This window comes from Felis catus, chromosome D3 (assembly GCF_018350175.1).
Source record: "Felis catus isolate Fca126 chromosome D3, F.catus_Fca126_mat1.0, whole genome shotgun sequence".
Lineage (NCBI taxonomy): Eukaryota > Metazoa > Chordata > Mammalia > Carnivora > Felidae > Felis > Felis catus.
Genome location: NC_058379.1, coordinates 72692021 through 72836199, shown reverse-complemented (window position 1 = coordinate 72836199; position 144179 = coordinate 72692021). Strand labels below are relative to the sequence as shown.

The 144179-nt window shown below is 37.4% G+C and overlaps 1 long non-coding RNA gene across 1 annotated transcript; it reads left to right on the top strand.

The window, feature by feature from the left end:
- Positions 1-25454: 25454 nt before the first annotated feature.
- On the top strand, positions 25455-86839 carry LOC109493464. The gene is made up of 3 exons (XR_006588420.1): positions 25455-26597; positions 75522-75577; positions 80870-86839. It is a non-coding gene; the product is annotated as an uncharacterized LOC109493464 (long non-coding RNA).
- Positions 86840-144179: the final 57340 nt, after the last annotated feature.

Sequence of the window (144179 nt, the reverse complement as noted above, 5' to 3'; positions counted from 1 at the left end):
GGTTTTTTCCTGCTTTAGGAGAACATCTTTGTGTCATTGGGTTAGGCAAAAATTCCTTAAATAAGATGTGAAAAGCATAAACTATAGAAGAATAATTGGCAAAATGGACTTCATCAAAATTAAAATTTTGCTCTTCAAAATTCATGGTTAAGAACATAAAAAGACAAGCCATAACTTGGAAGAATATTTGCAAAACATATTAGATAATGGGCTTGTATTTAAGATACATAGAAGACTCCAACAACTCAATAATACAAAGACAAACCAATGTAAGAAGGGCAAAAGGATTTGAACAGACTCTCATAAAATTGAATACACGGATCATCAGGAAAAAAAGAAAGATGGTCAGCATCACTAGGCATCAAGGAAATTCACATTAAGACCAAAAACAGATGCTACTACATGCCTGCTAGAATAGCTAGAGTTAAAAATGCTGTCAGTGCCAAGTATTGGTGAGAACGTGAAGCAACAGGAAATCCCATTATTGGTGGGAATGCAAAATGGCAGAACTATTTTGGAAAATGATATGGCAATATCTAATAAAGTTAAACATACACTTAATATTGGACCTAGCAATACTACTCCTAGGTATCTACCTAAGAGAAATGAAAGCATATATTCACCCAAAGATTTGAAAATGAATACTGCAGCACTGCCCATTATATCCTGGTTGGAAACAGTTCAAATGGTCTTCAGTTGGGGAATGGAGAAACATACTGGTATTCTACTTAGAATTGCAAAGGAGTGATAAAACATGGATGGATCTAAAAACATTATGTTAAGTTAAAAAGTCAAACACAAGAACTACATTCCATTGAAGATTCATTTATATTAAGTCCAAGAGAGTATAAAACCAGAGCGAGTAAAGCAGACCAGAGGTTGTCTGGGCCTGGGGATAGGGGAGATAATGGACTGAAAATCAAAGAAGAACACCTTTTCCTGTGATGAAGTGTTCTAAACCTTAATTAGAATGGTGGATATATGTTTGTGCACAATTACCTATATACTTTAAGTGAGTGCATTTTATTATATGTAAGTTCAAACAATAAAACTAAAACTAAAAAAACCCCGAAGTATTCTCAATAATATAAAATATCCATTTTTTCCATTTCTCTTGAAATTGTTTATTCATCCTACTACACACAGAGAATTTTATCCTAGCGTAAAATATATTTATGCTTGTAAGTCTTTTACTAATCATCCTAACATATTTCTCAACAAGGCAAACAGGAAAATACATTGAAATATATATTTCTTATATATTACTAATACTGCTACACAAGTCTTTAAGTATTATTTTTCTTCTTGATTGAGTGATCTCTATAACTATAATTAGTATACAATTGATCAAATTGGTATAAATATATTTCAAATTTTGAAAAATAATTATCTATATTTAATAACTAAACATATCTCTTAATGAGCTGGATGGAGGTTATACTCCTTAGGACAGTGCATCATAGCTAGAAGATTCTGGATGGGTATGAGGGGAGCCTTTGAGAAGGTGGCTGTGAAAGAAAATATGAAAGAAGTTCATCCTTATGCCTCAACCCCCATCATATTCTCAGGCATTCAGTTTTCAAAGAGAGTACAAATGGACATTGTGCATCTGGGAAATGGAAGACAGTTCTTTTAAAACTCTCCATGACTGCCTTCCCTTCTTCCTTCCTGAGTGTGAAAAACAAGGTCTAGGGTGGTGATTACCAGTCCCGGCTGCTTAAAAAAATATATTGATACTTAGGCTATACAATGGACCAACTTGATCAGAATCTCTGAAAAAGTGCCCCTGGCACAATATTTTTTCAAAACTCTGGTTAATAAAATGTGCAGCAGCCATGATTGGGAATCTCTGGTCTAGGACCTAGTTTGGGAAATCCACTTTTTATTTTGGAGGGCAACTGGCAAGGATTTATCTATTTTCTGAATTTTGTAGAGAAAAAAGTGAAAACTAACAATACCAAGAGTCTCATCTGGTGGTTTGGATTTCCTGTCTTCAGAAGAAGAAAAGGAAAAAAAATATAAAACAGGAAAGAAAAGAAAATGGGATTGTCCCAAGTATTTCTAAAACTTAAAAAAATAAAGTAGTCATAATCCACAAATGTAATTAATACGGTTTTATAAAAATATTTTTTTGCTTTTCATTTCCAAGGATTTGAAAGTTAGAAAACAACTCTACTGTAGAGTAGTCAAAGCCAAGTAAGGTAATTAATACTCTTAAGCAATATATTATACTTCTGATTAGTTGCTTGCCAAAATATAGGACTCATATCCAAATAAACGTTTTTTTTTCCTCATTTACTGTTTTGCTCCCATTCCCATTTATCTACTCTAGAAAAGAATTTTTTTTAAAGATCACCTATTCTTGTCATACAGGTTTTACTAGAAATTAACAAAATATGCGTCCTAAAAACATTGGCTATTACTATCTATCCCAGAACTTAAACTTATTAATACATATAGCTTATGCCACTGTAGTTATTTTATGCATTACTGGCACTCTCCTAGAACTTACATGTGTGTTGTAAAGTCATAATTGGTAGCAGATGCTAATTTTAAGACCTCAGAATTTATAGGTGGAAATGTTTCTGGGATGTCAAGGCAGATTTCTTCAAATAGATGGATTTTCTTCCATGATTTGGAGCAGTTTCCAGTAGAGCACAAGTCGAATGTTAGAGGGAAGGGATTATTCGTCATGAAGCTGTGGCTGTCTTTGAACAGAGTAGAAATATCATCAGACTCCATCTTTTGTAAAGGTATCTTCTGGTATTCTGGGAAAGCTATAATCTGTGCCATGTAGCAATTGGATCCCATCAATGCAATTTTTTTTTTTGTCTGTTAAAGAGGAAATAAAAATGATTTGCTGTAGACTTGGTTTCCTAAGTGTATTACCCATCTTCTTATTTACCTATGTATCTATCCATATCTTAAATTTTCTGTACAGTATTTCTACCAACACTTCATTAATCTTCAATTATTAATCTAATTTTTCTATTATGTATAGTAGACATACATGTTCACCTATCATCCATTGATTTATTCTTTTTCCGTCTCTTTTAATATGCTATCTAAACTCTCTGCTTATCTGAACTCTATCCATGAAAACTATCTAAATTATCCCTCCCTTTCCTTCTTTTCCCTTTTATAAGTATCTTCTGTATTTGGCTTAAAAGTAACTAGCAATGTTATGTGGTCAAGATTGCTAAATTGCTTATCTCAACATGCTTTATTTTCCTCCATCTCAAAGTTAATAGCCCTCAAAATCTTATATATTATCCCCCCATCTCTTATCAATTCTACTTTTCCGTCTGACTATCGATGTAAGTAAAATATCCTTATTGGAGGTCATATTGTGAATGGGCATCATAATACTCTGAATACACTGCAGCTTACTTTGGATGGACTAGAAGAACTTGATCCTTTGTTTTCTTGTTTCTCCATTTTCACGTGCCAAGGAGACATCTCATAAAGGCTTATTTTTGAGTGTTAGTGAGATAAGTGAGGTACCTGAAAGTGTCTTGTCATCAAGATATAATTCCCTTCTGATGTTTCTGCTATTACAATCCCAACCCAATGTGGAGAGTGAAGCCCACACACCCAGTCTTGCAGGAGAGATACTTGGGAGATGTGTATGATTTTTGCTTTTCCTTCACTCTCTATATCTGATTTCTGATACTATCTGTAAGTTTCAAAGTTTCTTTTCTTGAGGCATCTATAAGATTTAATTCTTGCTTCTCATCTACATTGGTACCTTCCTAAATTCAGATAAACTGTTCACTACATGAAAATGCCCAACAAATGTGTGAAAATAATACATTGTTGTATATAGACACATTATTCTATGATGATATAGTTATATAATTTGTTTGCATGCATTTATATATTTATATGTGAAATACATGAACAAGTGGAATCAAGTAAAAATAACACTTTATGCTAATATTTAATGATGATTAACATATGGTAATTAAGCAATACATTATCACAATAAGCATAATATTGCAAATAGTATATTATCACTTTTACATGGACAAACAACATTTTGAGTTTTTCTGGTCTATGTTATTCCTATAATACATGTAATTTCTGCTACTACTGACTGTTCTCCTATAAATGGTACTCAATGGTACTCAATGTACCATTTATACTCCTCTTTGCCACCCACCACCCCTAACACACACACATACACATTACAGTGTAAAGAGCCTCACCTTAATTTTCTCCACCTGGAGCCTTCTTGCTCAGTACTTCTCTGTTTTGCCCTTACAGTTCTCATTTCTCACTTGAGGGATTTTTGAGTAATTGACTCCTTCCTCACCCGTTGCCTGTAGTTTAGGAGACCAGAGAGATGGAAACAGTGACCTGTTTGCAGCGGCAATGACTCTGGAAGTGGCTGGAGGAGGGAGGGAAAATGGACCAGCCTGGAAGAAGAGATAAAACAGTAACTGTTTTTGAAAAGGGAATAGAGGGAGGAGAAGAGAAAATTCAGGGTTGGAAGGAGAGAGAATGAAAGAGAGAAAGGGGCCTACCTGAGCCATTCCTGCTGGCAATTCTAACCCATTTCCCAGATTTAACTCTAGAGCCAGCTAGGGCTAATAGCAGAAGTTCAAAGACATTCACGCTCAACAGGTATTTTCGGGGCACATTTCACTTGCCAAGCACTGTGCTAGGTACCTGCCATAAACAGTGATGGAGATACAGGTCTCACTGTTAAAACTAGGTCGCTCAAGGAGAGAAGTAAATGAACGTTGAAAAAAGATGTGGTTAGTATCCAAATGGGGGAAATTACTTCTGTGCTATTGGAAAGAATAGAACGGGAGGGGATCTAACTCAGACTTGGGGCTTCAGGAAGGCATCCCAGAAGAAATGATGTTTTCACAGAGACCTACAGTGTGGGTTGAAATGAGCTGGGCAATGGTGAGGTCTGTACCATGGAGGGTGGAGGAGAGAAGCAGGGATGCAGCAGCTGTAAGAGCCAGTGCCAGCTCCTGGGCATCCAATCAGAGCACAGATGGAGTCGGAGGCAAAGTGTCCCTCTGCACTCTTCCCATCCTCCTCTTCTCCCAGGCCTCCTCCCTGGCCCCCAAACACATCAAATCTTCTGTTCCTGCTGATATTGCCTGAACTTTCCAAAACAGTTGATAAGTTACTAAGAGATCAAAGGTTTTAAAATGCAAATCTCATGGAGTGTGTGCTGGCGGTACTGAGTTTTAGTCAAAGTATAAATTGCAAGGTAAGGTTCCTTCCCATCTTAATGTAGAAAGTGCCTAAAAAAATCACCCGATGCTTAAATTCAGACAGAAACAGAAGTGAGTATAGACAGTTACACACACTCAGCTTATTCTTAGACTGAATGCATCTTAGAAGCTGCTTAAAAACAAAAAGGAAATACTGTGATTCATTCTTTTTATAGGATATGAGATATCAGTGGGTGTTAAATAAGAGCATATTTGGTTTTGTAGACAAATGATTTTCAAAATTCTAGAATTAAAAGGCATTGAGAGAGAGAGAGAGAGAGAGAGAGAGAGAGAAAGAGAGAGAGTTTCTTCACTGTAGAGTTTCCCAAAGCTTTAGTATGCCAATAGTTTGTGAATCTCTCAGTGGGGATGACTGGGCCCCCTTTCCCAAACTTACTGTCTATGTAGCCCTTTTATCATAGAATCCCTGTTAACTTCTTACTGAATTTGTGTTTTTCAACCGGGAGGAAACACCGCATGTTTGGATTTTTCCCTCAGTGATGTACTATGTTGAGAATTGTTTTAACTTGACATGTAGTCACTCAATGTGTATATTTCTGTAAAACTTTGTAATTCCCCTTTGAGGATGAAGAATCCTTTTAGTGTGCAACTCTTCTAGGAATAGAGAATGAACTATTTCTAGAGTCTGATAGGTACTCTTAAGATTGTGGGTCACTCCTTGTTATTTAAGAAAAAATAGGTTGAGATAGTGTTCTGAAGTCCAAGTGTGTTTTGTGTAATATTATAGACATGAGAAGTTTCCCAATATGACAATCCTTTCTCTTTCAACTTTCTCTCACAAAAAATTTATTTTTTATTTCCCATCAACTAAGTATAATCCAAAAACCTTTGGGATAATATATTCTAAACTTGTACCTAAAAGGCTCAGCAAAGATTACTGAACAAGGACATTTTTTATGAAGACATTTTTTCCCCCCAAGGCCAAGACATTGCAGTAACATGTTGTCTGGTATAAATAAAATCTACCAGGTAGTGAGAAATTTTTCATACTCCCCCATCCACCCATTAGTTGAGCATATTAAGCGAACTTGGAATTAATCATGTTGGATCAGTTTACTTTAATGAGGAAGGCACTGATGATATCTGTCCTCAAATTCTGGCACAAACTATTTCAGGCACTGAGATAATTATGTTTGTGAGGCCTTTAATGAGGAAACTGTCCCAGCTCAAGACTTAGTTTAGGCAAAGGGATTATTCTGAAGGCTTAGACATGGTAGTTATGCAGATCTCAGCTCCTGGAATCTTAAATGAATGTGAAAGAACTAGCTAATAATCAGGACAACTCACATGCACGCTCCTTCCCTTCTCCTGTCTTACAAAAGCTAAAAGGCTCTTATTCTTAGGTAGACTTGTATACATACTTCAACTACTATTAAAAAGGAAGCATTTGTAGATATTACATTTTCAAATGGTATTTCTAAGAATGTTTCATATTTACTAGGGGGAGACACTCGGTCCCGTGTTTAGGGATTGAATAAACTCGGCTGCTGAGCCTGAGCCCGGCAGCAAAAAAAAAAAAAAAAAAAAAAAAAAAAAGTTTCACATTTAAATGCAGTTTTCAATATTTTAAAAAAGAAAAATCATATTTATTAGAAGGAAGGCAGCTGTTATGGGGTGAATTTTATCTCTTCCAAAAAGATATGTTAAGATCCTAATCCCTAGTACCTCTGAATATAATCTTATTTGGTGATAGGATCTTTTACAGAGGTAAACAAGTTAAAATGAGGTAATTAGGTTGGGTCTTAATGTCATACATCTAGAGTAAAGAAAAAAGGAGAGAAACAGAGACAGACATGCATACATGAAGACACCCAGGGAGCAGATATTCATGTGATTGGAATGATACATCTCAGAGCCAGGGAAAGCCAAGCATTGCTGGAAGAGACACGGTGGGATTTTTTTTTCTGAGAGCCATCAGAAAGAGACTGTGTGGTCCTGCTGACACCTTGATGTCAGATGTCTAGTCACCAGAGATGTGAGATGATGAATTTCTGTGGTTCTGAGCCACTGAGTTTTCTGCACTTTGTTTCTGCAGCCCTAGAAAATGAATATGATGACTCTGTGGTTGAAAGCACAGGCTTTAGGATGTTGGCTTCCTAAAATTATACTGAAGAAACTTCTGAAAGGGGAGTTCCAAAAATATTTATGAATTTGACAGTTTCAGTGGGTTGGGGTTTTTCAGCCATCCCGTATAACAAGATGAAAGAACTAATACTATTTTACAAAATTTTATATACTCGTGTGTGTGTGTGTGTGTGTGTGTGTGTGTGTGTGTGTGTGCTGTTTTTCTCTGCTTCTCAGTAAAACTACAATCTTAATGGGAACCTCAGGAGAAGAGATGAGAGAGGAATCGGGGGAAGAAAGTAATTGATAATACCTTGTGGGAAAAATAAATTTATTTTAAAACAAAATGTGAAAGTTGTGGGGAAATCGGTCATTTAATCATCTCCTTGAAGAAGTTAGCGTTTTAAAAAATATGTTAGAAAGGTACTGTCACTTGATCACAGTTAATCTAGATTTGTGAGGTATAATCTGCCTTTTGCTTCATGGAAAGACCTTTGTGTCCAGTGGCAGTCAAACTGTCAAAAGCAATGAAAGTGACCTCTGAATTAGTAAACATTCATTTACTAAAGGAAATGGGTATTCTTCATTTGTTCATTGTTCATTTGTTTCAGTAACCTCCCCACTGCCTCAACCACAAAGTATGCAATTTCATGAAGAAATCTTCTATATTTAATGACCAAGACTTTTGCTAAATATGACAGACCGTATACAGATAGCATAGCTTCTAATGATTCTCTTTATGAATCATGTCTTGGTGAAGGAAAATTTGGCCTCAACCTAACTGTGTTACCAGTGACTAAGCAGAAAAAATGTCCATTGAGTATTTTCTGTGTGCCAAGCAGTACACTAAGTTTCTAATATAGGTATCTTATTTAATCCTCATGTAACTTTCTGAAGTGGATGTCTAGGTTTTACAGAAATTGAAGATGAGAGGTGAGAAAATTGCCCAAACTTCTGGTTCTGATAGGAGCCGGATAGCAACTCCATTCCTACCTCTTACCACTTACTACTACCGAAGCAAAAAAAAGAAAGAAAGAAAAATAAACCCGCAGAATTCATCTCTATGGAAGGTAAGAGAAAAAGGAAAACTCATAAACCCCAAATTTTATATAAGTATGGCCAAAAGATCATAACAAACAGAATAAGCTTACCACTCAATGCCAGAACACAATGGAAAAACATTAATAAGATACTCATGAGAGTGTGAACCAAGCATTTTAGATTCCACCAAGCTGTCCCTTAAATAAAAGACTATAGATAAACAATTTTATTAAAAGATTTTTTTTTCTTCAGTGTTTATTTATTTTTGGGACAGAGAGACATAGAGCATGAACGGGGGAGGGGCAGAGAGAGAGGGAGACACAGAATCGGAAACAGGCTCCAGGCTCTGAGCCATCAGCCCAGAGCCTGACGTGGGGCTCGAACTCACGGAGCGCAAGATCGTGACCTGGCTGAAGTCGGACACTTAACTGACTGCGCCACCCAGGCGCCCCTAGATAAATAATTTTAAACATAGGTTAACTGAGGAAACATCCCCATGGATCCTTTATGAGAAATCTACTAACAGGTAAGGGATAGTCATCAAGAGATAATCAGTCAAATTTTAGCAAAAAGACTAGGGGTAAATCTTGACTATATTTATCTGTAAACTAAAACAAAGATGGAAATTACCAAGAGAAAGCAGAGCTCAGGATGTTGATATTAGACCAGGCAGCCAAGCGAAAAAAGTATTAAGTAAGACAAAGCATGGTCCTTTGTAATGGTTAAATTCACATTAAAAATATAAGATTTGTGAGCAAATATTCTTCATACAACATACCATAATATTCTTAAAGCTTCTGTAAACAAAGAAAAAAATGATTTCTACAAACTAAGAACAACTGCTCTTCAAGTGCCCCTAGATGTTTATAAAAATCGACTCACAAAGAAAATGCCAACAAATTTCAAAAACCAGATTGCAGACTATAATTTGTGACCACGAAATAATAGACTAGAAACTGTCATATAAAATAAATACAAGAGAGACTCCAACCTCGTGAAAACATCTTTGGAGTTTTAACATTTTATTTGAAAACAACCTGAAACTTACAAAAAAGCTGCAAAAGTAAGAACACATAGAATATTCATGCATTTTTCTACCCAGATTCATCTACAGTGAAGATATTCCCTATTTGCTTTATTTTTCATCATTTGTGTTTGTTCTGCATGTGTGCGCATGTGCAAGTATATATATATATTTTCCTGATCATTTGAGAGTTAGTTCATATATCAAGGCTCTTTACTTTTTTACGTGACCATCAAATACCTCAGTATTTCCTAAGAATAAGCGAATTCTCAGATGTATCCACAGTACGATTATCAACTTCAGTGTCATATTAACACAATGCTTTTATCTAATCTACCATCCATATTTCCATTTTGTCAAGTATCTAAATATTATCCTTTACAGCATGTTTTTCCCTCCAGTGGAGGATTCATTCTAGGATCCAACATTGTTTTTGTTTGGGATGTCTCCTTTGCCTCCTTTAATCTGAAATGTTTCCACAGTCTTTGTCATTGATGACATTGCTGCTTTTGAAGGGTAGTCTCTCTCCACCTTTGTTTTTAATGTGATGATCTTTATTGGCCTGCCTGATGTTTCCTCATGGTTAGATTCAGATTATACATTCCAGGACCGAATAATACATTAGGGATGCGGTGTCCTTCTCAGGACATCTGCATCCTGATGCACGCCCGTGTCCACTTGCTCTTCATTAGTGATATTAATTTTAATCACCTGATTAAGGTCTACATTTTCCCACTATTTACTGTTTTTTTCCATTGTAATTTAAAAAAAATTAAAAAAAATTTTTTAACGTTTATTTATTTTTAAGACAGAGACAGCATGAATGGGGGAGGGTTGGAGACAGGGAGACACAGAATCTGAAACAGGCTCCAGGCTTTGAGCTGTCAGCACAGAGCCTGACGCAGGGCTCGAACTCACGGACTATGCGATCATGACCTGAGCCGAAGTCGGCTGCTTAACCGACTGAGCCATCCAGGCACCCCTAAAAAAATTTTTGGGGGGATCCTGGGAAGATGGCGGTGTAGGAGTATGCTGGGCTCACCTCGTCCTGCTGATCACTTAGATTCCACCCACACCTGCCTAAATAACCCAGAAAACCGCCAGAAGACTAGCAGAAAGAGTCTCCCGAGCCAAGCGCAGACGAGAGGCCCACGGAAGAGGGTAGGAAGGGCGGAGAGGCAGTGTGTGCTCCACGGACTGGCAGGAGGCAGCCAGGGTGGAGGGGCGGCCGCTGGCCAAGCAGAGCCCCCGAGTCTGGCTTGCAAAAGCGGAGGGGCTGGATGAGTGTGTTCCGACAGCAAGCGGGACTTGACATCTGGAAGGTTATAAGCTAACAGCCCTGCTCGGAGAACGGGAGGGCTGAGGACAACGGGAGGGAGAGTTGTTGAGCCCCGGACGACAGAGCTCAGCTTGGCAGGGAACAAAGGCGCTCGCCAGCGCCATCTCCCTCGCCCATCCCCCAGCCAAAATCCCAAAGGGAACCAGTTCCTGCCAGGGAACTTGCTCGCACCGCGCAAACACCCAACGCTATGCTTCTGCAGATCCATCCCTCCGGTGGGTCTGACTCCCTCCCAGTGCCCCAGGGCCTCTCCTGAAGTGGATCTCAAGGAAAAGTGAGCTGAGCCTGCCCCTCCCGCCCCTGTGCACCTTGCTGATCCACCCCAGCTAATACGCCAGATCCCCAGAACCACAAGTCTGGCAGTGTGCAAGTAGCCCAGACGGGGGCCACACCACCCCACAGTGAGTCCCACCCCTGGGAGAGGGGAAGATAAGGTACACACCAGTCTGACTATGGCCCCAGTGGTGGGCTGGAGACAGACATCAGGTCTGACTGCAGCCCCGCCCACCAATACAAGTTACTCCAGACAGCACAGGGGAAGTGCCCTACAGTTTCGAACCACCCCAGGGACTATCCAAAATAACAAAATGGAATAATTCTCCTCAAAAGAAACTCCAGGAAGTAGCAACAACTAACAAATTGATCAAAAATGATTTAAGCAATATAACAGAACAGGAATTTAGAATAATAGTCATAAAATTAATTGCTGGGCTTGAAAAAAGTATAGAGGACAGCAGAGAATCTATTGCTACAGAGATCGAGGGACTAAGAAATAGTCATGAGGAGCTAAAAAATGCCATAAATGAAGTGCAAAATAAAATGGAGGTGACCACAGCTCGGATTGAAGAGGCGGAGGAGAGAATAGGTGAACTAGAAGATAAAATTATGGAAAAAGAAGAAGCTGAGAAAAAGAGAGATAAAAAAATCTAGGAGTATGAGGGGAAAGTTAGAGAACTAAGTGATGCACTAAAAAGAAATAATATACGCATAATTGGTATTCCAGAGGGGGAAGAGAGGGAAAGGTGCTGAAGGTGTACTTGAAGAAATAATAGCTGAGAACTTCCCGGATCTGGGGAAGGAAAAAGGCATTGAAATCCAAGAGGCACAGAGAACTCCCTTCAGATGTAACTTGAATCAATCTTCTGCATGACATATCATAGTGAAACTGGAAAAATACAAGGATAAAGAGAAAATTCTAAAAGCAGCTAGAGATACATGTGCTTTAACATATAAAGGGAGACCTATAAGACTCGTGACCGATCTCTCTACTGAAACTTGGCAGGCCAGAAAGGAATGGCAGGAGATCTTCAATGTGATGAACAGAAAAAATATGCAGCCGAGAATCCTTTATCCAGCAAGTCTGTCATTTAGAATAGAAGGAGAGATAAAGGTCTTCCCAAACAAACAAAAACTGAAGGAATTCATCACCACAAAACCAGCCCTACAAGAGATCCTAAGGGGGATCCTGTGAGACAAAGTACCAGAGACCTCGCTACAAGCATGAAACCTACGGACATCACAGTGACTCTAAACCCATATCTTTCTATAATAACACTGAATGTAAATGGACTAAATGCGCCAACCAAAAGACATAGGGTATCAGAATGGATAAAAAAAACAAGACCCATCTATTTGCTGTCTACAAGAGACTCATTTTAGACCTGAGGACACCTTCAGATTGAGAGTGAGGGGTTGGAGAACTATTTAGCATGCCACTGGAAGTCAAAAGAAAGCTGGAGTAGCCATAAGTATAGCCATACTTATATCAGACAAACTAGACTTTAAAGGCTGTAACAAGAGATGAAGAAGGGCATTATATAATAATTACAGGGTCTATCCATCAGGAAGAGCTAACAATTACAAATGTCTATGTGCCAAATGCAGGAGCCCCCAAATATATAAAACAATTGCAAACATAAGCAACCTTATTGATAAGAATGTGGTAATTGCAGGGGACTTTAACACTCCACTTACAGAAATGGATAGATCATCTAGACACATGGTCAATAAAGAAACAAGGGCCCTGAATGATACATTGGATCAGATGGACTTGATAGATATATTTAGAACTCTGCATCCCAAAGCAACAGAATATACTTTCTTCTTGAGTGCACATGGAACATTCTCCAAGATAGATCACATACTGGGTCACAAAACAGCCCTTCATAAGTATACAAGAATTGAAATCATACCATGCATACTTTCAGACCACAATGCTATGAAGCTTGAAATCAACCACAGGAAAAAGTCTGGAAAACCTCCAAAAGCATGGAGGTTAAAGAACACCCTACTAAAGAATGAATGGGTCAACCAGGCAATTAGAGAAGAAATTAAAAAAATATGGAAACAAACGAAAATGAAAATAGAAAAATCCAAACGCTTTGGGATGCAGTGAAGGCAGTCCTGAGAGGAAAATACATTGCAATCCAGGGCTATCTCAAGAAACAAGAAAAATCCCAAATACAAAATCTAACAGCACACCTAAAGGAACTAGAAGCAGAACAGCAAAGACAGCCTAAACCCAGCAGAAGAAGAGAAATAATAAAGATCAGAGCAGAAATAAACAATATAGAATCTAAAAAAACTGTAGAGCAGATCAATGAAACCAAGAGTTGGTTTTTTGAAAAAATAAACAAAATTGATAAACCTCTAGCCAGGCTTCTCAAAAAGAAAAGGGAGATGACCCAAATAGATAAAATCATGAATGAAAATGGAATGATTACAACCAATCCCTCAGAGATACAAGCAATTATCAGGGAATACTATGAAAAATTATATGCCAACAAACTGGACAACCTGGAAGAAATGGACAAATTCCATTTAAACACCCACACGCTCCCAAAACTCAATCAGGAGGAAATAGAAAGCTTGAACAGACCCATAACCAGCGAAGAAATTGAATCAGTCATCAAAAATCTCCCAAAAATAAGAGTCCAGGACCAGATGGCTTCCCAGGGGAGTTCTACCAGACGTTTAAAGCAGAGATAATACCTATCCTTCTCAAGATATTCCAAAAAATAGAAAGGGAAGGAAAACTTTCAGACTCATTCTATGAAGCCAGTATTACTTTGATTCCTAAACCAGACAGAGACCCAGTAAAAAAAGAGAACTACAGGCAAATATCCCTGATGAATATGGATGCAAAAATTCTCAATAAGATACTAGCAAATTGAATTCAACAGCATATAAAAAGAATTATTCACCATGATCAAGTGGGATTCATTCCGGGGATGCAGGGCTGGTTCAACATTCGCAAATCAATCAATGTGATACATCACGTTAATAAAAGAAAAGATAAGAACCATATGATCCTGTCAATCGATGCAGAAAAGACATTTGACAAAATTCAGCCATGTTTCTTAATAAAAACCCTCGAGAAAGTCGGGATAGAAGGAACATACTTAAAGATCATAAAAGCCATTTATGAAAAGCCCATAGCTAACATCATTCTCAATGGGGAAAAACTGAGAGCTTTTTCCCTGAGATCAGGAACAGGACAGGGATGTCCACCCTCACTGCTGTTGTTTAACGTAGTGTTGGAAGTTCTAGCATCAGCAATCAGGCAACAAAAGGAAATCAAAGGCATCAAAATTGGCAAAGATGAAGTCAAGCTTTCACTTTTTGCAGATGACATGATACTATACATGGAAAATCCGATAGACTCCACCAAAAGTCTTCTAGAACTGATACATGAATTCAGCAAAGTTGCAGGATACAAAATCAATGTACAGAAATCAGTTGCATTCTTATACACTAACAATGAAGCAACAGAAAGACAAATAAAGAAACTGATCCCATTCACATTGCACCAAGAAGCATAAAATACCTAGGAATAAATCTAACCAAAGATGTAAAAGATCTGTATGCTGAAAACTATAGAAAGATTATGAAGGAAATTGAAGAAGATATAAAGAAATGGAAAGACATTCCGTGTTCATGGATTGGAAGAATAAATATTGTCAAAATGTCAATACTACCCAAAGCTATCTACACATTCAATGCAATCCCAATCAAAATTGCACCAGCATTCTTCTCGAAACTAGAACAAGCAATCCTAAAATTCATATGGAACCACAAAAGGCCCTGAATAGCCAAAGTAATTTTGAAGAAGAAGACCAAAGCGGGAGGCATCACAATCCCAGACTTTAGCTTCTACTACAAAGCTGTCATCATCAAGACAGTATGGTATTGGCACAAAAACAGACACATAGACCAATGGAATAGAATAGAAACCCCAGAACTAGTCCCACAAATGTATGGCCAACTAATCTTTGACAAAGCAGGAAAGAATATCCAATGGAAAAAAGACAGTCTGTTTAACAAATGGTGCTGGGAGAACTGGACAGCAACATGCAGAAGGTTGAAACTAGACCACTTTCTCACACCATTCACAAAAATAAACTCAAAATGGATAAAGGACCTGAATGTGAAACAGGAAACCATCAAAACCCTAGAGGAGAAAGCAGGAAAAGACCTCTCTGACCTCAGCCGTAGCAATCTCTTACTCGACACATCCCCAAAGGCAAGGGAATTAAAAGCAAAAATGAACTACTGGGACCTTTTGAAGATAAAAACTTCTGCACAGCAAAGGAAACAACCAACAAAACTAAAAGGCAGCCAACGGAATGGGAAAAGCTATTTGCAAATGACATATCGGACGAAGGGCTAGTATCCAAAATCTATAAAGAGCTCACCAAACTCCACACCCGAAAAACAAATAATGCATTGAAGAAATGGGCAGAAAACATGAATAGACACTTCTCAAAAGAAGACATCCGGATGGCCAACAGGCACATGAAAAGATGCTCAACGTCCCTCCTTATCAGGGAAATACAAATCAAAACCACACTCAGATATCACCTCATGCCAGTGTGAGTGGCCAAAATGAACAAATCAGGACTATAGATGCTGGAGAGGATGTGGAGAAACGGGAATCTTCTTGCACTGTTGGTGGGAATGCAAACTGGTGCGGCCGCTCTGGAAAAGTGTGAAGGTTCCTCAGAAAATTAAAAATACATCTACCCTATGATCCAGCAATAACACTGCTAGGAATTTATCCAAGGGATACGGGAGTGCTGATGCACAGGGGCACTTGTACCCCAATGTTTATAGTGGCACTTTCAACAATAGCCAAATTATGGGAAGAGCCTAAATGTCCATCAACTGATGAATGGATAAAGAAATTGTGGTTTATATACACAATGGAGTGCTATGTGGCAATGAGAAAGAATGAAATATGGCCCTTTGTAGCAACATGGATGGAACTGGAGAGTGTGATGCTAAGTGAAATAAGCCATACAGAGAAAGACAGATACCATATGGTTTCACTCTTATGCGGATCCTGAGAAACTTAACAGAAACCCATGGGGGAGGGGAAGGGAAAAAAAAAGGAGGTTAGAGTGGGAGAGAGCCAAAGCATAAGAGACTCTTAAAAACTGAGAACAAACTGAGGGTTGATGGGGGGTGGGAGGGAGGGGAGGGTGGGTGATGGGTATTGAGGAGGGCACCTTTTTGGATGAGCACTGGGTGTTGTATGGAAACCAATTTGACAATAAACTTCATATATTGGAAAAAAATAAAAATAAATAAATAAATAAAAAATTAAAAAAAATTTTAATGTTTATTTATTTTTGAGAGAGACACACACAGAGTGTGAGTGTGAGAGGGTCAGAGGGAGGGAGACACAGAATACAAAGCAGGCTCCAGGCTCTGATCTGTCAGCACAGTGCCTGAGGCAGGGCTTGAACTCACGAATGGAGAGATCAGAACTGAGCTGAAGCCAGACGCTTAACCCACTGAGCCTCCCAGGCACCCCTATTTTTTCCATTGTAGATAATACGTAATCTTTGGGGAGATTTACTTTAAAATGGTGTACATGTCCTATGCTCATCAGAATTCCCCCCCTACACTTAGCATAAATTGATGAATCATCTCATAACTAATCTTTACTATGATGGCTACAAAATGAAGATTTTCCATTTCCAGTATTCTCTTCGTATTTACCAGTCAGTAATTGGCATTCTACTATAAGCAAGGCCGTCCCTTTGTTCCTCCTCATTCATTTACTTACCTGCTGTAAATGAAGTCAAGGATTCCAATTTTTTAAAATATCTTTCATCAATTATTGCACATTAATTGGGTCCTCAAATTGTCCCAGATTTGGACAGTAGGAACCCCGTTATTAAACTGGCTCTTGTCACTTTGGGACATGCCTCCCTCTTTTTTTTTTCCTCCCTTCCTCTCTTTCTGGCACAATATGTCCTGGGCTCATTGTGTTCTCCTCTAGAATCAGCCATTTCTTCAGGGATCTCTGGTTCTCTTCATCAAAGACCTATATCTCCACATTGAGCATATCCATTCCAACTGGTGTCTTTGCTTCTTAGACCTTTTGCACACAGTGCTCATCAAAGTGTAGGAGAAAAATACTTACATGTCACTCTTTCGTCAAAAATAACCCCAAAGCCTACTGACTTGAACTTCAAGGTATGTTTAAAACAAAACAAAAACTCCATCTAAAGAAAACCTACATGTCAAAACTTATGGAACACAAAATATTATTTGAAATCAAATGTCTAGCCTTACATGATTTCATTAGTAATAATAAAAGAGTGAAAATAGAGGAACAAACCATTAATGTTCACCATAATAAACAATAATCACAGAGACCTACGGGCAGCCAAAGGAAAGCAAAGCAGAATTTATGACTTAGAAAACAAAGGTTAGAAATGTTTGAAATATACATACAAACAATAAAATGTAGATAATTCTGGCAAGTCCATAATTTAAAGAAAATATATTTGGATACATTTTCCTTTATGGGCCTGAAGATTCCTTTAATACTTATATATATTCTAATGATTTACTTTCTCTATCTTCTTGGAAAAATATGAAAATAAAAATTGTGACTCTTCACTCCTTTTTTAAGTTCTACAAGTTCTACCATGACTTGCATAAGTGATTCACATTACTGCAACCAAAGATACGTGCAATATTTATAATTTCCTAGAGGAAATTTTGTATAAGATGCATACTAATTTACTCTTTAATGTTGGTGCTAAAGAAGAGAGAAAGACCTGCCAATTAAATCTACTTTGCCATGGAAATGCTGCTAGGATAAGTAATTTCTGACCCGAGAGTGGTCATATGGGGTCTGGGATCCTCCTGCCAAGAGGGTACTTGAATGCAAACAAACTCCTCTGCTCTCGGCTTGCTGAAAAGCTGGGTGATCTATTTTGGCAGATGATGGTTTTGTGGGGCTTTTATAGAATTCGGAGGGATTCAGTTAAAGAAAGAGGATGTAAAATGATGTAAACACAATTTGGGAAAAGAATAATTGTTTATTTAGAATGAGAGAGGAAATCATGACCACCCACTGAAGCCTTAGAGACTGAGGTCTCATCTGACCCTCCTTCAGGCCCTTTTCCACTCATGCTACATATTTTCATTATTCTAACCTGGCCTCCCTCTCAGCACCTAGAATACTGAACACTTTCCAACAATTCCCAGTACTTGCAAGGGATCCACGTCAAGTGAGGGGAGTGAAGGTTATGCTCCATTAACTTCACAATCAATCTTCCTCTGGCTCAGACTTGTGAAAAACATCTACCACCTGCCAGGCATTATTGTAGGTGTGAGGATACAACCCTGAATAAAGGTGCTGTTTTTATAGACTTTATAGTCTAGTGGTGGGATGGGATAGAGAAAGTCAGTAAGGCAAATATGAATATAAATATGCCAAGATGGTGATAAGGGCTATGGGGAAAAAGTTGGTAAAGGGAGAGGGTTCTGGGGAGAATTTCTAGATACAGTAGTCAGGGGGACTTCTCTGAAAGGATGAATTTGAAATTAAGATCTGAAGGAAGTGAAGGAGTCAGTTACACATGTAGGGACACAATCCCCCCTCCCACCCACCGAAAAAAAAACAACAGGAAGTAAATGGCTCTGGCATGGAAGGGTGTTTGCCTTACCAGTCTGACTGGAATAGAGTGAATCAGGAGAGTTGTGGAAGATGAAGTCAGAAGTTAAGGAGGGAAAAATCACGCAGGATCTTGTAAAGTTTTTGGCTTTGATGCTGACTGAAATGCTTTTTGGTCAGAGGAGTGTTGTGATCTAGCATGTGTTTAGAATGGAGGGAGGGCAGGGGTGGATAAAGGGAGACAAACTAGGAAGCTTTTAAGATAGTGGTGATTTGGACTACTCAGGTAGGGAAAGATGTAGTGACAAGTGGTAAAGGTTTCAGTGTATTTTGAAGGTGGAGCTGGTAAGATTTGCTGGTAGATTGAGTCATGGGAGAAATAGAGGAGTCAATGATGAAATCAGTGTCTTTGGCTTGAGTAACTGGAAGAAAGAAGTTTCATTTCCTAAGAACAAGAAGTCCTTTCCTAAGAACAGGAATTCCTTGGGGGTGTTCCAGGGGCTATGGCAAAGTGTGCTGATGGTTGAGATCTGGAGTTCAAATTTGAGCTTATTGAGGCCCAGGTGGCTGTTGGACATCCAAATGGAGATGTTGGTGCTATTTAATGATCTGGTGCCTGAGGTTCAAAGGAAGCATTAGGACTGCAAATGCAAATTTGTGTCACTGCATATAGATAGGCTTTGCAGCCATGGATTTATTAGATTACCTAAGGAATGAATTTATAATGAGCCTGGGGCACTCAAAATTTTATAGTTTGAGAAGATGAGGAAAACCAGCAGAGCTTGAAGAAGAACCGAGTGAATGGGTATCATAAAAACCATGAGAAGTGTTTGAAGAAGGAGGAAATAACTTTGTCAAGTTCTGTAGATAGGTGGAGTGATATTAAGATTATCTAAATGTTTTGTAATGTATTTGTAGAGAATATAGGGCCAGTAGAATAGCAATTTAACTGGTCTCTGGGTCCTTTGGTATCTTGAAATTGCTGACATTAAATATCCTAAAATTCAAGTCTAGTCTAGAGAAAGTAGTCAGCTGTCCACAATGTGGTAACAAGGCAGGAACAGGTAGACTATAGTTTGGGGGCCTCAGCAGATTTTATAGCATTGAGCTGCCCAGATAACAGTCCAGGACTTTCTGGGGAGGCAAAAAACAGGGAATAATATTAAATCGAAGACTTCTCCTTCTCCTCCCTCTCCTGGGGTTTGTGGAACCTTGCATACAATTGCTGGCAGACAAAGGCAGGGAGAAAAACCTGGCTAGCTTTGCTCTCTCTCTTTGTTTTCTTTCATTTTGCTTTTAGCTGAGGAAGAAGGTATGTTTTAGGAAAGGTAATTCTTTTTTAAGTGGAATTATTAATTTTTTTAATGCACTAATGCCCAAAACTTGTTCCAGCAAAAGTGTAAAACCTTCTTTAACTTTTTTTTAAAATGCAAAAATATTACTGTTCTGAATGAAGACATGTGTAAAGGTGACTAAGCAAATTTTTGAAGGATTGTTACCTTTATTTTAGATAGATTCCAATCAGTCAACTTGAATGGAGTCAAGAAATTAAACTGTGTTTTAAACCAGTAATTTTGTTATTCACTATAACTTTACACTCCAAATGAAATTTAATTTCTGAATAGCTAGTCTGGAAATTGACAGTCACTTTGAATTGGTTAGTATACATACTATGACAGTGTGTTTAGAATATAGATGATGCCTGACTTTAACGCTTTTTCCACCCATCCCCAAGATTAAAATGTTAGGAAGCGGAGGCGCCTGGGTGGCTCAGTCGTTTGAGCGTGGGACTTTGGCTCAGGTCATGATATTGTGGTTTGTGAGTTCAAGCCCCGTGTCGGGTCCTGTGCCGACATCTCAGAGCCCGGAGCCTGTTTCAGATTCTGTGTCTCCCTCTCTCTCTGCCTCTCCCCCGCTCATGCTCTGTCTCTCTCTGTCAAAAATAAAATAAACATTAAAAAAGTTTTTTTTAAATGTAAGGAAGGAAACAAAAGTTTAGGTGTAATTTTAATTGTACTTGAGCCCTAAGTGAGAGACTCCACTGTCAAATCACTTCTTTGGTAAATACAATGGAAATTTATGTTGAAAAGTTCTGGTTCCAAACTTTTGGAAATTGACATTAAAATGAATATTAAAAATAAATGTATTTAACACATTTGAAAAATTTGTTTCTTATTGATTTGAAGATTTCCTTAACTCAGGCTTCTAGCATAAAACAATAATGTTTCCATTGGTAATTTAATTTTTTTGGAGGACTCTTAATTTTTCCAGATTATCTGCATTTCATTATTGAAGGGGCATTTGTCACTGAATGCAAAACAAATATGACATATTTTAATCCTTGAAGACTCAGACTCTTACATAAAAACTAAAGTTATCAAAGATGCTATGGTTGTCACTTTGAAATTTCCCTAAACTAGGCTTTATACCAAAATTCTGAAATTTACCATTTCCTTAATTGGTTGAAGTATTGGGTGTGTGTGTGTGTGTGTGTGTGTGTGTGTGTGTGTGTGTGTAAAATGGACTGATTTTACAATTGATATGTGTTCTAAATCATACATACACACTAACATATGCATCCTAGTCTATATTTTGTGGCAAAGTGAAAACTTAATGGAAGATGTAGGTATTTCAAAGATCTGAATACAACTTACTCTCCCTTTTATTTCTTTTCTCTATTAAGAGTATGCTGATGCTGTCTAAAATGTCATGTCTTTGTATTTTCCGATGTATTCCTGAGAGAGGATTTCTTTTTCTTACTGAAGGATACAATAGTTAGATGAGAATAATAGCAATTGATTTCCTACCTATGTTCATGTGAAACAATACGAAGTGAACCCCTATCGCTCAAATTTTGATTTTTAATGTTATTTTCCAGTAATTAAAACTAGAGCTTTTCAGGGTATACTTCAATTCAAGAAGAATTTTTATTTTCCTGGCCGAATGCTTTTGAAAGTATCTGAGGGTAATATAAAAGGGAGAGAAACAGACTTGAGATTTCAAGTGACCAAGCAGTAATTATTAGATCTGTAGATAAAGGAAACATGGAATCTGTAAAGGCTGTTTGCCCACTATGATACTCTAAAAGGACAAGTATTACAAAAGGTCCTAAAAGAAACTCATATGTGAGTTTCTGGCAGTATTTACTAAAATGCTGCATGTCGTTCCATAAGTCATACACTAAAATTTGTGCAACACCTAGGGTAACACACACAGAAGATATATACAAATCTTTTAAAAATGTTACACTGGGGGCACCTGGGTGACTCAGTAGGTTGAGCGTCTGACTTCAGCTCAGGTCATGATCTTGCTCATGATTTCGAGCCCCATGTTGGGCTCTGTGCTGACAGCTTAAGCCTGGAGCCTGCTTGGGATTCTGTGTCTCCCTCTCTCTCTGACCCTCCCCTGCTCATGCTCTGTCTCTCTTAAATAAGCATTAAAAAAAAAAATAAAAATGCTATACTTATTGTTAGTTTCATCACTCTTATATTAAAAGTATTATGTTAGTGTTATGTAATAATGAATTTAAAATACATTGCCTTCCCAGAAATTAAAACCTGTAAAAGCCAGGTAAAGTCACCAGATTTGTAGCATTGGTAAGATAAAAAAGATATGACAGTTTCATTCACTGAACCCTAAGGTTATTCTTCACATGTAAAAGTTGACTATTTGAGCATATAAATTCCTCCCCATCTACAAAAAATAAAGCTTTGAAAAATAAGGATAGGATAACCCAGATATAATAGTAGATTAAAACAACAATTTGAGAGAAATAGTCACTTCTGACTAGAGATAGTGTGGCTGTGGGGACCATGCACAGGCTTGTGGCTTTGACTTATGCTGCTCAGGCTGCTGAAAACCAGACAGGCTGTCCTCCATGCTACCCATGCCCCATATCTAGGTGGGAAATTGAATAAAAATAATTAACAAAATAATTTATAATCACCTTGGCAAATCCAGAAAGCTAAGAAAATTTAAAATTATAGCATAGAGTTAAATAACCATGTATGTTCATTTAAGTGAATCAAGATCGGTAACTGTTAGAAGAAAGGGAGTCTCAGAACACAGGATACAAAGATCCTAATTAGTAGTAACACTTATTACTTAAAACACACACACACACACACGCGCGCGCGCGCACACACACGCACACACACAGTCACTCCTTTTGTGAGTCAAGTGTCATGAGGGCCAAGAATATCTTTCCTGGACCCAGCAAACAGAAACATTTAAACATGTTGGACTTATTTAAACATTTAAAATGTTGGGCACCTGGGTGGCTCAGTCAGTTAAGCATCCAACTCTTGATTTTGGCTCAGGTCATGCATGATCTCATGCTTAGTGAGTTCGAGTTTCACATCAGCTCTGCACTGACAATGTGGAGTCTGCTTGGGATTCTCTCTCTCCCTCTCTCTCTGCCTTTCCCCTCCTTGTGTGCTTGCTCTCGCTCTCTCTCTCTCTCTCTCTGTCTCTCTCAAAATAAATAAAGTTAAAAATATTAAAAAAATAAAATGTTAGACTTTATATTAAAATGTGAGCACAAAAAGAGACTCAAAATTATAGGTCAAAAGTTACAAAGTATCATTTACACAAGATGAGTAAGTTATAGAGATTTAATATACAGCATGATGAGTGAGAGTAGTTAATGATGTTGTCAGATACTTGAAATCTTTATGGAAATGTTTTGATTATAGATTTCCAATGGATCTTAAACGGAATCTTCTCTATACACCATGTGAAGGTGACAGATATGTTATTTAGCTTGATTGTACTGGTCTTTTCCCAATGTATACATATACCAAAATATCAAGTTGTATACCTTAAATGTATACAATTTTTATATGTCAAAAAGGCCACCAATAAGGCAAATGTATATTATACTATTAATGGTCACTTTTTACTTTTAAATGGTGACATACAAGTTGTAAAAGTAAAAGGTAGCTTCATTTCACAGCTTGAATTTCTTTTTCTTGTGAAATCATATCTTACTATTTCAGCAGATTATTTACCATCCAACCAAACTCTTTCAAAAAAGCAGTAACCTGTCACCATTCTTTTTTGGTTTTAGTTTGCTTGTTTATTTATTTGTTCATGCACGCATTCATTCACACAACACATTCTTATTGATTGCCATATGCCAAGCACAGTACTATTAAGTGGGGATCCATTACTGAACAAAGCTCCCCTAATCCCTGCCTTCACAGAGCATTCATTTCAGAACATAGAGATAGACAATAATCATCAAACTTATTAAATAAGTGTACTGTTGGCTATGTTAAAAGATAACAAGGGTTTTGGGGAAAATACATCAAGGTAAGGCAGATTGGGAATTCTGGGTACCAGGTGGTAAATTTTCATGGTGTGGTCAGGTTGGACCTTATTAAAAGGTGACATTTGAGCAAGGAAGTTAAAGAGGAGGGTAGGTTAGAGAAGATATATATAGTGGAAAAGTGTTCCAGATAGGAAAAAAAAAATAGCCAGAACAAAGAAAATGCTATCACTATGAAATATATTAATAATTGATTCCCAATTAATAAGAAAAATATTGATGTGGAGTTTTTCAGTAAACGTTATTTAAATTGCCCTTAAGGCCTGAAGATCCCTAATATTTCTAGCACATTTAGTAATAAATTTGTTTCTCTTGGGAAGATGATAGCAATAAAAAGCAATGATAAACTTTTGTCCTCAAGCAGGTCTGACAGTGATCTGTGTGAATGCTTCTGAAAAAAAAATGACTTTTATGGTATTGAAACAACTGAAGTTATAAAATGTTTGCAAAGTCCTGATGACAAATCTATATGCAAAATCTGTGCCAGATTAGTGTTTACCGCTGCAGCTGAAGAATGGCCTGTCCATTCTTTTCTCCTCAAAGGCGGTAATGAAGTTGCTATCGGAAGTCATCACCACAATCACTGCCATCATAGGACAAGCCTGAAGAAGGGTCTGGAAGCTACACGCTCTTGAATCAGATGGCCTAATAGGAGGCAAGAACTCCTCAAGGGTCTGACTCACAGACTGGGGGAGGTCTAGTTTATATTATACATGTGGAGAAAATTTCAATCCACAAACAGAGCTGAAAACATATGAGAAATGCAGAGAGCAGAAGCAGTTTGCCCAACAATGTGTTGTATGATATTTGGTGTAAGCAAATAGTATCAAAAGAATCCTTTGAATAGAGGTGACCTATGTGCCTTTTGCCTATTAAAAAAGCCTGAAAATTTAATCTAGCCTTAGTATTTTATTTGTTATTATTTTTTAATGCTATTTGTTTTTGAGAGAGAAAGAGAGAGCATGAATAGGTGAGGGACAGAGAAATTGAGGAGACAGAAGATCTGAAGCTGACTCTGTGCTGATAAGTGGCTAGTCCTATGTGGGGCTTGAACTCACTAACTGTGAGATCATGACCTGAGCCAAAGTCTGGCACTCAGTTGATTGAGCCATCCAGGCACCCTAACCTAGCTTTGAGTGTTTTAACTCAACCAGCCATTCAGCAGTGCTCAAAATATTTTTCTCTCCCTAATCAGCTCTGTCTCCCATTTTGCACGTGTGTGTGTGTGTGTGTGTGTGTGTGTGTGTGTGTGTGTGAGAGAGAGAGAGAGAGAGAGATAGAGAGAGAGAGAGACCTAGCATTTAGTCATCAGGTGCTTAGAAAGGTAAGCCTGTTTTCAGTAGAATTTAGCTATTGAGTTTCCATTTGACAGTTTCCAGACAATTTGTTTCTATGTTGGTGATATCAACACATTGAAGGAATTATTATTTTCACTTGGAAAAACCTCTCAAGTTTCATTTCAGTATTGAGATGAGCCCAGGTTTTGGAGGAAAAGGTACCAGATCATTTTTTTCCTGATGACTAGGGACTATCCCCTCCTTATGCCTTGGTGTGTGGAGCACAAAGGCTGCTGGGAAAGAGGGTAGGTGAGTTTTCACAATAAACCAAGAGGACTGTGGGAAGAAAAGGGTTAAGACCTTGACACAATTTTTTGAGGGAGGTGGGGGTGGTGGAGACTGAATGTTGGAATATTCCGAGCACAGTAAACCCTTAGAGACCAGCAGATGGGAAAGGCCACCCAGCAAAATCACCTAGACCCAAAGAGAAACTAACTATGAAGTCAGGGTTTAGGTTATCCTATGAAAGAGCTAGTTGTGGGCATGACGTGAAGCCGGTAGAGAGACACCCTCTGCCCACTCAACCCTGGAACTTTGGTCTAAGCCTATGCATGTATTCCACACCACAGATCAGAGAACACACGATTCGATCTGCCAGTGAAGCAGATTGAATGTTAAGACTTGTAAGGGAGCTGTTAGAAGAAATTGCTCTCTTGCTGGTGGTGTTGAGATACCGTGAGCCTGAAGGTAAAAAGGTACATGATCAGCCAGCCAGCCTTATGGAAGCAGAACTGAGAAATGTTTTCTACCGTTCTTTCATCCCTTTCCTGGTTCCTTCTCAAATATCATTTGCCCAGAGCATCTGCAGACTTGATGGAAAAGGAATTCTCAGGACGAGTGACCATGTAAGTGTGTTTGGTGTGGCTCCAGTAACTCATGAGCTGCATCTGTTTCAGGGAATAAGGTTTCATTCATAGGTCACTTTTTGTAGTTCCATTTTGATCTTATTCACATCTTCTTATATGTTTTGTTTGATGAAAACTGTGCCCAAGCCAGTGGAGACTTAAAACTGATGTTGTTCAGACCTGGTTCTACTGACTTGTCTCTCCCGATAGTGCTGTACATGGTTGGTTGGCTACCACCGTTTAGTGGCAGTGATGATGGCCTTGGTAGTGGTGGCTATAGGTTTCTTGTGGAGACCAGAAGCAGAGAGTTGGAAATGCATTATTGGGTGACGCTTTATTTTTAAAAGTAGCTGAAATACGTTTTTGTTTTCAAGGTGCCTGAGACCAAAAGAAATGTCCCTAGCATCAAATCCATATACATGCAAAGAAATCCTGTTAATGCTTTTTGGTAAGTAAGTCAAACAACACTGAAACTTCCAATGTGTTCTCCACTAGAATGCCTCACCTTCTCCATTAGTTTTCATTTCACCTGTGGAGTCAAATTTCTCCCATTCATTTTGAGAATTCTGGAGAGAAGTTTGTGGCTTGATAACAAGCAAATAGGCAGCAGTGCTCTGAACCCTCAACTTCACAGGATGAAGAGCTCCCGATGCTCCAGGGATAGCAAATATTTCATGGGATACACTGTTTGATCTAATTCTTCTTTTTTTTAAGCAAAGGCTCTCTGAGGTGAAAACAAATTTGTAATTGGTGATACACATGGTGGCAAGTTGACTCTTACCATTGTGAATAGTAGGGAAAATTAAGAATTTAACCAAGAGCTGGTGTTAAAGAGAACTCAGAGGTGAAAGCCTCTCTCTCTCTCTCTCTCTCTCTCTCTCTCTCTCTCTCTCAACTTCTCTTCCCTTCAATATGCACTGAACAACCAAGACTTTACGCTGCCTCTTAGCTCATTAGGATGCCATGCTGAGCCGTCTTCATTTTCACACTGTTTTTTGCTGTGATTTCTCTTTTCTGCCTTTTCTTTTTTTTAAATCTTCTTTCCTACTATGCCCAAAACCAACCATTCTAGTCCTATATTCCATTCTCTTAGAGTGTTTCTGGGGTCCAGAATGAATCTTATAAACTAAGGAATTGCTGGATAATTGTTATAGTTTCCATATCACAAAAAATATTTGCATCTTAAAGGAGTAATTCTGGAGGTGGCATGCCATATCCTAAATTAGAATTTTCAATTCTGGGATATTCAATTCTGGAATAAAGGTTTTCGTAGTCCTTCTTGGATAATATTACCTGGGTACTCTGCTTATATTGTGCATATATAAATGGGCATGGAATGTGTAGCTATAAAACTCTGGGCCACTGAGCCAAGTTTCAAAGTGTAGCTATACAGTGAGTAATACAGATAATGACTTTTACACAGTGCATAGACTTCTTCATATGGCCCTCAATCTTGAACACTTTCCGTACAAAAAGTTGACAAATATGTACTATTTCAGCAACAGCAAAAACAATAAAACCTGCATGGGGCTTCCTAACTTTTGTGTTGGGAATAGATTGCAGATGTTCCCTGAAATATTGATCCCTTTATCCTGTTGACTCTCAAACTTTAGCATGAATCAGAAAGCCTAGAAAGCTTGTTAATATACAGAGTTTCTGTCTCAAGCAGAGCCTGAGAATGTACATTTCTTGTAAGTTTTTAGGTGCTGTTGCTGCTGCTGTTGTTTTGGGGACCACATTTACAGAATTGCTTTAGCCTTCAGGGCACTTAAATTGAGTCATCAAACAAGGGCTCAAGGAGCCCGACCTGGCAGTGCTTGCTCTCACATGCCTGCTAAGCACTGAGGAGATGCTCTACCTTGTGGAAATCTACTTTAGAATCCAGTCCAGGCTGCTGCTGGAAGAGTTTACATTCAGAACACAGCATACAACTCAAGGTGAATTGCACAGGGGTGAGGGTCGGAGAGGCCACAAGAAAGGTCCTGGAGGGTGTTATTTTAGGACTGGGCTCCTCAAGCTGTTTGTGACATGTTTCATTAGTGCATACAATCTAGCTTCAGTATGACCATTCTAAAAGTGGATGCATTTTCTGCAAATTAGATGTTCTCCCTTATTTTGGAATATCTCATCTACAAAAGTTTATTTGGATTTGAAATCCATTTGCATTGCTATAAGAAATTTCAACATTACATTGGTAAAGGAGAGTGAAGGAAGTGCTTTTAGATTTTTTTAAGTATAACTTCAATTGGCTAGTTTTTAAGCAGCTATAAAATGGGAAAATGGTTTTAAAATTTTTTATTATCTATATGTGAACAAAGTTTTTTACTTGATGTGACTCTTAAGGATTTGAAGAAAGATCACCATAAAAATCATGATTAGGAAATGCTTGTAGTCAGCTTAATCATAAAATCAAACATAAAAATCTATTTTCATAAAAGGAAGCTCAAGTTTCTCATTAAAGAAAAAAATGAAAAGTCTTTATTTTGAAGTTTTATATAAATTCAATAGTTAATACTCTTTCTATCACTTTTATTTGACTTTTCTAACATTGTTATCTTACATCAAGAATGTAATTTTTTCCCCACCAAGCGCTATATAGATATTCCCAAATCCATTCCAGTTTATCCCAGTTCTCATACAAATATAATAATTCTGTATGTCTACTCTAACTTGAAAATGGTTGGGAGACACTGCCATGGTCCCCACTGAATGTGAATCAGCCAAGTAGTATTTAAAATGATGTCCCCAGGGTGCCTGGGTTGCTCAGTTGGTTAAGCATTTGACTTCAGCTCAGGTAATAATATCAGTTTGTGGATTTGAGCCCCATATCAGGCTCTGTGCTGACAGCTCAGAGTCTGGATTCTGCTTTGGATTCTGTGTCTCCCTCTCTCTCTGGCTCTCTCTTTCTTTCTCAAAAATAAACATAAAAAATTAAAACTAAAATAAAATAAAATTATGCTCCCCACTTCTATGTCTAGAACTGTAGAGTAAACCCCCTTAGAGCAGATTTGTGCTATTATGGGACAATCAACTGCATTATCCCTCTTAAAAATAATTTTAAGGTAAGTAGGTACCCATTGCTTTAGGGAAAATATGAAGCAGCATCTATTTATGGTTTGACAAAGACACCAGTTTTCCTCAATTATACAGAAATGAGCATGGGAATGAAGTAAATAAATCTGCACAAATGACAAGGATCTTCCTGGGAAGAAAGTGATAAAGACACCAACCATTTTCCTTTTGAGATTCACTGTTATCATAATGAAGCTCTGTGGTAGATTAGAATGGCTCCAACTAATGCCCGCAGGGATCCCCAGAAAAGAATTCATCTTATAAGAAATGAAAAATTCTGATTGGTAGCTTGGATATATGGCTGTCTATGTCATGAAAGGAAGAATTATTTAGGAATAGCATTTTTCAAAAGTGAGAGATCTCTTTCTAATCCAGATACTCTGACATGGAGGCCAGAATAATGAATACATTTTGTGAATAAAACTAAGTATGATTTCAAATTTATCTGTAGTTTATGTGGCTATTTTGGGGCTAAGTGGAATAGTGCATATAAAATACTTAGAAGAGTTAATGGCCCATGGTAAGTGCTTAATAAATGCTAGTCACTGCTAATGTCAAAACAAATTAAGTATGAATCCTTACTTAGGAACTGAATATTTGGGAGCCCAAGTAGAATACTCCCTTAACTGATCATAATATTGAAAGTAATGAGGTTATTTTTCCTCAAAACAAAACAAAACAAAACAAAACAAAACAAAACAAACACAACACACACCAGGTTCAGAAAGAACCTCTTCAAATCTTTGTGAGATTAGTTTTCAATGACAATAATCGTAGCCTAAAATGGGGCCCAATGGTGATGGATCGGATTCTTCATTTGTTTCTTTGGCATTTAGAAACAAGGATGATTTTTGTTGTTTGTTGTTGTTGTTGATGTTGTTGTTATAAATAAGTTTCTTTGTCCTTCAATAATTTCAGTGGGCAAAGGAAAGATAGAAATAGAGAGAGAGGAGGGAGGAGGTGGGAGGAAGAAGGGGAAGAAAAAGAGACAGATAGAGAGAGAGAGAGAGAGAGAGAGAGAGAGAGAGAGAGAGAGAGAGAGAGATTGCTGTCAGATAACTAACTTGGCCAGGTAGAGGCTTGAGTAATGAATTAAGATATTATAAGGAGGTTTGACCACAAGGTGGTGAAAGGTGTCAACTGGGTGATATAATAATAGACCTATATGAGAAGCATTTTTAGAATTAGAGAGCATTGTGGAGGAGAGTGGACATCTTTACATTTTTTCATTACAGGAATTTCTAGCTTGAGAGGCAATTTAAGAAATCAATAACTAGAACTTTAAAGGAATATTTGAAGAACACTGAGAATAATGTATGAACTTTAAACAGTTTTACACAAAAAGATTTAGGATAGAAATGCCTAGAATGAATCCACATACTTAAATGCATGAAGGTGAACATGGAGATGCAGAATGATAAGGATTAGTGGAGTTGACACAATACACAGTGCAAAAGGTGGATGATGCACCAAAAAAAAAAAAAAAAAAATAAAAAATAAAAAACAAGGAAAATCCACAACAGAGATACTTCCTACAACCATTCCTAAAGATGGATTTGAATTAATACTGTCACTACCAGTTTAATTTTCTTTTTGCCGTTTCAGATATTTCTCTCTCTGTCTCTCTGCATACAGACCCACGTACACACATATACATAGGCATGTGGTTGTACCTTTTTACATATGTGCACATGTATGGTATCTGTGTTTACCCTTAGTTTTATTGGTAAATAGAATGTGGCTTATTTTACAACAGGTTAATTACCTCCCAGTGAGTTTTTTGCCCATTTGTTTGTATTAATCACATAATATCTAGGTAAGAAAACACTTTATGGATCCCGAGATCCAGAGAATCAGCACCTTTCAAATAGTGTTGCCTTTGCCATTCCTCTCACTATCACTAGGTCATATTTTATATTTATGCCAACAATAATACCAAATGTAGCCACGCTTGACTATATTCTCCTTATCCCTGCATATTTCAGGGAAGAAAAAATGATAGAGATGTTGTACATGTAAATTTTGCATTTGGGTTGTAAAGGATGGGTTCTCTGAGAACTTCTTAAAACCACAAGTATCAATTGCACATAACTACTGCACTCAAGGGGAATTTGGAAGTATGTGAGTTCATTACAGTGTAGACTTGGACATAAAGTCTTCATCATCAACATACCCAGTTTTGGCCTAGGGTGGGAAACTGTGTGAAAATATTCTTAACATTCTTAATCAAGGTCAACCCTGTAGCTATGACCACACAAAAAATTGAACTCAAAATTTTAGTACTTATCCTTACTAATTTCATCAATACAAATGGCTCTGAATGATTTAGAAATGGACCTTTTCTTTTTCCTTCAAAGGCACATTTTTAAGGAATGCCATGAACACTTATCAATCATTCCAGCTTGGATTTGGAATTGATAATCAATAAAGTATTCATCATTTTCTCAGTTGTTTTTCCTTCTAGATTTACTACTAAATATATCCTCCCTATTTTCATTTTGAAATGGAAAGAGCCCAGCCTTAATCTTTCCAGGATACTAGTATAGCGTACATCAAAATGATACATGAGAAGATTTGGACTTATTTTTGAGTTTATGTATTTATTTTGAGAGAGAGAGAGAGAGCAAGTAGGGGAGGGGCAAAGAGAGCAGGAGAGAGAGAATCCCAAGCAGACTCCACGCTATCAGTGCAGAGCCCAACGTGGGGCTCAGTCCCACAAACCATAAGATCATGACCTGAGCCAAAACCAAGAGTAGGATGCTTAACCGTTTGGACTTCTAACAACAAATATTCCATTATTAACAGATTACTTAGATTTTCAGAAGAACACAAACGGTTAGCAACCTATTAGATGAGTCTGGCAATGGGAAATAGCAATGCAATAATTTAGCCTAGAATTCCCTTCTTCCCTTGATTGTTGCCATTTCCATCTTGAGTTGTATAAAACATTGCAGATATGTTTACCTGGTCTAATAAATAGGGAATGTTATAGAGTTGTGCCAAATTGTCAGTGGTTTGTAATGCACATGTTTTCTGAATCTGGGAGAGTTCTAATGTGAGGTGGGAGTGGGGAAGGGTCTCCCTCTGACTCACACATGGACTCTCAATTCTTCCATGTTTACCGCTTGCACACTACAGGTTTTATTTTAAGGACAGGCATCTTCCAATGCACTTCCATCAAACACACTTGGCAAAATTATGTTTTCTGAGATATCCCAGCTCAAATTTATCATAACTTACTTCCCGCCTCCATGTGAACGTAATTTATTAGTAGAGAAGAACAACAGGAGACATAGATGGAATCATTGTTCTTTCTTTCGAAGTCTTAGAGTCATGAGTAAATTATTCCTGGAGTCTTTCACTATTACCTGAAGCCCTGGTGTTTTGTTAATATAACCAATATTTGAAATAAAACTCAGAAATGAAAGACAAATTCTGAAGATAGGTTAATCCCTAGATTTTGTTATTTACAAATATAAAAAATACAAAAACATCTATCTACCGATCATCTATCAATCATCTATCATCTCTCAGTCCGTCTCCATTCTAACAGTCTTCATCAGCTGTTAAAACTTTTATTTTTATTTAATTTTTACCATTTAAACTCTATAGTTCATATTCTTGACTATCAAATTGTTTCATTCTGGCAACTGTAGAAACATTAATATACCTTATAGTATTCTGGTTATTATCTTTAGCAGCTGTTAACTCCCACAGGAAGTGGGGAAGTTATGAGTTTCTTTTTTCTTGCACATTTCTAATATGAAAAAAATTGAAAATAATCCTAAAAGAGGAATAAAAATAAAATTATAATATGGTAACTTGCTGTATTATGTTCATGTACCAAAGCTGAAGGAACATGGGGAAACCTAAGTGACAAGTAATTTTGCATTTTTATAGCTTGAGAAAAGAACATTTTACCAATTTTATTGGAATATGGGCAACAAGGAGGGTTAATAAAGAATTTTAAATAGAAAATTATGTTAATCTTAATTCACATTACAAAATAGTAAAGTCAGTAGACAGACAAGCAGTCACACATACATACAGTTGTTTTTTTTTTAAATCTAACAGAAGCTATAGGACTGTAGTCTTTTCTGTAAATGGATTTGAACACCACAAGTACCAAATACTGCATTCAAGGGAATATAATTAGAGCTGAAGAGTTGCGAACTCTCAAAATACAGATGAAACTCAATACTCCCAAAAGATTGTACTGGCTGAAAGTTTAAATGGGTTAAATAAGGGTTTAGATAAATCCCTGGATGACTGAGCCATAGCCAGTCATTTAAAGGCAATTAGAGATTTAAAGGTGAAGGTCTTGGGAGGATTATGTCACAGCAAAGGCAAAAGTCCCGTAGGGCACTTTAAGAGCCAGGATTCTGCCCAATTCTTTCATTCTTAAACAGAAGCCTTAGATACCTCATTCTCTGGGACTTTATATATATTTGAGTGTTTGATCTGGTCCCCAGGAAACACAGTAGCTACTCCAGGTTAAACCTAAAGTAGTACTAGATGATCTCATCCTAATTAATGAATTCCATTATCTTTCTAGGAAGATAGAAAATCATTCCTAGAGTTCCTTTTGTAAAAAGAAATGTAGGTTTGAGATTACCTCTCCATTCTTGTTTGCATATTTTTTCTCCCTAATTTCCTCCATTAATATTATACTTAATTGTAGAAGTAATTCAGATATAATTACATTTTACAAGTAAGAATAAAGGGGAAGGAATCATGTAACATGACTGAAAAGAAATAATTTTGACCATTTCCATTTCTGTTACATTTCAAGTCCCCAAAGATTTGAGTATGTGATCAACTGTTTGCAAAACTGTCCCAAGTTCTTTATCTTTACCTCTACTTCTACCCTTTGCAATGTAATTTGCAGTTCTTCCAATCAAAGGGTGGTCTATTTCCCTAACTCTTGTTTAGTCTGGTCTTGTTACTAGCTTTGGCCAATAAATTCAACAGAAATGATGGTGTGCCAATTCCAGCTATGGAATGGCACTATTTCAAACTTCTTTTTGAACCTCAGCCACTGACACAAGAACAAGCCTGCTGGAACATGAGAGTCCGCATAGAGAGAAACTGATCATCTTCAAGGCTAACTAGCTCACAGATGATCAGCCAGCTGATGATAGTAGATGCATGAGTTACCCCATCTGAAATCTTAATAATTGTGCACATGATTTACATATCCATAATTAATAACAGATGCTTATTTTATGATAGTGCATTTTGCTGTGGATTGTTATATAGTAATAACTAAATAATAAAGGGATGAAGCATGTAATTGAGTTACTTGTTAGCTATATATTATCATAATAAGTATGTGGCTTTGTACTCTCTTCCCTCAGTATTTCCTTGGTGATATTAAATGATTTTGAAACATGTGGCCACATATTAAATCCAGGAGAATAAGGAGAAAGCTAGACACCAAACTTAAGGAAGTGAATCTGACAAAAAAATATTATTCTTTCATTTAATGGATTATCAGAAAAATACAACTGTCTACTTATATGTACTAAATAACATGTCCTTAAAATATATAAAAAACAAAAATGGTAGTAAATTAATTATAATGAGATGCTTTAAACACTCTACTTTCAATAGTTAAGAGTTACTTATCATTTGAAGAACAAAATTACCAAAAAAATGATTATCAAAACCAACTTACTAGAATATTCCACCCAACTGCATAAGGCTGGTTTTTTTCCCCCCAAACACCCAGAGGATATTTATAAAAACTGACCACAGATTGGGTCATAAAGCAAATCTCAACAGACTTCCAAGAATTAGAATCATATGGAATAGTATATTCCTTGATCACATGGATGAATTCATGCGCACACATATATATAGGATAAAGTGGGGCATTACATAATGATAAAGTGGTCAATTCTTCAAGACAGTATAATATGCATGTGCCTAAAAGAAGCATCAAAATATGTGAATAAAAATGCATTAGAACTACAAGGAGAAACAGATGAATCCAGTATTATTTCTGGATATGTCAACACCCTTTCAGATATGGAGAGATCTAATAGGTAGAACATAGTTTAACTTAACAATACCATAAATCAACTGAATATAATGGCCACTTATAGGCTAATTCATCCAACAACGGCAAAATACACATTCTTCTCAAGCTAACATGGAGAATTTACCAAAATAGACCACATCGTCGGCCATAAAACACACCATAACAAATTTAAAGGAATAGAAATCATACAATGTCTTTTCTCAGATGACAGTGGAATTAAGTTAGATCTCAATAAAAGAAAGATATCTAGAAAATACAAAAATATTTGGATATTAAACAACATATTAATTTTTTTTAATGTTTATTCATTTTTGAGAGAGAGGGAGAGAGAAACAGAGTGAGTGGGGGAGGGGCAGAAAGAGAGGGAGACAGAATCTGAAGCAGTTTCCAGGCTCTGAGCTGTCGGCACAGAGCCTGAGACAGGGCTCAAACCCACAAACCATGAGATCATGACCTTAGCAGAAGTCAGACGCTTAACCCACTGTGCCATCCAGGTGCCCCTAAAGAACACATTTTTAAATAATGCATGAATCAAAGGAGAAATCTCAAATTAAAAAAAATATTTTAAATAAAATGAAAATGTAACATCAATATTTGTGGGATTTGAATACATATAAAGTAAAACCTTGGATTATTAGTAACTTGTTCTGTGAGTGTTCCACAAGACAAGCAAACATTTATAATACATTTTAACTTGATAAATGAGCAATGTCATGAAATACAAGTAGTACCTGATGCTGAATGTCACATAGTCAGAATTGAGCCAATGGTTCTTGAAATTCACTTTGATATACAAGTAGTTTGAACTAGAAGCATGTTTCTAGAACAAATTATACCCGCACACCAAGGTTTTACTGTATTTAAAAGAATAAAGGTCTAAAATCAATAAGCAAGGTTCTACCTTAGGAACTAGGAAAGCAAATTGCATTCAAAGTAAGCAAAAGAAGACGAGGAAGAGAAAGAAGAAGGCAGAATAAAAAGTGGAGCAGAAATTAATGAAATTAAAAATAGGAAATCAATAGAGAAAATCAATAAAACCAAAAGCTGGTTCTTTGAAAAGGCCAATAAATTGATAAGCCTCTAGACACATCTGATAAAAAAGAGAGGACACAAATAACTAATATTAGAAATGAAAGAAAGAATATCATTGCAGATTTCATGTACATGGAAATGATAATAAAGTGGTACTCTGAACAACACCCACAAATTTGATAACCTTCAACCTAACATCTAAAATTATAATGTTTCTAGAAGAAAACATAGAAGATTATCTCTGGAAACATGAAATAGGCAAATATTTATTAGACTTGAGTAAAAATGCACGACACATAAAAATGGATAGGTGGTTTTTAGTGGAGATCAACAATGATGTTTTTTGAAAGACAAAAATGAAAAGGCAAGTGAAGAACTAGGAGAAATATTTACAGTACATATATCTGATAAAGCATTTATATCCTCAAAAATTATAATAATATGGAGTTCTACATTTATAGTCCATGCACTATTCTGAGAATTCAAGTTCCTAATGAAAGGTTAAAACAAACAAACAAAAATGGCAAAAATCTTACAAGTTTCCAGCACATGTTTAAGCTGGCAAATATTTAAAAAATTTTTTTAATGTTTATTTATTTTTGAGAGAGAGAAAGAGACACAGCACGAGCAGGAGAGGGGCAGAGAGAGAGGGAGACACAGAATCCGAAGTAGGCTCCAGGCTATGAGCTGTCAGCACAGAGCCCAATACAGGGCTCGAACCCATGGACTGCAAGATCATGACCTGAGCCAAAGTCAGATGCTTAACCAGCTGAGCCACCCAGGTGCCCCCTAAACTAGCAAATATTTTAAAGAGAGCTTCTGGCATGATACACAAATGTGTTTCTGCACAAAAACAGTACCCTTTCATGCTGGATTCATCAGCTGTTTTCCTTCATACCTACTATATAAACACAGCCTCCCTTTACAAAACAGTAGAATAAAATAGAAATTTCCCAGAGAAATTTTTTCATAGAAAATAATCAGGGAGTTGGGGCGCCTGGGTGGTGCAGTCGGTTAAGCGTCCGACTTCAGCCAGGTCATGATCTCTCGGTCCGGGAGTTCGAGCCCCGCGTCAGGCTCTGGGCTGATGGCTCGGAGCCTGGAGCCTGTTTCCGATTCTGTGTCTCCCTCTCTCTCTGCCCCTCCCCCGTTCATGCTCTGTCTCTCTCTGTCCCAAAAATAAATAAACGTTGAAAAAAAAAATTAAAAGAAAATAATCAGGGAGCATAGAACAAGCTGGAAATATATATTCATTCTTATATACATATACATAGGCATACAGATTTTTTTCTAAAGTTCCAATCTTTGTGTTACTTTTTATGAAGACGCTGTTGTAGTAACTCCTTCTCAGAACATGATAAACCTACGGGATGTCTGAGATGCATCACTGGTGAGGCGCCCACAATTTTCTTGCATCCTCCATAACCCTGGAGGAGAAGGCCATTACTGTGTCCAGTCATTTAAGACTCAGGAGAGCCTTGTTTCATGGCAGACTGTTTAAAGGTTTCTTGATTACAAGTGAATTCTATGGATCTATTATGTTTCATCGGCAGTTTAAAAGGAAAATTTAATAGATATCCCTGTATACATAAGGTTTTGGCTGATAACCATATTGAGCATCCTGTACAGTCCTATGTTTTTTCTGAGTCCTTTTTGCTTCCAAAGATTGTGCTAACTGCTGTTGATGAAACAGAGGCCATTCTCACCATGGAACAACCTACTGCTTTTACCTTCATTGATTTTTGAATTGTGCTGCTCACCAGAGAGTAATTGTTAGAGTCTCTTGTGGACCAGGGAACTTCAAGCCCAGTTCACACAGCTTCTATTGCCCAAGTAACTTGCAGAAACTTTTTATAACCTAATTGTACTCATTTTCAAGGAAAGAAGATATTTTGTTCTTTTGGTAAGAAAGGAAAATTTACCTAAATAGACTCCAAAATTGCAACACTGAAATGTTTATATATTCTTTTAGTTTAGTGTTTCTTTAATTGAAGAGAGCTATACTGATATGGTAAACAACTCAAAAAGTATAAGAATATGCACAATGAAAGTCAAAACTCTCCCACACCGTGGGACCTCTAATCTTTAGTGGTCCTTTCTGAACAGTTTCTTTCATACTGCTGGAAATGGTTCATATACATGTATGAGCATGTGTAAATTTTATGATATATATATTACAGGTATCATATATGTATAAATAAAACACTAAGGGAAATATATGATATATATACTCCTCCGCATAATATGTTTTAAGTTTATTTTTAATTTCCATGTGATAAAATTCTCTTTTTGATGTACAGTTCTATGACTTTTGACAAATGCATAGAACCATGCAAACAACATAATTAAAGTACAGAACAATTCTACTACTCTTCTCCCCAAAAATGATCCCCTAAGATCTCTGTCTTTATTGTAATTTTCAGTAGAGTTAACATACAGTGCTGTATTAGTTTCAGGGGTACAGTCAAGTGATTCAACAATTCTGTATACCAGTGCTCATCAGGATAAGTGTCCTCTTAAACCCCACCACCTGTTTCATCCATCCACCACCCACCTCCCCTCTGGTAACCATCGGTTTGTTCTCTATAGTTTAAAAGTCTGTTTTGTGGTTTGTCTCCCTCTTTTTTTTCCCCTTTGTTTGTCAAGTCCTCCCTCAACCTTTCTTTAACTTGTGGAGTTCACTAATTCGTTTTTTTCTCTAGTTTTGCCTTTTCCAGAATATCATATAAATGGAATCATAGCATGTAACCTTTTTAGTCTGACTTCTTTCACTTAGCAATATATATTTGAGATTCCTCTGTGTTGTATATGTTGATAGTTCGCTTCATTTGATTGCTAAATAGTATTCCACTGTATGGATGTATCACAGTTTTTCTATTTCCCAGCTGAGGGACAGCTGGGCTGTTTCCAGATTTGGTGATTAAGAACAAAGCTACTGTAAATATTTCATGAATAAATTTTTGTGGGAACCTGGGTTTTTATTTCACGTGGGCAAATACGTAGGAGTGGGTGCATATGACTTTTAACCTAATATATTTTGAGTATTATTTAATATTAGCATCAAAAGCACACACAAACACACTCCACAAACATATTTCTCCAGAGAGGACGTAACTCAGACTCTAGTACCTCTGTCAATGCCCAGAAATATTCCATGGTGTTAAGAGAGGTGTGAGTTTAATTTCTGTTCCTTTCTTTATTATAATTTTCTAAAATGAATTATGTATTATCTATCTACTAAAGAAGAAAACAATAGCAAACATTAATCAGCTCCAGTTAAAATATAACTCTAATTTAAGTAGCTCACTTAATTACTTTAATACTTTTTAGATTTTGTAACTAATTTCAAGTAGCAGTTTCTCAAGTCTGTTTTGAGTTTATAGACACAAACTGCCTAACTGTTGGAACATTTTGCTCATTAAAGCTTTCTGCTAATGCTACTGTCCCATGTTTATATCTGAAGAATTCACTTATTAACCAGGTTTGCCAACGTCTCTGACTTGACTGGTTACAGAAATTTGAAAGCATTTAAGTCAATTAAATAATTGGTTATATGGACCAATGACAGGAAAGCACTCTTTAGATGTTTAAGCATCGTGTAAATAGCCATTGGGTGATTTCCCCAAGGAAAAAAAATAATTATGAACAGAAATGGAAGTTCAAGTTCAGAGAACTTAAATAGAAGTTGATAAAGTTTTTCAGCACCCAACTCTGTCAGATTGCTTCTCCTGTAAATATACGTGTGGGAGGGGATCTCAAGGCACCTGACCCCTTTGATTTATAGATACTATAGTAATAAGGTTAATTTAAGACATTTACCTTATGTATTCCCACCACATTTTTACTTTTAGGGAGTAGGGGGCTCCTTGTTAAAGAAAATTCCTGACATACATTGCCTTCTTGGGTTTTTCCAAAATTCATATATTGAAAACCTAGCCCTCAGTTTCTCAGAATGTGATGGCATTTGGAGATAGGGACTTTAAAGGGGTATTTAAAATTTAATGAGATCATAGGGCAGGTCCTAGTCTAATATGACTGGTGTCTATATAAATAGAGGAGATTAGGATATACATGTAGAAATTAGGTGACCATGAGAGGACACAGCTGGAAGGTGGTTATAAGCAAGCCAAGGAGAGAAGCTTCAGAAGAAACCAAACCTGCCAACATTCGATCTTGGACTTCTGGCCTCTATAACAGTGAGATGTAACCTCTACTGCTCAAGCTACCCAGTCTGTGACATTTTGTTATGGCAGCCCTAGCAAAGTAATACATTTGTCACCATGGAGGACTGTTTCCACTTCCTGGTAGAAATATCACAGCCTGAGCTTCTGCTATGAAGACTTTGCTTAGAAAGAAATAGAAAAATAACAGTTACTTCCATGGTTACAAATAATGCTAAGCAAGTACAAATAGATTTGAAAGTCCTACTTTTTTTGAAGACTTATAACCAGATGATTACAATAGGATTTGGTAGTAAATAAACCTTTGTTCTCTCCTTTCCTCATTTCCTGTCTTCCAGAAATGCTTATTTCTCACTATGAAATTTTTTTTGCCTCTTGACCTCCTTTACCCATTTTCCATCCCCAGCCCTTCACCTCTGGCAACCACCAATCTGTTCTCTGTATTTATGAGTTTGTTTGTTTGTTGTTGTTGTTATTGTTTGCTTTTTATTTTTATTTTTTAATTTTTTTTCACTTATTCCACAAATATTTATTGAGATCCTGCCTGCGCTGAGGTCTACACAGGCATTGAAAATATACAGTTGAACAAATCAGAAAGCCCTGCCCTTAGAAGCTTACATTCCAGTGGGAGGAGACAGACGATGAAAAATATAAAGAAAGAAAAGATACAGTGTGTCAATGATAAATGAAAATTCAATAAAAAACAGGGCGGTGGGGGATAAGAAACCTCTTTCTTTATATCCCCAAGGATACGTATCTCATTGGCTCAATGAAAGTTTACCTCATTCATCTGTGTCTCCCCCTCCCTCCCCACCACACACACATCCGTTTCCCCGAGCCGAGGGCAGTCCCTGGCACATTCTATGGCAGATCTCGCTTTGGTAAATAAGTTTAGGGGTCCTGGATTCTAGGCCTTGGGCAAGTCCCTGCCCCTCTCTGGGCCTCAGTCTCCCCATCAGTTTATGGAGGAGTTGGACTAGAAAGGATCCCTAAGGTCCCTTCCAACTCTGACGCTCTAGGATTCTATGAATAGGGTTAAAGAGAACAGGGACCAGCGATTGCTTCCCCACCCTGGCAACTGTTGCCAGACGAGGGCCATCTCCCGGTAAGTGTTGAAACACCTCCCTGGATCAGGGAGGTCTTGGGGGCATCCCATCATGCATCGGGACTTCGCCTCGCTAGGAGGCACGTTTTCTATTGTTTGCTTTTTAGACTGCACGCATAAGAGAGATATGGTATTTGTCTTTCTCTGTCTGAATTATTTCAGTTAGCATAACACCCTCAAGGTCCATCTATGTTATCACAAATGGCAAGGTTTCCTTCTTTTTTTTTTTATGCCTGAGTAATTTATTTTTTAAAAGTTATTTTTATTTAGGTATAGTTAACACACAATATTATATTACTTTCAGGTGTACAACATAGTGATTCACCAAGTATATACGTTATGCTGTGCTCACCACAAGTGCAGCCACTATCTGTCATCATACAACACTATTACAATATCACTGATTAAATTTTTATGTTGTACCTTTTATTCCTGTGACTTACTTATTCCATAACTGGAAGCCTGTATCTCCCACTCCCCTTCAACCATGCTTCCCATTCCCCCACTCTGCCTCCCCTCTGGCAACCATCAGCTTGTTCTACGTATTTATAGGTGTGATTCTGTTTTTTGTTTGTTTGTTTATTAATTCCTCTTTTTTTTAGATTCAACATATGAGTGGAATAATGTGTTCATCTTTCTCAGTTTGCTTTATTTCACTTAACATAATACCCTCTAGGTCCATCCATATTGTTGCAAATGGCCTGATCTCATCCTTTTTTATGGCTGTACAATATTCCATATTGTATATAACACATCTTTCTTATCCAGTCTATTGAATAATTTCTTTTTTAGAAAAATATGTTTATTTGTTTTGAGAGAGAGAGGGAGAGAGAGGGAGAGAGAGAGAGAGAGAGAGAGAGAGCATGCACAAGTGGGGGATGGTCAGAGAGAGAGGGGGAGAGAATCCCAAGCAGGATCTGAGCTGTCAGCACAGAGCAGAGGTCAAACCCATGAACCGTGACATCATGACCTGAGCTGAAATCAAGAGTTGGACACTTAACTGACTGAGCCACCCAGGCGTCACTTGAATAATTTCTATGCAGGCAACCTCTACATGGGAAGAATACGTAGGTCAGCTTCTACCCTATTTACTTCAACAAACATTTATTGGGTCCATGATAAATAGACTCTGGCGATTTATAGATTCAAAAGTCCATATGCACTCATCATTATTCTTATGAGGGCATCCAGGAAGATATCAATACTAGGAAAATAACCACAGAAACATATTTTCAGTGGCGTGACAGAAGTACGAATGGGTATAATAGAAGCACACACAGAAGCTCCCAATCTAAAAGCAGTGAGCATACGAGTGAGGGAGTACAAAGCATCAGAGACTGATTTTATGAGAAATCAATGTTTTAGTTGAGATTTAAAGGTAAAGAAAGAGTAAATTTGTAAGAGCAAAAGCATCTTTCTGGCAATGGGAAATGCACAAGAAGAGGCATGATGGGAGAAGCAGCATGAAAAAGTTAAGGTACTGAAAATAGTTTGGTTTCACTAAAACATTACAGGAAGAATGCAGGAAGTTGTGAGTTTGGGAATGAGCAGGTAGGCATATGCAGGATATGAAGAACTTTGTAAACTGTGCTAAAGGCTTTAAGTTATTATTTAAATTCTGGTTACTTAACATACAGAGTAATATTAGTTTCAGGTGTACAATGTAGTGATTCGACACTTCCATACAATACCCGGGGCCCATCACAAGTGCCCTTAATCCCCATCACCCACTTAACCCATCCTTACACCTGCAACCAAAGACTTTAGATTCTACAAATGAGAAATGAGGCATAAGGATTTTTTTTTTTTGAGGAAACTGGCACAGACATATTTGCATTTGTAGAAGGATCCTTCTGGCTGCAGGACTGAGAGAAAAATCATACAGGGTTGAGACCAGGAGCAGGAAGAACAACAAAGAGGTCATTGAGTTTGTTCAGAAAAGAAATAAGGTAATCCAGAAGTGAGGAAGTCATGTTGGAGAGGAAGAAACAGAAATTCAAGGACTGGGAAGACAAATAAGTTTCGTCTCGTGTATCAACTCCAGTCACCTGGTGGTTGATGAGGGACGTTGTTTTGAGGAATTATGTGGTGGTGAATTCAGGATTAGCTGGAATGGGTATTGTGATTATTTAATTATGTCTGCACAGGCTTAGCAGAGGAGTGTATGTGGTAGGATGCTTTTCATGCATTTGCCGGCCATGATTTCAAGGGAAAAACTAGGAAGCCTAGAGAGAAATTGGATGTTGGAGAGAGTGGGAAAGGAAGCCAGAGGTGAAGGTGACTTAGATTTCTGGCTTGAGTGACTGGATGGATGTCCTATTGGTAACCCTATTGATAAAGGAGATATAAAGAAGGTTTTGCAGTGTGTGTGTGTGTGTGTGAGAGAGAGAGAGAGAGAGAGAGAGCGAGAGACAGAGACAGAGACAGAGAGGACATTTGTGCCCTAATGCATCTATTTTGGGGGACAGTTCCAGTTTGAGTATAGTGAGGTAGAGTTTCCTACATAACATTTAGGTAGAGTTAGGGAGAGATGTCAATTAGGAAATTGACTGCACTGGGGTGCCTGGGTGGCTCAGTCGGTTAAGCGTCCAACTTCGTCTCTGGTCATGATCTCACGGTTGGTGAGTTTGAGCCCTGCATCAGGCTCTGTGCTGACAGCTCAGAGCCTGGAGCCTACTTTGGGTTCTGTGTCTCCCTCTCTTTCTGCCCCTCCCCTGCTCACGCTTTGTCTCTCTCTCTCTCTCTCTCAAAAATAAATAAACATTAAAAAAAAAAGAAAAGAAAATTGGCTGCATAAATTAATCTGAAGCTAAGGGAGAGCTGGAGAATCATTATTTAAAAGTGATTAGCTCTTCAGTTAAAAAAAATCAGGAAATGTAGAATGAAACACAATGTGAAAGATTTTCTCAATATGTCAGTTACCTTAAATTTCTTAAAATAGCAAAGGGCAGAAGTCAAATCTGTAGTCTATTTTAATTCTCTGGCATCCTCCAGGGAAGATAATTAATTTTCTTTGGGCTCAACATTTGTACATCCGAAATAGAAATGATACGACTTGTCTTTTACTTTTATCTCAGCAATCTTGAGCCAGATCATTCCAGTTCCTAATCTTCTCATTAATCCCCCTTGCGATTGGGTTAATTCTTCCTAGATGCTTAGTGAATGTTGTCTTAACAATTCACAGCCCTAATTGATGACATATTTATAAAAGTTCCTACAGGCGTGCCTGGGTGGCTTAATCAGTCAAGCATCAGACTTTGATTTCATCTCAGGTCATGATCTCATGGGATCTTGTGGGTTCAAGCCCTGTATCAGCACAGAGCCTGCTTGGGATTCTCTCTCTCTTTCTCTGCACCTTCCCTGCTCACTCGCACTCTCTCTCTCTCTCTCAAAATAAATTAAAAAAATAATTAGGGGCACTTGAGTGGCTCAGTCTGGTAAGCATCTGACTTTGGCTCAGGTCATGGTCTTGAGGTTCGTGGGTTTGAGCCCCTCATCAGGCTCTGTACTGACATCTCAGAGCATGGAGCCTACTTCAGATTCTGTGTACCCCTCTCGCTCTGACTCTCTCTCTCCCTCTCAAAAATAAATAAACATTTAAAAAATTCATTAAAAAGAAATAAAAAAAAGATCCTACAAACCCTAACTTGGTTTAGAGAGTAAATGTACCTCTCATAATCAACAATCTGATCAGACAAACCAGACATTAAGGATAAGAATTAGCTCTCCCTGCCTCCAGTCCACGTCTCAGTTTCCCAGGATTCTCCTTAAGACAGAACATTTCCTCCTTTGCTCTCATTAGATATCTTCACATCAGGGATCATTTTCAAAACTTCTTGGACCACATATAGGATTCTCATCTGTCTTATGCATCCTGCCCATGCTGGCCTATGTTTCCAGAACTTGCTCTCTTTTCAGAATTTTGATAAACTTTCCCATTGATCAGCTCACTCTCATTTTCTCAGAATATGTCTTTAATTAGCAAATATGAGGTGGAAAATAAAACCTTTTGTTGTGACAATAATGGCTTGATCTTATATTTTGTTTTTTATTTTGTGTTTGAAGATTTTTTTTTCTTAATAAGCACTTCTCTCAACTATTGGAAACTCTAATGTCTACAAAATGTTATAATTATTAAGGTACATGGAAGCAGTGTATTTGTCTAATGCTTTTAATATTGTTATGGTTTTCTAGAATATCAATGTAAAAATTAATTATATTGTCCAGATATTACAGACCTGGGCAGGGAATGGGGTCAGATAAATACTTAGGTGATCAAGTCTAAGAATGAATAATAAATTGATAAACAGGAATTAGTGTGATTTGAGGTTTAAACTTAAGGGAAAAAAATGCCTTGCACCTACCACTGGAATTAAATATAAAAATGTTAATGATGGTTTTCTTAATGATCTAATTCTAGGATATTCATGTGTGTGTCCTGTAAACCAGGGGGATTAATCATTTAAGTGGAGAAAGACTAAATGACTCTGACAGGTGACACATTTAGTCTGTAAATTTAGTTCCTTGAGTGACTACCTGATAATTTATCAATGAAAAAATATATCTCTTTTACAATCAGAAGAGAAATAAACACAGCCCTTAAAATTAAAAAGAAAAAACCTTATCAGTAACAGCTGGCATTTCAATATATGGATCCTCAGTTGTGATTATAGGTAAAACTTAAATAATCCTTTGTTTTTGGATTGCAACTGGCCATAAAGAGCTGTAAAATAAAAAATCCATTAAATAATAATGGATTCAAATATGTAGATTTTTCTATTCCAAGAGAAGATCCAAAATCTTGATGATAGTGACATTAGAATTATGAGACAATGGGCCATTTAACAATAGAGTTAGGTTTTATGTTCTCAGAGAAATCACTAATATTTTTGTAAATGTGTAAATAGTATTTCTGAAACCAGTTATCTTGTCTTATCTCAAATTTATGTTGCCCTTTTAAACTATAATTTTAAGTGTAATCAAGGAGATAGTTGAAAAGCAACAATCCAATATGGCCCCGACAGGTCCAGATCATAGGTTCTCGTTGTAGCCTAGTCTTCATTCATACAGACAGATATCAGCCATGACTGTGGTTGCCAATGGTCAAAGACATTGCCATAGTGATATGAGCATGAAACATGGAAAATGAAAAACATAATCTAAGAGAGGAGGCAGCCAATTCAGGACATTTGTGAGATACCCCAGGGGACTCCCAGGACTATTTGAGAAGAATATGTGAGAGGCTGGACTTAGCAGAAGAAGAAGGCTGAGACAGAGGAATATCCTTATTGTCACTTTTCTCTTACTGCTTTAGAATATATGGCCTTAGAAAAATTTGTTATAGGCAAAAAATACACTATAGTGAAGTTATCATAATCTAGGCGTATTAGATTCCTAGGGCTGCTATAGCAAATTTCCACAAACTTGAAAGGTTAAAACAACAGAAATTTTTTCTCTCAAGTTCTGGAGGCCAGAAGCCTGAACTCAGTTTCACATGGACTCAGGCAGGGTCTTACTCCCTCCATAGGCTGGTGGCTGCTTGGGGTCTCATCACTGAAATCTATGCTCCCACTTTGCATTATCTTCTCCTCTTCTGTCTGTGTCAAATCTCCCTCTGTCTCTCTTGTGGACACTTATGAATGGATTGAGGGCTCATCTGGATAATCCAAGAGAATCTCCCCATATTAAGATCCTTAATTTAATCCCATCTGTAAAGGTTCTTTTTTCTTGTTAGATAACATTTACAGGTTTCAGGGAAAAGGATCTGAAGATGTTGGGTGGCTTGTAACCAGTTGAGAAAGGGTAACAGCAGCAACTAATTAAAAAGATATAATAGGGGAAGTCATAGGCCACCAATGTGAATTTCCACTCCTTTCTTAATTTCCTATTTTTAAAATTGTATTTTCATTGTCATCATAATCTCAGGCCACCCTCTTTGCTTAATTTAGTTTTGTCATTCTAGCAAATGTTTTCTACTCTGGCTACATATAAAAATCACCTGGGTAGCTTTGTAAAACCACAAATACACAGGCCCAACCTTAAACTAATCAAGATAGAATCTCTGGAACTGGGGCCTGGGCATCAACATTTTTAAAAGCTTCTTAAGCGATTCCAACATGAGGCCAAGGTTAAGAACTATGTCAGTAAACGGGGACAAATTATGGTTGGTTTATGGGCCTGTGTCATATAAGGAAACCACTGGCTTTGAAACTGGAGTTTGAATCTTATCTGACATTTACTAGCTATAGGACTTCAGACAAGACACTCTAGTGCCTAGATTTATTGTAAATTAATATAGATTTATATATGTGTATGTGTATATACATACACATATATTTATCTATAATATGCTTAACACATGCATATTCATTTATAATATAAATTGGATAATATTTGTTAAATGAAGACATGAATGTCAGGAACTATACTAAATGTGACACCATGTTAAATGATAGTGATAAAATAAAGAGGAAAGCAAACATATTTGCTGCCCATGTGCAACTTTTACTACAGTGGGGAAAAAAGACATTAATCAAACAAAGTCTCCCAAAATGTGATATTGAGGAGAAAGAGTGCTATAAAATTCTATAATGTTTTTACTCAGTCAGAAATGTTCTGAACCACTTCTCTAACGAAGTGATAAACACTGTGATAAAGAGCTGAGATCAGAAGGATGAGCAGGAGTTATTGAAGGAAGATGAAGAAGGAAAAACACTCTGGGAAAAGAAACGGGCATATGCAAACCCCAGACTGTGAGAGAGCACAGGAATCCTGTACTAAGGAATCCTGCCTTCATTATGAACACAGTGGAAAGCCACCCAAGAGTCTTGATCAGAGATAGTCAGGAAATGAGGCTGGTATGTTACCTTGGGACTTGGAGAGGTGCCAGAGTGGATGCAGATAAATGAGTGAGTGTGCTATTAGCAGTCACGTAAAAGACTATGGTGGCTTCCTTCAGAGTGATGATGACAACATGGAAAGGTATGGCTAGATTAAAGAAATGGGTGATAAAACTCATAGGGCTTGGTGAGGAAGAGTGTGAAGGAAACCAGTGATGACTCCTATGCTTCTGGTTTGTACAGTTGGGTGAATGGTGAACTATTTACTGTGATGGAAAACTCCAGAAGATAATCATGTTCAGAGAGGAAGATCAGGAAATTTGGTGTTGATCTTGTTTACTTTGACATTTCTAAGAGTTATTGAAGAGGAGTCACAAGATGGCATTTGGATATGCAGGTCTACAGTTGAGGAAAGAAACTTAGGATCAAGATAGATATTTGGGAATTATGTGAAAATGAGCAGTAATTAAAGTTGCAGTTATAGATGAGATTTCTCAGGGACAGAACATTGGGTGAGAAGATATGAGAAGTCAAGGCTGACTCCTGAAAAACTCCTAGCCTAGGCAGAAGAAGACAAACTTGAAAATTTGGCAAAGATTATCAGAGCAGTAGGGAAAATATCTAGAGAGTATTTATCAAGGAACCCCCCCCCAAAAAAAAGGTAATTATACTTAACAAGAGTGTACTCAACAAATTTGAATGCTGATTATAAGTAAGGTGAGATCCATAGGCTTTAATGACATAGAGGTCATTGGTGATCCATGGAAGAACACTACAGGGAAATAAAAAAAAAAAAAAACATAAAACTGGATTGAATTACTGAACAGTGCATGGAAAATAAGAAATTAAAATGTCGGGTGTAGATGAGTGTTTTGAGAAATACAGTTGTGAAAAGAGACTGTTTCCAAATGTCATTGAAAGATTGAAGGATTTTTGTTGTACTTTCTGTTTGTTTTAATGGGACAAATTGAAGTCATTTAACAACAGTGAAAAGGAACTCCATGGGAAGGAGAGGGTGAATTATAAGAGTAGCAGTGCATGTTTCTGAGAAGGAACTAGAGTGGTGTTGGGTAGGAGCTAGTTCTCATCTGAAACAGGAGAGAGACTAGAATGAATGCAGATGAAGTAAGTTTGCATGCTTGGTCTCAGGGAAAGTTTCTATTTTCCTTACAAATTCATCTACTGAATGGGTAGTAGAAAGAAAATGGTCAGAATTTTGAGAAGAGGGGGAGATTTGCAACAGGCATGTGGAGAGTTTAAAAGGAGAGACTGAGTCAACCAGAACTGGACAAACACAATAGGACTTCTAGGTATCATGAAGGCCTCAAGTAAGGTTGCTGCTGTTTTATCAGAAGTTCTAATCTCGTACTGTGTAATGTCCACAAAGCTCAGCTGCTCAGGGCAGAGTTGAACTCACCCAGGGTTGGAGGGGAAAAGGAATGAGCTTTTGAGGAAATTGTGCTTATACAAGAAATTATGCTTATTTCAGAATTTCCCCTCCCCACAAAGTTCTAATCCATCTCTTCCTTCCACTACCAGCTCAGAAGATGAAAGCCCCTCCTACTAAGAGAAATTTCCCATTTCCCTGAGACCAAACATTCGAGTTAGTGATTCCCATGGAATATGAGCTTCATAAAGAGAAGAGTGAAGAAATGAGAGGGACTGATGGATTGGAGTTCCCATTGTCCAATTTGTTTTACATAAATATTCATAACCTCATCAAATTTCTATAAATTCTTTTTAATATAAATATCCCATTGCTGTAAATAATTAGAAAATTCCTCTACTATTATTTCTATTTGTTTTACTTGATCTTTCACTGACTTCTTGTAATGAATTTTCATGGTGAATAAAGAATGCTTCCAAATAGCTACTATGTGGTTTGGACCCCCCCCCCACCCCATGCCCTAGAGTCATGACAGTGGCTGCATAGCTCACATGTTTACAGAATGATGCTAATGAGGTTTGCTTAGTGTCTTCCTCCCTGGCTTCAAACTGACCTCTCTACTTTCTGCTGTTCTACTCGACAATCTCACAGAAAGAGATCATTAGTCCCACAAAGTGAATGGGGGTGGGGGGGGGGAGAGTGGAACAAATGTGACCATAATCACATCAACAGTAGGGTAAGAAAAATACAGCTTTCATGCTTTCTTGATGGACTGTTCCTTATAAAAGAATAAAATATCTTCATAAATGGATTTATTGTTTTCAAAGTGCCTTCACATCTATTATCTGCCAAAATTTTTAGGTTTATTTATTTATTTTGAGAAAGCAAGAGAGAGAGAGTGCATGAGTGAGGGAGGGGCAAATAGAAAGGGAAGAGGGAGAATCACAAGCAGGCTTTGCAGCATCAGTGTAGAGCCTTATGTGGGGCTCGAACCCACAAACCATGAGATCATGACCTGTGCTGAAATCAAAAGTCAGACACTTAACTGACTGAGCCATCCAGACGTCCTGAGAAAAGAACATTATTATCTCCATTTTTCAGAAGTGAAATCTGAGATTCAGTGATGTCAAGGGCTTACCATCAAAGCAGCTGTATTAACCATGTGTTTCATTTTCTGTATTGCTGATGCTTTGAAATCTGGGGCCTTGCTGACCTTGGAGGCCCTCCAAGGTATTAACAATTCCTAGAGACAGGAAATAACTCACTTGTGAGTGTGCCCTTCAAATACAAACCAGCCCATCCAGAGCCCACACCCCAGGCACCACCTCTATCAGGCTCTCATACTCAATGCTACTATCCTACAGCCCTAATGACCCCAGGGCCAGGTACCAGAAAACTAGAAATAGCCCCTATGTTCCAAGGCCTGTTGAAATTGTTCACACTAACCAGTCGTAAGCCTGTGTACCCTATCTCCCCATTCCTTCCTGCAGAAACCACAATAAAGGGTCCTGCCCACAGCTTTTCCTTCTCCTTGTACCTCCTCACCAACCTTGGTGCATCCCAGCGTGGCTCCCCATGGCATGTCTTGCCTCTCCCCTCGGGAACTTTGAGTAATAAGCAATCTTTTTAATGGCTATCATCTTCTGATCTGTTGGCTTTACAATACCTCAAGTTTTTTTTATATCAATGCAATATTTCAGAATAGTAGTTTGGCTTGAAAGTGGTGAAACCAGGTTTAGAATCCAGGTTTGGATTCTTTCCACTTTACCACTCTACTACACTGTGGGTGGTGGGGCAAGAAAGTCACATCTACTGCTAACTGAATTCATTCATACATCAAATATGTATATTTGGAGCACCCATACCATGCTAAACAATTGCAAGCACTGGGTAAATATGTTGATAAAATAAGTTATAATAGACAAAGTGTAGAGACAGAAAATAAACAAGTAAATAAACATATGGGTATATAATTACAAATAGTGACAATGCTGTGGGTGAAAACCAGAGCATACAACTCTAACATATGGTTGTCTACTTCAGATTGGAGGTCAGAAGAGATTTTCCAAAGAGGTAATATCTGAACTATGACCTGAAGGAAATGAAGGATCCAACCAAGTAAAAAGCTCAAAAGCCCTTAGACAGGAGTCATCTTGGTTTCTAAGAGAATGGAAAGAAAACTACAGTAGATAAAACGTAGGAGAGATTGGTACAACGTGAAATTGAAGAAGGAAGGAGAAGTCAGATTATTTCAAGGTTCTGTGGGTTATGGAGTTTGAATCATTTTTCCAGGACAATGGAAAGATATTGAAGGGTTTTAAGCAAGGGAGTGATATGATTCCTTTCATGTATGTAAAATTCACTTTGGCAGCTGTGGAGAATGGATATAAGATGGATAATAATGAAGGAGTTAAGAGGTTATTTTAACAGATCAAAAAAGATGTTGATGGTGGCTAGGTCTAGGGTGATGGCTGTAAAGATGGAGAAAACCAGGCAGGTTTAAGATATATTTTGGTGATGGATTGATTATATGTGTAAGGGTGAAGTGAGAGAATCAGAAAAGCAACTTGAAGGACTTTGGCTTAAATAATTAGTCAGATGATGATGATGCCATGTGCTCACATGGGGAAGTCTGAGGGAGGAACATGTGTGTGTGCATGTGTGTGTGTTTATGCACGTAATAGGGGTGGATGAGGTGGCAATTGAGGATCCCATATAAAAACCACATGACAAGTTTGTCATGTCTCCTAACTCTTTCAGTGGAGTAGCAATAGATGGTTGCCTATGAATCTGAATTTCAGATCTCAGAAGGCTGAACTGAAGATATATTTAGGAAGAAAATGCACAGAATTAATATTTTACAATGCATGACAGAATGAGTTCATTTGGGGCTGTATATATAAGAGAGAAGTAGAAACGTCCATAACCCATTTCTGAGAAGTTATGGCATTTATAGGTTTAGGGGAAAAATACTGGAGAACAATAACCAGAAGTGGCCAGAGAAAAATGAAACCAAAACATGTGGACCACTATTTAATAGACTCAGAAGCTAATCAGCTAACAAATGGTAGAATTGAGATTCAAACTCAATTTGTCTGACTTGGACACTTCTATTCTTATGGCTCTACAAGCTTTCTTTCTGAAAACAGTGAGAATAATTGAGCACCACATACTCTCAAGGTTTTCCAAATTGACAGGTTAGAAGTGTCTCCTGGCATTTTTATTAAAAAGCAGATTTTCTAATCCTTCTTCTGATTAAATAAAATTCCTTTTTTTTTTAAATCTCGTAGCTACAAGCTAAATATAGGTTGATATAAAAATTAAAGTAGATGATGTAGTTTTACCCAAACTTGCTAGAATCAGTGGTTAAATGACCTGCCCAAGGTCACACAGCTAGAAAGAGTTGATGTATTACTTAGGGCCATTTGTCTTCTGTGTTCTACTTTCTTGCTCTGCCTCCCCAGTATGCATATAAACACTAATCAATTCCCATGAATGTGTAATGGCTCCCTTGGCTCTGTTGAAAACCCATCTAACCTCCTTTAGATTACATACATTTTTTTTCTATGAAGCTTTAACTTTGATGCTTTTCCTTTCCTTTGGATGCCTATAGTATTTATTATCTCTAATGTTAAATTATTGCTCAGCATATGTTCCTTTGTGTTGCTGTATTCTGTCTCCCCTGGATTGTAAATTCCTTGTGGTCATGACTTAACATTTTGTGACGGTCTCTTAGCTAACCACCAAAATCCATTTTCTCTTTCTTTCTAGTTACTGAGACTAAATTCTCAGCTGCCCTTGCACTTCAGTGTGACTTTGAACCAAAAGTTCTTCTAATGGACTGGAAGTTTACTATGCCTTTTCCAGGGCTAAGCCATAATAATTTCCACGAGTGCTTCACCATGATCTTTCCCCCTCTCTATGTGCCAAAATGGTAGTAGTAGGGTTAAGTATGGTGGAGACATTACTAGCCCGGTTCCCTGACAGACTGCATGGAGCATAACTACTTGCCAACCTGAGATGCTCTAAAATGTATGTGAAGAGAAAATAAGCGTAATAGTATTTGAACCCTCACACTGAGGGGTTGATATATCTTTGATAGTTTACTATACCCTAATACACAGTATCATGTCTTTTGTGCTCTATCACATTATACAATATTCAAGATGTGACAAATGCTTAATGACAATGGTGATGAATAGATTAAAAGCTGAGTAATGTGAAAACAGGCAATTCTTGTCAAAGTTGTATACCTCATCAAATACTGCTAAGTTTTAGTTTCAAGTTTATTATGATCATTCACTTGATGTCCAGTTTTTGAAAAAAATCCTGTCTTCTCGTATTCTTTTTTATTTTAGGTCAGTATTTTGATTATATTCATCTGATAAAAATGTTCTATTTCTAGTTTAGCTCAGGTGGGTCATCAGAGCTAAAAATTATTGGGTAATGTCAGCTTCACAGAACATATCAGTTGCAATAGAAATGGTGGGTTTAAATATTGTTTTATAAGAATCAGGGGAAATATTACTTTCTATCATTTATATAATTTATTTACAAGTCCATTTTTTTAAAGATTAGAGTATCTACAGACCGAGCACTCAGATCCCTCTCATGAATAATAGATCATCCTCATTAATACTTTCAATAATATATTAATAGTAGCATATTAATACATTAATGATTTATTACTGGTTACAGCTTTGAAACAAAAGTAAATCTTGAATTACAAGATATATATTACAACAAGCATAATATTTTTATAAGGCAATTAGGGGAAAAATATACTTAAGCTATAGAATCAACCAACCAAAAAAAGAAAAAAAAAGATTTTCAAATTTTAATGACATTACTTGGAGAAATAAATAAGATATAGAAAAGGCATTGGAGTAAATGTTTTTGTCATTTTTCTTTGAGATGTAAAGTGTGTTAATAGGGAATAAACTAGAAAAAGAATAAACAATTTTGTTCTGTTAACTATCAACTAAAACTTGATTTAACTGAAAGAGTGATTATTTTGATTTGTATTGTGTATTGTAGTATGAAAACAGTAGGTGATTGAGTTGACTGCTAGAGCTTAATGTGATGAGTATATACATTATCCCATGTGTAATTTGTAAGATCTCAGAAAGTGGCTGAGGGAAAGAGGGATTCAAAGATTCTTCTCCCTTCTGTTCCCATCTAATTCTGATTTATTGCTCCTTCAGAGGCAAATATCTTCTGGGACCTATAGATAACTGGGTACAAGTGGGACCTTAGACTGTTGTAGGAAGTTCCCACCAGAAGCACTGGCTCACAGCTTTCTAATGCAAAGGCTGGATGAGTATCTGCACCCTTTTTTCAGAAACCCCAGGAGCAAAGGTGGTTGGATTCTAGAGCTTTATCCACATATAACTGAGGCTCTCTGGGAGAAGATTGACAATGGATAAATATATGATCTTTCTGGATCCCAAGTGTCCAGAGAAGCAAACTGGACAAGCCAAATTCTTTTCTCTTGGAAACTGAGACAAAAATTAATTACCTGAAATTGGAGAAAATTCTTTTAGGTAGTTTAGCAAGGAGGTGGCTGGCTATTTGTTTCTATACTGCCAGCCTTCTAGAATAACATACAAGTTTATTTTCTCCTATTTGTAGGGCAACCACCACTCAGAAAACTCTTATTAATCAACCTGAGATCTAATGACCAGAAAACAAAAAGAAAGAAAAAGCTGCTTGCATAGTATCCACAATAGCGAAATGTAATTGCTGAAAAAGACCACAATCTGAATAAGAAAATAATAAGAACACTTAGGTAGAACCTTAAGTGAAGCAATCACACACACATATAAACACTTTGTTAGCTTATTCTTAAAAATCCTCAAGTTGTCCATGAGAATATTTAAGTTTTGGATGTTTAGATCAATAATCAGACTCAATACAAGCATATCACAATCACATGGAAAACTATCTTAAAAGAGAATACAGCTCAAAGTGTCTGTATTTTCATTTGTATTTATGATCATGATGAAACTTTTAATGGATTAATTTATTATCACCTGCCAGTAAGACAAAATTAAAGGGTAGGTCTGATAATATTTAATGGTTCACTAAATGAATTCCATATGAAAAAGTTTTGCAATAAATTAAATGGGAAATACCACTTTTAAAAAATGAGTCATCAAATGATGCAGCGTAGAATAGATCAAACCCAAAATATTCTGTACAATTTCCTACTCAATACAATATTTACATTGTAGATGGTAATGTAGATATAGCAAAGTATTGCATATAACATTAAATTGTTATTTATTTGATTTTTATTTGTTTTGTTGCTCTGTTTTTAACTTATAAATTTATGTTTACAATTGCATAGGAATTAAAAATATAAGTTTAGTTTTATGTTTGTGTATATTTAATTTGTACTACCAATATTAGTCTACTATATTTTCCCTTTATAAGGGGTGTGTATATACTCAGATTTGAGAAATATTGTTTTATATATATGTGTGTGTGTGTGTGTGTGTGTGTGTGTGTGTGTGTGTGTATAAAGTATTTTATTTCTCATCCTCGGTTCAAAATATCTTGTTTTCTATTTTATATTTATATAATATCTCACTCAAGATAGTTCCTAAATGGCATTTTCATACATTTAATCTGTAGGCTTTAGAGACTTTTTTTTTTTTTTTGGTAGATAAGGCAAAAAAAAAAGGTAAAAATTTCTTGGATTCTACATCCTGGGATTCAGAATTGTGATGTCAAATCAATATATCATGTGGCTATTAGCTTTTATTCCACATGCAGACACACTGTCACATGTTCCAACAACCCATAATACAATGGGCAATTCAAGAAATGGAAAAGCATTTTCTGGAGTCCAGCTACTGTGGGATCAAAAAAATCTCAGTTACAACCAAATTTGTGATTGTTTACAAAATACAATGAAAAGTAATTCTTTAGAGATGAGGTTTACTGTCATCTATTCAAATAAAAATATCAGGAGACTATTATATTTAAATGAGAGGTGAAGGAAAAGCAAGCAGTGCTTAAAATGGTGTCTTTAATCAGACTTCTTCTCATGCCTACCATTGTCCCTTAATAATAGATTACAAAAATGTGCTTTTCCAATTCTTTATTATTCCTCTAATAAACAAATAATGTTACTATGTGTTTGTTTTCCATTATTATTTGTATTTCTATTCTTGGCCTCTGCCTTCCTCAAAAGTCCTGAAGGTTCTTCTTGAATGATCATCAAGAGTCTCAAATGTGGCTCTAAAGCAGACCTAATCCTAGTGGCAGTAACTGCAAATGTGCCCTTTTCAATATATTTACCTTTATTGAGACCAGCTGGGAGGGAGGGGAGCCTAATTTTGACCATAATTGCAGGATTATATCCTAATACCTTGCTCATCAAACACTGGCCCACTGAATGTTAGATTGACAGGAAGCAATATATGCTCTCTTTTAAGAAATACTTTTGAGTGGTTGCCATAATAGACTTGAAAATAGAATTCCTAAAAACAACAGGAAAGAAATCATCTCAAAGGAACACATCCGAGCTGTCACTCCAGCTCCCAAAAGCTTGATTCTCCGTTGACAATGTTAACTTAGGCCATCTGTAACTTGTTCCTATCTCTTCTCAGTCTCATCTGGCCACTTAATATGTCTTGGGTCTGACGCTTCAAGAGTCTTTGGTGTGTATAAAAAAATTGATACATCTTGATTCAGCCGATGGGGCATAAGATTGCTCTTATAGATATACTGCAAGTTTTCAAAAAAAATTTATGGGACTTCAACAGAAGACACTATAAATTTTACACAATGAATGAAACATGTTTTCTCAGCTCTTTTCATTTGGTAGAAAATTATGTATAACGCATTTCAGATGGTGCCCACACTTCACACGTCTATTTGATAGCTGGTTTCATTTAGCTGGTGGGGAAGGGATAGAGGAGAGCAGAAATGCCACTCATTTGTTCATCTTTCACAAGAAAATCTGAGACACTTACAAAAAGCAATTTAGTTCTTTTTTTTCTTCTTCTTTATATGAGGTTTTGACTTATGACTTAAAGTAAGAACCCCGTCAGAACCCAGCAATTCACAGGGACTTATCCTTGGGCACTTTTTGATTGCCACCTACTTAGAGTAAATAAGTGGATACTTCCAGGAAATCTATTTCCTTTCAGTGCTATAGGATTCACACTATATTATGAGATAAAGAGGAATACTGTGGGAAATACAAACTACAATGACAAAGAAGAATTGCTCAATTTAGTAGAGAAGAAAGATTCTTCTTCAAAAATGTAAAAGTAGACAATATACTGTTCCGGTGTGGTTTCAATTTTCATTTATATGCAGCTTTCAAATGGAATTATTTCAAAAAGAATTAAAATATGAGGCTATTCTCTCATATCTTAAATGAGCTCGTTCTGAATTTTTTTTTCCTGCAGGAATTTTTCTTATTTAATCCTACCTGACTTGCCTCACTTTCATGCTCATAATACTGATGGAGATAAGATTGTTGGCTTTTGTTGGGTCCCTGCTGAATGAGTTACTTGCTTTCCAAGGATTTTGGCTTGATTTCTTCCACTAGATTGGCAGCTCTTGGAAGATCAGTGTGCTGTTTTATGATTGTCACTAATCTGTTTAGCCCCTCTTTACATGTCAAAGAATTCAGAAAATGTTAGGGCATGATCACCTGGATTGGTTTACAGGTAGTCTTTGTCCTGTCGTGCATGCTCAGTGCTGCCTACAAGAAGCTACTACTCACTCCTCATTGTCTTTCACCCCAGTTTTCTGTTCATGAGAGTGGAGCGTGTCCTTTTGGTTACAGGCAATAGTGCATAGCTGATGGGCATTTTTTTGAACCAATATCTTGGTGGTATTATCAAGTGAAGAAATTTGGCCTTTATGAATGTCAAGAGCACTTCAGGATTATGACCTCAGAGAAGTAGCACTATCTGTTTCACTACTACCCATCAGGTAACACTGCAAAACATTGGATGGTAAAAATGGAACAACCTGTGTACATGCTAGGTAAGTCCCTAAGATTAAAACAAACAAACAAACAAACAAACAAACCAACAACCTGAAAAGTAGCTTCTATATGGTGTATTCTGGACTTGATAGAAGCTTCTTTGGTATATTTAGATAAGACATTTTGGTTTTGAGGAGTTTAATAGAGAAATGATCACCTGTTACTCTTTCAGAGAAATGTCTTAGGGATTGATGCTTTGATTTGGGTGTGGGGATTTGAAATGCTCAGTAGTAAAGCAAAGCTCTTATAGAATAGTAACTACATATTACGTGACACGAGGATCTAGAAATGAGATGAGTTACAAGTGACTGAGTGTATCTGCCCTATTCTCTTCCCATTTTTGCTTCTTGGATTTACTTATGGTGATTGTTAATTTATATGTCAACCTGACTGTGACACAGGGTGCCCAGATAATTGGCTAACTCCTTTCTGGGTGTGTGTGTGTGTGTGTGTGTGTGTGTGTGTGTGTGTGTGTGTCTTTCTAGGTGAAATTAGCATTTGAATCAGTGAACTAAAAAAAGCAAATTGCCCTCCCCAGTGTGGGTGAACCTCACCTAATCCCCTGAGAGTGTGAATAGAACAAAAATAAGGAGGAAAGATTGGCTCTTTGCCTGACTAGTTGAGCTAGGCCATTGATTTTTCTCTTGCCCTTGGTGCTGCTAGTTCTCGAGCCTTCAAATTCAGACCGGAATCTGTACAATGGGCTCTCTCTGCTCTCAGGTCTTCTTAATACACCATGGGCTTTTCTGGGTCTCTACTTTGTAGACAACAGAGTGTGGGACTTCGAAAAGCTCCATAATCACATGAGTGTGAGTGTGTGTGTGTGTGTGTATGTGTGTGTGTATGTGTACTCTATTGATTCCGTTGAACCCTAACTAGCACCCTTATGTAGCAAATATAAATCAATGTTTATCTTCATTTAAAATTTAGAAATCAAAAGCATTTTTAAATTCTCAACTCTTATGATATAAATATAAAATGTGCTTAAGCCAGAGAGAATATATTGGAGAATATAAAATCATTCTCAGGGCGGCTGGGTGGCTCAGTTGGTTGCACATCCGACATCAGCTCAGGTCATGATCTCACGGTTTGTGAGTTCAGACCCCACGTCAGTCTCTGTGCTGACAGTTTAGAGCCTAGAGTCTGTTTCGGATTCTGTGTCTCCCTTTCTCTGACCCTCCCCTGCTCTCTCTCTCTCTCTCTCTCTCTCTCTCTCAAGAATAAATAAACATTAAAAAAAATTTAAATCATTCTCAAGGGTATAATGAGTGAAATAAGGACTTGAATGAACACGACTGAGAACTGGAATAACTATAATATACTCCTGACTCTGCTTCTAACTATAGGTACAAATGTGGTGATGTCCCCTTCTGTTTCTGGATTTTATACTGATATGCCCCGATTGGAGAGACCCCCCGAAAACAAACCACCAGAGTCCAGAGTCAAAGCCAAGTGGCAAGGGTCATTTATTGCAGGTTCGAACCCGGTTCTCCGCGCACTCGTTGCCGGTGACGCTAAGAGGCCCCGAGCGAGGATCTTACAGCTTCTTTTATAGACAGGCACAAACAAGTTAGGGATTTTTTTGTGGTTACAGAGCTGTTATTGGTTGATATTTAAATTTGAACACTCAGCAGAACTTGATTGGTTCCCGCCTTTTTTTCAAACCACTCAGCAGAACTTGATTGGTTCCCGCCTTTAGGTCAGACCACAACCGGGCACGCCCTGGCTGGTTCCAGGAACGGAGGGCGGGGAGGGGGGGGGGGTCTTTTCTTTGCAGTTGTGAGTACACCTGGTAATTTTTCTCTTAGTCTCTCAAGACACCTTATCTTCAGATGAGGAGTCTGGTCTGTATCAGTCAGTCTCAACTTGGAGCAGTTTTCCTCTTAGGGTACTGTTGGCAATGTCTGCAGACACTTTGGTTGTCACAAGTGGGAGTGGTGGTAATGTTTCCAGATGATCTATCATCTTCCTGAGCTGCTAACTCAAGAAACCAACAGGTGAGCCCTGACACTTTTGTGGCCAACTGTTCCATTCTGGGGAATCCTGCTGGGGTCTGGACAAACCCAGAGCACAGCTCCTGGCTGCATTGACCAACACTGTTGCCAAACAAACTTGGATAAACTCATTGCAAGAGAAGCCAGTAGCTCAGGAGATGAGAGTTTGGAAAAGGGAAAGGGAGAAATTTATTTCGGATGTTGGCAACCAGGGGAGGTGGTAGACTCAAGACTTAACTGCCTTCTCTACCTGCGAGATGGAAACCTAGAGTTGTACAGGGAGGGGTTGGGGAAGAAAGCAGGGAGTGCATGATCATGGGTTGGTGGGGGGTTGGTACATGTTCAGCTTAAGATCAGAGACAGGGGAGGGGATTTGTGTTGTGTGGTCTTCTAGGAATTCTATTGCTATCAGACTGGCAGTTGGAATGTTCCAGTTATTGTCAAAGCCTCAAGAAAGTTCAATAAGAATAATTGTTGGGGTCTATAATCGATCAAGAAGGCTTGCTGACAGTAATACTGGCATCTCATTAGTAAAGGCTAGGGATGCTGCTAAACATCCTACCATGCACAAGACAGAATTATCCATCTCCAAATGTCATTAGTGTCAAGGTGGAAAAATCCCCACTTGAGACTCTTTCTCTTACAGTCCTAATCTTTTGAATCTATCACTCTGCTCTGATTGTTTCAGTTAAAGTAATAAACCACAAGAGACTCTTGATAGAGAAAAAACTGAGGGCTGATGGGGGGAGATGGGTGGGAGATGGCTGGATGGGTGATGGGTATTAAGGAGGGCACTTATGGTAATAAGCACGGGGTGTTGTATGTAAGTAATGAGTCACTGAATTCTACTCTTGAAATCAGTATTGCATTGTATGTTAATGAACTAAATTTAAATAAAATTTAAAAAAAGAAAAAAGTATTTGAACTTTTGAAGTTTTTTTTTAAATAAAAAGAGCAAATCATGGTGCATAATTAACATGAAAGGAAATTTTATTAGTAAGAAATATAGTCTCATTTATGAAATTCTCCCATGGATTTATTAATATAAAGGAGAGGATCAATACCAACCACCTTCCCCCAAGAAATACCTTCTTTCATGGATCTCTATTCACACAAATTTTTAGTGAAACTAAGTTAAGGAGGGGACTGAGCTCTCTTTGTCTGTTAAGCTCTTTTTGTATTTGTTACTGGTGACACACACTGTCAGAAAAAAATTGAAGAGTAGAGAGAGGCTCAAAATGACTAAATATCTGAAAATCCCCTTGCTTTAAAATCTTTTCCAAACTACCTCTAATTGAGAAGTGTAGTCTGATTAGCAAGCTCTTCTTGGAAATGCAGGTGGTCCCTGAGAATGAATGAATGTTATTCTCTGTTAGTAGGAATCTCCATAGTCAGAAAGAGGCCTCAAGGGCTCAAGAGTTTTGTTTGGAAATAAGGAAATTCAGAGGTGGTGCCTGCAGGGGTGAGGCTGTTTGAGAATGTGACTCTCTGGTGGGCCGGAAAGAGAAGGCAATGGATTGAGGTTGATGGGAAGAGGGAGAATAAAAGAATACTTGGGTCTTTGTGTTTCTGCTTTTGGGAATCATCCAGTGGTGTATGAGTGCCTTAGGAAAGACAAAGAGGAAGAAACCCCGAAATTTCCAGTTTAGACATCCCTTCTCCATAGCAGATTTTTCTCTAGTTGTTTCCACCAAATGTTCCAGACAAGAAAAGGTATGAAACGTACTGTGAATTCTTTGTTTACTTTTTTTTTCTTTTTGTTAGTAGTAGATTTTCATTTTCAGAGGGCCCTAGAAAATGTTATCCAGGAATGCAGGAGGTTTATGTTTGAATTTATGTAACAATCAAAGGTGACTTACCTGTCTTTCTGTTAGTTTAGTGAGTCACCTGACTTCCTTCAGCTTATGGCTCATTATCCTCAGCTCATGGGGGTGGGGATACTGTTTCCAACTCAAGGTGTAATGCCTGAAGTTCTGAAACCTCCCACATAAGTCCACCAGAGTCGTAAGTCAAAGCCAAGCGGCAAGGGTCGTTTATTGCAGGTTCGAACCTGGTCCTCTGCGCACTCGTCGCCGGTGACGCAAGAGGCCACGATCAGGGTTGGTACAGCGTTTTTATAGACAGAGACAAATAGCACAGGGGAGGTTTCAAATTATGAGGGGCCTGATTAGTTGATTTTAAAGTAAGGACATTTGTTGTTCTCTGATTGGGCGTCCTTTGTCTGTCCTTTGGCGGGAAGGCTTTGTCCGTTACTTGTGGCGGGAGGAAAAAAGGGGGAAGGGGGAAGGGGGTAGGGTAGGTGAGGAATGTGCTAAGCAAGCAGGTTTACAGAAGCGAGAAATGCCGGTTACTTTATGTACAATCACTCATTCCATTACATATCAGACTACATTTAGGAAGGTTTACAACCCATTCTACTACACAGCGGGTTACATTTAGGAAAGGCCTCACAATGCTCGTAGCAAACAGCAAGCAAAACAGACTTCTCAGCAATTGTATTTCTTATCAAAGATCCATAATAAGCAGAAAAGAGAACCTAGCTTTAAACTAAGGCAGGGCTGTCATTTGGATTGTTCCTTTCAAAGGGTTCACCTGTGAATATAAATTATTCTTTAAATATAATATTAATATTAATGATTTTACATATTGTGTATAATTTATTTATAATTATTAATAATTGTATTGTAATTATAACAATTATAATTATAGCATAATTATGTAATTATACTATAAATATATGTATATATACATATACGCACACACATATATACATATATGTGCGCACATATATGTATATATACATATATACATATATGTGTGCACATATATGTATATATACATATATATACATATGTGTACATGTGTGTATATATATATGTATATATATGTTTTAACATGTAAAATTCTGATCAGAACAAGGTCAAGTGGGCATTGTTTTGATTGCCTGGGACAGATCTACCGGTCCTCAGCTGGTAGGATGAGCTGGCTTCCCCTTTCAGCAGTGGATTTACTTTTGAACGCCTCTCCTTTTTGAAACTTACATTAAGGTGTCAGTGACCTATGGGCTTTCAAAGTTTCCTTTCTATGGCATTTAGAGTCTGTTTAGTAGCAGGGAAAATTAAAATAAATTAAGCATGAGTTAAATTTGTCGAATTTCAGATATTAAGAATGAACAGTTGAGGGGTACCTGAGTAGCTCAGTTGGTTAAGCGTTCAGCTTCGGCTCAGATCATGATCTTGTGGTTCATGAGTTTGAGCTCCATGTAGGGCTCTGTCCTGACAGCTCAGAGCCTGGATTCTGCGTCTTCCTCTCTCTCTCTCTGCCCCTCCCCCACTCATGCTCTGCCTCTCTTTCTCTCAAAAATAAATAAAAACATATAAAAAGTTAAAAAAAAAAAGAATGGATAGTTGAGCTATAAGGTGCTTTCTAAGGCTCCTATTACTGACCTTTTGTTCCTAAATTTAGCTAACCAGTGAGTCTTTTCCCTTTTCATTCCAGAGACTTCTACCTCTGTATTCCATAGAAAATACAGGTCTACTATACCTTATCTGAAACCTTAGAGCCTGATGTTTTTCAGAATTCATTTTTTTGAAAGAGATAATACAATGAACAGGTGGAACACAGAGGATTTTTAAGGCAGTGAAACTACTCTGTGTGGTCATTTCATGGTGGATACCTGTCATTATGTATTTGTCCAAACTAAGAATGTACAACGCCAAGAGTAAACGCTCATAAAACTACAGACGTTGGTAACAATGATGTGTCAGTGCAGGTTCATTGTTTGTACCACGCTGGTGCTGGATGTTGATAACGGGAAACTATAAATGTGTGGAGATAGGGAATATATGGAAAATCTCTACCTCCTACTCAATTTTGCCATGAACCTAAAGCTGCTCTAAAAAATAAAGTCTATTTTTTAAAAAGGTAATACAGTATAATAGCCATATCTATTATAACATCACTAGTAGAGTCTGAAGCAATACCCAGGGATCAAAATAATATTTACAGTGAAAATCATGCTCATCTATGCTAAGTGGGATAAACATAGTATCTAAATAGTATATAAATAGCCTCAAGTCAATTCAGGTCAGATTTTGCCTCCAAATGAGTTTGCATCAAACTTGCAAAAAAGAAAAATAGTAATAATCGTTTTTCTGAGATCTTTGGATTCTGAAATTATGGATAAGAAAATTCTCCACTACTCTACCCTATTTATATTGGCCTCAGATAATCAGTCAGTCCTTAATAGCAGCTGCCCTTGTCTGGTGACAAGGCTTGTAACTGCCATCTTGGGAAAGTTATTCCATGTTCTGGTTCCCCTGTGCCAGTGTCCTCCATGGCCCGGGCCTCTGGGGAATGCAGAGCTGCAGGTGGTGGCCAGGGGACAGTGTAACAGGAGAGGATGACCTTCTCCTACCCAGGCCCTCTCTCTTATAAATCATCATAAAGCTGCCACTGGATTTCAGAGACAGCAGTTCACTGTTCTTCCTCGGTCTCTGCTCTCAGAAAAGGGCAGCTTTATCCACACATTTTTTTGGCAAATAAATGTGCTTTGCTCTTGGGCAATCCTGAACTTTTCAAAAAGACAAAAATCACAGTTGAGTTTTTGCTGATCACCAAATAACTCAGAAATTAAAACGCCAACTTTTTGTATTTTTATATTCTTACTTCCAAGTCCTGATCTATTTCTTTTGAAAGTGGATACCTACAAGTGTCCCTTCTTTTACGAAGCTTGTTTCACCAAGAGCAAGTTTTTAAAATGTAAACATACCTGAGGAGTATGCTACTCACATAAATCCCTCAGTGATTTTTTTAAAATAACAAGTCTCAATTTAACATTTATGTCCATTGTAGCAGAAAAATTTTAGACTGGAAATTCAGGGGCAGGTCTGATTTCTAGTCCAATTTCTGCTGGTAACTACCCATTTCACTTGGGACAGTTCCCTCTGATTCCTCATTCATAAAATGGGGATGTTGAATGTAAGACCATCTCAAAAGTTTATGTCCATAAACTTTTTCAGATGGGCTTCAGAATGTCTGTGAAACCACTGTTAAGCAAAAATGCGCGTGTGTGTGTGTGTGTGTGTGTGTGCGCGTGTGCATGCATGCTTGTACATAGGAGCTTTGGATGAAAGCAGCATAGCTTTCATGAAATTCTAAAAAGGATGCATTCATTTTGCCTTTAAAGTTTTATGATTTGATAAGTATAAATTTTCATGTATCAGATTGGCTTAAATCAGGTTATATTTGCAAACATATAGCAGCCTTAGGTGGACATTAGGTGGACATATTGAGTCAGTAGGGCTCCAGAAAGAAACAGGTGGCATACTCTGGAATGTGTAACAAGGAACTAGTTACAAACATGTAGGTAGAGTTGAGGAAAGTAAAAAAAGTAATGCAGCACCCAGGGACTAGTAATAGGTAAGGAGGAGTTGTTACCTCTATTAAGCCTGAAGAGGCAATGGGAGAAAGCTGTTACTAAAATCCCAAGGAGAAAGTCATGACCTTGAAAGGAGTGGTGAATTTTGGTCCGGGGTTGCAGCTATTCTTACGTGACGTCAAGAAAGAGAACTGCGAAAATAAATGCTTCAACCATCATCTCCTCCATCTCTTGGATTTCTCTCTATTGCTCTGCAATAGCCAAATTCAAATGTAAGACCGAGGCAAAGGAATCCGCTGATGTAGGTCAGCATCCTCAGATAGAGGAGAATGGATCCAGACAGGCAAAATGAGGCTACCCAATCAAGCAATGCAGAGTAGATTAGGTGGAAGCAGCTGAATCGGTCTTATCCCTGCTCTGTGACCCAGACCTTCCATGTGGTTCTGTTTCTTCAACTGTCATCTAAGGTGATAACATGAATGTACCCTGGAGAATTGTTTTCAGAAATGACCAATAAAAATGAATATTAAACACGGTGCAGATATAAAGTGCCATATGGATGCTCAACATTTGTGGTTATAGGTTTTAAATTCCATAGGAGGCATGCCAAAAGGAGAGGTGGCATGTGCACTGGTCTGAATGGCCCTGAGGCTCCATCTGGGACTGGGCCAGCTGTGGAGAAGGACACACTGGCAGCTTTATGGACATTTCTGCAGGGTGAGATCTGTCCTTTATATAGTTCAGTCAATGCATAATATGGCTATGGGATACTAGAACAACTAGTGGATTCGATGACAATATCAATAAAATACTGGTCAAGTCAGCCATTTACGTTTCCCAATTTAAAAACTTCCGGTTTTAACCAATTGTGTGTAGACTGGTGATTGGCAAACCAAAATACAGATTCCTAGGCCACGGGTCTGGAGATTCTGACTCTGCTCATGGGGCATAGATCCTGGTAGCTCTACAACAAGCTTCCCCTGGTGATTTTTATGACTGGGTTGGTTGGGGGACACATTACGCAAACGTGGGAGGCCTTACTATGTCAATTCATTCCTTTGTCACAAAAAGGAATGATTGGGAAAAAAGAAGGGAGAGGTGGGGGGTTTATTTATTCTTTATTAAGGTAGCTTGGCTTCCTAATCCAGACTATTGGCAGAAGTCAGTAGATGTTTTGTATTATCTGAAGGTGCTAAAAGCCTGCTCAAAAATGCCTCCCTCACTTCTCACCCCCCCAAATCTCACATCACTCATCCTTTTGCATTAGCCATTAAAGCTTCATGTTCAAATGCAATCATTATCTATGAGCCAACATGGCAGATTGGAAAGGTCATTGAACTGGGAGTCAGAAAACCTGGTACTGTGATTTATTTCTCACCTCTTATTATCTGTCTCTAAGACTTTTGGAGCCTTAGGTTGCTTCTTTATGAAAAGGGAACAGATGAGATTAGTGGCTTTCTGGAATATTTACTTATTAGTGGAAATCTTTTGTCAAACTAAAGCTTGCAAAAGGTCATGATATGTCAAATAAGCAAAAATTGAGTCATTTTAATGAGAAAGAAGGCAGAGAACTTAGAAAGAAGCCTGTTCTCCTTTTCTCTTGCCCCCTCACTGTTTCCATTGTCATGTTTCCCGAGAACCCTAGGATTCTACCACCCACATTTAGAAAATTACTGGAAAAAATGGAATCTAGCCTTTCTTCATGTCTAAAAAATTGTATTCCAGTTGGATTCATATTAAACTATTAATAACAATTATATTTTGAGCCATCAATTCAAAGAAGTTTCTCAGAAAACTTAATCATCGAAAAATATCCACAGAAACTAGAACATTTAATAAATATATTACGATGAAGCACAGAAAGTAGGAAAGGAGGGCCAGGCTCTAAAGAGAAGGACCTGAGCAAGGAGCAGGGTAGAAGAGGCTGAGACCTTCGGCAAAGGGTAAAATATGAAGGCTGTGGCCTCTTTGTCAAGGGAAGGAATTCTAAGGGGAAATGGGAATAAATAACATGATAATAATATAAATTATATAGTTTTATGAATTCCTAAAATATTCACATTCTTTTCCCTTTTATCTTCTAGTAAATCCTTAATACAAGTAAGGCTGGTTGAACCCCTCCAACCTCCATATTAGGGTTTCTCAGTCTTGGTACAATAGAAATGTTGGTTTAGATAATTTTCTTTGTTGTAGGGACTGTCCTGTTTATTGTAGAATGTTTAGCAGCATCCCTAGTCTCTACCCACTAGACACCGGTAGTAACTTCTCTTCCTAGTTGTTACAACCAAGAATGTCTTCAAACATTTTACTCCACTCCCAGGTGAGAACCATTGGTCTACATGAAATAACTGAGATGGAGAGAAACTATGAGGCTGGACTGCAATGACACAGCTGTTGAGTTAGGACCTTTGTTCCCATCCCAGTTCTTTACCTGTGCAGTGCTATTTGAAAAGGACCATTTCTTTTCTCTATATTTTACTTAATTTTATATCTGATCCTGGCAATAATTTTATCTCCCAACATTCCATACCTTTTTCAAGAAACATGCTTCTAACACATGTTTTTTCTAAAAAGAGAAAGTCCTGAGAGTGGGGGGCAAATTTAGGAAAAGGAGAGAATGAGGCAGCACTCCTTGCTTGAAGGAATATCTGCTTTAGAATCGAGCCCAAGGCTTTTAGGGGATGTTGGTCTTAACAGTGGATGTGTTTATAAGAGACATCCTTGGTCCATTATTAATTCAACTGTCTATAAGACGTGATGCTTTCTGTATGTTCCCTCTTTAACATTTTCTGTTGAATCTTTAATAGCCATTTAGAAAAATTAGCCATTAGTTTCAAAAAGCTCATCAGGCTAATGAATTTCTATACTCAGAAACTGATATCATGGTCTATAATTTTAAGCCTTGATTGGACTGGTATTAGAAAAGGAATTTATTGCTTTGAAGAGTTAAAGAATCAATGCACTCAGAATAATGTGTTGGGTAACCATGCCAACACAACTTATATACAAGGCTGGAGGGCAAAGTGGTTTTAAAATAATTGACAGAAAGATAATTAAGTCTAGTTGTGACAAGACATAAGATAAATGATGATTCACTTGAAGCCCTCTGGTATTTCTTTAGCTGGAGAAAAAATAAGGCTAGCATAGCAAACATGAAATCTAATAAACGATCTTCTAAACAAGGTTTCCAGAGTACTTCCCTAACAGAATTTTCCCTTATTTTGTGTTTCCCCTTTCACATTTGGGCTTATTCCATTTAATCTCTTCTCAGAGACTGCAAGGAACTCATTTGTTTCCTGTTTAGGAGTACAAAATGGATAAACACGCAGGGAAGTCATGGCAATTAGGATCATATGTGATCAAGTCGTGATGATGGTTGAGTTCTTTGTTGGTAGACCTTCTTCCTGTTCAGCACCACTCTCCTTTCTCAATCTTTTTGTATTTAACATAGTCTTCCCTTGCTATCAAATATTGCCAACAACAAAAAAATCTCCAGAATGCTTTCCTAGACTGCATGCTATGCCAACAGTTCAAACTGAGGTATTCTTATCTCTGAGAGTGCATGAAAACTCTCTTAGAGGTACTCTGGCATGAATAATATTAAGTCAATCAATTTCCAGAATTTAAGTTTCCATATGATTTGCCCAAAGTATCTGCAATTGAGATGTCAATCAATTCTTCTCCACATTCCATCTTACTTTTCCCCTTTCGTCTCACCTGTCCAGAATCTTACTGTGGTTCATTGCCCAAAGATACTTAAAAAAAAGTACAAAACAAAGGGATAATTTAACCCTGCCCCCTTAATCTAATCTCTATTTCCACTCACATCATTAAGAAAAGCATTTCCGATTCTATTTTTGGCTTAAAAAGTATGTATCATTTATTTGTTTTGAATAATTGTATACTAACAATAATTATAATAAAACTCAATCCAGATGAAATTTTTTATAACATCACAGAGCCTCTGGTCACAGGAAAAAAAGATATATATATAGTTGTTGTTGCAAAGAAATATGATATCGTAGGTGCCCCAAACACTTTCAAGTATAAATAGTATATTAGAACAGAATTTTGTGGAAGAAGTAAAATGAAAATATGATTTTTAAAAAATGTTTATTTATTTATTTTGAGAGAGAGAGAGAGAGAGAGCAAGAAGAGAGTGGGTGAGAGCCAGAGGGAGAGGGCCAGAGGGAGAGAAAGAGAGAATCCCAAGCAGGCTCCATACTGTCAACACAGAGCCTGACACAGGGCTTCATCTCATCGACAGCGAGATATGACTTGAGCTGAAATCAGGGGTCGGACGCTTAACTGACTGAACCACCCAGGCACCCCCAAAAATATGATTTTGAAATGTACAAATAAAATATAAAATTGTTCCTGCATTTATTTAAAATGGTTGATGGTGAGTATCAAGTTCCTGCATTTATTTAAAATGGTTGATGGTATCAAGTTACTATGCTATTTCCATTCTATTGAATACATTTAGAGAAGTGATACAATGACTTCAAAGCCTTAATACTTAGAATATGCTGGAAGTTACATTCTCAAGACGATGTATAGGAGCAAAATGTTTCAAGCTTATTACTGTATGCCATGAACCACTTCTCCTTTCAAAGCCTGCCTGCCTTGTGACCTCCTACAATATCTGATAGATACAACTGTTTTCTTAATTAATGTCAACTAAAATATTAATTATAGGTGAAATGTAACAAACATTTGCCTTATTATAGTGCTTTAACTTGAACCTTTGAAATCTTATAACACTTTTTTCACTGGTAGGAAGGGTGGGCATTTTGTTTTTCTTCATATCATGTATAATTAGCTCACTACACTGTCAATCCTTGAAATGTCCTATGAGGGATCAAATAACTCTTCAGAAAATGTGTCGACCCTAATTTTTATTTTTAATTTTAGATGCCGATGTTTTAACTTTACAGTATTACATTTGTTTTAATTTTTATTTTATTTTATATTAAAAAAATTTTTTTTCAACGTTTATTTATTTTTGGGACAGAGAGAGACAGAGCATGAATGGGGGAGGGGCAGAGAGAGAGGGAGACACAGAATCGGAAACAGGCTCCAGGCTCTGAGCCATCAGCCCAGAGTCTGACGCGGGGCTTGAACTCCCGGACCACGAGATCGTGACCTGGCTGAAGTCGGACGCTTAACCGACTGCGCCACCCAGGCACCCCTTAATTTTTAGAATTTCCCATATCTGTAGACTGTATTAATTGACTGAAGTAAGGTAAAAAGACATCCTATGATACTGTGTTTTCTGTTTCTTCAGTTCTTGAGGGAACTCTGCAATTAATAGAACTTCTACAGCAGAGTAAAGACAGTGGGAGATTATGAATTAACATATTGTTGGGAAATGTATATTGAATTTCAGTTGTCCTAAATGTGTCCAGGTAACTTGGAAGACATTGATCCTATCCAAACATAACTAGTGGTTCTAAGTCATTTCTTAACTGTAGCTAGGGCTTTGTTTATTTAATGATGCATTCAAGTACCTGATATAATGAACATGGCAATAAACATTTTTCTTCTATCTTTTCAAGATATTTTTATTTCTGTATAGAAAGGAATAGAAGAAAAAAATGTCTATAATTATACGTGCAGCAATACATTTTCCCTCTTCTCTTTAATCCATGTCCCTGAACAATTAAGACGGTTGCTGTCTTTAAAATTGTTTTTTTTCAACATTTATTTATTTTTGGGACAGAGAGAGACACAGCATGAACGGGGGAGGGGCAGAGAGAGAGGGAGACACAGAATCAGAAACAGTCTCCAGGCTCTGAGCCATCAGCCCAGAACCTGATGCGGGGCTCGAACTCCCGGACCGCAAGATCGTGACCTGGCTGAAGTCGGACGCTTAACCGACTGCGCCACCCAGGCGCCCCGACGGTTACTGTCTTTAAATCACATGTCTGTCTCTATGACTTCTCTAAACATTTACTCTTGGATATACAGATGCTCCCCAGCTTAAAACAATTAAACTTACGAATTTTCGACTTCACAATGGTGCAAAAGTGGTGTACATTCAGTAGAACCCATACTTTGAATTTTGGATGAGGGTCTTTTTCTGAACTAGGGATATGTGGGAGGGTCCTCTCCTGTGATGCGGGGCAGAGGCAGTGGCTGCAAAACCCAGTTAGCCACGAGCATGAGGGTAAAAACCTGGTAAACTAACAACCATCTGTACCCACACACCATCCCATTTTTCACTTTCAGTGCAGTAGTCAATACATTACATGGGATAGTCAATGCTTTATTTTAAAACAGGCTTTGTGTTAGGTGATTGTGCCCAACAGTAGGTTAATGTAAGTGCTCTGAGCTGTTTAAGGTAGACTAAGCTATGATGTTTGGTAGGTTAGGTATACTGACTGCATTTTCAATTTACAGTATTTCAACTTATGATGAGTTTATTAGGGCATAACACCATTGTAAGTCAAGGAAGATCTGTCTACGAAATATGGAATTGAGGACTTATACAAATAACCCAGTAGACACTGAGCTACTTGGAGAAAGGCAACATCTTACAAATCTTTGTATTCCTTGTGCTTCACTCATTAACAATTTCATAGTAGGCAATAAATCAAGTTGTGTTCAATTTCCTAAAGCAGTATTTTCACTTCCAGGACCAGTTTTAATATACTGAATGCATGTCTACCAATGTATGAACTACCCAAATAATTGATAAAAAAAAACTATCAGAACCATTCGTATAATTGCTCTAGGATCCATTTCCAGTTTTCCTATATAGCCTCACCTCTAAGTTCAAGATTATTGCAAATACAATTTATAGCTTCTTAAAACAAAATACTTAGTGACATGTATACAGTTCAGCTGCCTAAATAAATTCTATTTATCCAAGCTGGCAAATAATTCACAGCCAAGGACAATGGAAAACAATCAAGGTTTTAATCCTTAACGTTCTCCCTGGACTATTTATTTATTTATTTATAAACATTTTTTTAAACATTTAGTTCTTTTCCAGAGACAGAGTGCGAGTGGGGGGGAGGGGCAGAGAGAGAGGGAGACACAGAATCCGAAGCAGGCTCCAGGCTCCGAGCTGACAGCACAGAGCCCAACGCTGGGCTCGAACTCACGGATGGTGAGATCGCGACCTGAGCTGAAGTAGGATGTTTAATTGACTGAACCACCCAGGTGCCTCTCCCTGGACCATTTATTTATTTTTTTTTTTAGATTTTTTTTTTCAACGTTTATTTATTTTGGGGACAGAGAGAGACAGAGCATGAAAGGGGGAGGGGCAGAGAGAGAGGGAGACACAGAATCGGAAACAGGCTCCGGGCTCTGAGCCATCAGCCCAGAGCCCGTCGCGGGGCTCGAACTCACGGACCGCGAGATCGTGACCTGGCTGAAGTCGGATGCTTAACCGACTGCGCCACCCAGGCGCCCCTCCCTGAGGCGCCCCTCCCTGGACCATTTAAAATGAGGCTGTAGTTCCCAGAAAGATTGAAGCAATTATATATATATTTATATAATTATAAATATGTAATTTAAATATATAATTATATATAATGCAATAATGGTGACATATAATTATTATAATATATACTCCATATATAGAGAGGGAAATATCTTCTATTTGTCTAAGTATAAGTCTATAATATATACGATATATATGTGTATATATATATATACACATATATATGTATATATATATATATATATATATATACACATACATATATATACATACATATATATATAGAGAGAGAGGGAGAGGGAGAGATCTTCTATTTGTCTAAGTCCTGCTTGTTCCTAGTAAAGAAAACCACTATCTACTCTGAGCAAATCTAAACTGAGATGGTCGGAAGAGGGGAAGAAGCATTGTAGAACGCGTGCTACTGAGAAGAGAGCTCTTGTTTGCACCTGCTTATTTTTTTAAGAAGACCTCTGTTTGTCAAAACATATTTTCTTGAGTTGTCATAAGGTATACTGTATAATGGTTTTGGTCCCAGGTTCAATCTGTAAACAGTATGCTCACAGCTGGCAAAGCTGTTACATTTTGCTTCTGGCTTGTAGTTTTCATTTTATTCAAGAATAACATCAGCTCAGAGCTGGCACTGGGGCACACACTTGAGAAACTCGGTACACTTGAATCCATAAACCTATAATCTGAACTTGCAAACTAGATGTGCTGAGTTCTGAGTTTTGCTACGCACCCGTGTCCCCAGCCCTGAGAATGTGTGTGTGTGTGTGTGCACACACACTTATTCTCTCAAACGGCCATATGGCCCGAGTTAGCTATTACAACTTAATGGTAGTCAATAACACAATAAAATCTGAGTTTGATTTATGTTCTCCTTACTTAAAGAAAGCACACCGTGTTCTGTATAATACTTATGTTGTAAATAATAACTGCAACCACAACAAAAAAATCCTCTCTAAGGAAGTTCTCATTTATTGTCCGGGAGCAAAACGAAAGGTCTGGAAGACAAGAGTTTCAGTCCTCAAGAACTGGGATCTGGAAGCTCAAAGCCATTTTTGAGGATCCAAGATGAACCGGTGTCCTGAAAAGAATGGGGTTGTGAGTTAGTTCTCAAACGATACCAAAAGTCAGGCCCAGAAGTGAAGAAACTCTCCTCGGTGGTGTCATAAAAGGTGCTGCTAAACACCATCACCCTATGGGTTTTGCAGAAAATCTCAGACTGCCTTTTTAGAGGGCATGCACATCTGTCAGCCTCACATGTCACACTTCCTAAACTGCAAAACGGCAAAGGGGCTGAGCTCAGTCTAATACGAAGACATTAGCAGGGCTAGCTGAGTACCAGATTTCCAAGCTTTTTCTGATTCCATTCAAACTAGAAAGAAAAAGAACAAATAAATATCACTTAGCAAACACCCACAAGTATGTGGCATTTTACCCCTGCTGCAGGGACTGTAAGCAAGTTTGCTGTGTCTCTGACCTCACAATTTATTGTTCAGATGCAGAGAAGAGATGTGCATACATGAAATGGTAGCAGAAATATATGCGCACATAAAGTAAAAAAGATGAAAAAGGCCGGAGAATGTGTTATTAAATTCTAGGCCACATACAACAAATTCCGAGAGTAGGCATTGCAGGGCAGAGAGATCAACGAGGGCACCACGATGATGGAAAATGTCATGGGTCTTGAGCAAAGTCTGTAAACATACACAGCGTATAACAGGCAAAATGAAGAAAGCAAGACTCTCTGGTTGGGAAAAAAGAGCCAGGGGCTGGTTTGTTTGAGGTTTGGGAATGAGACACTGCTGACCTTAGCAGAGTGTACTTGAAATGTTCTTTCTTTTTCTGTTTAAGTTTCACAACTTTCCCTTGGCAGGACACAGCAGGATTTAAGGGGATGTGGATTCCTGGACAATGAAACCAAAGATGGAAGTAAGTTTAATGTGGAGTAGGCATCCTGATAAACTGAATGTCCTCCAGAAACAATGGTAGTTACCACCTACTGTTTACTGTGCACCAGTTATATTTCTAAGTGTTTTACATGTATTAACTCCTTCAATTTCCCAATAAATCTATATGATAAATCCTCCCATTTTATGTTTTACAGATAGGGGAACTCAGGCACAGAGAATTTAAGCAACTTGCCCAGAGGCAAACTGGGTGAAACTAGAACTCTGGATAGACTCTCTTTCAACCACAACCTTTGCACTCTAAATCAGCTCCCAAAAAGACCCTGGAAAATCTCACATGGGCCTCACAAAACTGTCTTATAATATCATCTTATAATATCATCTTATAATACCTTTGTACTCAAATCATTGAAGATAATTTTTTAAAATTCTTTTTAATATTTATTTATTTTTGAGAGAGAGAGAGAGAGACAGTGTGTGAGCAGGGGAGGAGCAGAGAGAGGGAGACACAGAATCTGAAGCAGGCTCCAGGCCCTGAGCTGTCAGCACAGAGCCTGACTCGGGGCTTGAACTCACGTACTGTGAGATCATGACCTGAGCTGAAGTCAGATGTTTAACTGACTGAGTCACCCAGGCACCCCTATTTTTTTTTTATTTCTTAATGCAGCTACTAGAAAAATTTTTTATAAATTTTTTTAAGTTTATTTATTTATTTTGAGAGAACGAGTGAGCAGGGGAGGGGCAGAGAGAGAGGGAGAGAGAGGAAATCCCAAGCAGGCTCCATGCTGTCAGCAGGAAGCCTGATGCAGGGCTCAAACCCACAAACTGTGAGATCATGACCTGAGCTGAAGTTGGACACTCAACCGACTGAGCCACCCAGGTGCCCCACATTAAAGATAATTTTTTTAAAAAAATGTATACTAATATATACGTGAGGCCGACAGTTTGCTCACCTAAATCAGATGGGTATATGTCTGTTATATTCTTCCCTTCTCAGTACACATCATATCCTGAAAGAGTGATTTGTAATCCTTGTGTAACAATGATAATGTTATGATGAAGGAGTCCATGCCAGTGCTTAAGGTAGGAAGAGTTATAAAATCACAGTGCTTACAATTAAATCTTGCCCCATTCCTCCCATTTAACTTTCTGTATAACCTTGCATAAATTACATAACTTTTCTGTGCTTCAGGGCTTTTTTTTAAATTTAGTAAATGATGTAATATAACCTATTTGATAGAGGTGTTAGGAATATGTTTATAAAGGAGTTGGATAGGCGTGGCACCAATGGTAGTCACCACCACCACCACCAATAACAAGGACAAACGATAACAATGAATGTTAGCTACTATTATTTTGTATTTTTATTAGAAAGCTGCTGCCAAAATTATCTCATAAACAGAATTGACTCCTCTCGAGATTTAGACTATATTTATAACAAACACTTTTATGCAAAAGTTGAGATCTGAAGACATAGCTGTAAATGGGACCACAACCAAAAAAAAAAAAAATTGCTAAGCTGCAGGACCACTGGGTGGCTTAGTTGGTTAAGCTCCTGATTTCGACCCAGGTTATGTTCTCATGGTTTGTGAGTTTGAGCCCCATATCAGGCTCTCTGCTGTCAGTGAGGATCTGCTCAGTGAGGATCCTGTGTCTCCCTCTCTCTCTGCCACTCCCCTGCTTACACACTCTCTCTCTTGAAAATAAACGAACATTAAAAGTATATAAAAGTGAAGGAATTTGTTTTTTGATATGAGTAAGATATAAGAGAGAAGATGTGAAGTTATTAATAAAGTGAGATGAAGGGCCCTAAGAAATTTTCTTATTTGATTCAGAAAGAAGCCAAATAAAACAATAAAAACAATCAAATCAATCCATCAGGTATTTGCATTCTTCATGACAGCTGCTCTGGTTTCTTCAACAGATGAATGCTGTCGTAAAAAAAAAAAAAAAAAAAAAAAAAGGAGGGGCTCCTGGGTGGTTCAGATGGTTAAACATCTGACTTCAACTTAGGTCATGATCTCATGGTTCAAGCCCGCACTGGGCTCTGTGCTGACAGCTCAGAGCCTGGGGCTTGCTTCAGATTCTTTGTCTCCTCTCTCTGCCCCTCCCTGCTCATGCTCATGCTCATGCTCATGCTCATGCTCATGCTCATGCTCATGCTCTGTCTCTCTCTCAAAAATAAATGAACAACAACAACCAAAAAAACTTAAAAAAAGGTTTTTTTTTTTAAAAAAGGAGGGGAGTTGGAGCTACGTTAAAAGAGACTTGAGAGTATGGAACTATTAATATGATGGCTGAAGACTAAATTATAATAGCTCCATATAATTTCAATAAAGCCATACTCCATGACTACACTGTAACTAAGAGAAGAGAATACTGGGAAATTAAATTCACATGTTGGAAGAAAACTGAGTGTCCTAAACCAGGAGAATGACCTCTGCAGCATGTTTGGCAAAGAGGCAGCAACTGTGTTGAAGACAGGAAAGTTTGGTGAGGTTCTAATACAACACAGATAACACCAATCAGAGTTCATTCCTAGGAAAAAAAGGACCTACCCTGAATCTGAAAAACTTCAAGAACAATTCTGAGATCCAGTAAAACAGTGTACTGGTTTCTAAGGAGAGCAATAGAAAGGGGTTTGGAATTATTGAACAGACTGAGTTGTCCTGAAAAATACCGCTTCTGGTGAAAAGGGAGACATCTTAGAAAGAGGAGGTGTCTCTTGAAGGGAAGGAAGAAGGTAATGGTAGTCAAAATCCATAGTAAAAGAAGACACTAAGAATCAGAAGAATGCAGAAACAAATCAAAAAAGATACTATTTTTAATAAAATAAGTTTTACTTTACTATAGAAACAGAAGATGCTCTTAAACAAAGAAATCAAATAAGTCATACCAACCCCTCCCTTTGAAATGCCTACTATTCCAATAAAAAGTAATTATGAATTTGAATGAAGAGAATTCAATACACATATGGAATTTATATAAGAAGAAAATACATTATGAAACTCAAAATTTGCAGGAGACAAAAACACTAATCACAACCACCAAAGGAAGGCATGAAAAAAAAGCTGTAACTCAACACTATTAACTACATATAATTAGATAAATCATAATAGAAATAAAAAAACAGAAAGATATAAGCAGGGAGATAATCAAATTAAAAAAAAGCCATAGGAATATATTACAATATACACTAACTTATATTAATTTTATTGTATTAAATGACCAGGGGAGAATAGCTATGATTAAATTACAATTAGTAGCATAGACAATAGCAATGCAATGAAGTATGTACAATTCCAATAAAAAGAGCTTAAGTTTAACATAAAAGAAAAGATAACAAGGATCACATTAAAAGTTATTAAGAAAACAGGCAAAGATTGAATGTGTATATAATTGGAGAGGCTGAAGACTAAAACAACAATGACAGAACTAATATTTAAAAGGATAAACTCTTTTAATACAATTAAAGGATATAAAATAAGATCTGAATAGATACATTCAGACAGATAAGACCTATTGGTCAATTCTTTTTATTTTTAAATTTTTTTATTAAAAAATTTTTAATGTGTTTTTTTATTTATTTTTGAGACAGAGTGCAAGTGGGGGAGGGGCAGAGAGAGAAGGAGACACAGAATCTGCAACAGGCTCCAGGTTCTGAGCTGTCAGCACAGAGACTGACATGGGGCTCGAACTCAGGAAATGTGAGATCATGACCTGAGCCAAAGCTGGAGGCCTAACCAACTGAGCACCCAGGAGTCCCCCCATTGATCAATTCTGAGATATATTCCAGTAAAATCAAAACTAAGTAAAATAAATTTAAATACAATTTAAAGATAAAATGAAGAAAATATTCCTCTGTGCATCAAAGATAAAAACAAGCAAAAAATAAAAATCCAAGTAACTTACAAATGAAATCATCTACTCATTTGGCATAAGACTTCTCAACAGGAACATACAATAAAGGGCATAAAAGGGCAACATTGTAAATCTAGGAAAGAAAATAAAGAGCCAGGGATTTTAAATCCAGGCAAGTTCACCTTACAGTATCAAGGCTATAGAAAAATCGGTTTAAAATTGGCAAGAATGTTGTAATCATAAGCCTTTCCCAAGGAGTTAACTGGAGGGTGAGGCTGATTCAACCAAATGATTATTGGGTAAATTGGCCAGAGAACTGTGGGGTATTGAATATGTTCTGCAAGAAAGCTAAGCCTAAAGCACAAGTGGTTCTAAGGATGGAATAGATGCCACATGCTCTTGAAGAAAGGAAAATAACACAACTTAAAACTGGGAAAAGAAAGGAAAGAGGAAAAGGGAAAGCATAAGAAACTCAGTGATTGCTGGATGGGTGGTGCAAGAGGATAAAAATACCATTTAATTGCTAACAAATGGAGTAATACAGGACTAAATAAGAAAAAAGGTGAGTAGGAACGTTACATACAGTGACTAGTAAAATATTATTTAAACAAACATATATATGTTTTAAGATACCAAGCAAAAAAAATTTTTAAAAACAAATAAAAAAACCTGTAGTGAAAAAAACTAACAAATATAATGCACTCAAAATATCCAAAATAAAATAATATAATAGAGATGAGGCTAAATGTATGAATTCTATCAATACCAATGAGCTTAATTCACTTAATTAAATGATAAGATTTTTAGAAAACTCCCCAAAGCTCAATTCATTGCAATCTACATGAGGGATACCTAACACACATTCGTCCAGAAAGATTAAAAATTTTATAAATTCACCTTTACAGGGGTTGTATATCTTTGCATTCTTACTATCAAGGTATGAAAGTCTCTTTTTTCACATCTGCTCCAAAAAGTATATTGTCAAACTTATACATTTTAATCTTCATTTCTTTTATCATAAGGGAAATTGGACATTTTAAAATATGTTTAAGTAGAGAGGGAGAAAAATGAGAAATGTTTTATATATTCAAAACTTGAATAAATTCAAACAGGAGGAAGCAGAACACATAACTTAAAAGAAACAAAAATAATAAAACTATATATAAATTTGGTAACATAATCACAGAGGAAAAAATAATTTGAGTTACCTTTAACTCTAATAGTAGTTTCTTACTGGGATACATTCTAAGGGGAAAAGTTGAACTCACTAGTTTCATTGCTACTGGTTTTATTTGTCTAGTTAATTTGAAACCATTTTATAAATACTTTAGCGTAAAAATGTAAACATGATTATGTTATCAGGATCCAAAAATTTGGGGACAAAATATTTGGAAGAAGATAAAAGTGATTAGAAATTTTAATATGAATTTGTAATTTTTAACATGTTTCCTAGGTCTGCCCTCTGAAATGGCCTATGAAAGAATGACACTCCAGTAGTGATGACCACATCTAATTCCTACCAGAAGGAACTAGGACTTCTTGGAGAAATAGGCGATCATCAGTCTGGAGCAGGTGAGCCTAGGATCTCTCATTTCAAAACAACATTGAAAGCACTCAAAGACTGAACTTGCTGGGATTCCCACTAGCCAAATTTGTGATAATTCGAATATCAAAAAGAATAATGACTCTAATTGATTGTAAAGCATTGAGCAAATTCAAATCTATGAACCCAATAATGCTAATCAAAAGAATAAAACTCATTTACCACCCTTGGAGTTAAATCTTCCACTGAATCTTTACTGTGAAAATTGCTAATTAAAGGGAAGGAATGAATCATTTACTTTGTCTTTTTGGCGAGGAAAGATATTTCAGCTCAAATTGATAATAGAAAGCTCTTTTTTTTTGTACAGAAAAAAAAAAGACAGTTAATAAATACAGAAGAAAGAAGGGAATTAGAAATCAACATTTATGCAACCCTCCATGATGTGATTGGCTGAGGCAAGAGATTATTGGAGTATGCATAAAGTAGTATGGAAGAAGTTGTTGGAAGGTACAATATTTACATCATACAATTATGGCTTTACAGGTTACTCACTGCAAAGAAGAAAATGTACCTTTTACAGGAGAGCTATCAGATTACCACTTTAACCAAGGGATCAGCCTTAAATTACTTAGAATGGAATAACTTGCCCTAATGTGCTCCTGTTGTAATGCAAATATGAAATATAGCACAGCATCACTCTTGAAGTAATCTTGCCAAAATATCTGAATCTAAAGAAATCTTTTGACCTTACCTTCAGTTTACAGGAAATGCGGGAGTTAAGCATTCTACAAGAACACCTGGACTGAACTGTTCAAGAAGCCAATGTTATTAAAATAAAAAGTAGGGAGAAGGCAGCCATTCTAAAGTAAAAGAAACTAAAAAAACATAGCAACCAAAACCAAATGCAATATGTAAACCCTGGTTGGATCCTTGTTTTTTTTTTTTTTTTAAAGTATAAAAAGTATAATTCTATGCAAAATTAGGATTGCAAAAAAAAGATATAAAAGGAATTTTGTGTTTAATTGAGGAAATGTGAATACAGAGTATTAGGAAATATTAGGAAAAATGTTAGTTTTCTTAGATGATAATGAATTTACAGTTTAGGAGGAAAAAAAAAATTTTAGGTGATGCATGCTGAAGTATTCAGGGATAAAACATCATGGTGTCTAAAGTTTACTTTCAAATAGTTTATCAAAAAAAATGTGGTACATAATCTATACATGATAAACATGGCAAAATATAAACAAATATTGAATCTAAGTGGTGTGTATACTGGTGACCACTGAACTATCCTTTCGACTTTTCTGTATATTTGAACTTCATGATGAAAAATTGAGGGGGAATGCCTTAAGAGATGTCACAATTCTATGATATATGCTAGATAGCTAGTTTGTGCAAACATACCCTGAGTGACCCTGTTAATCACTTTCTTGAAAATGTAAAGACCCTGTCCTCCCTCCATATTCCCATCAAGCATAATGTGCAGAGGAATGTGTTGTTCAGTGTTCAAGGTCAGGGGCCCCAAGGGTGGCAAACCCAGAGCATCTCCCTTTTAATGAAAAGTGTCCAGGTGCCTGGCTTTAATCAGCTTGGAAATGCTGGCCATGCAGACGGGTGGAAGTGTTGCAGGATTTTTTACCTCAGTACCAGGGTTTGTTGTCTCACCACTCTGAAGAATGAAGAAGTGGACACAAAATGGGCAGCAGGCAAAACTTTATTCACGTATAAGATCAGAAAGGAAGAATAGTATGAAAGCTCTCTTTATAGAGAGGGGACATTCAAAAGTGAATGCCCTTGACCTGTAGTCAATAACTATATACATATAGTCTATAACTAGGGTCTTTGTTTTATAAGCTTCTGGTCAGCCCATCCTTCACCCTTGCCCTCCTTTCTTCCCAGGTCCTACCCTTATAGGCTTGATAACTCTAGGTGCTGGGTTGTCCATTCTGATTGGCTCGATTTCATTGTACGAGGGGTGGGTGGTCTATGGCCATATCATTCTTTGTGGGTCATACATGTTATGGCCTACTACTTGTTTTTAGTCTTTAGTAAAATTCTTGTGGGAAACCTGAAGGGGAGTAGGTGGTATCTGTTACATTCTTAAGGGGAACTTTACGCCTGAGAGGGTTTGCTGTGGTCAGACACTCCCAGCCTTGGTGTTTTTCCCACCCAGGGATCTCAGGTCCTAATCTTTCCCTCTCTGTCTACTGAAGCCTATCTTTTCCTATCATAGAAGGGCCACTGATAGTTGCTTGGTTAAGTTGCTATGCTATAAAAACTGGCTGCAGAGGATTCTTTGTCTAGTCAGCTGCTCCTGGAGTCCCTGTATATAAGTTCCCCCTAATTGTCCTATGTCTTTATTACTGTCTGGGGGTCTTTTCTTTGGCCTCTCTGGACCATCACTCACCTGAGGCTTAGAGTCTGCTGGGCTGTGTCTCTCCAATATATGGCCCTAAAATGTATACTGAATTAGATAAAACATTTGTTTATTAATTTACCATTTGGGGAAGGTTAATGATGACAAAAATTAGTTTTTAAATTATTTTATCTATAATGAAGTTTAAATTCTCTTATAGTTCCAAAGGGTTATGATAATTCAAGACCTACAGTATTGGTGAAGTTTTGGGGTAATGGGGGGTTTGTAGAGTCCGGAGCCAATGGCCAAGAAAGAATTCTTGAAGACATCTGTAGTGCAAAATGGTGATTTTATTAAAGCATGGGAACAGGACCCTTGGGCAGGAAGAGCTACACTGGGGTCATGATAGGTAACTCATTATATACCCTCAGGTTGGGAGGGGGTCAGGGATTGAGTAAATCTCTAAGGTATTTTGGAAGGAAGATTTCCAGGACCTTGAGGGGCTAGCTGTTGGTAGGGAAACATCATTTATCACCATTTAATCAAACCTGTCATGAGACCCTTCAGATGCATGTGGTGGTGCAGGGACATAAACTTGGAGCATGATTCTGGGGCAGTTGAGATAAAGGAAGTAGACTTACAGGATCCTCAAGATTGGGACAATGTTAAGCCAAGTTTCTCTTTTGCCCCTAGCAAAGTGTCATCCTTGAGGCAGCTGAGCTCCTAGAGGGAGGTCACTCTGCTGGTCTCAAGGACTTGTCAATAGGCTATAGGCAGTAAGAGAATTTAATTTTTCATTTGCCTTAGTTTCCCACATTACCATGGCAAGGACTTAAACCCCTTTCTTTTGTTCTTGGGTGGCTAGGAGTGTCCAAGGAATATCACACAGATCCCACCTGGGGTGCGGTGGGGTGCTAGCTTCTGTTTTTGCCCCTCAGTCTGCCTCATGCTCCCTTATCAGTATGGTATGGTCAGTTTGGCCTGAGTGGACATCTGGTTAGTGACAAAACATCCAGAGTGGTTGGCTCACATCTGCCAACTGAATGCAATAAGTCTCTGCTAAAGGGTTTCACTTAAGGTGGACACTTGAAAGATATCACGCGTGGACATCCTATGAGTGCTACAAGAGAACAGTAAAAGATAAGATATCCTTTAGGCATTATTAAAAGGCCTATAGGAGGTGAGGGTGCACTTTTGTGATATGCTAGGATGATAACTAGATCACTAGGTAATAACTCAAGAAATCTTTGTTTACCTAGCCTTGTGATAGCTATCTGTATAGAAATATGAAACTTGATATATTTAGTACATTTGGTGTAATGTATTTCTCCTGTAAACCCAAATAATCTGATTTTATTTTCATAAATTACATATAATAAGAAAACTGTCAATTCTGTAGAATCAACCAGTTTACAACATACTTTTATATACAGTGAAGAAGGCAATGAAAAATTTTTAATCTCATTTTATACATGAAGCAACAGGTACAGAGACTAAATTATTTGCCTAAAGCCAATGGCTAATAAATACAGAAGCTGAAACTTGGGTAAGCCCTACAAATTCCCCCTCTTCCTTCTCTTAAACAACTGAATCCCATCAAACTCATGCGTCCTTGACAATCCAGGCTAGGGTTCAGGTTGACTAGTGATGAGGGGAGAACCTACACTTCACAATAATGAATTCTCTTAGCCTCATGTGCTTTACAGGGTAAGACATGGCCAAGTATATGTTACAGGTTGCAAGTGGCTGTTTGCTCATGGAGATATATTTTTAGCTTCTTTTTATTTTAATGATGCTGGATGACTCAATTTCTTTTCATTTCATATGAGAAGCGTGGTGATATTTTCCTGTTTTACTTCACTTGGATATAAAACACCTTAATGAGCTGTGATGCTGGGTGGGCTAGTCTGCCTTTGTTTGCTTCTGAACTTCCACCGAATGCTTGGCCCCAGTAGAGCTTTCTCAGTTCATCGCTCTTTTTAAGGAACTGTTAGAGGAGCCTGAGGGCTCTTGAACTTTTGATGCCAATGGGTAGTGAGACACTCTCTTGGCTTAATAGGTTCTTTCCATAATTGCTAGACTGTATTTGTTTTTCAATACCGGCAGGCAGAGATATCCTGGGGGGGGGGATCTTTGGGTATAATGCAGAAAACAGTTTTTTCTTGCTTGTTTTAGTTCTGTTGCTTTGTCATTGTTGTTGTTTTACCATTTCAATTTACTATCTGTGCATAAAACACTTAGTGTGTTTAGCTAATGTATTAGAATGGAAGCTGAATGAGTATTTTCAATTTTGTCTTTCCTTAACAGACCATGATTTTCCAGACCAAGAATTCTGTAACAGATTAAGTCAGGGGTTCATCTTTGTATCTGCTTTATTTACAGATTGAACACATTCACCCCATTGTAATATCCACCTATGACTCACTTGTAGTTTATGTGTGTGTGTGTGCACCCACACACACTCATGTGCACATGTACTATCTAGTTTACTTCATAGACTAAGATCTTTGATTCACTTGTGGTTTTTAGTTTTAATTTTTTTTAACACTTATTTAACAGAGCGCAAGTGGGGAAGGGTAGTGAGAGAAGGAGGCACAGAATCTGAAGCAGGATCCAGGCTCTGAGCTGTCAGCACAGATCCCAAAGCTGGGCTCAAACCCACGACCCATGAGGTCAGGACCTGTGCCAAACTCAGATACTTAACCGACTGAGCCACCCAGGTGCCCCTGGTTTTTAGTTTTAAAAGAGTAGCTGCTCAAGTATAATTTCTCTTTTAAAAGTAAACAAATTAAGTTTAAAAGCCTATCGGTATATGTAATATTTTTACTTGTTTTTTGCCAAAAGAGATAATTTCTTCTCTAATTGTTCTAACAAACAGTGTGAAGACTGCTCTTACAAAGGAAGTAGTTGACAAGAATTACATGTGTGTGTGTGAAGAGAGCCAATTTTTTGATAGCAGACTTTTAAAAAAATTATAGTCTATATTAACAAAGTGAAATTATGATAGGGAAAGATAGGATAAAATAGTCAGAGAGGGAAAGTTAGGACCTGAGATCTCTGGGTGGGGAAAAACACATATTTTAAAAAATGCTGGGAGCATCTGACTAGGAGCAAACTTCCTCAGGCTTAAGGTTCATCTTAAAAATCTAATGAACACCACCTACTTCTCCTCAGGTTCCCCTCAGGATTTTGACAATCAAAATACCTAACTAAAATAGATAAACCATAAAACTCATGTTGTAAAAGGGACAGTATGACCATAGTCTGATTCCTCACACAATGAAATCAGCCAGTCAAGAATGGACAACCCAGAACCTAGAGTTATCAAACCAATAAGGGTAGGACCTGAGAAGGAATGAGGGGGAAGGGAAGCGAGGGTGACCAAAATCCTATAAAACAAAGTCCCTTGCCTATAGTCCACAGATATTCACTTTCGAATGCCCCCACTCTGCAAAGAGAGTTTCCATACTATTCTTCCTTTCTGATCTTATACTCTAATAAACTTTCGCCTGCTGCTCATTTTATTCTGTGTCCATCTCTTCATTCTTCGAAGTGGTGAGACAATGAACCCTGGGTGTTGAGGTAAAAAATCCTGCAAAAAATTGGAGAGGACAGGATGTAGGAGGGGGAGGGAGAATGGGAGAGAGGAAGTGTTATAAAAGATCATTTATTAGTAGAAACTTGAGCTATAGTTGGACCAATAGATTAGAAAACTACTGCCATTGAAAAGATAGTTTCTCGTTCAAATGTCCCAAGAGGTAAGAACACACCAGGTCATGGAGGTATCCACTCAGGGAAGTATCGCTATCAGTTAGGAGATGGAAGGAGAGGGAAAACTGTGGGCAAGAACTTTGTTATGGTTTCTTCAGTAGCATGTGCAAGGCAGGATAGGCAGGTTTAGGACTGACCAGTTTAAACAATTTCAGTGTATAAGGTCTGTCCTTACTTGTCTGGCACCTAGCCTATGGTGATTAGGGTAGAGAGTTAGCGTCCCAGAATGTGGCAGCGTGATAGAGCAGGTAGTTGAGCTCTGGATTGGTTGATTTGTATTTGCAAAGTGCACTCTTGGGTGAGTTGTTTCTTATTTCTGGGAATTGGCTCCCCTTGGAAGGGGTGATTCCCCCCGGGGTCAGCAAGTCTCCAGATGTCAAAATATCAGAATGTGTACAATAAAAGACATGGTTAATACAGAGAGAAAGAGAAGGAAGGGGAACTGGAGATAAATTAAGAAGAAAGACACATAAAATAGCCTTGAAACTAAAATGATGTTTCAGAAATTTAATATCATAGTATAGATGAAGAAAACAAGGCTTTCTCTGATGTATTCATGTTGTGTGTAAGTATTCTCCCCACTTGGCCTTCCACAGAGCATTTTAAAGTTTCTACTACAACAATATTTATCACAGTGTTTCAATTCTTTTTTTTTTTTTTTTTAATTTTTAAAACATTTATTTATTTATTTTCGAGAGACAGAGAGAGACAGAGCACAAGCAGGGGAGGGGCAGAGAGAGAGCGAGACACAGAATCAAAGCAGGTTCCAGGCTCTGAGCTGTCAGCACAGAGCCCGACACAGGAGTCAAACCCATGAACCATGACCTGAGCCGAAGTTGAATGCTCAACCAACTGAGCCGCTCAGGAACCCCCACAGTGCTTCAATTCTAATTATTTTGTGATATCTGTTTTCTCCACAGGACTAAGGAGTCCTGGAAGTCAGTACTTTATTATCTCCTCTATGTACCAGCTCTAGCACATTCCAGACCCTTACAAACCTTTGAAGAAGGCAGGGAAAAGAAGACAAGAAAAATGGAAAGGAAGACAGGAAGTGCTAGAGTTTCAAGGACTGCTGGCATAAGAAGGGGATTTGAATACTCAAATCATAAAATTGAAAATAAAAAAAGAAGGGGACTTGAGGCTAATCTCCAGGGAAACACCAATGACAGAATTATTTTGTAGGGAGGAGGCTAGCAACATATGTCTTATGCAGTAAAATACATAATTCAAACCACTGGCACCATCCAGCTTGGATGATGCCTGTGTCACTACCCTCACCTTATGACTGACCTGCAGATTAATACCTGACTACAATTGTTGGGGAGCAGCAAAATGGAAAATGAACATGAAAAGAAAGCCACCATGAGCCAAAATGCTCAAATCATGTATAAGATGTAGGAATAATGAGCCTACATTTTGAACCTGGGTGACTCAGTCAGTTAAGCATCTGACTCTTGATTTTGGCTCAGGGCATGATCTCATCGTTGGTGGGACTGAGCCCCATATTGGGCTCTGTACTGACAGAGCAGAACCTGCTTGGGATTCTCTCTCTCCCTTTGTCTCTGCCCTCCCCCATTCATGTGCTCTCTCTCTCAAATAAATAAACACTTTAATGTTTATTTATTTATTTTTGAGAGAGAGAGAGAGAGAGAGAGCGCGCGTGCGCGCAGGGGAGGGGCAGAGAGAGGGAGACAGAATCCCAAGCAGGCTCCATGCTGCCAGCACAGAGCCTGACGTGGGGCTCGAACCCATGAACCATGAGATCACCAACTGAGCCACCCAGGTGCCCCAACAAACAAACACTTTAAAAGAAGATATAGGAATAGTGATACTTAGGAATGAAAAATGAAGATAAAATCATAATTATGAGTTGAGTGCTATGCAATAATATCAAGAAAGAAGTTTATAAAAGTAGGTACCAGCAAGTCAGGATAGATACTTATGTTTCTCACAGTTCAAGAGATATGCTGGTGTGCTGGGGTGCCCTGTGCTTCGGGGAGAACTTATCAGCAGAGCGGTGATACAAGGCTGATCTTCAGCAATATCTGTCAACATCAGACACAGTCTGACTGTAGTTTGAAAGAAAAATACATATGAAGGGAAAATACTAAATTTGAAATTGAGTGGTTGTAGAGGAGGTGGTCTCCCACTGTGAAAAGCTAAATATAGATGTTGACCGATTAGGAGTTTTCAAATTTACCCACTTAACCATCACTTGAGTTCTTCCTATTTCAAGTTTCCTAGGATACTACTCAAAGACCCCTGCAGGAGCCTCTGTGGGATCGGTAATAATTGTTAGAACACCAAACAGGCCTTAAACCAAAGGTGGTGAAACCAGTAAAAAGCTGTTTGTGAAAACAGAGAAAATAGAGCTCATATTCTTTCCCAGTCAGGTGTTCGATTTACTGGTTCTTCTAGCGTCTGATCTCTGTGGTATATAATCAATTATTGATAATCTAAGTCAGTGGTTGCAAATAGGTTTAAACTTGCCTGTCAACTCCAACGGCTTAGTAGAAGCTGACTGGAGCCTTGTATTAAATAATTAAATAATTCTGAGAACACATACCAGCTGAGTAGTAAAGAACGCTGAGCTCAGTTAGCAATGCCTGCCGTGGACATAGCCATTTGTGATTTGTGAGCCATTCCACGCACCCTCCCCACTTTACTGGGTAGTTTAAGATTATATTTGCAGGCCAAAAATAGATATAATCGTTTCCTATACAAGTCCATTTGATAATAGTAAAATAAAATATATTAAATTTGCCCAGACCTCTTTATATATATTTTAAGTCACAGATTTAAAGGATCTATGAGCTACATGAAAAATACTAAAAGGTCGCTGTAGCCCCACGCAAAGTCTGAAAATCCATGTGAGCAACCACATTATCTCTAATCCTGATTTTGTTGCCCCTCACCTTCTGCCTTACTCCACTGACACAAAATGTTCAAATCAATTCTATACCAATATAAATCAGCCACTTAAAAAGGCAGATCATTTGTCATTCGTCATAATCTGTGTGTATTTTTCTGCATAAAATGAGATTTCAAAATATATTGTGGTCTTTTTCTAAATCACTCAAACTTCCACTCATTTTCATTTCCTTAACTTTTATCCTTGAAAGTATTGGGTAATGTAGGAGTCCCTGGAGTCCTTTATAAAGGTAGAACAAAACAAACATCTAATCAGCCAACCAAATAAACCAATACATAGCCCAAGCCAGTCTAGTGTTACTTAATATTGGCTTCCTTTATAGCTCACGATGGCCAATTTGTAATGGATCACTGACCTCCAGTAACACTTTTCTTGATTTAATTTATTCCATTTTCTTTCTGTAGTTAGTAAAGGCTATTTTAGATAAAGCTTATTCCCCCAAAGTAGAATATTTTTAGTACAGAACATTTTCATAACTGTATTTGTTTTTATTCTTTTCTTATTGCTATGTATTTGCTTTTTTTGATTTTATACCAGATTGCCTGTCTGTCCCTTAGTCTTCCTTTGCATATGTTATAGAGAAAGAAGTAATTAAAACTGAAATTGGGAGCATGGAGGTTGTGCTAAAAGTAAAACAAGGAGTAGATCAGTAAAACATCACTTTCTTTTGGTGTTCATTGCAAATATCAAAAAAAAGTGACATTTAATACAATGTACTCCCCTTTAATAGTGATTGGGTATCACCAGCTGGTATCACCAGCTACTCTCTGTGCATTTCTCTACATTCTCTACATTCTACAGTGGAAGGGAATCACTCTAGAATTTTTTGCATGTGTTTCAATAGAAAACTGTGCATTATCTACAACATATTCTTCTAGGTTATTAACTCTGGCCCTGCTTGTTGTCTTTGAACTGGTTTGCAATTAGTTATCAGTTATAGATAACTAATGGATAGGTAAATAATGTCCTGTTTGGTAGTGATTTTCATGATTTCATCCCTTCTGGAAAATCCAGTTTTGTCCTATTTGCAATTCATCTTGACATTCCTTCACATCATAGAATTTTGTGCTCTTTTGGTTTCTCTTTTGAATCAGTAATAACATCTGTTTGGTTCCCTCATATCAAATAAGTAAAGTCTTTAACACATGATTATTATTATTTTTTTTTAATTTATTTGAGAGAGAGCATGAGTTGGGAAGCGGGGCAGAGGGAGAGAGAGAGACTGAGACAGAGACAGAGAATCTTAAGCATGATCCATGCTCAGCATGGAGCACAATGCAGGGCTCAATCTCATGACCACGAGATCATGACCTGAGCCAAAATCAAAAGTTGGATGCTCAACTGACTGAGTCACCCAGGCACCCCAACACATGATTATTTTTATATCTGCATGAAACATGATTTACCATTTCCTTAAACTAAGGGAAATAATTAATCTAAAGACAAGACAAGTTGGGGGTGCCTGGGTGGCTCAGTTAGTTGAGTGTCTGACTCTTGATTTCATCTCAAGTCATGATCCCAGCATCATAAGATTGAGCACCCCCCCCCCCATCAAGCTGTGCATTGAGCTTCATGCTGAGCATAGAGCCTGCTTGAGATTCTCTCTCTCTCTCTCTCTCTCTCTCTCTCTCTCTCTCTCTCTTTCTCTCCTCCTACCCCTCTCTCCTACTCTCTCTTGTTCTCTAAAATAAACAAAAAAAATTTAAAAATGAAGGTAAGACAAGTAATTTTTGAAGCAGTTTAGACATTTACAGATTTTCAAATAGACTATTACTCCTTTCTCCTCTTCTTCTTTATTAACAGGATCAATTACATTGGGCAGATGCCTTCTAGTGTAGTGACAGTGTTAGAATCAAAGAAAATATTTTGTTTAAAGTAAGAGCACTATAAATATTCAAAAAATGTTAAGTTGCTGCTGATTTACTTCAGTAAACAAGGGATTTTACATCGTAAAGTTGGCTATAATTTACGTGATAGAGTAAAATGCTAAATTACCTTGACAGGCAAATGGTCTGCCAGTTTTGTGTCTTGGGTCCCTTTCCAGACTTCCAATGCCTGCTCATCTCTCTAGGGAGAAACTAAACAGATTTCTCTAAGAGAGAGAAAAAAATTGGGGGTTTAATTTTAAATTATTACTAGGGAAAAAAATAAAATGGAATGCCTATTCAGAAGCTGAGAATAGACAGAAGGACATAACTTAACAAAAATACCAACACAATAAAAGGGCCAAGCCATCTTTTTCTTCTCACATCTCACAAGAGAAGTACAGGATCATTCTTGCCATTTGAATTTCATGGTTCTGCTTCAATGGTGAGAAAACACTAGCTAGGTTTCTTTTTGTTCTTGTTTTTAATAAGCTTTGCTATTTATCTCCCAACTCCTTCCCCTTTAAATGTTAGGGAACTAGGTAGTCCTGACTTTTCTCAAAGTTTGATTTTTTTAAGTTAATGTTGCTTTATATAGTTTTTTTCATTGAACTTGTTATTTGTTTTTCCTGCCTTCCCATATCTAATATGATAAAAATTAGGCTTGAACATTTTAGTTTAACTGACCAATTTTTTTTTAAGTTACGTATAGTAGAAAACTACTTTTAAAGTTTATATTCATAATTAAATTTACCAAACATTATTAAACACATGTTATGAATTGTTTAGGGGCTGAGAACATATCCGTGAAAGTTTCAAGGCCCTTAGAATGCATAAATCATTAGCAACAACTTCCACAAAAGACTGGAGGCACAGGGGATTTAAATTTTTTTTTTCAGTTCTAATTGTATTCAAGATTTCTTGATTTGTGGTCCATGTACTCACAAAGTAGTATCTTCTTTAAGATAAAGAATCTTCTGATAAATAAAAATGTTGAGGTTACTTTAAGCCTGACCCAGTAAAAAGCTCAGAAAAGTGACATTGGTGACAGAGAATGATGTTCATGAAAAGACAAAATCATGATTCATATAGATATAAAATATTGTACTCGTATGACATGATATTTTACTCAGGGAACTAAGAAAATATTTAAACTGTTCAAAGGAAAAGTCAAAAGAGCACACATTTATGTAGAATAAAGGAATGCTGCAATAAATTGCAAATAGAGACGAAACTGGATTTTCCACAGGATAGAGAAAGTCAATTAAAATTGCCATCAGTTGCCTATAACTTATAAAGATTTGACAAATGAACAATGAATGAAAACAATCAACATGGCTAGAACCTAATAACTGAGAATGGTGTGCTATAGATGAGGCATAGTTTTCCATAGAAACACAAATTTTTTTTTACATAAGGAAAAAGTAGAACACCAGATAAGCTCATTAAAACTAGTTAATTTCTTCAACTCATTTCTCCTACTAACTCAGAGTGCCATGTCCACGCCAAAATGGATACAAAGAGACGTGGTCAAAGGCAACACAAAGTATAAGAAACATCTTGGTACATCTGTCCTGCCCCCTCCCCACAGGGTACCACCCTGAACCATGACCCTGGCACATTGAGCACAGATGGTAGACCAGAGGTCAAGTGCTGACCCAAACTAAGTCTATTAGGTCCTCTCTCAAGAATTACAAACTTTGAACTTGATTCCGGTCCCTGTCTGGGTTATCGCCTGCTTGTGAGAAACTTGTGGGCTCAATTGTGACAATGTTTAACCATGTGCATTGTGAAGCAAGCAAAAGTAATCTCAGAGACAAAGAAGGAGGGAAATGAGTAGAGAGAAGGAGAGCCTAGGGACAGGTCTGGGTTCCTGATGAATTCCCTGTTCTGAGTTCCAGTTCATCATGAAGTCTGGTGTTGGTACCTGTTCAAACAAATAATAGAAGGCCCCTCTTTGAAGAAAAATAATGTGTAATCAGAATGGTGAGTCAACTTGAAGAAGGAAATTAGACTTCAAGTAAGGGAAGCTAGCATCAATTTTCTGAGATCTCAAAGTAATTTGTTTATTCATATATTGTGCTGTACACGTTTCCTTTCTGATACAAATGTGAATTTGTGACCAAGTAATCTATAGTGTGTAGGGCCATCAGGTTAAAATAAAGGTTTTAAGTAAAGTCATATTTGGCTATGCTATATTATTATAGTTATGGATTGCTGTAGCAGTTTCCTTCATTCTTTGTAAAGAAACAAAAGATGTTAAAAAACTGTTTTACTCAGATTGTTTTGACCCATTTAAGGTAGTAAATCTGCAGGAAGTCAGAGTTTGTGAGACATTCTTAGTTAATTGTGAAACATCACAATGCGTGGATAGTGTGAGGGGTAGTGATAGTCCACGAGTTATTTTCAATGTCAATTATGTCAGATTGAACTGATCTTAAATTCAACTGCAAAGATTTTGATGATCTTTAAATTTTTTCCATTTCATTTATCATGAGTCTTAGCTATGTCCCCAAAGAGTTGACCCTGGCTGATAGAGCAAAAAAGAAATGTATTAAAAACATACTGACATCTCTGGCTTCCACCGAAAGTGTAGAAAGCTGGAAAGAGCATGGCCTCCACCTAATCACATAAAACCAGCCAGATAATGTACAAAATCATAACTTTTCTTGGACCCATTAAAGAGCTGAGTTTTCTGTGCAGCCAACTAGCCTGAATTCTTAAGATGTGCACCATCAAAGACAGGTGGGATGTGAGTACCATTTCTCCTGTGGGGGTGGGAAGCAGACAATGACTCCACAGAATGTGTAAGAAGATAAAAAGGTTTTCAAATAGATAAAGTCAGAGTGTGGGCTACCATGAGGGCTCAGAACTGTTTGGACATTAACTCCTGAAGGAAATCTATACCTGACCCCAGATTTTTCTGGAAGTTTCTGGCATTCAAGAGCAAGAAGGTAGGTGAGCAGGAGAGGACAAAGCCTCCAAGCAGAAGTGCACTTGGCTCCTTTTTCCTGGAGGAACAAAAACCTTAGTTGCTAGGGGAAGGGCAGTATACCTGTAGCCACCCATCCACCCCCTGGGGAGGGGTGGGCACAGGTAAAAACTCATTGCACCTGGGGCAAGAGTGTAAGAAAGTCATCCTATACTCCTGGGGAAGGGTTGGAAAGGGCTCTCAAAACACTAGAGAAGGGACCGGATCTCTGAGAATCCCCACCCTCTAAGATGCAGCATTCAGTACCAACAAAAATGGGGGTGGATGTCAATTCCATGATGCTTTGTGAAAGAATCCAGACTCAAAAGGCTAAACAAACTGTAGGGCAGAAAACAAATCAGTGGTTTCAAAGGGCTGGGGTCCCGGGAAGAGGACACTAAAGGGGCATAGTTATGAAGAAATTATTGGAAGTGATGGATCTGTTCTATGTTTTCACTGTGGTGGTGGCTACATAACTGTACACATTTGTCAAAAATTATAGACTGGTGTACTGTATAAATTGCATGTGAATTATATCTCAGTAAACTTACTTGAAAAGATTAATGTAGGATTCTTGGACTGTTACAAGATAATAACAGCAGTATAGATTTTGAATCTCCCCAAATTCCTCTTCTTATAAAAACACGCAGAGAAACTTGATTAGCAAATCAAAACTCCACAGATAACATACATATCCTCATTAATCCCCAAGTTTGAGTAGATGGAGACAAATCAATGACAGCTACAAGACATGCATGGTGTCAGTATCTGTATAGAAGAAGCACCAGGGTAGCTATAGCCCAGAAAATCCTAAAACAGCCATCAGATCCTCACTGAAATGCTAAGAGACTCAGTTTGAGAACAATAGCTAAAACTGAGAGAGCTTCTGCACACTGAATAGTGAATAAATGCAAGTCTTCAGAAATGTCAGAATGGGCTTGCATGGTTTCTGCCCTATGAGTTCTCAGAATGAACCAGCAAAAGCCCCCTTTCAGGACGAAGCCCACACAAAGAGAAACTCGAGGGAATAGAATTTAAATTAAGTAGCTCAGGAAAAATGGAGACAAAGTGGGAGAGAATGTCCTGGTCAAAGCTGGGGAGGTAAACCAAGTCAAAAATGTCAGCTGCCGTATTTTGTGACACTTTGGGAAAACATGACCAAAGAGAACTACACAGCTGTGAGTTTTGAAATGCTATCTAGAGCCAAGCTTTCACTGTAGTTCAAGAAAACTAAGGTCACATAAAAAGAGCAACAAAAAGGATTGAGGTCAAATTCCTTGGAATGTTATTCAAAGAAGATGGTGTAGCTGGGGTGCAGCGGTACAAGAGCACCTGGCTCCGGGGTCCCAAACACACCAGATTCGACCACTCCCTGCTGACAAAATCCAAAGCTGAGAAATGAGCGGAGGTGAAACAATTTATTTCTTTTAGGTCAACACCGGGAAGACAGACTAACGTCTCCAAAACTGTCTCCCAAGTGCTAAAAATACTTCTATGTTTACCTAAGGAAACTGTTGGACAAAGGTCGGTGGGTGCATGCACGTGGGCAGTAAAGGTCTGGTTGAACGTTGTCTTGGGGTTAGTCATGTGGGGTCTTGCTGGCATCAGGGCAGAGTCCTTATTTCTTGATGGGTTAGTTTTGGTTTCTAGCTGGGGATGCTTTGCCCTCAGGGTCTTTTCCCTGAGTTAAGAGATAAGCTGGGAAGAATTTAATTGGAAAGTACAGACAGAGGTCAAAATGGAGGTAGCTGATGTTCTCTTTCAAGAAGACTAGCATCCCTAGTCAATGTAAAAGCATGCCATAAAGACGTCCACAAAAAGATAACAGTACAAACTATCATTTCAGAATTACTTAAAAGATATTAAGAAAATGAAACCACATATGAAAAAAACAACATAAATCAGAATTAGAAAATTTAAAAAATGAGATGATAATTATTAACAGAAAATAGATACATAATAATTAAAAATTAAAATAATTGAAGCCTAAGTTGGGACATCTGAGTAAATAAACTCAAAGATAGTGAAAGAAAAAATTGAAAATAAGAAAGATTTCAAAAAAGCAAGGTAATAAAAATATTTGAGAGAGAAAAGATAAGCCCAAAAGATCCCAGAGTGTGCATGATAGTAATTCTCCAGCTCTCACTGTCCCCAGGGAAGAAAATGGAACAGTTACTTTTAGTAACTGTTACATTAGCTATATTTAAAACAAAATCCTAAAATTAAAAAAGAAAAAAATTAAAATTACAGTTAGAATGGATACATTAGTACTGGAGAAAACTGACTGAGAACAACCAATATCTGGATATATTCTAGTAAAATTATAGCACATTAAAGAAAAAGGAAAAATAATTATTAAACACCCAGAAAAAATACCCAGCTACTTACAGGGAAAAGAAACTCAGATTGTCATCAGCTTTTAAATAGCAAAACTTTATACCAAACTAATTGGAGTATCATATTCAAGATAGTTATGTAAAGGGCATCTGGGTGGCTCAGTAAGTTAAACATCCTACCCTTGATTTCAGCTCAGGTCATGATCAGTTGGGTTCTGCACTGACATCTCAGATCTTCGAGCCTGCTTGGGATTCTCTCTCTTTCCCTGTTTCTCTGTCCCTTCCCTGTTCATGCACACATGTGCTCTCTTTCTCTCAAAATAAATAAATAAACTTGAAAAAAAAAGGCATTTAAAAATATTCATGTAAAGAAAATGTAAGACAATCATTAAACCAAGGCAATTTGACTTTCCAGTATAAACGCCACAGGCAAACTCTTACCTTTATGCAAGAATTCAGGAAATACCTGTTCTCTAAGCTCCTCCTATGGAATTTAAACCAAATGCCCTGAGACATTAATATAAAGACTGGGGTAAGTATTCATTATATATTTGCTTACACAACTAATACTAAATAAGGACTATAAAGGAAAGAATATACTATGTAATGTGTATATGCTCTGACAATGTAAATAAGCAGAAATTGAGAGAGAGAGAGTGGGGAAAATATAAGCAAAAATGTCCAACTCCTTTCAATAGTAGCTTTGATTATGTTAATGTTAGCATTGTTATTCTTCTTTTTTAATGTTTATTTTGAGAGAGAGGAGAGAGGAGAGAGGAGAGAGAGAGAGAGAGAGAGAGAGAGAGAGAGAGAGCAGGGGAGGGACACGGAGAGAGGGAGAGAGAATCCCAAGCAGTCTTGATGCTGTCAGTGCAGAGTGCATGGGGCACAGTCTCACCAACTGTGAGATCATGACCTGAGCCTGAGCCAAGAGCAAGAGTCTGATGCTTAACTAAGTCACCCAGGTGCCCCCTGGCATTGTTGTTCTGAGGTTGCTGTGAATGTAATGTGGGATTAAACAAATATGGTTGACCCTCGAACAACAGAGATTTTAACTGCATGGGTCCACTTATATGCAAATGTTTATAATTCTGTAAATGTATTTTCTTTACGATTTTCTTAATAACATTTTTCTCTTGTCTAGCTTACTTATTCTAAGAATCCGTAATATAATTCATATAACATACAAAATATGTGTTAACTGACTGTTTAAGTTATTGGTAAGGCTTCTAGTCAACATTTGGCTATTAGTAGTTAAGTTTTCGGGGATTCAGAAATTATACTTGGATTTTCAACTGTGCAGGGAATCAACGCCCCTAACCCCTGCATTGTTCAAGAGTCAACTGTATGTAATTACGTAACAGTTTACTTTACTTCCCCAGTGATCTTGAAAACCAGCTTCTCAGGGAAGAGATATGATGTACAGATATATGGTAGACAAGTATAAGTCAATATCCTGACATTCTAAAATTAAATTAAAAGTATTATGGTGAAATCACAAGATGCTTTATCTTTAAAAGTGTATGTGTGCATGCGTGTGTGTGTGTGTGTGTGGGTGTGTGTGTGTGTGTTCTAGTAATGACCACTAAAAGATAAAAATAATGACTAGTCTAATAGCAATGAGTATTCCTGGAGCTCAGATGGTACTTAGTATACATGATTTCCTTCTTAAAAGAAGCAAGCAAACAAAAGTGTTTGGGGAGTAATGTCTGATTCTAGGGGCCTGGGTCAAAAGTGTTGAAGATAATTATCAGAGATCGTGTCACTGCAGACATGAACAGCGTTATCAGAGACTACAAGGGTCAAAGCCAACTTAAAGAGGCTCCTAGTGTCTATAAGATGTGGAAATTATGTCAATAAGTGTAATAAGTATAATAGTTTGAAGACATCAAATATGTTTAAATATATGAATGAGTTCAAAGTACTACTTTATAAAGAAATTAATTGTTCAGTTTTGGAAGGTAGGAAAACAACTCACTATTTTAGAGCCTGGTAAAGGAAGGAAAAGGTCTAAGTATTATCCTTTAAGAGTTTTTTTACTGGGTAACTACAAAGTACATGCAGAGAAATGTCTCTTTATAGATGTATTCCAGCTAATAATGGGAGAAGCAATGGGTGAATTAGAATAACACCACTTGCAAAGCCTAACAGGCTTTGGAAGAACATGACACGAACTCTGAGGAAATTCTTTTTTAAAAAAATCATAGAATCAGAATATGACAAATTCTTTATATGTAACATAAATTTATAGGAAATATAGGGAAAAGTGCAGCATGTGAAACTACACCATGGAGATAGAATCAGCAAAACCCATACTGTGTTTTGTGAAACTCGAAGGGCTTAAATAAGCCAGCTATGTAACATACAAATTGTAGGGAGGGAGGGAGGAGAGAGAGAGAGAGGGAAAGAGAGAGATGAATGGAAAAAGGAAGGGGTGGGAAGATCTAAAAGATATATTTGTCAAAACGGGCACCTGTATTATTTTGGGGGTGCACATTCCAGTAATAAAACTATAAAGAATGAAAGAAATAATAATAATTATTTTTTAATGTTTATTTATTTTGAGAGAGAGAGAGCATGCTCGTGAGCAAGGGGAGAGGTAGAGAGAGGGTGAGAGAGAATCCCAAACAGACTCCATGCTGTCAGCACAGAGCCAGAAGTGGGGCTCGATACCATGAACTATGAGATCATGACCTGAGCCAAAATCAAGAGTTGGGCACTTAACCAACTGAGCCACCCAGGCACCCCATAGGAAATAATTATTTTAAAAGTCAGATTAGTGGCTCTTTTGAGGCAGAAGGAGGGCTGGTAATTGGTTTTTAGGGAAAATGATAAGTTCTATTTCTTATCCTGGGTAGTGATTACAAAGGTTATCCTTGTAATAATTCACTAAGTTATGCCTTGATATGAATTTTTAAGAATCCATGTTACATTTCACAACAGAAAAGTTTAAAAAAAAAGATAGTAAGTGCCTCCCAGAATTTTGAGAATAGTAGAGGACTAACTGGAAGTGAAATTCCCTACTCCCCACCCCACCAAAAATGTTAAAAGCACACCACGGAATCCTCTGATAGGGAAACTGGTGTTGCTACTGCTTCTTACACAACAACAGGCTAGATGCAATAGTTTGTTCTGCTGCTTGTGAGTCTACTTTATGGCAACTATAAATCCTGTCAGCACTGATGCTACTTCTGCATCAGACCCCCGGCCTTGACAGACCATTTCTTGCTTCCCAAACTAAAGCAAGCAGAATGGATTTTGTGAGATTCTCCTTCCTTGTGTTGTTTACTTCCATGTTGGAGTCTCAGGGTATGTGAACAGTGGAGCCTAATATCAGAGAGGTGGGCATAATCCTTGGGAAATGATTGGCAGGTTATGTGACAAAATACCTTTTTATCTTATTTTTAAAGTGTAAGGCTTATGCTCTATTTTCATGTTTATTTTTATTATAAAGCTTATAAAATATAGACATACATGCCGGGTATGTTAATAATCTTATGTTCTCCACCCAGAGTTAATGAATATTTATATTTTATGACTTTATATTCAAATATGTTACATATAAAAGAGATAAAATGGGAGTCCCTCTCTCAACAAGGAGTACAGGCTCCTCCACTGTTCCTGTCTCAGAGGGCTCTTCTTCAGCAGCATACAGTGACTCTAAACTATACTATACTTCTCTGTGACTTCAAGCATGGCCATATGAGTTGATCTGGGCAATGGAGTATTGTGCTGGGCCAAGATGGCAGAGTAGCATGGAAGTTTTCTGCTTCTCTTGTCCCTGAAATGCAGCTAGATCAACACCTAACCATCTTGCACACCTAGAAAATTGGTCTGAGGATTAACACAACAATCTACATTACTTGAGCCACAGAACGCAGCAGGTACATGGCACAGAGAGGTGAACTGGGGGAGAGAGAAGCCATGGAGGGTAGGGTGCTGTTTTTGCTTATGGAGAGAGGACAGAGACAGGGTGGGGAGTACAGGAAAAGCACTCCCCCCAAAAGCAGCTGGAGAGAAAGAGGAAGAGTAGAAACACCCATAAGGGACTGAACAAGAAAGGGAGAAAGGAGAAAGGAGAGGGTTTCAGTACCATTAGGACTCTATAAGCAGAGGAGTGCAGAGTCTGAGACTCCACAACTCGATACCTGGCAGAGCTCTGGTGGGAAGGATGAATCCCCAGGAGCAGGCAGTGAGGTCTGAGGGGTCTGAGAGGCAGTTCCCCTGCTGAGAGGATATTTGGTAGAGGCTGTACAACCTCCTGACTGGCAAAGGTCTCAGTGGACCCTGGAGAACAGCCATGTTTTCTGGTATTGGAACAAGGACTTTAGGGAGATGGTGAAGCCTAGGGTGAGATGTGTGTTGTGATTTACCACACTCCCTGAAATGCTGCTGCTACATGATTGCATGAAACTTTTCTGGAGTGGGCTGGCAACTGGCCCCAGTCTCTGGGCATCTGTAGCAGCATGGTCACACCAATGTTCCTGGGGGTGGGCCTGCACCATTGTTCTTTGAGACCCTCACCCAAGGATTGGAGTGGGTCAAAGGCGCAGGGCCCTCAGATGGAGGGTTTTGAAAACATAGCCCCATCTGAGATAAAACTTGGGAGGGAGGTGCCGCCTGAGAGGCTGACTACTCAATCCTGGACAGTGTAGAAGTGTGGAGTGGACAGAAGCTGGAGAAAAAGGAGGAGTGCTTGATTGTTGGTGAGTGAGAACACAGAGTCCTGAGGCTAGAGACTGGGTAGCTGGGTAACACCAATTTTCACCTCTCTGGCCCATGTGCATACACGCACACATGCCACACCTATCCACCCCAGTAAACTAAGCAGTGCCATCTAGTGGAGAACAGAGCTGTTACACCAAGCCCCATCTAACTGCGCCAACTGCGTTCTAGAGGAACACCACAAGTCTCTGCCTGCTTAGTTTATGGACTATAAAGTGCTTCATAGTTTAACTTCTAGGGGAAACTGGATGTAATTTCAATCACATTTAATTCTGTTTGCTGGTAGATCTATTCAATTTTTTTTTCTTTTTCTTTTTTTCTTTTTGAATACAGAAAGAGAAAAAAATATTTTTATTTTCCGTTTTTATAAAAAAGATATTTCTTTAATTTTATACTATATTCTTTATATTTTTCGTAAAATTTTTAATTCTATTTTACCTTCATCATTTCATTTTATTCTATTTTATTGTGATCATTTTTTTAAATTTTCAAATTTTTCCTGCATTTTTTCCTTTTCTTTTCTTTCCCTTTTGTTCTATGTTCTATCAAGCTTATTTCAACAACCAGACCAAAACACACCAAGGATCCATCATCCTTTATTTGATACTTTTGTGTTGTTTTTAATTTAAAATTTTTATTTTATTAATTTTTTTCTCCCTCCAAAATGACAAAATGAAGAATTTCACCCAAAAGAAAAAAACAGGAAGAAATGAAAGCCAGGGACTTAATCAACATAGATATAAGAAAGATGTCTGAACCAGAATTTAGAATCATGATAATAAGAATACTAGCTGGGGTTGAAAAAAGCATAGAATCCCTTTCTGCGGAGGTGAAAGAAGTAAAATCTAATTGGGACAAAATTAAAAATGCTATAACTGAAATGCAATCTCAAATGAATGCCACAGCGCAAGGATAGATGAAGCAGAGCAGCGAATCACCAATGTACGGGACAAACTTATGTAGAATAATGAAGCAGAAAAAAGGAGGGAAACTAAGGCACAAGAGCACAATATAAGAATTAGAGAACTCAGTGACTCATTAAGAAAGAATAGCATCCGAATCATAGGGGTCCCAGAAGATGAAGAGAGAAAAAAAGGGGTAGAAGTTTTATGTGAGCAAATCATAGTGGAAAACTTTCCTCAACTGGAGAAAGACACAGACATAAAAATCCAGGAAGTACAGAGAACTCCCATTAGATTCAACAAAAACCAACCATCAACAGGCATATAATAGTCAAATTCACACAATACACAGACAAGGAAAGAATCATGAAATCAGCAAGTAGAAAAAAAATCCTTAACCTACAAGGGAAAACAGATCAGTTTTGCAGCAGACTTATCCACAGAAACTTGGCAGGCCAGAAAGGAGTGGCAGGATATATTCAATGTGCTGAATTGGAAAAATATACAGCCTAGAATTCTTTATACAGCAAGGCTGTCATTCAAAACAGAAAGAGAGATAAAGAGTTTCCCAGACAAACAAAAACTGAGACTTTATGACCACTAAACCAGCCCTGCAAGAAATTTTAAAGGGAACTCTCTGAGGGGAGAAAAGACAAAAAAATAAAAATAAAAAATACCAAAAGTCACAAAGACCAGAAAGGACCAGAGAATGCCACCTGAAACACCAACTCTACAGGGAACACAATGATAATAAATTCATATATTTCAGTACTCACTCTAAATGTCAATGGACTAAACGTTCCAATCAAAAGACATTGGTAACAGAATGGATAAGAAAACAAGATCCATCTATATGTTGTTTACAAGAGACCCATTTTAGACCTAAAGACACCTTCAGATTGAAAGTAAGGGGATGGTGAACCATCTATCATGCTAATGGTAGCCAAAAGAAAGCTGGAGTAGCCATACTTATATCAGACAATCTAGATTTTAAAATAAAGACTGTAATAAGATGAAGAAGGGCATTATATCATAATTAAGGTGTATATCCACCAAGCAGACCTAACAATTGTAAACATTTATGCCCCCAACATGTAAGAAGATGAATATTTAAATCAATCACAAACATAAAGAAACTCATTGACAATAGTACCATTATAGTAGGGGACTTCAACATTCCACTTACAGCAATGGACAGATCATCTAAGCAGAAAACCAACAAGGAAACAGTGGTTTTGAATGACATACCGGACCGGATGGACTTAAAAGTTATATTCAGAACATTTCATCCTAAAGCAGCAGAATACACAGTCTTCTCAAGTGCACATGGAACATTCTCCAGAATAGATCACATACTGGGTCACAAATCAGCCCTCAACAAGTACAAAAAGATTAAGATCATACTGTGCATAATTTCAGACCACAACACTATGAAACTTGAAATAAACCACAAGAAAAAAATTGGAAAGACAACAAATACTTGGAGTTTAAAGAACATGATACTAAAGAATAAATGGGCTAACCAAGAAGTTAGAGGGGAAATTAAAAAGCACATGGAAGCCAATGAAAATGATAACAACACAGTCCCAAACCTCTGGAACACAGCAAAGGTGGTCATAAGAGAGAAATATATAGCAATCCAGGCCTTCCTAAAGAAGGAAGAAAGCTCTCAGATACAAAAACTAACATTACACCTTAAAGAGCTGGAAAAAGAATAGCAAATAAAACCCCAAACCAGAAGAAGATGGGAAATAATAAAGAATAGAGCAGAAATCAATGCTATTGGAATAAAAAAAAACAGTAAACAGATCAATGAAATGAGGAGATGGTTCTTTGAAAGAATTAACAAAATTGAGAACCCCCTAGCCAGTTTGATCAAAAAGAAAAAGGAAAGGACCCAAGTAAATAAAATCAAGAATGAAAGAGAGATCACAACCAACACCATAGATATAAAAACAATAATAAGAGAATATTATGAGCAATTAGATGTCAATAAACTGGGCAATCTGGAAGAAATGGACAAATTCCTAGAAACATATAAACTATCAAAACTGAAACAAGAAGAAATAGAAAATATGAACACACCCATAACCAGTAAAGAAATTGAATTAGTAATCAAGAACCTCCCATAAAATAAGTCCAGTGCCAGATGGCTCTCCAGAGGAATTCTACCAAACATTTAAGGAAGAGTTAACACCTATTCTTTTGAAGATGTTCCAAAAAATAGAAATGGAAGGAAAACTTCCAAACTCATTCTATGAAGCCAGCATTATATTGATTCCAAAACCAGACAAAGACCCCACTAAAAAGGAGAATACAGACCAATTTCCCTGTTGAACATTGTATTTCAACAAGATATTAGCCAACTAGATCCAACAATACATTAAAAAAATTATTCACCACGACCAACTGGGATTTATACCTGGGATGCAGGGCTTTCCATGTTTGCAAAGCAATTAACGTGATTCATCACATCAATAAAAGAAAGGACAAGAACCATATGATCCTCTCAATAGATGCAGAGAAAGCATTTGACAAAATACAGCATCCTTTCTTGATAAAAACCATCAAGAAAGTAGAGATAGAAGGATCATAACTCAAGATCATAAAGCCATTTATGAAAGACCCACTGCTAATATCACCCTCAATGGGGAAAAACTGAGGTCTTTCCCCCTAATGTCAGGAACAACACAGTGTTGTCCACTCTCACCACTGCTATTCAACATAGTATTGGAAGTCCTAGCCTCAGCAATCAGAAAACACAAAGGAATAAAAATCATCCAAAGTGGCAAGGAGGAAGTCAAACTTTCACTCTTTGCATTCGACATGACACTATATATGAAAAGATTCCACCAAAAGATTCCACCAAAAACCTGCTAGAACTGTTCCATGAATTCAGCAAAGTTGTAGGATACAAAATCAATGCACAGAAATCAGTTGCATTTCTATACACCAATAATAAAGCAACAGAAAGAGAAATCAAGGAATTGATCCCATTTACAATTGCACCAAAATGCATAAAATACCTAGGAAAAAACTTAACCAAAGAGGTGAAAAATCTATACACTGAAAACTATAGAAAGCTTATGAAAGAAATTGAAGAAGAGACACACAAAGGAAAAAAAGATTCCATGCTCCTGGATTGGAAGAACAAATATTGTTAAAATCTCGATATTACCCAAATCAATCTACATATTCAATGCAATCCCTATCAAAATAACATCAGCATTCTTCACAGAGCTAGAACAAATAATCCTAAAATTTGTATGGAACCATAAAAGACCCAGAATAGCCAAAGCAATTCTGAAAAAGAAAACTAAAGCTGGAGGCATCACAATCCCAGACTTCAAGATGTATTACAAAGCTGTAATCATCAAGACAGTATGGTACTGGCCAAAACCAGACACTTAGATCAATGGAACAGAATAGAGAATCCAGAAATGGACCCACAAACATAAGGCCAACTAATCTTTGACAAAGCAGGAAAGAATATCCAATGGAATAAAGAGAGTCTCTTCAGCAAATGGTGCTGAGAAACCTGGACAGTGACTTGCCAAAAAATGAACCTGGACCACTTTCTTACACCATACACAAAAGTAATCTCAAAGTGGATGAAAGACCTAAATGTAAGACAGGAAGCTATCAAAATCCTCGAGGAGAAAGCAAGCAAAAACCTCTTTGACCATGGCCACACAACTTCTTACTCAACATGTCTCTGGAGACAAGGGAAACAAAAGCAAAAATGAACTTTTGGGACCTCATCACATCAAGATAAAAATCTTTTGCACAGCAAAGGAAACAATCAGCAACACTAAAAGGCAATTAATGGAATGGCAGAAGATATTTGCAAATGGAATATCAGATAAAGCATTAATATTTAAATCTATAAAGAACTTATCAAACCCAATACCCACAAAACAAATAATCCAGTGAAGAAATGGGCAAGACATAAATAGACACTTTCCCAAACAAGACGTCCAGATGGCTAATAGACACAGGAAAAAATGTTCAACATCACTCATGATCAGGGAAATACAAACCCAAACCACAATGAGATACCACCTCACACCAGTCAGAATGGCTAAAATAAAAACTCAGGCAACAACAGATGTTGGTGAGGATGCAGAGAAAGAGGATCTCTTTTGCACTGCTGTTGGGAATAAAAACTGGTGCAGCTACTTTGGAAAACAGTATGGAGGTTCCTCAAAAAGTTAAAAATAGAACTACCCTACGACCCAGCAATTGTACTGTAAGGTATTTATCCAAAGGGATACAGGTGTGCTGTTCGGAAGGGGCACATGCACCCCAATGTTTATAGCAGTGCTATTGACAATAGTCAAAGTATGGAAAGAGCCCAAAGGTCGATTGACAAAAGAATAGATAAAGATGTGGTATATATATACAATGGAGTATTACTCATCAATCAAAAAGAATAAAGTCTTGTCATTTGCAACAATGTGGATGGAACTAGAGGGTATTATGCTAAGTGAAATAAGTCAGTCAGAGAAAGACAAATATCACATGACTTCACTCATATGTGGAATTTAAGATACAAAGCAGATAAACATAAGGGAAGGGAAGCAAAAATAATATAAAAAACAGGGAGGGGGACAAAACATAAGAGACTCTTAAATATAAAGAACAAACTGAGGGTTGCTGGAGGGGTTGTGGGTTGGGGATTGGCTTGATGGATATGAGGCATTAAGGAACACATTTGTTGGATGAGCACTTGGTGTTATATATAGGGGATGAATCACTGGAATCTACTTCTGAAATTATTGCACCATATGCTAACTAACTTGGGCGTAAATTTAAAAAAATAATAGTAATAGAAAAGAAAAAAAAAAAGATACAAAATGTAATCCTCCATAGTCTCCCTTGTTACTTTCACAAGTTCCAAAGTTCTGTGTTCCTTCCAGAGGTACCACTATGACACATTTTATATGTATTCTTCTAATTCATGTGTACTGTTCATGAGCAAGAGTTTGCTAAGGAACTGCAATTGGTAGCATTTTAAAAATCATACTGAAGCACAGTGTCTACTTCTATAGGTACAGCCAAATTTTCCACTAATATGGGTGGAGCAACATTTAAGATTTCTTTTTTACCATCTCTTTGCCTGCTTGATATTTTTAGACTTCTCAATTTTTGCCAATTTGACGACTGTTAATTAGAATTTCACTTTTAATTGCATTTTCCTGATGTTCATTATAGCGCCATTTGTAACAGTGAATTATCGGATTTTTTATTTTATTTTTTAAGTGCAAACCATACTGTGATCTAAAGGGATACACAGATGCTGAACTAGGCCAATAGCACAGAAGGCATGCTGATTTTGTTCACTTGCCAAAGAGTAAAGCATCTACTCAGATCATTATAGCAGATGCACACCAAATCAATGGTAGAAGCTTGACCTGTGCTGATTTTCTGGATTTTCATTTGCTGGATTTCTCTCTGTTGGAAATTGAGAATTTGAACTCATGGGCCTCCGATTTGAGAACACTATATTTGGAAGTTGATGTCAGAAGTGCAGTTGCATATTTGAGCAGCCATTTTGGGAGTTGGGGAGAATAGAGCATGGTGGTACAGAAGCGATCAGGAAAATTGAACATGCTATGACCCCAGAGTCAGGAGAGGCAACTTCGGGTTTCGCTCCTGCTTTCCAATTCCAGATCCAGGTCAAAGTGAGACCCAGCTGCAGTGCTTGCCTTTATAAGCTCTGGAAAATCTCCCCTGAGTGTTTTATAATAAATCACCTTTTGTTCATGGTATGTCAAGTGAGCACTCACCTACACTCAGCAAATGCCTTGTTATTTTATTGGTTTAGATATAGCAATCATTTTTGTCAGTGGAGACATTTTTTCCATTATGGCAAATAAATGATCAACACTAAGGATCAGATACTTTTGTACCTATTGGGAAAAGTTAGACGAAGACTAAGTCAGCAGATGTTACCAGGCAGAGTGGAAAGTAAAGTGGACTTGGAGTTGAAAGGTAGGAGGCAGACTCTATGCCACTTTCTAGCTGTTTGAATTCAGGCAAGGAACTCTTCTGAATATAAATTACCTGTGAGTAAAGACAATACTATCTCAGGATTGTGGTAAAGACCTAATGAGATTAACTAAGATAAAAGATGCAAATGGGCTTTATAAAACTTGTCCCATAAAATAGAGTACAACTTGAGAAAAATCAGAGTAAGACAGTCAGCAGAATAGCCCAATTTTCTTACCTATTTGTGTTCCTTTTACCTTTTCTGGGTTAGATACACACAGCTAAATTCCCCAGGGCAATTTAAACTCTGTAGGAGATGTAAACTTTTTAGCAAGGCTTCTTTCTTGGCTAAGCCTAATCTCAGGAAGTAAAGAAGGAAATCTGAAGCACAAATCATGCTTAGTTGCATTTTATTAAAACTGTCTTCTCTCCCACTCTCCTTTCTCATCGCTACTTGTTTTTTATTCAACGATAACGTTGCTATTCAATGATAGCAACTTCACATAGAACAGTAAGAATTTCCTAAAGGAAGAGACATTCTTTGCTGATCTAGATGAAAAGTAGCTTTGCCCCTGATTGCTGGGAAACCTGGAATGTCAGTATGATAGTGCATTTGGTAGGAGATTGGAAATGAGGTTTAAAGATTTCTTTTCTTTTTTCTTTTCTTTTCTTTTCTTTTCTTTTCTTTTCTTTTCTTTTCTTTTCTTTTTTTTTTCTTTTCTTTTCAAGTTTGTTTATTTATTGGGGGGGGGGTGGGGAGACAGAGAGAGGAGAGAGAGAGAGAGAGAGAGAGAGAGAGAGAGAGAGAGAGAATCCCAAGCAGGCTCTGCACTGACAGTGCAACAACTGTGAGATCATGATCTGAACTGAAATCAAGAGTCAGATGCCACCCAGGTGCCCCAAACGTGATTTTCAACTTTAATGAAACACCAGCGATAGACTTGGATTCGATGGGCTCATTGTACACATGGAGGGGGAAGGGCATAATCAGGGACTTTAGTGAACTAGTAGTTATTAAATAACTCATTCTGTTTAAAATTTTTTTTTAAATTATGATAAAAAGTCCAAAATATAAAATTTACCATCTTAAGCATTTTTATGTGTACAGTTCAGCAATTTTAAGTACATTCACATTGTTGTGCAAGCACCAATCTCCAGAATACTGTTCATCTTGTGGAAGTGAAACTCTATACCCATTAAACAATAACCATTCTAATTATTATAGAACTTCATTCTCTTGAATTGTTTGGTAAAGTACATATTAGATCAGAAGCAATATACCCTGTGCCTTGTGTTCATGTAAGTATGTCATTCTTAGGTAACAAAGGCCTAGAGAACTGGCACAGGTTCAAAGCGTTTGTATACATTTTAAAGCAACATGGTTAATAACTAAAAGGACTCTGGTGATAACAGTGATGTACTTCCAAATATCAAAATCTGACCTCGGATTTGATCTAAGGACCATATTTGATTTGATTTAGTTCATTTTGCTGGATGATGAAACTGTTTCTTAAAGATGATAAAAAAAATTGGAGGCACCTAGGTGGCTCAGTCAGTTACGCATTTAGCTTCAGCTCAGGTAAAATGATCTCGCGGTTTGTGAGTTCAAGCCTCACATTGGGCTCTGTGTTGACAGCTCAGAGCCTGGAGCCTGCTTTGGATTCTGTCTCTCTCTGCCCCTCTCCTGCTTTGCTCTGTCTGTCTCCCTCTCTCAAAAACAAACATTAAAATTTTTTTTAAAAAAATGATAAAAAAAATCATCCTCATTAGGATTTTAATTTCATGAGAAAACTGATAGGGATAGGAGCCTTACTCGGCTAAGGTTCATGAGCACTGGCCTCCTCAACTTATTTTTGGGTGGTAAATGTGGACTCTCAGACCTATCTAGAGATGCACATTTGCACATTATTGATTTTTCTCTGCAGGATACTTTAGCTGACATTTCCTCCATGACATATGCTTATATGGCAATAGAAAATTGTCCACGTTCATTTTTATGCCTACTTCAAGCAATTGTCCAAAATGTCTCTCTGACTCTCCAACCTTAGCACTCAAAACAAGTTGGGGTTAAATCAATTTCACAATACAGCAGCCTGTTTGGAAGGAAATCAACTGGAAGTGCAAATGACAAAGGCTTTTCATTGTCGTTTTTCTTAGATCTAGAAAAACAACTGAAATTTAAAAAATTAAATATAATTCATCATATAACATTTCTTTTTTTTATTTTTTTTTTTACGTTTATTTATTGTTGAGACAGAGAGAGACAGAGCATGAACAGGGGAGGGGCAGAGAGAGAGGGAGACACAGAATTGGAAGCAGGCTCCAGGCTCTGAGCCGTCAGCCCAGAGCCCGACGTGGGGCTCGAACTCACGGACCGCGAGATCGTGACCTGAGCTGAAGTCGGACGCTCAACCGACTGAGCCACCCAGGCGCCCCAACATTTCTTATCTGTAATCAACTTATTAGATTTTAAAGTATTGATAGAGGTAAACGAGGTCCTGAATTACTTGCAAGATGAAAATGAGCCCATGATAACCGATGTACATATTCCTCTCATGCTAGAGCTGCAGAAAAGCTGGAGGGGTTTTAACAGATGCCGCTTGTCCTAGCATGACATGGATTATTATTCCTATTATCATTTACTCTTCCATCTGAGGGGAACGGGCAGAACTGTCACAGCAGGAGAAAAAGAAGGAAGCAATAAAAATGAATGTTCTTCCCCAGATGACAAGAATTTATCTTGCAATGTTTGAAATACTATTTAGGTGGAGCAAAAAACAGAATAGGTCTGAAACTGTTCAACCAAGGCACTTCCTGGAGATTACCATAAATTAGTTAAGTCTTCCATAGACACCTTTATGAAGAAGAGTTGAATGCAAAGTATTTGGAGGTTTAGTAGAAATGATTTAAACTAACCTTTTTTTCTTAATTAAATCATATTAATCTTCTGAAAATAAGATGCCATAATGTAGTGTCAATTTCACTACATTGAAAGTAGTGAAAAATGTACTGTTATGAGTAAGAAAAGAGCTCCTGCCAAACACTTATTGGAAATAAAAAATTATATGCAATGACATGGATGGAGCTAGAGAGTGCAATGCTAAGTGAAACAAGTCAGTCAGAGAAAGACAAATGCCATATGATTTCATTCATATGTGGAATGTTAGAAACACAATCAAAGGGAAGGGGAGAGAGGGAGAGAGAGAGACAGAGAGAGAAAGAGAGACAGACAGAGAGAAAGAGGGAAACCAAGAAACAGACACTTAACTGTAGAGGACAAACTGATGGTTATCAGAGGGGAGGTGGGTGGGGGAAGAGTGAAATAGGTGATGGGGATCAAGGAGTTACACTTGTCGTGATGAGCACTGGGTGATGTATAGAATATTGATGAATCACTATATTGTACACCTGAAACCAATATAGCACCGTATGTTAACTAATGAATTAAAATAAAAACTTAAAAAAAGAAAAAAATATTACACGGCAGTAAATATTGGAAATAAGAGAATAAAGGAAATTAGCTACTGGTTCCAATACCCATTTATTATCTATCATATTTATTAAGGCACTCATTTTATATCCTTAAAGGCAATGAATTAAAATAAAGATACTTTAAAAACATATATTGCAAAAGCGCAGGATCACATACTTGACCATTTATGGAAGGTTGCAGTGAAATAATTTTGATAGTACTCATGCTTTGTGACATTATTATTCATGCAAAGAGATTTAGAAACTAACTAGTATAATTCTGTCAAGCCATGGAAATAAATGAAGACCAACCAAATGCGAACAAGCATAGGCTATTTATTCTGAGCGTGCTGGATCAAGAGAGCCAGCCACAGTCACTTGCCTTTTGGCAAAGACTCAGAGACAAGCAGAGGAGTAGGAAAGCTTTCTAGTGGAAAAAGGAAAAGCTTCAAGTATGTTCTGATTGGAGGCTGTTGCCATGAGGAGAGTGGGCCACCTAGAGGCAGGGCATCCTGCATGACAAATTAGGGATGCATATTTGGCTTTCTCTTGTTGGTCCTATACAGGAAAAAGGAACCAAAAAAACCGACAGGAAAGCTGTCAGTTATTAATCAAGTGCTAGCCATTTGGAGCTGGTTCTTACAGGGGGTTATTGTTTGGCTTCCTGAATTGTTGCTAGCGATAACAGTCTGACTTCTTACACGTCTGCCTTAGAGCAGGCTGGCTTCCTGGGCGTACTATTACAGAGAACAGGTTGGTTCCTGGGACAGGTTGCTGCAGGTTATGGATCTGCGGTCTATTTTTGTGTAGGGTTTGGTCATGGCCCTTTTTTATATTCAATCTCTCAAAACAAACCAGTGTGAAGGATAAAATGCACGTAGAGTTGGGTCTACCTTTGCATTACTCATATTTACTGAATGGAGATTGGACTTTATAGGGAAGGGGTCTTTTGCTGTTAGCTCCCATAATGCAAGGGAGTGGGGTTATTTCTCAACAAGTGTTGCCTTCTAGGAGCACAGGGCTGTTTAATATTGTCACAGGGGATTGTTTGAAACAAGTCAAATGCTTAGAAATAATTAGTTGTTTGATCTGATGTTCCTTCTTGGCATCGTCTATCTACATGCTGGCTCTAGCCTGAACACATTCCATGATGTGTTTGTATGAGAAGTCTGTATAAGCACCATCACTTCTGACAGGAGCAATTTAAGAAGACTTCGTGGATATGTATTCACATTTGAACTGGACTTTGAAGGATGGCTAGGATGGGAATAAGCATTCCAGGTGGATAAAATGGAATGCAACATGATCCAAATCATGAAAGTAGGAAAGCCTCAAAGCTTCTTGGGTGGATTGGCAAGCTGTCATGCCCTTTTAAGGGCACTGTGTGTGGAAATCTGGCCATGTTAATCTGCAAAAGTAAAGGGGGAAGACAGATCACAAAAGGTCTGAGGAATTTGGATATGATTTTGCAGACAATAGGGGGCTAGGGAAGATCTGGGCCAGGGTAGTAGTGTGTCAGGATGATACTTTAGGAAGAGCAACATCTTCTTAAATGCAGTCTCTTCATCAGGCAATGTAAAGGCTGTATTCTTAGAAAGATACCAATGAGAAATTGAGGAAATGTCAAAAAATAAAGCACTGAACTAGAGGGTGACAGTGGTTTTTGAGAGGAACATGAGGACAACTGCTTGTCCAGTTTGTATTTCACCTTCCTCCAGTCACTGCACATCGGATTTCCTTTCTCTTCAGCTGAATCTTCCTCTCACACTGTCTTGTGAAGTTTAGAGTTGTTTATTTTGAGATGCCGGTGGGATAACCACATGGGGATGTGCAGAACATAGTTTATTATTTATGTTGAAAAGTTAACTCATGTTTTTGGCCCCAAACTTCCTCTTTTTCTGGCTTGCCCTGTTGGTGAAAGGGGTCAGCTTCCATCAAGATATCCATAGAATCCTGGAAGGTTTTTTGACTCCTTTCTCTCCTTGATCTCACAAATTCAATCAACAATGAAATCTTATCCATTTTACTTAGTAAATCAGATCCAAATCTATCCTCTATGCTCTCTTTCCCCACTACTACATTATCTTAGCCTGACCTTCTCATCACCTTTGAATGGGCTTCTGAATACCTCCCCAAATGCTCCACATTCCTCCCATTTTTCCTGGATCCAAGCCCTGCATTAATACTGAGATTTTTATAAAAAATGCAAATATTGTCATGTAATGCCTTTGATTGCTCCTATTTTCTATTACCTTTAAAACAAAGTTCCAAACTCTTTCACATGGATTACAAAGCGTCATATGACCAGACTCTTCTATATCATCATCCTGATTTCTCAAATCTACCCTTTGTCCAGCTATGCTTCAGTGAGATCGATCTTTATTTAATTCTTTGGATATACCTTTTTTATTTTGATACCTCCAATTTTTAAAATACGCTTTTGTATCTTCTTGTAATTTTCTTTCCTTCCCAGATACTCTTCTGCCCACAACTCTTCACTAATTATTACTTATCCTTTAGATATTATCTCATATTTTGTTCCCTTCATGGGGACCAATGAGCCTTAATCTGGTCAGGAATAAATGTATGTAGTCCATAGTGAAAACTGAAAACAGATGGGATTTTTTAGGGAGAGCACATGAAGCAAAAGAGAAAATTGTCTAAGGTGGTTCCTTGGGAAGTACTAATACTTAATAGAGAGGCAGACCAAAATGAAAAGTTGAAGGTAGATAGAATAGGCTCTAAGGAACGGGATTCAAGACAAAGCTAGCAATCAGCAGAATTAGGTGCATCATTGAGATCTGTTAGGGTTAAGATCCTAAAAATGTTTTTTGGATTTGCCATTTAGGAATTGGCTGGTGATTTTTAAAAGAGTAGTATTGGCACAGTAGTCGGGATAAAAGTCAGGTGGCAGTGAGTGAGTTAAAGAGTGCCAATGAAGTAGACAAAGCAAGAGTAAAATAGTCTTTTGAGAATTAAGGATTGACAGAGAATGGAAAGGAAAGAAGTTTTTAGCCTTGTAGCTTTAGGGGAATGAAAATGGAACAAGGGCTTGTGCAGGTATTATGAACTGGAGGTAACTAAGAGGCCAAGGAAAAAAGAGAAGATTAATTTCTTACTATGTGCTCATGCTTTGTCTTGGAGGTGATATCTTAAGGCATGTAGAAAATGGCAGTATGTGGGGCGCCTGGGTGGCGCAGTCGGTTAAGCGTCTGACTTCAGCCAGGTCACGATATCGCGGTCCGTGAGTTCGAGCCCTGCGTCGGGCTCTGGGCTGATGGCTCGGAGCCTGGAGCCTGCTTCCGATTCTGTGTCTCCCTCTCTCTCTGCCCCTCCCCTGTTCATGCTGTCTCTCTTTGTCCCAAAAATGAATAAACGTTGAAAAAAAATTAAAAAAAAAAAAAAAAGAAAATGGCAGTATGAGACTACAATATGGCTAATCACAGGTAGAGTCTATAATAATCTTTTAATTGGTTTTGGAAAAGAAGTTTTATTACTATTAGTATATGGTTGTTTACAATATGATGAACATTTTATTTACTCTGTGATTGTTTTGAAGGTTTGGGCCTGTATTTGTCAAAACAATCTGAATAGAAACCATGTATTTTCTTCCTTAAGTGACCTCAACTCCTTCCTGCAACCTACTCTAGGCTAGGGAAGGAGAGTTTGTGAATCCGACTGGCATGAAAATGTAGCTTAACGCAACCATCATTTTCCTTCTTCCTACAGCAAAGATTTGGTGCAAAGATAGAATAGGTTGCCTCAGGGAGTAGTGAATTCCACATCACTGGGATTGTTTAAGCTTTTAAGAGTCATTCAGATTAATGACAGGCCTAGATGATTTTTAAAGGCCCTTCCATCCACAATAGTCCATGAATTTCACATTTCTAAATGAATCTAGAGCTTGAATGTAAGCTACACGCCAAGTTAAGAATAAATAGATGTGAGCTGTTAACAAAGTAAGCAGTGAAGTGGAATATTGTTTTTGCTGGCGAGATTTGCCAAAGATAATCTTCTTTAAGAGAACTGAGAGTTTATTCTATTAATGTTCATTGTTGCTCTTTTTAGACAAACTTCCATTTGTGCTTAACTTCCGAGTTGTATTTTCAAGAAGAATATGAAAATAGGATGAGAGCCTGGTGATGGGATATCTGTCTAGATCCTGAATAATAAATAAAGCTTTGCATTCATAGAGAGCTCTGAGGAAATTGGCGTAGTTTACTCTCCCCCCATTTAAGTGTGGTTATCATCTTTTTGCATCATTTCCTTGTCCCTTTTATCATCCACCCCCTTTCAGATGAGGAAACTGAACGAGAGCCATTGCACATGGTCCAAGGTCACAGAGGGAAATGATGGAGAGAAATCACCATGTACATTAAGAGAAAACATCAACAACAGGACAATCAATGATAATTCATCAAGATCCTGTCTTGATGCTGACATTTGGCCTTATGCTTAGCATTTCTGCATTCCCAGCTCTCCGGGCATGTTTTCCACTCAGTACAAATTGAATTACTGCTGATGCCCACACATTATTACTTGAAGAACAACTCAACAAATATTAGAAATAGCAAAAGTCAAATTTGTATTAGAAGGCTCATGTCTCCTGCCAAAATATCTGAACATTGCCTTTACTAAAAATGAATTCCTTAATATTTTTGTTATTCAGAAAAAGAAGTATGATAATGGACACAGAACCATGAATTTGAAAAAAAAATTACCTCAAATATTTTCCAAGCTTTGTGCTTCATTAAAGTCTGAAAGAGAAGAAGCCACAACAAAGAGACACAATCTTTCTGTGAGTTTTATATATTTGACAGGAAAAAGAATTAATAAAACTATTCAAAAATGTATTTCATGAATGCAAATGGTGGAAAATCTATGCTAATTTAACTTAGGTTTTATTCAGATAATTCTATTTTTTACTTCTTTTTCTGAAGGAAGAATAGTTTTAAATTTTTATTCTAGGCAACTCTTATTTTGTTTAAAAATTTTTAATGTTTATTTATTTTTGAGAAAGAGAGAGAGAGACAGACAGAGCATGAGTGGGGGAGGGGCAGAGAGAGAGGGAGACACAGAATCCAAAGCGGGCTCCAGGCTCTGAGATGTCAGCACAGCCAGACACGGGGCTTGAACTCGCAAACCTTGAGAACATGATCTGAGATGAAGTCAGAGGCTTAACTGATTGAGCCACCCAGGCGCCGCTAGGCAACTCTTATTTTAAAATGAGATAGAGGGTGCCTGGGTAGCTCAGTCAGTTGCGTGTCTGACTCTTGGTTTTAGCTCAAGCCATGATTTCAGGGAGGTGGGATCAAGCCCCCCTTCACACTCAGCGTGGATCCCGCATGGGATCCTCTCTCTCTCTCTCTCTCTCTCTCTCTCTCTTTATCCCACTGACCCTCTTCCTCACTTAAAAATGAGATACTTGAACATAATCAAATGCTCAATTAAATGTAATATATTTGTCTCAGGTAAACATGCATGAGAGAATAGAAAGGCCTTTTCTCTTTCCCATCCTTCACCTGAGAGGATTTCAATGGAATTTCATCTAACAAATATTTATTGAATGTCTACTGTTTCAAACACTAGTATAGGCATTTGACACAGGGAAATGGAAGATATAGTCACTGTCTATATGGAAGATAGGACACATGACTATGTGGAAGATATAGGAATGGAAGATATAGGACACATGACTCATGGAGGAATTCACAGCCCTATGAGACCATGTTTCTTAAGATACTGAGTCCCATAGATTCCCATTGGTAAAGCCATTTCTGTTTTCAAAATTGCATTCATTCTTATTAGTTTGGTTGAAGCATCTCAACCAGTTCTGCCCTCTCAATTTTCATAGAATTATATGATGGATCAGATCTGAAAATGTCTTGATCAAAGGCCCTGGCAGTATCCTTAAATACACAATGTCTGTCTTACACTTTGAGACTTGTTAGTGGAATGGACACTTTCCCAGGCTCCAGCCTTTCTCAACTTGCTTAATGTATTTGCATGCATTTTGATGGAAGCCTTATTTTTTAGTTAGTCTGCATCTTTTCCTATAAAGGAAATGCAACAGAATATCAGAAAAATCAATAATAAAATGAGAACAAAGACTTCAAATTTAGAGTTTCTAGTTACCTTCTCACTAGTCCTTATGAAAATTGGCTGTGCATGTGGGAACAACAACAAAAATAACTGATTAATTTGTAGGAAACAAAAAAAAAATTAGAGAGTTTCAGAAATCCAAGGTAGTGTGTTTTTCCTACTATTAGAACAGGTAATTAGAAGTAATTGAGTATGCCTTTCTCATAAATCTCAGACATCAGTATTTCACTATACTGCATATCAGTTCAGTGTTTTTTTAAAAATATTTTTTAATTTCTTATTTATTTTTGAAAGAGAAAGAGATAGAGTGCAAGTGGGGGAAGGGCAGAGAGAGGGAGACACTGAATCCGAAGCAGACTCCAGGCTGTGAGCTGTCAGCACAGAGCCCGACATGGGGCGTGAACTCAACGAATGGTGAGATCATGACCTGAGCTGAAGTCAGATGCTTAACCGACTGAGCCACCCAGGAGCCCCTCAGTTCAGTGTTTTATACTGCATGATTGTGAAGCCAACGACAAATAACAGGTTAGGCAGTGCTTTTCAAATTTTAAGTTTACAGCTGACCGGGAGGATTTTGTTAAAATGCAAATTCTGATTCAGAGTTTGGGATGGGAACTGTTCTATATCTGCTTTGTCCAATACTGTAGCCACTAGGCATATGTGGCTACTGACCACTTGATATATGGCTAGTATGATGAAATTTTTAATTTAATTTGAACAGCCGTAAGTGGTGAGTGGTCTCTATTGCACAGTGCATGATCAGTGTATCAAGAAAAGTCAGACTATTGACAGATCATTAACAATCTTCATGATCTCTCTGACGGTTTCTTTCCACTTTTTTTCTTTTTCTTATTTTCTAGATAGTGGTCTGTTTTGCTTATTTGATTACCTTGAATTTCCTGGTAGAATCTTTGGAAAGCATATGGTACTTTTTTTGGTAAACCTATAGAGCTCTGGCTGAGGAAAGAAAAATCAGTGAAGTATGACTTTTTTTGGCTTTTCCATCAGAAGTATACCCCACAAAACACAGGATGCAGAGCACATTAAAATGCTCAGTGAGAGCTAATACACTACATTCACTCATGGCAAAATCACTTTGGGTGCCAGATATTAGAATAAGGAGATTTACTTTGAATATATTTTATATTTTCATTTAAATTAAAAGATTCTTTATGTCTCTTTGTCTTCTATAAAAATGAAAGTGTAAGATACTTTGAAAAATACTGGATAGCAAACACAATCGGTAAGTAAATCATCTAATTAATATTTACTCTGAATCAACTTTTAAAGGCCATTCCTTTGAGTGATTTATCCTGAAAAATAAATCTTCCCTAGGTGCATAAACAAAATTTGTCAACTTAGCACATTAAATAGGCTCTGACTGAGTTGACCACACTCCCATAAACTTTTCAAATAATTACTATTAATACATATTTACATAGTATTTATTATATGACAGGCCTATTTTAAGTGATTCTAATTAATATTTATTGAACCTTCATGACAATTCTATTAGGTAGTAGTATCTCTCCATTTTATAGACAAGGAAACCGGAGCACAGATAAGTGGAATAATTTGTTGAAGGTCAAATGGCTAACAAATAGGAAGCAGGTTTGAGAACTCCCAGAGCCCATGCTCTAAATTCCTGTACAATGCTGGGTGAATCATTCAGTATTGGCTTAGTATTAACGGATAGGCTTGCTCGTGTTAGACTTTTTATTTTCAGAATATTTCAGGAAGCACTAATTAATATGCAGTCTTTAAAAGATAAATATGTTGTAACCATTTTTATTTCTGTTTTTCCTTATGGTCAAGCAGTTGAATTTTGTATTTGAATATGGGAAAGCTCTGGAATTTAATGCCCATCTCTGTCTCATGGCACTTGTGTCACTTGGGACAAAATTCTTCATCTCTAAACTCTGACTTTCTCACCCCTCATTGTGGTCAATCATAAAGCTTATTTCACAATATTTTTGTTAAAATAAAATGAGAAATATGTAATCCACACCAAATACCTTGATTAAAATGTTAATCAAGTCCCCAGGAAAAGTTAAAGCAAATAGAAATTTAAACAAAACTTATTTATGTGAGTAAGTAGTATTGACTGAGCCTGGTTCCATGTAATAAAAACAAATACAAAAATTGCCTGAAAGTTGATGAAGTTTAAACTTTTAAATCATACCTGTGCACTAAAGTAGAAAACTTTACTAAAACTGTCTCTTGGAGAGGCGCCTGGGTGGCTCAGTCAGTTAAGCATCTGACTCTTGACTTTGGCTCAGGTCATGATCTCATAGTTTGTGGGATTGAGTCCTGTGTTGGGCTCTCCACTGACAGCATGGAACCTGCTTGGGATTCTCTCTCCCTCTCTCTCTGCCCCTCCACTGCTCATATTCTCACTCTTCTCTCAAAATAAATAAATACACCTAAAAAAATTTAAAACTATTTGGAAAATAGAAAAAAAGAAAATGGATAAAATGCTTAGTTTCTTCATTCCCTATATGAATGTTATATAATGTAGAAGATATAATCTTAAGTTTTACTTGTGTTTGATTAATACACATTTTAATGGAGACTTGCATATAAAAATGGGTTCATCATACTCATTACTTTTAAAAAACATTTAGCACCTTTGACATCAAAATATTACCATGAATAATTGTGTCTACAAAATAAATCATGTGGTTGAAGGATACTTGGGACAAACATTCCAATTGATTATACTGTATATAGTTAACTTTCAATGTATGCTTTTTGCTTTTTCCTTCTCTTTAAAAGCTTAGTGGGGAGTACCTGGGTGGCTCAGTTGGCTGGGCATGTGACTCTTGATTTCGGTTCAAGTCAAGATCCCAGGGCTGTGGGATCAAGCCACACATCTTTTGGGCTCCACTCAGCATGGAGCCTGCTTGGGATTCTCTTTCTTTGTCCCTGTCTCCCACTCATGTGCACTCTCTCTCTAAAATACAGTAGAATAGAATAGAATAGAATAGAATCTTAATGGTAAAGGTTGAAGTATGGGTATAAGGAAATATGATTTATTCTTTATGTTTATTTTTATTATTATTTTTTAAGTAGGCTTCATGGACCAGAATGGAGCCCAGTGCAGGGCTTGAACTCATGACCCTGAGATCAAGACCTGAACTCAGATCAAGAATCAGGCACTTAACATTCTCAGCCACCCAGGTACCCCTATTCTATTTTTTAAAATATTGTTTTACATGTCAGTTATCTTTAGCCTTTAAAAGAGGTCATTTGGAAATTTTATTTTTGTTGCAAAAATGCTGCCGGGACCCAAAGTATTTTTGAACTCCTTTTTGAGACTTTCTTTATATTCTTTGATACTTTCCTAGGAATTTAGCCACTGTGTTCATTCTTCACCTGTTTGAAAATGGTTTTGAGTATTAGCACTCAAAGTCATTCAGAACAAAGTCTATGGAATAAGGTGAATGGTTAAAAACGCATAATATTTTGATGACAAAAAATAGAGTTGACATACAATTATAACACAAATTATAAAGAAATGAGATGTTGCCAACACACCTAGGCTAATAACACTAGTGTCAACAAGAACTTGCTAAAGTTCTAGACTTTTCCAGCCACTCTATTAGGTACTTACTTCGTACTACTTTATTTAATTTTCACAGAAACTCTGTATTATGTTTTCCATAATTCAAATGAAAATAATGAGAGTCAAAGCTTTTGTAACATTCTCAAGGTCACATAGCAAGAAGTAATACAACATTTCAAATTTAAGATTGCATAAATCTAAAACTCATGCTCTCTCCACTACTTACATATTTCTGAAGTCATATTTTCCAAAGGTTTTAATCATCATGAATAAGGGCAACATTAAGGACCAAGTGGATAATTTATCTAGGTAATGAAATTAAGGGCAATATTTATTTGGATGATATATTTATAAAAGTAACTTCCATTACTTTTAGGACACAGTACTATATTCTGGTAATTTTACAAATTCAAGTGCAAATCATAAAGTAGTGATTTTATCTAATATTATGTTGCATCAAATATTTGTTCATCTAAGTGGAACTGGACTATGAGCTATTGGATTGGATAAAATGTAATGTATTTTAATATATATATAGTTTGTGCAATGATTAAGTTAATGAAAATCTTTGTAGAAACCTTAATATTTATTATTTCACTTACAATTTCAATAACTAAAGAAAGCAGTCTTTTAAACATGCTTTATTAAGTATGTATTTATTTTTACCACTCCCTTGTCTCTAAAATTCTCAACTGCTTTGGTTAATAATACAAAAAGCTACTGATTTACCTTCTGCTTTTTAAAAATGTTTATTTATTTTTGAGAGAGAGAGCATGAGCAGGGAAAGGGCAGAGAGGGGGTGGGGGACAGGTGATCTGAAGCAGGCTCTGTGCTGACAGAAGCAAGCCTGATGTGGGGCTCAAACTCAAGAACCATGAGATCATGGCCTGAGTCAAATTCAGATGCTCAACAGCCTGTGCCACTCAGGTGCCCCTCCCTTCTGCTTTTCTTAATGCTTATTCTCTAACTCCTTTGCTAATCTTTTTTTTTTCACTCAATTTGGCTCTTTAAAATCAATAATGCTTGGTTCTGGTATTGAATCATCTTTTCTTATTCTTCTTGTCATCGGATTCACACAGGTACCTGCAAGTATCCTGCAGGCACCTCAAAGTAATTCAGCTTGCCCTAACCTGAAGCTCCATTCTTCTCAAACCTGCCCCTGTACAGCACTTGCTTTCTTGGTGAATGCTATTATCATACAGCAAATCATTCAGAATAAAAAAAACAACCAACCACTCAACCAGGAAAACCCAGAAAACCAAAACTCAGAGTCATCTTTGATTTCTGATTTGGAAGTCACTGTGCCGCTCTCATTAGACCCAGCTCCATGTTCATCATTTACCAGGACAGCATTTCTTATTGGCATTGCATATGTGGGTAAGCTTTCTCTAGGTATTATGTTTCAGCTGTCCACTTAGCAAAGAATAAGGGGAAGACTCTACCCACTGTGTGGATAAAATAGAAAAGTTTCTCCCTTCGATGCTTTGTTCTCCCCTAACTTGGTGTTTTCTCTTCTCTGTGCTCACTGTCATCTTGGCAAGCAACTTGATGAACCAATCCTTGCTAGGCTAATAATAGTAATAATAGTAATAATAATATAATTAATAATAACAAAAATTATAGCTGATATGTTTGGGTAACATATACTAGTCATTTGCTGAGCACACTCTCTATATAATAATCTTTAGCTTTATCAACTTCTCTGAAAAAGAATTCTTCCCGGATTGAGATCAGGAGATAGAGGCTTAGAGGGTCACAGTGACATGTCCAGAGACATGCAAATGATGAGACAAAAGGCAAATTCTAGTCTATTTTAGGAATATTTCAAAGTTGGGGCTCTCTTCCCTATCTCATGTTGCTATGGCTTAATGTTTGTCTCTTCCAGAATTATTTCCATTTAAACAGAGAGTCTGTGGAAGCAATGTCTTCAAGCCAATGAGAATATCTCTAAGGCCAGACTTTCAGAATACTGATGTTTTATTTTTTTTTAAGTTTATTTAATTGTTTTGAGAGAGAGTGAGTGTGTGCATGTGCACATGCTCAGGGGCTGGAGAGGGGCAGAGAGGGTGGGAGAAAGAGAATCCCAAGCAGGCTTCATGCTGCCAGTAGAGCTGACATAGGGCTTGATCTCCTGAACCATGAGATCATGACCTGAATCAAAATCAAGAGTCCAGCATTTAACCAACTGAGCCACCCATGCGTCCCCTAGACTACAGATTTAATTTGCGTTGTCGCAATTGTCCATTCTCTCAACTAGATGTCACTTCTTGCTTTCCTCTTTTCCAAGAATTCTCAGATTAGTTGGGGCAGATGAGAGACCCAATGGACTCCTTGCAAACCGTCAGCTCTCCCCTGTACTAAACATCATCATGCTCCACGTGACCTAACTTGCCACCACATCGACTTGCTATGAAGTTTTTTAAAGATGCAATTATGAGAGAAAGCTATTTGCAAATAGTTTAAATAAACACAAGTTTATTTTCAGAAAATTTTTGAGTGTAGGCAGAGATATGGCTGGTTTCATAGGCTCACTGCATTCAATGAAGGGCCCAGACTGTTTTCTGGTCCTCAGTTCCCTCCATCCTTAGGACCTGAATTTTCACCTCATGGTTGAAATAAACTGTTGCAGTTTCAGACATCAAAACTTCACTCAGGAAGAAGGAGGAAGGAAAGACTCTGGCCACATCTATTTTCTTCTATCAAAAACACAAAAGCTTTAGGGGCCCCTGGGTGGTTCAGTCGGTTAAGCTGCCAACTTCGGCTCAGGTCATGATCTCGCGGTCTGTGAGTTAGAGCACCACATAGGGCTCTGTGTTGACAGCTCAGAGCCTGGAGCCTGCTTCGGATTCTGTGTCTCCCTCTCTCTCTGACCCTCCCCCACTCATGCTCTGTCTCTCTCGCTCTCAAAAATAAAAAAAAAAATTAAAAACAAAAAAACAAAAGCAAAAAACCCAGAAGCTTTCCTAGAACCCCCCAGCAGAATTTCATGCACGATTCTCTGGTCAGAACTGTGTCACATGGCCACTGCCTGGTGTTAGGAGATGCCAGGCCAGCAGAGGTGTTGTGCAAGCCTGCACATTTGGCTGTTGGACTCGATTCATCAGGTAGAAGGGGATGGTGGATCTGAGATGGGCGGTTTGTGGCACCTGCCACACCTTGTCAGTTACACACATTACCCTCTTATAACCCCAGGCATGAGTCACTCCCTTTCATGTTGGCAGAACCTTTGTCTTTATCATCTTTCTATTTCCATTAAGTCTCACAACACCTGGCCTTTTATAAGTGTTTAATAATTTCTTGCTTATTGAATACCAATGTGAAACTAAAAATGCATTCGTGTATTCTCCCCAAATCATCCTTAAAAAAAAAAAGAGCCTTGAATGGGAATTGGAAGAACGAGAAAAGAATGAAAGGAAGCAGAAGAGGAGTGAGGGAAAATGGGGAGAAGAAATGAAGAACATTAAGTGACTAGCTATCCTGGAAAGAAAAAAATTAAAACTCTGAGCTAAAGAACTCTAGTTCAAAGAGAAAAAAAGTCATCTTGACTTTGTAGCCCTCGGGTCTCTGCCATGACTGTGGGGACCGCTCAGGGGTCGCCCACACAGGCCTGTGCTGCACTCAGTGTTGGGATGGGCATGGGGGAGTGCCATGGATTCTGTCAGGGTTCTTTTCTAAGCTTTGTTCTGGAAGCCTGCAAAAGTCAGGAAGCTTGAAGGTCAGTTGTTACTTCTCCAGTGACGAAGTACACCGTATGTTATGTGTGTTCTTCCCCCCAAATACAGAAGGTTTGCTTGTTTCCCTACTAGTTTAATTTATGCCATGCCTTTTAGGAAAGAACTAGGTAACCTAGCGCTCCTAGGAAAAAATAAATTTCTGGACAGAACCGACATGAATATCCAAAGTGAAGATTATTTTGGCTTTACAGCTCAAATTCTCTTCCCCTTTGTTTTCTTGCCTTTTCCACAGGTGGTAATCAAGGCACTCTGTATAATCCAGCAGAGTGTTCAAAAGCGGGGGGTGCCCAACAACAGGGTGGCAGAGAACACGGTTTGTATTTGTGCGTCACAGGAGCCAGACTGCTGCCAGCACTTCAGGCGAGGACGGTAGGCTGGCCTGGCTAGTCCCTTGACTGCTCTGCCACAGTTCCCACAACCACTAAGCCTATTAAAGTGTAAATAGCAATATGACAAGTCTCCATTCAATTTATAGTGTTTTTATTGCAGGCTGTGGCAGCAAGGGATTTATCTAAGGTGGAATTCTCTAATGACCACAACCAGCCCCAATGTACAGGCCAATTTAAAACCAGTGCTTACAAATTGCAAAATACTTGAAAACAAAATCAAGAAAGATTGATTCTTTGGTTGTAAATTTAGTTAGTTCCCAGACACTAAATATATGGATTTTTAAATAGCCATATGGCTTAAACAAAATAAAGCAAGAAAATGCTCTCCCAGTAAATCATGTAGTAGAGAAATGCCTTGGCTTGAATTATCTTCCTTAGGGCTTGATCAAATAGTAAGTTTCCAAGTCTATTGTTTTCCAATAAGAGTCTTTTCCTGCAAACTTCTATTTGAAATATTTATGCCAATGCTCTAGTGGTTTCTTTAATGGGGTTTCAACATTGAGAAGTGGGGAGTGAGTACTGCAGATGGTGTCTGAATTTTGAGCTATGACCTTTGAACAAAACCAGCTGATTCGCCCTACTCATCCTGCCTTGAGAATTCCTTTTCTCTCATTACCAGCCATGGCAGAGCATACCTGTAGCCAGGCAATACCTATGGCCAGAAATTGTTCCACATTCAGGGGCTACTGGGGAGAGTTCCCATTAAGTCATGGCCCAGAAAAATAAAAGTTAGTTATTACTGGATCACATTTAAGCTTCTTGCATAGCTACATACCTGCCCTAGAATTAGGGGATCTCAGAATTTCAGGGCTGGAAAAAAACCATGAAGCACACAAAATCACAAAATTGCCTCTTGAAAGAGACTCATATTGAGAGCATGGTAGCAATTTGCATTATGGAAAAAAATATATCCATGGTTCTGGAATACCTAAATTTAAGGGTAAAAGAACTGTTCAACTTGACTAGGCAGAATTATCCTGTAACTGGATTCTAGCTTGTGCCTTTCATAGGTCAGCTGCTACCTGGAGGCCACATGGGATATTTATATTTTAAAGTTGAGACAAAGTAAATTGGGAGAAACATCAGAATATTACTCTCTAGAAATGCCTATGGTCTTTTGGGAATAAGGGCCATTTTTAGCTTTCCCTTATGTTAAACTTTTCACAGGCATGGAAGAAACCTGACTTAGGTTTTAGCTCTAGAGTCTCACACATTCATTCTTTAACAAATATTATTGAATGCCTGTTATATGTTAAGCCTGTTTAGTCACTGGGAACATAGCAGTTAACAAAAAAGACAACAATCCCTGTTCCATGGAACTTCTATTCCAGTGGGAGAAGACAGATAAGAAAGAAAACAAACAGTAAATCGTGTAATGTATTAGAAGGTGAAGTGTACCAGGTTAAAAAAAATACAGGAACGGCAGAAAGGTAATTGCAGTTTTAAAAATGGTGGTCTAGAAAGGCATCCCTGAAAAGGTGACATCTCAGTAGATTGAAGGAAGAGTAGGAATGAGATATCTGAAGGAAGGCCATTTCTGGCACAGAGTGTACAGATGGCAAAGGGCCTGAAGTGGGAATGTGCTGATCCACTGAAGGAACAGCAAGGATGCTAATGTCACTGAGTTCAGTTTGGAGAGAGTGTAGGAGAGAGGTCAGGGAGGCTAAGGAGTATGGATCACAGAGAGACTTGTGGGCTACTATTAAGGTCTTGAGTTTGTATTCTCAGTGAGAAGCTGTTGTAAAGTTCTGAGAATAGGTGTTTTAAGATCTCACTCTTGATTCTCTGAAAGTGGACTGCAGGTTGACAAGAATGAATGCAAGGAGACCAGGTAGGAGGTCATGGTAACAATACAGGTGAGAACCCATGATGGCTTGGAAAATGATGAGAAATTGTCAAATTTGGATATATTTTAAGGTGGTTATAAGGAACTTTGCTGATGCATTAGATGCTGTGGATAGTTGAGAAGAGTCAAAGATGATACCAAGATTTTGGTCTTGGCAATTGTATAGATGTGTGTGTGTGTGTGTGTGTGTGTGTGTGCACGCGCGCATATGTAATTGCCAGTACAGAGGTGGGAAAGACTACAGGTAAATTAGAGTTGTGGGATAACCATAAAATATTTTCTTGGATATGTTCAGTTTGAAATTAGACATCCAATTGAAAATGTTGAAGAATAACTTGGATGCATACATTCAAGACAAAAATGAGTGCTGGAGATTTAGGTCTAATTTTATGTTTCAGATGTTAACTTAAAAAGGGGGAATTTTTGGTTTCAATTGGGAAGTTTAAGTATTTTAAGAGATTTTTCTCTTTTGGAAATCAAATCTCTTCCTAACTTCATATCTACTCACATTTTCACTTATTAAATAATAATTAAGCATTGTTTATGTACCTAGCAATGTCCTTGTATGTTCATTGATTAATGTGATAGGCTTGGTCTGTGCTCCTACAGGGTTCATGGGCAAGAAAGGAATGAGGGAAGACCCAGACCATCACAATACTTGGTATCAAGTGCAAGTTATGGGCTGTGGAGTGTTGTATGTGAGTAGAGTGTGGTGGCACCTCACATAGTTAATGTTAATGACTCAGGGAAAGCTTCTTGGAAGAAATTATGTATTAAGTAGATCTTAAGGAAATAGAAATGTAAAGACAAAGGGGAAAACTATTTTAGGCAGATCAAAAATAATCTATGTAAGGGCTTAGAATTGAGAGAGAGCACATTGTATTTATAAAATGTCAGAGTTCAATTTGCTTGGACATAGGGTACAAGGTTGGAGTGGGGTGAGTTAAGAAGGACTGAAAATGTAGAGAATCTTTTAAAAGATTGTGAACTTTATCTTAAGAGCAAAATAATAATAAAAGTAATAAAAACATCAACAAGTGTTTGTTTTACCCATTCAATGTTCAACAATCAAATATTTCTTTTCTCACTAAAACTGGGTCCACCATGTTTCTCATTTTGAAAGAATTTTCCTATCAGATCAATACCAATTTACTATTTTATTATACTTGATGTGCATATTTATTTTTATTAAAGTATCTGGTTGTGCCACTCAATTGCTAATTTTTTGTTCAGGTTTTGATGCACATACAGAGATAATTTTGAATATCTGAACAAGTCACACTCATGCTTCTTCAGATTGCTGAGAAATCAATCCTATGTGTTTCAGATAGTTATAAATATTGAAAAAAGAAACAGACCTAGGAACTGAATGGTAGAGATACAGGTATTGTTCATATGGAGTTTGAAAATAAAAAAGGGTTTAAAGATTCAAGACATCCCAGTTTCCTACCATCTGTTGGTGGCAATTATTGGAATACATAGTCAAAATTCAGTGTCCAGTAACTTAATGACCATCAATGGTGCCTCAGGAAGTCTTTGCCAGAAATATGTTGAATGGCATCACTCAAGAGGCCAAAAAGTGGGATGAATGAGAAGACATGACAGAGAAGAAAGCCATGAATAGAGGCAAACATGGATATTAATGCCATGTATCTGTTGTAGAAAAAAAGGCAAGAAGAGAAGTTGAGACATAGCCTTTAATCCAAGGTCAAGATAGTGAAATTTGCTCTCAAAAGGAATGTTGGTCCCAGAAGGGAGGTTGCCAAGGTGAAATTAAGTAGTTCAGACTACCTTTCAAAGCGAATTTATCAGGACCCCTTCACTCAGCCATGTACATAGGCAAATGCCACACACAATGACAAGCTACTAATGTCCTTCTAGATAACCCAAAAGTTTCAGGCAATTTGTAGTTAGTGAAACTTAGGGAATAAAATTCTATTCTTCCTGAATTCACTGAGCATCATTGTAAGGTCAAAACTGGCTATGGGTGAAAAATGGCATAATCTCATTCAACTTAAGAGTGAGCTTTCTTCCCACTATGAAAGATAGTTAATATCAGCATATAACTTTTATGTTATAACATTAAAGTGGATAAATGGTGTTACAGAGCAATTAAGAAATTCACTTATTTGGTGAAGACTACTTGTTCTATCTTCTAAGTTTTAACACCCTATCTTTATATTAGTTTCCATTGCACAGTTCAACAAATGGTCTCAAGAGAATTTCAGGGGACTATAAGGAAGTAATAGTCTAAAGTGATGGATTCTTTCTGTGGGTCAAGGTGGTCAGAAGTTTGCAATTTCCCATAAGAATTGTGAAGTTTCTTATCAAGGCCAAAGAGGCCCCAAATACCCATTTACTTAAGAAGGTCAAAATAGCTATCTAATAAGGAAATAGCACATAAAAGTTGGGAAGTTTTACATTTTAAACAAAATACTGTGTCTATGTGTGTTCTTATTTTTTGGATTCCCAAACTAGCAAAGAGGATTGAATGGATTATAGTCAGCACAGCCTTAGGAAGGAGAAATGTCAGACCAATCTAATTTTCTTTTATGATAGAGGGACCAGCTTTGTAGATGGAAAAAGCAATAGGTATAATATATCTTTCTTTCAGGAAGGCTTTGACTTTGCTCCCCAACATATGCTCATAAACAAGCCAGAAAAAATATTGTTGTTTATTTATGTCAGATGTCAGATGTTTGGAGGTCCCAGAGACTACTTATCAATGATTCAGAGTCAATATACCAGAACCCATTGAGAAGCTCTCTAAGTGTGGCTAAAGTTCAAATTTTAGAACAATGTCACATCACAGTCACTTAGAATTTGGGAAAATTTGCTGATGACTTAGCAAAATGATTGACCTGAAGCTCAATTGATGAAGTTTAAGTAGGATGGAGTCAATTATTTTTGGAATAATAGTTTTACAAAGTTAAAGAGGAACAATTGTTTTAGGGAGGAAAATAGAGAAGAATCTAGATTACTCTTATGAGTTGAATCGTGTACCCAAAATGATGAGTTGATGTCCCAAACCTCAGTACCTGTGAATGTGACCTTATTTGGAAATAGTCTTTGCATATGTAATCAAGTTAAGATCAGATTATAAGAGTGGGTCCTAATCCAATAAAAGTATCATCCATATAAGAAGAGAAAAATGTCCTGTGAAGACAGAGACACATGTATGGAAAGAGGGAGAGATCTGATTGAAGCCAAAGAATGTCAAAGATTGATGGTCACCCCCAGAAGCTAAGATGAGCAAAGAAGGATTCTACCAAAAGTCTTAAAGGAAGCATGGCCCTGTTAACACCTTGATTTCAGACTTTTGGGCTCCAGAACTGTGGAAAAATAATTCTCATGTTTTAACTGACCAAGCTTGTGGTATTTTGTTACAGCAGTCCTAAGAAACTAATAAAATGACCAACAGCAAATGTTCCACCAAAGGAAGTTGTGAATATGAGGCTGCAAAGCACCAAAGAGACCACAGGACTCTAGAAATAATGCAAGAACAGTTACTCACTAGCTTTGACAACAGATATACAATTTCACTCATTGCGATCTTGGCTCCCTAAACTTTTATAAAGGAGAGACACTGGTGTAGAATGGAATTAGAGCAGACTTTCCTGAATAGTATTCTGTCAGACACATCTTTCCATGGGGTAAAAAAAATTATTTAAAAAAAATTTGCGTAACATTTTAGGGATTTCATAGACATCTTTCAGCCCAGCACATTGTCCTCAGTTTAGATCCTCTGCCTTTAAACAATGCTTGCCTCTCTAAAAGCAAGCCACTGTAAGATGATATTCTTCATTGCCTTATCATGGCAGTAGGGCAATTTCAATCAGCCAACTATCTAAAGGGAAGAAACAGTCCTTAATGTATTTGGTCTTATGCCCTCTGCCATCCGTCTACCTACTCCTTTCCCCAGTACCTGCACAAGGTGTATTACCTCCGTAAAACTTCTTGTCTACCTTCTTTCATCGCCTTCTCCCCAACAGCCATCATCTGAGGTTCATGGCATAACACTTGATCACTTGTATATTCAGTGACTGTTTAATGGCTTCCATGAATTTTCAAATAGATTATAAAATAGTGCTCCTGGTTAGGAAAGGATGAAAAAACGACAACAACAAAGTGCAAGTAATCCTCAGCACCCATAGTCATTCACCATGAGAACTGCAGTGAGGATTTACATTTCAGCCTCAGTGGTGGTGAGGGGTGGTGAATCAAGTCAAGGGTAGTGACAGAGGTAGAAAAAAGAAAGGAGGAGAAGAGGGAGCTTGTATATTGTGATCAGTTGTTATCTATAACCTCCAAAAAAACAATAAGAGGACATGGGGTAAATTTTTATTGGGGAAGTTGGAAGGTTATAAATACCATCCTCGCTATTGATGGCTTAACATTTTTAAGTAGATTTCTGGATGGATGTCACACATGAGCTTTAACAGCAGGCTTGATAACTATCAGTGAAGAAGATGAGAACACAGGCTTCACCCCTGAAGTCCTTCCAAACCAGCACTGCATGAGAAAAATCATTACACACTCAAAAGTCACAAAGCCAAAACAAAAGTCTCAAAGATTGAGCAGATAATTCCATGGAGGCCCATTTAGAGCACCTTCCTCAGTTACAGTCAATTTCCTTCCACATGATGTTTATTCCGTTGTCAGATATTTATAGTCCTAATACCAAAAGTCCATTGAACATCAACCATTGATACAGTAACATAAAGCAGATTTATATATTCAGCTTGTCTAATTCTCCATTGGGAAGAGAAGGCATTGCTCAACCTAATAGCCTCCTTTCTTAAGAGGTATTCATTTTAAAATGTTGTCTTATAAATACAAGATGGGTTGAGACTTGTGTGCTCTAAATATTTTAAGGGATTTATGTTTGCATTAACTGTCCTTTTAATCAAACTTCAATGCATTGCTGGCACTGCAGAGGTTTCAAGGAGAAAAATACTACTTGCCGTTTCAAAGTTAAAAGTTTCCTAGTAAAAAAAAAGAAATCCAAAAAGTTCTTAAAAGAAAATATTATGGACACATTGTCAGACTCATTATATATAGAAAATATTCCTACATAAATCATAGTTGTGGATTCAAAAAAAAAACAACTTTCCTATTTTTCTCAAATAATACCTTATAAAAATGCTCCAGACTTGTTTGTCTGCATTTTTGTGGTGTTAAAAAATATGCAATATCTCTACCTACTCAATCTCAAAATGCACAGATTTCCTCTTTAATTTGGTGTATTTTAGTTTCTGAAATATCAGTAGTGTCTTTAAGGCTCTGTCTTCAATGACTAGAATATCTGGAATTCATTGAAGTTGGACCTCACTCCATTGGTTATTTCCTCCCTCTGGAACCATCCCTTTTTACCATTCACTGTATTTGCCCCTCAACCTAGAAACTCAACACAGAGCCCAACACAGGGCTTGATCTTGTGAACTGTGATGTCATTACCTGAGCCGAAATAAAAAATGGGACACTTAAACCTACTGAGCCACCCAGGAGACCCTGGCTACTTATACTTCTTGAACCTTTTCTAATAACTCATCAAAAAGAAGTAATTAACATTCTTTTCTCTTCTTTACTGCTTCTGTTTGTTGTGAAACTTGTGAAATGTGAGATCATGACTTGAGTCGAAGTTGAACACTTAACTGACAGAGCCACTCCAGGCACCACAAGTTGTTGTTGGTTTTTTTTTTTTTTTTTTTTTTGGAACAAAACCAACAAACTCAAACTCTTCTTATTCTTAGTATCTACCATGTGGCCCAGAGAATACCTGAGCGACCAAGCCAATGATGTCAAGACAAATAACAAGGTGGGTTTTAAGAAAGACGTTTGAGAACCGGGAGAACTATGTAGAAGCCAGAAAATCATTAAGTGTCTACACGCTAAAGCCAATTTTCTGGAATACGTACAAGGAGGAAGTAAGCAAAAAAATGAGGAAGCTGGTTTTATGTGCCCAGTAGGGCATTTTCAGAAGTTGTGATGGCAGTTCATTTCATACTACCTACTTCAGTGTTTTTCTTCCTTCCTCATTCAAACCCTTCAATCAACTGAAGTCTCACCTAGATCATGCAGTTCAAACAGGCTGCATTATGATTTAATGGACCTCTTCTTCCACCCAAAAATATCAAAAATTATATTTCATTCATGCATGTTCTGTGTTTTCACAGATTCTGTACTTATCTATTTGGCACCCTTTCATCACAGAGCCAATATAAGCACACCTCAGATACAGGGGTTCAGTTCCAGATCACTGCAGCGAAGCAAATATCTCAATAAAGTGAGTCAAATGAATGTTTTGGTTTTCCAGTGCATGTGAAAGTCATGTTTATACTATCATATGGTCCATTAAGTGTGTGATAGCATTATGTCTAAAATACAATGTGCAAACTTGAATTTAAAAATATTGCTATAAAGCGCTAGCCATCATCTGAGCTTTCAGTGAGACATAATCACTGATCACAGATCCACCATAACAAATAATAATGAAAAATTTGATGTATTATGAGAATTACCAAAATGTGACACAGAGACACAAAGTGAGCAAATGATGTTGGAAAAATAGTGCTAATGCTTGCTAGATGCAAGGTTGCCACAAACCTTCAATTTGTAGAAAATGTAATATCCGAAAAGCACAATAAGGCAAAGTGCAATAAAGTGAGATGTGTATTATTATATTAACTACCCTTTCTTATTTACTCTTGGTGCTCTGGCATTTGGGAGACTTACAGACCCAAAGAGACACTGCTTCTCCCAGAGCCAGCCGATTCCTAAAACTAATAGCAACAAACCGGCCAATCCCAAATCTCTACACCCAACTACTTCCTTATCTAACTTTCATACACCAAGCCAACATTTCTCTAGTCTTAAATCACCCAAGGGCCGGGGATAAGGCAACTAGAGACCACCCCTACAACCCAAAGCCTGCCAGAATTTCAAACAGGCCAATCCTAAACTGTTCACCCTGCCTTGCCTTGCCTTGCCTTGCCTTGCCTTGCCTTGCCTTGCCTTGCCTTGCCTTGCCTTTTTTCCCCCCTTCAGAAACTCCAGTAAAGGCACTGGCCCAGACTTTCTCCTTGCTCCTTTCTGCTTCCTGACCAACACTGCTGCTTTCCCCTTTGACCCTTCATAGTACGAAGGGACCCCCCTCCCCCCGGGACCTGTTAGTATAATCAACTTCTTCCAAGCTTTGTTCTTATTTCTGCCTGTACCATCTTTACCATATTCAACATTTACATTCTTAGAACACTGAGTTAGCATAAAGACAAATGCATTGATATTATACATTAAAATTATTCAAAAAGCTCCTTTTTTTCTGATTTCAAAAGAAATTAAAACATTTTTGTATGCTCCTAAAAGTATCATGGACCCTTGATGTTAGATACAGTATATCTGGTAGATGATTTAGCCTTAAAGCCAGAGACTGCCTGCTCTGACTGACACCCTTGTAAGCTCCTGAGAAATTGAGTTATAAATAGACATGGGTAGTTCATATATAATCAATAGAACTGTGACCCACAACCTCACAAGGTGTCAGTTAAAACCTCTTCAGCAATTGGCCCCAAATGGTTATGAGTTGGTCAATGACTATCAGCTTCCCTTTTATCCTTGCTTCTAATTCAGAACCAACCAGAGAAAGTTAGATATGCTCCCCAAATCAATCACATGAGATGTGTCATTTCTAGTTAGCCCACTTCCAGTGACTCCAGCAATGCATGCCAGTGACCTGGATCAGAGCCTTCCTACAAATCTTCTCTTCTGTCCACTAAAAAGCTTTCCCACTGCCTTGTCTGCCTTTCAGTTTCTGCCAAACACAAGTGGTAGTGACTGACTCTCTTGTGAGAGCAGTCTCTTAATAAATAGCCTCTGTTTGTTCTCGTTCGGTTGGTTTTTGCTCATTTTTACACATTCCATCTTCCTTGTAGTTTTTAGATAAGATGCTTTCTTCTCACTAAAAGCTACCTGTCCAGTACATCTTCTAAGAAAAAGGTTCGTGGTGCTTTCCAAGATGACAAGCAGATGATTTGATGAATTAATCTATGCACATATGAAGACAGAAGATTCATAAATGCCTTTGCCACTTTCTCAGATAGAATGCTTATATTGAAACCAGAAACTCTTGAATTTCATTTTCTAAAGATTTTCTTTATCCCCAAGGAAATATGAAAAAAAGCTAAATAGATTTAAATATGAGCTAGCACCAGCATCACCTGGAATCACATTTGAAATGCAAGTTTCTGGGCCTCATCCCAGACTACTTTGAGTGATCTTGCTGCACTCTGAAGTTTGAAAGCCATTGGTCTAACTAAACCATGCTCTCCTGGACAAATTCTCTGAACATTACTTTCTTCCTATATAAAATGTACTTATGGTCTCCTTGCTTCCAATTTTAAAGGATTATTGTGAGGATCAAGCTTTTAATGGACTTGACAATTTAATATTTTCAAGATGCTTTCTCTGAAGAAAAGAAAAATGAACTCTGCTATGTAATACTTGAGAAGTCTTTAAGAGAGGAGTTGTTTCTACTTTAGACAAGAAATATGGATAGCTAAGAATTATGTAATTAAAAAAAAAGGGGAAATGAAATTTTAGGCCAGGAGAGTAGAGGTTGTCACTCACTACACTTCCTTTACAGCTTTACTTAATACCGGTTCTGGGCTACATTTGACAATGATCCTGAGTTTAGTCCCACTCATCAAGGGATGAGTCATTTACTGATAGGACTTATTTGATCAGCCACTTAATAGCTGTGTTTCAATGAACATGTTCCTTGTCCTGTTTGAGATATTTTTCTTATCTGTCAAATGATAATGGGAGTGAAAATATTTACCTTAGAGTATAATAGAAAGCAGTAATTAAGATAATGTACATAACATATTCTTTCCCAAGAAATATCAACTGGAAATATAAGAATAAGATATTAAATCCATATTTTCCTACTTCACTACCATGCTTTGAGAACTATAATTTGCCTTGAGGTCCTTCCAGAGAGTATTCTGAGAATATTCTGTAATATTTGAGTTGTGCACCAATAATTAGTCCCCAGGTCTAACTCTGAATCATCTGTCACTTTTTTCTCCTCTTAGGTTGTTTTGTTTTTGATAAATGTCCAGGCTAAACAGTAGTGAGTGAAACATGAGTCCACAATAATCAAGCTCTTATCCTGGTTGGTGTTTGATGTCTACATGGGCGCTGATTACACCTAAGACCAAGGGAAAAAAATGTCTGTCCAAAGGCCCTCATCCCTCATGTGGAGGTGCCACTGGTGGCTCTCAGTGTAGTCACCAGTCTAATGTTCTTGTTCCAGTGGCACCTTTATTGGCGCTTCTATTATTGTCATTGCTGATGCTTCACATTCTAAATGTCCCATAGAGATTTAAAAAAATAGCTTTCATTTTTTCTTCACTCTTTTACTGAGATTCCTTAAGACTTTTATTAGGTTCTGAAGCAATGGATTAGTTTGAATGACATTGCTATGGTATCTTTATTTTTTATTAAAAATTAAAAAAAAATATTTATTTATTTTTGAGAGAGAGAGAAGCAGAGCATGAACAGGGGAAGGGAAGAGAGAGGGAGACCCAGAATATGAAGCAGGCTCCAGGCTCTGAGCCTGATGTGGGGCTGGAACCCACGGACGGCAAGATCATGATCTGAGCTGAAGTCCAGTGCTTAACCAAATGAGCCACCCAGGCGCCCTGCTATGGTATTTTTAAAAATCATCAGTGCTGTCTAGTTGTCCTTGGGCCAAACTCAGAAGGCTCCTTCATCCTTCATATAAATGGCTCCTTGAAGGTTCTGTCCTGCTAATTCTCTGAGTATACTCAGAACTTCCTGAGTCCTAGACTAAACATAACTTAAGCTTGTGTTGGCTCCTCTAATATATGTATTCATAGAAACAAATGTGTATGTGAAGAAATTTTAGAAACATAAAGCACTGTAAGAACTATGTAATAATAATCCATCATTATTGTCATTACTACAACCTTGGTATGGTGGACAGACTTTAAGGTGGGCCCCATGACCATCACTTCTTAGTATTCATGCCCTGTACAATCCCCTCCCTTATGACTTGATTTTAAACAATAGAATAGCAAAGGTTATGGATGTCACTTCCATGATTGTTACATTACATAAAACTCCATCTTTCTAGAAGACCCACAATAGCAATCTCCTTTCACTCACTTTGAAGAAGCTGTCATGAAGTAAGTGGCCATATTGGAGAAGCCTTTGTAGCAAAAACTTCAGAATTCTCTATAAGCTAAAAGAGACACCCAGCAAGAAATTAAAGCCCTCAGTTATATGACCTCAAGGAAATGAATTTTGCCACAAACCTGTGGGAGTTTGGAGGTATACCTTCCCCAGTTGAGTCTCTGATGAAACTGCAGCCCCAGAAGACACGTGAATTGTAGCTTAGTGAGATCCTCAGGTAGAGGACTCAACTAAACATGCTCAAATATCTGACCCGCAGCAACTGTGAATTAATAAATGTGTGTTGTTTTAAGTTGCTAAGTTTATGGTAATTTATTGTGCAACAATAAAAACCTAATATACCAGGTTAAAGGAACAAAATCCAAAGGGAGTCATTTTATTATGAGCTCCCTAAAATATATTAGGTAAAAATGTATTTACATGATTTTTTACACACATCAATTATTATGACTATGAAGTAGTACAGTTTGCTTTATTACTATTTCTATTACAGAAACAATTAGCAGTTTATGCCTAATGAAATTATGATGATATAGTCTAAGACATGCAGCTCTCATAGTAAAGATTTAAGGACTTCTAGTTAAACATGATTAAATGAACATATGTTTTAATGTTTGCTTACTCAAGAAACTCACTAAAATAATAATTTAAAAAAAACAGGCATAAATTCCAAGGGGAGCTAGAAAATGAAACAAGTGACAGTACTAGATCAAATATTCCAGTAAAATTTTTTATATTGGGAATGCCAATGGACAAGTATCAAGGTAACTCACATGAGAGAGTAGTGAAGAAAGTTCATATCTAACTGCCAATGGAACCTCAGAAAAGCTGAGGAATTCAACATAGCAGTAACCTGTAAAGTTGGCAGTGTAGGATGGGATTAAAAACAGGAGATTATAAGTCTCAGTAGGAACCATTAACTCTTTAGATATCTTCATTTCTCCCAGGCAACTAACCTGTCAACAGAAATAGAAGTTTGCTTTGTAAAGAGAGTGCACCTTAGGGGTTCTGGGCTTGGAGTAGATAGGAAGCGCGGTAGAACAATAGTTGGATATTGATATGTGGGCTTTTAGAACTCCTCACTATCCCCTAGCTTCCTCCAACTCAGCTCCCATAACAGAATATAGATTATGACTTTCTGGGAAAACTTGTAAGTCCAAAAGAGAAGCTCTCTAAACAGTTTGGGCATTTAATAATAAAATATCCCATCCAGATATTTTTTCCTGAGAAATAGCCCCCTCTTTCACATTTGCATATACAGGGTTTCCACTGAGGTTCATTTTCTCTTTTTTAAGTTTGTTTGTTTGTTTGTTTATTTATTTATTTATTTATTGAGAGAGAGAGAGAGAGAGAGAGAGAGAGAGAGAGAGAATCCCAAGCAGGCTCCACACTGGCATTACAGAGTCCATCAACATAGTGGCTTGAACTCATGAACTGAGAGATCATGACCTAAGCTAAAATTAAGAGTAGGCACTTAACTGACTGAGCTACCCAGGCACCCCTCTGCTGAGGTTTTTAATGCACTAAACTTAAATACAGATTCGAAGGTTTCCTATTTCTAGTAGTGATGGGCTACATGTCTTTCACTTAATACAACTGCAAAAGCCGGGAAAAATGTTTTTAAAATTCTATTTGAATGCATGAGAGACCCCTAAGATAATAAGATATTATGGGTCAAAAATCTAATATAAGGAGGTTTTCAGCATTGTGGATCCTGTTTCCTCTAGAACAGAAGTTGGCTACCTTTTTCTGTAAAGGTCCAGATAGTAAATATTTTTGGTTTTGTGGTTTATATGGTCACTGCTTCAACTAATCAACTCTGCTCTTGCAGCATAAAAACAGCCATATGTAAATAAATAGGCATTATTATGCTTCAATAAAATTTCATTTACAAAAGCAGATATGACTCCTGGACCATAGTGGCCTGACCTCTGCTCTAAAAGTATTTGTGAATTATGGAAGAAGTGGCTGACAAATTAAGGAGACTTTCCAATATATCCATGCTAGAACAAAATGTAGAGTTAAAGGTCCATGAAGAAGGGTAATAAATTTTTGAGGCTTGGGTTTGGACCCTAAGTGGCTGTATCTTATAAATAAGGGTAAAGTAGATGGGGTACCTGGGTGAGTCTCAGTCTGTTGAGGGTCCGACTTTGGCTCAGGTCATGATCTCACAGTTGGTGAGATTGGGCTGTACGCTGGCAGCTTGGAGCCTGGATCCTGCTTCAGATTCTGTGTCTCCTCTCTTTGTCCCTCCCCCATTCACACTCTGTCTTTGTCTCTCTCAAAAATAAATAAAGATAAAAAATTTAAAAAAAAAAGAAAGAAGGGTAAAGTAGAAATAGACTAGTTCTCAAATAGACTAAACTCCAGCTTCAAACCATCTCTACCCCGATTGGATTAAGTTGATCTGTCATAGCTCCTGCCATTAGCCTAGCTTTCTTGAAGCAAACATAAATTCTATCAGGAGGATAATATAATCATTCACAGCCTCAAATTAATGCTTTAAAAAATAAATATAAAGTTTCCTGAACTGCAGAAAGAGACAAGGTTAAATGGTGCAAAATCAAGAGAAACTAATGACAATATAAACAGACCTGCAAAAAATATAATAGAATAATAATAAATCAGTTTTAAAATATGTTCCAAAAAATAAAATAAATGTTGCAGAAAAATAGGATATAGATTGAGAATTTTAGGTTGAGAATGGTAAGTTATATAAAAAAGTTATAGAACTGAGAAATGAAAAAACTGAAATTGAGAACTCATAGAATGGATTCAACAATAAAATATATACAGCTGAAGACATGATTAAGACTCAGAAACAATTGGCGGACAGTAGATACAAATGCGTATAAGATGTATGACATAGTAGAAAGGTCTAACATGTGGTTAAGAGGAGTCTAAGAAGAAAAGGAGAGAGAGATAAAGAGCAGAGTTGTTACTTGAAGAGGTAATGGCTAAAAATGTTCCAAAAGGACAAAATGATATCAAATCATAAACTTCAGAATAACTACATACTCCAAATAGTTGGAGAAGAAAATAAGACAAAAAGAAAAATGATAGTAAAATTGCAGAAATCAATGTGGTGGAGGTCTAACAGCAGCTAGAGAGAAAAAAGAAAAAAGCTTACCTTAAAAGAAATAGTGGTGAGACTAATAGCTACTTCTCAAAAGAAACAGTGTCAGCTTGAAGACAATAGAACGGTATTTTTAAAGTGCTCAAATACACACACACACACACACACACACACACACACACACACACACCAAAACAAAATAAACAAACACACACACACAAAAACAAAAACCACCTCTAACCTAAAATTGGGTAAATTTATTATTCTAACAAAGTGGTAAGTGGGGGATTTCCAGCTTATTGTTCTTCTTTTTAAGCAAAGTTTGTTGTTGTTGTTGTTAACAGCCAAGCTCACTCATTAATCTATTATCTATGAATGTTTTCACACTACAAAAAGAGTATTGAAGATATGGGATATTATAACTCAAACCTAAAACAAGAATTCTATTTGGCTCTTTATAGAAGAATGCTGGTCTTTCTTCTAGAATAAAGATAAAATGAGGCATAATTTGTTAAACAAAAAGTAAGAGAATTTTTTTTGCCAATAAACCAGTTAAAAAAGGAAGTTTGAGGGGCGCCTGGGTGGCGCAGTCGGTTAAGCGTCCGACTTCAGCCAGGTCACAATCTCGCGGTCCACGAGTTCGAGCCCCGCGTCGGGCTCTGGGCTGATGGCTCAGAGCCTGGAGCCTGTTTCCGATTCTGTGTCTCCCTCTCTCTCTGCCCCTCCCCCATTCATGCTCTGTCTCTGTCCCAAAAATAAATAAAAACGTTGAAAAAAAAATTTAAAAAAATAAAAAAAAGGAAGTTTGAAGCTTAAAAACAAGAAAATGAGCAGAACAAGCTAATAAATTAGTTACAGTAAATAAATGATATAACGTCATCATCATCATATTTTATGGGTTTAAAATGTGTTTAGAATGAAACTACACTACAACAAAAGCATATGATTCAAGATAGAGATACTTGGAATTAAATGTTCTAATATCTATGCATTGTTTGGTAAGTGGCAAAAGTACTAATTTATATCACATTTGATACATCAAAATGGCATTTAGAAAAATCTGGAGTAAACATTAAGAGAATAGATTTAAAAAAATACTACCAAACTAGTAAAGTGAGAAAAAATGGAAAAAGAGGAAACCAAATCCAAAGGGAACAACAACAACAACAACAACAACAACAAGACCATAATGTTATCAAGCAAATGAGAAGCAAATAGTAAGATGGAAGTCTTAATCACAAACATATCTTTTTTTTAATTTATAAATTGTATTTAAAATGAAGCCACAATATTTAAAATATTTTGAATCACAATAAAATTATATTTGGTTCTTTTTTTGAAATTCAAACTTGTCTTTTTTTGTTTTAATATGAAATTTATTGTCAAATTGGTTTCCATACAACACCCAGTGCTCATCCCAACAGGTGCCCTCCTCAGTGCCCATCACCCATTTTCCCCTCTCTCCTATCCCCCATCAACCCTCAGTTTATTCTGTTTTTAAGAGTCTCTTATACAAACATATCTTTAACTACATTACATTATATATGAATAGAATAACTACTCCAATTAAAAGTTTGAGTGTTAGAGAAGATTACAAAAAAGAAGATCCAACTATATTCTGACTCTAAGAGCCACACTTTAAATATAAGCATATAGAAAAATTGTAATTAAGTACATGAAAAATATTATATCAAACACTATCCAAAATAAAGCTGCAGCTCTATTAATATCAGACAAATATCAGCGGCCTTGAAGGCAAAAACATTTGAAGTTAGAGGAATATTTCATAATGATAAAAGGCTTATTCCATGAGGAAAGTGTAACACCATTACAAAACAGAGAAGAGGAGAAATAGCGGGAAATGTTAGCCCATTTTACTTAGTACCTGAAAGAGCAAATGGACAAAACAATTCTTAAAGATATAAATTTGTATGACATCATTAACAAACTGGGCCTGATTGACATTTAAAGAACACTACACACAGTAACGGCAGAATACATATTGGTCCTAAGCACACAAGGAGCATTTACAAAATTAACCAGAGACTGGGCTCTCGGGGCAAGTTTCAAAGGATTAAAACCATACAGAGTAGTATACTCCTTGAACATACCAAAATTAAAATGGAAATTAATAACAAAAAACTATAAAAACTTCATGAGTTTGAAATTTAAGAAGGTTACTTCTAGATAATTCATGTGTGAATAAAAAAAATAAAAACAAAACCAGAAAATATTTGTCATTTGGTTATAATAAAAATACTATATATTGAAACTTGGGGGGGGGATAGAGCAAAAGCCAAGGCTAGAGGGAATTTATAACAAATGCAGATATTAAAAAAGAAAAAAGCTGGAGATCAATGATCTAATTTTTCATTTCAGTAAGTTAGAAAAATAACAACAAAACCAATAGAAAAGAGAAGACAACATAATGTAAGTACAGCAGATGTTAGTAACAAAACACAAACCTGCAATAGGGTATACAAAACTGAAAATTAATTCTTAGGAAGAAAAACCAAATTAATACCATCCATGAAACCTTACTGAGGGGGAAAAAGAGAAACACACACAAAATCAGTAACACTAATGAAGCAGAGAATATAATACCAACTGTAAAGATTTTGAATACATTAAATATTATAAATAAAATTGAAAATATAGAAGTGGGCACACACACACACACACACACACACACACACACCTTAACAAAACTTAAGCAAGAAGAAATCAAAATTTATATGAGGTTCTAGTTCTTTAAGAAATTATGTCTATAGCTTAAAAACAAAGCATAAAGTGGCTTCATCATAAGTATCAAATTAATACAAACACTTCCAGGGAGTAGAAAAAAGGGGGCATATTTCCTAACTGCTTTTAACCTAGTAGAGAAATGGACATGGGACTTGGAAAATATTTCACAAAAGAAGATATCAAAATGGCTAATAAATATATTAAAAAGTTTCCAAATTATTAACAATA